Source organism: Perognathus longimembris, chromosome 16, assembly GCF_023159225.1.
Source record: "Perognathus longimembris pacificus isolate PPM17 chromosome 16, ASM2315922v1, whole genome shotgun sequence".
NCBI lineage: Eukaryota > Metazoa > Chordata > Mammalia > Rodentia > Heteromyidae > Perognathus > Perognathus longimembris.
The window spans coordinates 38,798,408-38,920,303 of NC_063176.1; the positions used below are offsets into that span (position 1 = coordinate 38,798,408).

Below are 121,896 nucleotides of genomic sequence, written 5' to 3' on the forward strand. Positions count from 1 at the left end.
GAGGCTGTAGGTTCCTAGAGCTGCCAGATATGGGGCTCCTTTGTTTCCTTGGGGTAGGGAAGGGGAGTGAGGGAGCTCTAGCTTCTTTGTAGGGTTTGGGTCTCTGCTAGAGTTTGTCTCCTGTTGCAGGGAGTGGTCAAGGGGGAACTTACTGGTCCTGGATTGTGTGTGTGTCCTGCATTGCTGTGGGCTTTTCAGGGCTGGGATGCGTGGCGATTGGTAGTTTGGTGGTGGCGGTCCCAGCTCTCCCTGTCTGGGTCTCCCCATCTGCGCTGCCCGGTTCCTCTGTTGTTGTCTGTTCCCAGCCATTCTGTCCCATGCCTCCTGTCCTGCACCACCATCTGTCTCGGTCTGTTCTCCGTGTGGGGCCCTTGGAGCTCCTGCTGTCTGGACTCTGTACTCCTGGCGTGACTTTTCGGCTGTTGCTTCTCTGGTTGGTGATGGTCTGTGGTCCCGTTTACCAGCACCGGGTCCCCTTTCCCAGCCTAGCCCTGCTCGGGCCGGGGTTGGTGGGGGAATGGGGGGGTGGGGGAAGGGGGGGGCGATACCCCTGAGATTTTCCAGCTCCGTGCAGGTTATAGACTCTTTTTTTGTTGTTCTTTTACATTTCCTGTGCTTCTCTGTTGCTTCTGGTTGTTGGGTTTGCTGGACTCTTGATGGGGTGTTCGGTGTTGGAGTTTCCAGCTCACTATTCGGTTGGAGTGAGTTGGGGTGCCTCCCTATTGTGACAGCGCCATCTTCCTTTATTCACCTTCTTGAAAACAGCAATAAATAAAATTGTCATGTGCCATTTACTTTTTTTGTAGATATGGGTCATGTATGTTTCTTATAGAATTGCAATTACACATGAAACATATCGAAAGCATCCACTCTGCTTCTCTCCATCAAATCATTAAGACTTCTTGCTGTTTGCTCCTGGGTTTGGCTATTTTGCTGTTGAAACTATCAGGTCAAGCACACTAGTTCATAAGTACAATTTTCTAGTGTCTTTGCCTTTACTATTCATTATTGCTTCCCAGCATTTTTCAACTTTTCTAGATATTTAATATTTAGTCTCTGTACATATTCACATTTACTTTGTGATTTTCAGCATGTGTCCAAGATCCAAGTGTTGGAATTCTAGGAGTTTTTTTTCCCCCCTACCAGGGTCTTCACCTTCTGGTGTAGCCCAAGATACTAACCCTCTAATATAGCCCTGGATCTTAGCTATATCCTATTTCCACTTAGTCTCATTATTAATTTGGCTCAGAGAAGACAACAAACTTTGTTTTAGGAGACTACCAGAGAAACCCAAATCATGGTCATGGGACTAACTTCTTAGAGTTCTCTTCTTCAGGAAACTTATGATTTCAAGTGTTATCAAAGCCTTATATATACACTTAAACTAGTACATATTTGATTGTGTGCTAACTACATGGCACTCACTCATCTGTTTGTTTTGTCCTATTTAAATTTCACAAAAGTAGGTACATATTTTCTTTTAAAATGTAAGGAAAATGAAGTTTTGCCAGTCTATGTATTTGTTTTCAATTTTGAATACAGTAGAATTTGTCAGCAATGAAATTCCAATCATTATGGTTTAATTATAATTGTCACTATGTATCCCCTTGGACAACTATGTTTTCCCATTTAGGAAATAAATGAAATAGAAAGAATAACTGAACAAATGAATAAGAATATGAAATGTGATTTTCATAAGCCATTACCTTCTTATCATAAGCTCAAATGGCTGCCTTTGATTACTATCCTCTAAATCTCTCTACATAGTTGACAGTCACTTTTTGCTCCTCCCCCTCCCTCACTTTTCCCATTTCATTACCAAATCTGTTTGGCTTCACTATTTCCTGTATTTACCTACCTATATATGTTGTCTAATGGATTATGACTGTGGTTGTAACTCCTTTGTAAACTTGTATGGTTGAACTATTGTCTCTGAAGCAACCAAACTGTCTTACACAAAGCTGACAAATAAGAATTCCACTTCTTGACTAGCTGTGCTGATATAGTTTTTATGATAAAAAAATTATCATCAACTTTTCATTATCTGTGGGAAAGTCCACACTTCTTCCCTGGTGTGTTAGATTCCTTGTGATGAGATTGTGCACTATGATCCAGCCTCTCTGCTCATTTCTCAGAAAGGATCTGATCTGACAAAACTTCACACAACTGTGCAGAAAAATCTCTGGTTTCCTGTATCTCTGCCTAAGAGACAATTACTCATCCATATGTTTCCTTTAAGTCTCAGCACTCAACTACGAAATTATCCAGGAAGGAAGCTCTGTCTCCAATCTCTCAACCCTGGCCAACACTGTCTTTGCCCATCCGTTTGAACATATCTACTTATTGCTCTAGTAAAAATCATATGGCCAGTTTTCTTGGTGGTTGATTAGCACTTTATTACTTTCATTCACCAAAGGTGATACAAAGCTCAATACTGGCAGCTCCTCACCTGTAGTCTTAGTTACTCAGAGGTTGAGATCAGAGAATCATATTTATTGTTCAGAAAACCCAAAGCATATTATTAAAATATAATAAATAATTTACAGAAAGTAGAATTTCAAGAAGCCAAGAAAAAATAAATTTGATATGAAGGCTGTGGAGGTATCTGAAACTGCGCATGATGAAATCCTACAATATGTTAAAAATCTACATGCTGGTTTATATTCCAATTTATATATATATATGAATGTTAGCACTAAAATGTTTGATCTGGGTTTATATTCTCAGGCCCACTGTAAGATTCATCTTTGCTTAAGTTATTATGCAATACAGTGGCCTGTGATGAGAAGCTACGCAGAAGACACAGATTTTGATATGTTTGCTCTATTCTGTAAGTTCCAGTCAGAACTGAAAACAACAGCAAAGGAAGCCTTGTTGTCATAGACAAAGCTAAGATTCAGAAGCTTGATTCCCAAAGCTGACTCTGCATTTGAAAGCAATATGAAGAGTAATCTAACTTGCAATATTACTTTAAATAAGTATTTTTAAACATTCAGAATAGCAACTTGCACATAAGAAGCAATGAGGGAGAAAGAATACTTAGGGTCACTGGAAAGGAAAGTCATTTTCCTGAGAGAAAATACAGATAGACTAGGAAGCAGAGCAATGGTTTGTCGCAGGAAGAAGGACAAAGTCAGAGGAGGCAGATGGGAAGTTTGGCAAGAGTGCATAAAACAATGAGACAGAAATTGAAGGACCAGTTTGAGACTCATTCAAATATTTTAATTTTATAACCTGATGGCATAACAATAATCTAAATAATAAAATGTACTTCCGTTATCCTGAAAATTATATTAAAAGCAAAGCACCTCTTTTTTTTCTTCTTCATTATTCTATCACGTCTTTTATCTAATTCATGCACTGTTAATTTAAAAGTTGAAGAGAGACAATACATTTTTCTGTTAAAATGTTTCAACTGGAGCTTTTGATACTTTTATTATAAAACGGAATGGCAGAAACCTTGTAGGTGGAGATCAGAAGTTAAATTTTAAAACCAATATACTTAAGATGAAATGGTGAAATAAGTACTAGTATATGTGGACTCAAAACTAACCTGAGTTGTTTCCATATTTTGGCTATTGTGAATTGTGCAGCGATAAACATGGAAGTGCAGATGTCTTTTTGATATCCTGAGACCTGTTGTTCAGGATAGATGCCTAGGAGTGGTATGGCTGGGACATGGGTTAGATCTATGTTGAGCTTTTTGAGGAACTTCACAATAGCCAAAATATGGAAACAACCCAGATGCCCCTCTACAGATGAATGGATCCAAAAAATGTGGTACCTATACACAATGGAATACTACAGAGCAATTAGAAATGGTGAAATATGGGTATTCACAGGGAAATGGTCAGAACTTGAACAAATAATTTTGAGCGAGACAAGCCTAGAACACAGAAAACAATGGGGCATGATCTCCTTGATATATGACTGTTAAGGTGGGGGGAGGGGGAGACAGCAGAGACCAGGTCTGCGAAACAAAAACCTTCTTGTCAAAGGGTATTTCCCACAGGTTTGGGTCAGTGACCCTACATTATGTAACTAAAACCAAACAACTACTCAACATATAAAGGTCAAATATAGAACTCTCAGTGGATCACAATAGCTCAACAGCTATGTATATGTGATCATATAAGACAAGGATAAGCAAACTCTATTGTTGATGTTATATTTAAAGTTCTAGGTGAATTTCCTTTGGCATATGCCACGTGGCTACTGTATATGTTTTTGGTACACTGTGTATTGTATGTATGTCTACCTGATCTAGGAATGGAAAGAAAAACAAGGGTGTAAGATATCACAAGAAATGTAGACACTGCCCTATTATGTAACTGTAAACTAATCTGAAAATTGAAAGGGCTACAAATTCTATGGCATTTTAAGCATGCACACAGCTCCATGAGCAGAAAATTCCATACCTGACCTTGCAGTTAAATATTGCAGTGAAAATGGAGGTACATTACAAATGTGAATCAAACCATGTTTACACTGTATTATATAACAAAGGAGTTTGGGTTTAGACTTGTCTCATGTCCAATATATTCTGTTATGTATATGCAATGTTTCAAAACCTATAAAAACTGTCAAAGACAAAACAATTTTAGTCATAAGCATTTGGATAGGTATATATATATGTATATATATATATATCCCTATATTATATATACACACATATATGTACACATATGTACATTTGAGGGTATATTCCTGGGAAAAGTCTATTCTCTTCAACAAGTTTAATAAAATGAGAACATGCAACTTACTCATGAAATTAAACCTAATATACAAACGTAAGTGACAATGGCACCCATAGGGTACAGCTTGAGATGGTAAGATGTAGACTCAAGATGTCCAACAGTGTACTGCCAGTGAAAATCACAAGGTCTGAAATTTAAGAGAAGGGATTGTACGGCTCCTGTCTGGAAGTCAACAGCTTTGACACTCAGGAGGAGCTGATTTTCAGGTAATTTCCTGGTTAGAAGGTAATCACACAGACTGTAGGCAGGGTCAGCCTTTTCATTCTATTCAGGCCTCAGTTGATTTGATGGGGCCCACCCACAGTAGGGAAGGCAATCTGCTTTACCAAGCCTACCAATATGAATGTCAATCTCATCAAAAAACAAAATCCTCACAGGAGTGTCTAGGACAAAATTTAACTATATATTGGGAAAATCTAAGACCCAGTCAAAATGATACATGAAGTAACCATCACATTTGTAAATTTTACATATACAGGTGATACGTATAAAATTACACATACATGTATAAGATATATACGTATACACATACATATATGGATAGATTTCCAACATTTTCTTTTATCATCCAATTCTCTTTTAATCAAAATACCTTCTAATGTCCTATTGCTATTTCTGGTTATGAGACATTAGGAGATATTCTGGCCATATTAATGGTAATGATCCAATTTTTCTGTGTCTCTTTCTACTCTGAACACCTTGAAATCAGCCCCTCCATGTACTCATGTCAGTAAGTTTTATGCTATGGCTTCATAGTACAAAACTTAGAGTTGACACTCAAGTGTGTGTAAAATGAATTTAATCACAAAACTGTGAACTTTAAAAATCATCAGTTTTGAATATATAGAATGAATTTTCAGGATGCAAAAGGCAGTAGTTGGTAAGGCCTTAAAGACGAAATAAGCACACCCTTGACTATATGGAAGAGAGCAGAAGATATGGTTTATAACAGATTATTTATAATTACTTTGTTTTGAGTTTTACACTAACATGATATCCCTGCCTTTTTTTCTTCTGTATAGAATTCTTCAACTCTTTATTGTAAACTACATTCCAAATAAATGTAATGTTTAAGAGCATGGCTTTGTGTTATGAATAACACAAACATCACTGGATGACATAAACTAAGTTAGTTTTTATAATTTCTTTCTAAAGATACAAAGTAGTTTCTCAATAAATCCTTGTAAACTGTGTTTTTCTATCATTGTATCCAGTGCCACAGCTGGATAAGTAGCCTGCTAACAAAGTAGGTAGATCTAGCATGGCAAATGTCATCATATGACATTAGCATTTGGGCCAGCTCTGTTTTGTATACTGCAGAAAAGTCAATAGATCATCTAAAGGCAAAAATATGCCCAGAACCAGCCTTCTAAAGAGCATGGCAGCTAGTTTGCTACCAGCTGCTAAGCTTGTATTTGTTCAATGAAAAGAAAAGGTTATTCCTCAATTGTGGCGAATGTCATGTTCTGTGTCACAACGAGTGTAGGCTGCCGGGCATTGTTCTTTCCAAATAAATGCATTCTCTCTTTAAATAGAAAGATTCCAGCTGGGGTTCAAGAACAGCATTTCCTTGCCCTACCTATCATCCCTCTGCATCTAGACACACTGTTCTCAATCATTGAGTTATAAGTATTGAAGTTTCCTGAGCAAATTCTTAGCTGAGCTGAGTAACAAAAGTCAATGGATGGAAACATATATGTCTATTGAAACATACACTAAAAACCATTGCAAAATAACTGTTGCCCACTTTCCGACTCTACTCATGTTAGTTAGTCATATAAGAAGAGAGACCAGACAGACAGACAGAGATTTTTTAAGGCTGGTCCTGAGCTTGACCTCTGGACCTGGGCTATGTCCCTGAGATTCTTTTCCTCAAGGCTACCATCATTCTACCACTTTGGCTACAGCTCCATTTTCAACTTTTTGGTAGTTAATTGGAGATAAGACTCATGGACTTTCTTGCCCAGGCTGCCTTTGAATCATGATCCTCAGATTTCCACCTCCTTAGTAACTACGATTACTAGTATGAGCCACCAGCACCTGGCTAATCATACATTCTTATCTATTTCTTATTAATAATACTACTTTGGAAGTTAGCAAAAGAAAACACTTTGAAATAAGAAAGATTAAAATTTATTATATACTTCTCTCCAGATATGCCCTCATTCTTTCTGTAAGTGTCTGAACACAGCTGTTCTACTTTCACACACTTGCTCCATGAGGTATTCTCTACCTTTGGTTCTTCTTTAGTTTTCTGACCTATTCCCCCTACCAGCTTGTTACTTTTCTTTTTCTTTGTCTTGCTAAGAAAACTCCCTTTTCTCTGGAATAGCTATCTATCCTACAACCTTAGAACCAGTGAGCTAGGTATATCTGTAATAAGTGCTTTTGAAGTATTCAGTTGTTAAATCTATTCAGTTACACATAAGACTGGGTTAAAGAATTTAAAGTAGGCCAGCCAATTATAATTTTGCCAATTGAAGCCAAGTTCCAAATATTTCTGAAGATTTAAAAAAAATTAAACAATAAAATTCCTGCCTACTGCTACTAGTATAGGCATGCTAAGTGGGGTCATGAGAAATACTTTCTCAAAACTTTCTAAGTAACAGTTGCCAGTGTGCTGGATGAACTCTCGAGTTACATTTTTCTAGATATTTTCCCTACCAATGGAGGCAGAATCTTTGTAAATCATAAAATTAATTACAAAATAATAAGTTTTATGAGAGAACAGCTATATTAATTCTATCATCATGACAACATGGGAAAGGATGTTTCTAAATGCCTGGTCACAATGAATTCACTCTGAGGCAATAAACAATTAGTGAATGCCTGATTAGTCTGCCCAGTTTGAAAAGCATACATGCTATCACAGAGAAAAGAAACCACAACATGGGCTATTTTATATAAATAGTAGTATATATTTCCCCAGTTGAGGCTTGGTATAGCCATTCCTGAAGTTTTTCCCTGACAGGATGCCAAGCCGTTAAATAAATGCTTTTAGAAATATCATGGATGTGTGTGTGTGTGTGTGTGTGTGTGTGTGTGTGTGTGTGTGTATACAATGATGGTGTTTTTAAGAAAAAATTAGGCCACGTGATCTCTGCCCGCATAAATGAATTAATACTGTCATTTCAAGAGTGGGTTAATTATTGGGGAGATGGGTTCCTAATTAAAAAAAAAGATGCATTTGGCCAAATTCCTCTTTGCCTCACTTGTGTTCTGTTTTCCTTCCGCCATCTTGTGATGCATCATGATGCCCTTGAAAGATGCTGGTGCTGTGCTTTAGTTCTTCTCAGTCTCTAGAATGTGAGCCAATGGACTTCTATTATCTCTAAGTTATCCAATTTGTAGTATTTCTTATAGCAGCTGAGAATAAAAAACAAACTAAAATAATAGGCTAGCCCTTGGATGCTTAGAGGATGAATTTTGAAGTAGAGATAAATGTTTGTACAGCCAAGTCTATTCCATAGCCATCCCAACCCTGGCAGGATGAGCTGACAATCTCTCAACTGATCTACTTATTCAAGAAAATATATGCTTCTTGATTTAAACCACTAAACTTGCAAGTCATTTCTATGAAATTCTGTTGGTATTAATATTAGTTTCCACATTTAAAAGACCAAAGTTATAACTAGACATAACATTCACTAGCATTGTGAAGATTCATGGGCTGATTTGTATAAAAGCTGAGAGGAATGCCTGGCATCCTGAACATTCCATTTACATGTGTTAATAGTTTTTAAATGAAAGATAATATATACCATTTTTAATAATGTGTTCAACAATTTGCCATCGCTAAAATATGGAACCAACCCAGATGCCCCTCATTAGATGAATGGATCAAGAAAATGCTGTACATATACACAATGGAATTCTATGCTTCTATCAGAAAAAAATGGCATTGCTCCATTTGTTAGGAAATGGAAGGACTCTGAAAAAATCATACCAAATGAAATGAGCCAGACCCAAAGAAACATGGACTCCAATTAGTACATATCTAGAATAGTCTTAGAAGGTCACAATAGCTCAATAGCTATGTACATATGAACACACGAGATGATGCTAAATGAAATGATCTCCAAGTTATAGAAATAAGTGGTTTATCATTGTTGTTGGTATTTTCAATGTACCATGTGAAATTATGTCATTTTCTTTTGTCTTTCTTTCCCAGACTTTTACCCCAGTGTCATTGTTACTGATTTGGGTACCTTGGGTATTGTGTATATGACTATCAGAACTAAGGAAGGGAACGGGAACATCAAAATGGAGAGACAAAGGGAAAAAGGTAAACCAATGAAACAGAAATACTTACAGAATTATATGCTGTACTCCAACTGTACAACTCATGGTGGGGAGGGAAATGGGAAGGGAGGAAAATGGGGAGAAAAATGCAGGAGGAGATAACAAGTTTGATAAGAAATGTACTCACTGCCTTATGTATGAAACTGTAACCCCTCTGTATATCACTATGAGAATAAATTAATAAAAATAATAATAATGTGCTCAAGGTCAGCTGATATTAAATGACCATGAAAGTTTGAAATCTAGTTCAGATTTTATTAGACCACTTCAAATATCTAAGATGCTGATGATTCAGTTATGTAAATTGTAAACTATCACAAGTGCAAATTGTTCTTGGGAAATAGAACAGGTCAAAGTATACACAGTATGACTCTCAGCCAGGAACTTAAATTCATTCATCAAATAAACACCTTACTGTTCTCAGGTGGCCAGTGACTGACTGCTAGGTACAAAGAACTTCAACATGAATTAAAGACTTCTGTTTTAAAACAGCAGAGAAATAATCAATCCCTTCTGCCATTACTCTGAATGGGACCCTGGGTTTCTAAACCTCAATTTCCTTTTCTGAAAAACTGGAACACTAATACATCCTGAAAATATTTTTAAATGAAATATCTTACACAACGAAGTTAACATAGGTTTCACAATTAGAAAATATTGGGTTTTCTTTCATCTTCTTGTTTTTTATTTTGTTTGTCTTATTTTTTGCTCATCAGAATATTCTCAGAGCTCTTCATGTATCTCCTGCAAACTAAGAAAATTGAATTTCCTTACAACACCTCACAAGAGAAGAGCCTTAATTAAAATGATGCTTTGGGAGAATTACTTAAGTATTCTCAATTATAATTATGCAGTTCAAATCTCATGCAAATAAAAGCAGGAGATCAGTCAAAAGCGGTACCAGTAAACTGCCTGGATAGTTAGTGCATTAAACCTCACATTTTGATTGCCAATTATGTCCACTCTTATTTGCATTCTCTTCTAATCCTAAGAACTTGAGATGGAACAGAAATTTTTACTACTCAACAATACATTTGAGTATTTTCACATGCTTTTCTCTATCACAAGGTCCATGCTCAACTCCCTTTTTCTCCCTTTATTACTCAGTAGTAGAGAAGCTGCAGATAAATTTCCTAGATGTTTTTGCAGTTAGGAATTTGGTCTGTGGGGTACAGTCCTGTCCACTGAGATGTACAGAGAAGTATGCCGAGGAGTATCTTGGGGAGAATTTTGTTTGTTCTGTTGCAAACGGGCTGTGCTTTCCTTATTACTTAATTTGGATCTGATTTTGATGTCTGGGATGTCTTTAAGTATCTTAAGCCAATGAAATTAGTAGTAGAAGTTATAACTGATAATAAAGGAGATTCAAGTCCTTGGTGATATTAAAGAGTAATTAATATTCAAAATGTTCACTTACGATGACTTGGCCATTAACCAATCAGAGAAGAAATCACATCAACAAAAAGAAGATAGGCAATTTACATAGCTTGAAAACCATTAATGTTGCCCCAAAGTCATTGATTTGTTGTAACAGATTTGAAGTAAATTTCCAGTGTTCTTAAACAACTCTTAGGAATGGTATTATAGCAGGTAAGCACATTATTAGTAGAAACATAACTCACTGTAGTGATACAGCTAGATAGAAAGGATATAACAGTTCCAGGGTAGAAAATACTTTTAAATAAGGCATAACAAAATTTGAAATGCCTCATAGAAACACATCACATAAAAAAGATTGCAAAATAGTTTGTACACTCTACAATACTATGCTTATTGTTAACAATTCCATACTATGTACTTAAATTTTATTTACAAGATATGTCTCATTTGTTTTTCAAAAGAATAAACAAAAGTTCTTAATTCAAAGAATCACTTATTAGAGAATGGCTGAATTTAGCTTAATATCTAGATAAGAATTAAAATCCAAATTTTTCAATTTGCCATGAATTTCTCCTGGTTTGTATGTCAGCTGCCTTCATCATGAATATTTGGTTTTACCCAACATTCAGCGTCCACCCCATGGTATACAGATCACATTCATTTTAATTGCTCTCTCCAGCTCTGTCTTTACCTTCAGGAACAGAGACGGTGGTTTCCAAAGAACAAGGCTTTAGAGAAAACACAGACCTGGCTTTGATGCACATCTTTCATCCTTTCCTTAACTATTTATGTGTGAACCCTATTCATTACCTTTTCTGACTCTCAATTTCCCCACTTACACATTAGAGATAGTGACTACATCCTGGATTTAGGTAAAATTCTTTCTTTTAAGAGCAAAGAATGGTGCCTGCCATGTAAAAAGAATTTATCAGTCTTAGTTGGGTTTTAGTTCCAGCTTCAATTGCCAATATCTCTCCATAAATGTCTGCAGAGTGGAATTGATACTGATGCTTTGAAATCCCGATGAGTATAATCCTGTTGTGGTCTCTTCCATAAGCAAGTAATTTACATTCCCCTTATACAGCATCATAAATAGGCTAGTAGGCTATGTTACGTTTGTGTTGCTAGTAGAATATCCTTTCTGAGAGTGTTGTACAAGTATCTTACCATCTTGCTGATATCCATGTTTCACACTGTACTTTCCACAGAAATTGTAAATATTTTTGGCCAAACCTGTTTGATAGACTTGAGTTCTAAATACATCAAAGCCAACTCTCTGTGTGCTTCAACTAGGGAAGATTTTTCCAACTGAAACTACGTGTTAAAGGTCAGGTGAAACCCTAGACCTCAGAAGAAAAATCACACTTTGAAAACTGGGTAACCTATTTTCCACTTGTAGTAATAAATCTGTGTCTCTACCACGGTTTCTGTAATAAGATTCCAACATGAGCTTCTTGTGGAAGAGTCCTTGTCACCTAGGAAACACATTTTAACTTATTTGCAACTGGAAAATCACTCCCACAGGAATTTCAGTTGTTAACATTACAGACATCTTCAAAAATACAATCTCAAAAGATTATTCTTCCACAGATCTGGAGAAAATTGATCAGGTGGAATGATACTTAAATTCTTCATTTTTCTAAAAATGTGTTTATGATAAAAATTGAATTGAGGTTTTTTTTTTAATTAACTTAGGAAATAGTTTCTGTATTTATGTGATTTCTGGTGTCATGTGAAGATGAAATTTCTATAGCCCATTGTAAAAGTTAACCACATTTTAAACATGTGGCTAGATTTCTGTGTAACTCAATAAATGATGATTACTATTATTTAGGGGAAAAAAGGTAGTGAAGGAGAAATAAGTAATAACATAGTTCGCTCAAAAATCCAGTGCCTTAATTCTAGCAGGAAATGAGTGGAAACTGATTTTCTTTGAAGTATCTGGGTTGAGTAGGGCACTGATGGCTCTCACCTGCAATCCTACTCAGCCAGTGGAAAGCCAAGGATCACAGTTTGAAGCCAGCTGTGGCAGAAAAGACCATGAGACTCTTATCTCCAAGAAACTACTTAGAAAAAGCCACAGTTGTAACTACTTTCAACGTGCCATATGTAACTGTAGCCTCTATTATTGATGATCTTCTTGTATCACTTTCCTGTGGTTGTACCTACACTTTCTCTGTATCTTATCTGAGTATATTGGAAACCGGGTATACTGGTATTAGAACTAGGAAATTGGAAGTGAATACCAAAATTGAGAGACACAGGGTAAAAAAAAGACAAACAACTACAAAAGCAATACTTGCAAAACTGTTTAGTGTAAATGAACTGAACAACTCATGGGGGGGGGGAGGGAAACAGGGAGGGGGAGGGGGAATGAGGGACGAGGTAACAAACAGTACAAGAAATGTATCCAATGCCTAATGTATGAAACTGTAACCTCTCTGTAATTCAGTTTGATTATATATATACAATATATATAGTATATATATATATATAGTTGATATATATATATATATATATATATATATCAACAACAAAAAAAGCCAGAAGTGGTGCTGTCGCTCAAGTGGTAGAGTGCTAGCCTTGAGCACAAAGGGGCTCAAGAACAGTGCCCAGGCCCTGAGTTAAAGCCCCAGGACTGGGGGGGAAAAAGAAAAGATCTGGATTGTCTACAATTTAGAAAATGTATAAACAAGTAACTACTGTATCCATTATTATTAACTCATTAGCCGTGAACTAATGCACACTGCTGCATATGTCTGCAGTGAATCACTGTCATGCATGCATAGAATCCCTTAGGTCCCACTGTTGCTGTTCAGGCCAATGCTAACAAGTTTCCTGGCGATTTTGAAAGCCAGCATTTTCCTTCCCACTCTGCTAGATCTCTTAAGTTTTTCACTGTGTAGAATTTTTAAAACAATTAATAGCAGCGATATAAGGCTTAGTACCATTTAATGATGTTACCACTATCCTTTTCCTTCTTAAGACCATACTGGTCAGCCATATTCAATCAATTCATTTGGGAACTAGTTCCAGGTGCTGTCCTGCCATATCTAAATACAAGTAATTGACTGCTTAATGTAGACACACAATCATAAGTGGTAAAACTAACTAGACAAAGATCATAGAGATCACTGTGGAAAATTACTCGCAATCAATTTGTGAAAACATTATCATAACTACAAAGATATATATATATATATATATAATTACAAACTAATCTTTTTTTGCTGCGGATGAAATCACAGCTATGATTGTATTTTAAAAATGTGTCTGTTCTAAGTCCAGGCTTCTAGGTTCTGTTTTGTTTTTCAATACTGGGGTTTCAACTCAGAGACTTGCACTAACTAGACCAGCTCTCTGCCACGTGAGCTATGCTCTTCACTGTTTTGGCTTCAGTTTATTTTTCAAATGGAGTCTTAGTTTTGCTCAGTCTCCTATCCCTTTAGCTCTGCCTCTTGCATAGCTAGGATTAAAGATATGAACCACTATTCAGGCTTGTGACAGAGGTAATGCTTGATAATGTTTTTCTTATGTTGGCCCATATGATGATCTTCTCAGTCACCTTTCCCACTATAGCTGGATTTAGAGATGTGTCCCATACCTGGCCTCTATGCTCTTACTTTTTCTGCTTTTACTCATATGCTTATTCTTCATTCTTCTTTAGTTTTTCTGTTGGTCTCTCTGTCAAGCAAACACAGGTTTCTTGTTAGCTCCTGTTGGTAAAGTTCTGACATTAAAGTGCATATTGTTTATGATGCACTTTATAAAATTATCTTCGGCTATTTCTGGTCCTATTTGCTATTTTCACAGTCAAGGTGCAGGCTGGAATGAGGAACTCTCCTCTAATTCATTAAAAAAAAAATCCTTGGAACTCGGCTCTGAGAGGTCTCTCGACATGAAGATGGATGTTTTGTGTGTTGTTGAAATGAGAGGAGCACACACATGGAAAATGCATGTCTAGTGTGTCTCAATGGATTTCCAAAAGTACAAAAGCCATCATTCATTCATCAAGTAGTAAACAGATGTGCAACTGTACCGGATACTGAAAATATTGCATTAAATCAAACAGAAATCCAAGTTTTCATATAGCTGAGCATCTGGTGATGAACATAGACACTAATAACCATGTAAACATGACAAGATTGTATAGAAGAATTTGGTGAGTGTATTAGGGAGCCTAGGTGAGGCCTTGGTGGGCAGGAAGCATGTTGCTAGGGAAGTAGCTCAACCTGGCTGAAGCAGACAAAGCTTCTATGTTTCTAATTGTGGCACTGCAAGTTCGGTGTTAAGGAATAAGTGGTATTTTCTTCTTGTTAAGAAAGAAAATCAAGGCAAAAATATTAAGAAACAAAAAACCCTGAGCTCCTTTTATAATCTAGTAGCTTTAGAATTTGGAAATATTTGGTTTAGAATGTGTTTAGTGAGAAGTCATTGGAGTTGAGTCTTATAAGCACCTGCACTAAATCACCTGGTACATTTATTCAAAATTTAGCTCTCTCAGCTGTATCCAAATTTGTATTATCAGCATCTCTGGAAGGTGAACTCCTGCTCCCCCCATAATTAAGCACCTCATCAGTGATTTTCCCACATGGAAATGTGTAAATGACTTAAACAGGCTGAAGCCACAGGGCCTTATTCCAGGCCCTATACTTTTGGAAGTCTTACACTGCTGGATAAGGCAGTGGGCTACCTGGGAATTATTGAGACAGAATTTAGAGCCATGGGCTCCACAGCTGAGGAAGAGGAGGACGAAGGAAAGCTCGAGGGACACAGAGGAATCGGGCTCCTGGTCAGCCTTGACTAACCACAAAAAGAGATCTGGAGCTTAACCAGTGAAATCCCTTACAGAAACAAAATGGCCAGTGCTTCCTACAACTATGTCAGGCAGTCACTGGATAGGTGCTGTCCAATGAAGGATAGCACCTCAGCCTAGCAGCTTTCTGGAGCCAAGGTAAAGGCTAGAAAGGTCTTCAGCACCCTTGCAGCAGGGCTTGCAAGTCTTTCCTAAGTGGAATCACTAGGTGGTACATCCTGAGCTGCACCACGTCCTATCCCTCAGTCCTCTTGAGCTGTTCTGTGGAGTGCAAATTGATAAGGTCAGTGGAAGATGGCCACTTGTGGTCCATGGTCTGGATTCCCAGGGCTATAGAATTCCCTACTCAGACCATCTACCCACAGGTACTGAACTGGCCTTTTCCCCAGAGAAGACCACACACTCACACGGTGAGAGCTACAGGGGTAGCCCAACTTTGTCATGAAGCCTGTGCTCAAGGCCACTCAGAGACCTGAACTGGAAAGAGAACTACCAGGTAGCCTGCCAGACAAGGAGTCTAGAACTTTTTGCTTCAGACTGGACTTATAACTTAATATTTAGACAAATAGCATATGGTTCTCCTTTTGTACTTTCGCCCCAAGTTCTACAAATACCTGCAGAGCTGCACAAATGAGTTTCCTGTGATAAAAGGAAAAGGACAGGTTTGAAATTCTTTCTGTCATTGGCACCTTTTAAGTTGTCCTTAGGAAGAAAAAAAAATTACTCTCATAGGGACGGCTTGCTTGGAAGGAGTCATCTATTAAGTGAATTGGTGCAGGCTTGCTGGTCTTGCTTACCAACTTAAAACAAAGGTATTTGCCTTCTGAATTTAATTATGCTGCTTTTATTGACATGATGAGCTTTTGTGTCTGTCAGGATGGAGGACAAGATCTCCATCAGTGCCTATTTAAATATCCTTATTATACAGCAAAAACTACGCCCACGTTTAGGGAGAGTTTCAGGTTATAACATCACCTGCATAAAGAAATAAGAAAAGTAAGAACCCCTAAAGAGTATTTCCTCTTCAGAGTCCAAGGTGTTGCATTGAGAAACCAGTGGTGATTCAGAGGAAAGAAACATTTCAGAAGGGAAATGACCTCTTTTCATTTTTTTTGGCCAGTCCTGGGCCTTGGACTCAGAGCCTGAGCACTGTCCCTGGCTTCTTCCCGCTCAAGGCTAGCACTCTGCCACTTGAGCCACAGCGCCGCTTCTGGCCGTTTTCTGTATATGTGGTGCTGGGGAATCGAACCTAGGGCTTCGTGTATCCGAGGCAGGCACTCTTGCCACTAGGCTATATCCCCAGCCCTCTTTTCATTTTTTAATGGTGGTAATTTACAGTTTGTTTACTTAGATCTTAATTTATTATTAGGATAAATCTGCTGTTAGTACATTTTAAAAGCAAAACATAAACTAAATACAGAGAAGCATAAAAAATTTAAGTTCTCTAAAATCCTACCACCAAGCCATCTGCAATTAATATTTTAGTGGCTTGGCTGCACTTGAAAATATGCATATATAGAAATATGTGCAATGTTTTGTAAAACAGTATCATCTCTTTTTATTCAAAAAGGTTACAGGCATCTTTTCATATAAACACATTATACTTTAATTGGCATAGTTTTCCAATTTAAGCTGCAATGTAGTTTTTCTTAATTATTGTCTTGTCTAAGAGCTTCAGAAAAAAAAAAAATTCTGTACCCTAATAGAATTTGTGTAAGTTCCAGTTAACAAGCATCAAGGAAAATAAAACTGTTAGAAAATTTGGTTTCCTAAGTATCTTAATTTATAAAGACATTGGATATTTATTGAAATTTAATTATCATCTAATTTTATTACTTATTATTTATTACTATTTTATTTTATTATGTGCAATATATAGTATGAGAACTCAGGCAAATTCAGTTTTTTCTGTTGTTTTTTTTTTTTAAATTTACCTTTATGCTTATTTTACTGGCTCGAAAATATTAGTAATACTTCTTTTTGAAGTGAAAAAAACTTATTTGGGTGCAAGGAAATCTTGCTGACTCATCATATTGAATTTGTCAGTGAAGAAACCACTTAAGACCTGAAACAATTTAAGTAATGTGCTCATCCACAGATGGTAGTACTTGATCTTCATAATGAAGAAAGTAAAACATGTTCTATCCTCAAAGCTTTCACAAGCCATTGCTCTGTCATTATCTTAGAACCAGGAAAGTATCTCTTAAAATCATTTCATGGAGTAAACGAATCCGTAGATTACAACAACTTTGTACAGCTTAAAGTTACTTGTGATCTTGTTTGTGAAACACATTATTTCCTCATTACAGGATAATAACTTCAGTGGAAAAAGTTAAATTCTTAGTATAAGGTAACATTTATTATTAGTTTTGTCGCAGTTCTGTCTATCTTTGCAGACACAAGTGTGGATAGAACAGTCATGCTTACTTATCTCTGAATCATGTGATCTTCTCTCCTTTACATTTTTTTGTTGTAAACATTAATTAGCATGCTGAATTTCTCTATAATAAAAAATGTTCATTCTAATCCAGTAAATACTGTGCTGGGCTTATACTCAGCACTTTAAAGACAGTCTCGCTCAATTCTCACAGTAATTTAATAAATTATTCAACAACTAGGCAGTAATAAGTGACAGAGTTGGGTTTCAACCCAGCCAGTCTGGTCCCAAGCCTCATTCATTATGCCAACATTCCACAAATAAATTTAGAGTTTAGTTTTGAAACACAGAGTTTGAAATGACAGAGTTTCTAAGACCCATAGATGATTCTTTCCCTTAATTTTCACCATTTATCCTAATGAATTAGAATGAAATCTGAGACACCTGGTGTTGAGTAATCGACTTCCCTAGATTACAAATATGGGTAGTTCCATGGGTGCTAGTAATGTGGTACATGTGGTATGAAATGTGGAGGAACTTTTGATAGAGCTTGACAAGTTCAGCTAAAGACATAAATTTCCAAAGGAAATTCTAAGTGGTTCTAACTTCCTCTACACCTTACTCATTATATAAATATATGTGTGTATGTGTGGGTGGGGCATGTGCACATATATATGCATATGTGTCTGTTATACAATAAAACACTAAAGTCCCATTAAGCACCAAGTAATTCTTCAAATTATTACAAGATTCTTATAAAAATGTTATTAGACAGACAGGAAAAGTTTTGCTATGTCAGATAAGAACAAAAAAGAGAAAAGGCAACTAGAAGGGAGAAGTAACATACTAACCTGGGAGAAGAAAATGCAAATTAAAAATGGAAAAAGAGCTGGGTTCTGGTGGCTTACATATGTAATTCTAGCTACTCAGGAGGCTGAGATCTGAGGAACATGGTTCAAAGTCAGCCCAAGCAGGAATCTCCATGAGACTCTTCTCTCAAATAAACTACACACACACAAAAAAGCCAGAAGTGGCACTGTGGCTCAAATGGTAGATAGCTCGTCTTGAGCAAAAGAAGGTCAGGAACAGTGCCCAGGCCCAGAATTCAAGCTCTAGGACTAGCAATAAAGAAAAAGAAAAAAGAAAAGAAAGAAAACACCACCATTATTCTTGGAGATATAAAAGCATTATGACTATTTTAAGAAATAGAATAAAATAGAAGGGACAGAGAATAGGCATGGCTTTCATACTGACATATTTTGAAAGAAAGGATAAACATAATTGGGTAGCCAAAAAGGAAGGTTAAGGAAACAGTCAAAAAGTAAAAGCAAAGAATAAAACATATGAAAGTAATTGATTAAGAAAAGAATCCAGAAATGCTTCACCAGGATGCCAGAAATACTTCACCAGGATATCAGAAATAAAGGACACAATAAAACAAAGAGCACAAAAGTTATCAAAAGAGTTTCATGGTTATTTCCAAGAGCTGAAGAACATTAATTTTCAATTTGGAAGAGCCCATAAAATGTCTATAAAATGGAAGAAAAAAAAAAACCTAGCCCCAAACACTTATAAAATGGAATATAAAAAAGGATGTCAAGAGATTTTGTAAATGGAGAGTGGGTCACAAAGAGAGGAAGACAGAAAGAGAAAAAAAGATTAAAAGAGAGGGAAAGGAAGGAAGAAATATAAAGGAAAGAGGGAGAGGAGGAAGAAAGAAAGGAAGGAGGAAGGAAGGAAGGAAGGAAGGAAGGAAGGAAGGAAGGAAGGAAGGAAGGAAAGAAGGAAGGAAATTAACCTCCACAGGAATCATAAACGCCTTAATTATTGAATGAGTCCATTTTTCTGATATGCAATTCTCACAAAGTTTACCCCCCCCCCCACCAATGCCCTTACAAAGTTCTCTAAAGAATCTCTCCTCTAATACATGAGGAAGGCAGGAACCTGGAAGAGGCATTTTCAAGAAAGAGAATACATTAGACAGGAAAAGGACATTTTGAGCCTGACAGAAAGTGGGAATTTTCATGTTGATGACTATACTCTATGCTACTACTGCAGATTAAGGACCAATAGAATGTACATAAAAATAAAATCAAAGTGTATTTGATGCATCTGAATATATTTAGAAGTCCTTGATAATCTTAAGGGAATATTTATTGGTTCTTGACTTCATCAGCATCTAGAAGTATAAAGTTCCATTAAAATTTTAAATGACTTCAATGCATAGCTTCATATAAAGCACAGCAAGAGATATAACAGATGATAAAATTAAAAAATAGCATGACAATAGGACCAGAATGTGTTCCAGATGGAAAACTCCGTAAATCTTATTTGTCACGTTTGACTCTGAAAGGTTAGGATGACTTTCAAAAATCAAATTCATTTTCAGCATCATCTCTGCCAAAAATTCCAAAACAATGCGCTCTAGCTCTGAATGAATTCCAACAGAGTGCCAAGCATGCTTTGGGCAGTGTTAGCATTGTTAGAATAAATTTACATGAGAGTTGGAGAATGATGAAAAAGCATGTGAGTAGGTTAGGATATCTCTGCTTGTTTAAGATATTGCCTTACAAATTTGTAACAGATTACATAGAAATAATGGAATGCATTATACATTGCATTGTACAATGCATTAATACATTAATTTCTGTTAGTTGAAGGCTAACATGATTAAAAATAAAGTTCCCTACACTTTTCTAATTCACACAACACACTAAAGAAGTTACATGTAAGAGCTTCAGTTCATATGACCATCATTTCATTTCTTCAGTTTTTTAAGTAGAAAGAAAAAGGAGACCTGATTGAAACTAAATCTAAGAAAGAAAATCAAAGAGACATTTTTATATTAAGACACTAGATATGCCAGAACAGTTGTTAAGTTGTACAAGTCATAATTATTTCTTCAATTATCTAACACCAATTATCTAACTAAGAAGAAATTGATAGCACTGATACTCATCACATCAGAGGTATTAGAAAATAATTAAAACACTGTGTTTTCTTAAAACTGAGGAGATCATGGTAGCTTCTTTGAATCATTAAGAAAGTGGGTTATTTATTTATATTTGCTCTTGTAAGGGCTAACCTGAGAACCTGAGTAACTAAATATAAGTTTTAGTGTTAAAATTATAAGAGCTTCTAAACTCTGGTGATGACTCCATGCTAGAAGGCTGCACCCCTACCCATGAGACTAGTTTCCTGCAGTTTGACATTTAAAAATATAGGGAGCCTCTGTTCCCTTCTGTATCTAGGTAGCAACCATGGCAATGGACAGTAAAAAATGATCATAGTCACAGACTATAGAAATAACCATAATAGTAGTAGAAATGCCATGGTAACTGTTGGGTTGGTTTACTTATGATTGAGTACTAGATTGATTTAGCCTGCTTAGTGGTAATGGGAAAACATGGTGGCAATTGTTAAAGTTGGTACTAGATCAGCCTGACCACAGAATTCTGCTTCTGTTAACGGCTTGCTTAATCCATTTGTGACTTGCTCTTCCCCCTGCATTAACCCCCTGCATCAGTGCTACATGGCCACCTGTTGTCAGTTCCTGATACTAAGGCCAGTTCCCGTTATCAAAGCCAAAATAGGTTAACTGATAGGGTAGATAGCAAGTAGAAATAGGACAAGACTTGCTTGATAAATGCCATCCACTCAAGTATCCGCCAAGTTGGAAATACCCTGCCCCTGTTGTAATCACAATAAAAACCCTGCCTATCTGAGGGTTGGGGCTCTCAATCCAGATCCACTGTGTCCGTGAAGGTTGAGAGTTCAGTCTTGAGCTTGCAATAAAAGACTCTTGTGCTTTTGCCCCAGAATCGGCTCCTTGGTGGTCTTTGGGGACCCGAAATCTTGGCATAACACTCTACATTATAGTTGTGAGTTTAGTACCTAAACACATTTCATTAAGGCAAGTATTTAATGACATATTACATAATCAACACAGATCTTTGCCAGTCTAAGGCAGTTCGAATTCAGGGATACAGAGTGTTTTAGATTCACTAACAAAGCACTGAAACATCACACATTGTCCTAAAGGTACCTATTAACCAAACTGCTTCATATGTTACAGAAATATCACACCTTTGTTGTCCTTATAGAATTTCTAAATAAAGCAAAAATGAAAAAGGAGAAACAGTTATGCGTGCCCATACTTGTAATCCCAGCTACTCAGGAAGTAGAGGCAAGAGAATCATGACTTTAAGCCCAGCCTGGAAGAAGTTAGTTGGGCCCTATGTCATGAGCAAAAGAAAAGCGAAGGACTGCGTATTCACCAAGTGGTAGAATCCTTGTCTAGCAAGTGCCATGAAAGAAAAGGACAAAGGGAAGGGGGAGGAGGGGTGGTGGAGGAGGAGAAGGAGGAGAAGAAGGAGAAGGAAGAAAAAGAAGAAGAGGAGGAGGAAAGACAGGAGGAGGAGGGAGAACTGCTATATACAAGCAGCAAATTGCTTCTCTGCACAGTACTTCTAAGATAAATCTAGAGAAAGACTATATATAAGTCTTCTTTTCATTGTTTTTTAAAATTTTTTATTATCAAACTGAATTACAGAGAGGCTACAGCTTCATACATTAGGGATTGGATACATTTCTTGTATATATAAGTCTTTAAAAAGTAATATTTCTGCATAAAAATTTTGAGGAAGAAGTGCTCATTATTTGGCTTTCTCTAAAATAAAACATTTCAAAAATGCAGGGAGTCAATGCAGACATCCACAATTTTTGTTCCCAGGTAACAATATTGGGGTTTGGGCAATTGCAGGGAACTGTTTCTGAGTTTAAAAGCGCCCCCATGTGGAAATAAACACATAATATTATCCCATTTGTTTAGTATGAACCTCCAGTACCCTGACATTTATGAAGATATCTCATGAAAGCTGTCCAATTAATCACAGCAATAAAATTGTAATATGTTAACCACTCTTCTTCATTTTATGGCACTGTAATAGATACAAGCCTAATGTATAAACAAACATCATTTTTTGGTATCACCGTATCCTAAAGCTTAGTATAGTTTTCTGTTACAGCAGAGATAAATATGTTTCAAACAAAACTTACAATAAAGTAGTCATACAAGACAAATTCAGAAGTAACATTAATTCCTCCTCTTCCTCCACCCCCTGTCCTCTTTCTCCTTTTCCTTCACATTCAGTAATCAGTAGTCCAATTCCATTGATTGCTTTTCTGAAATTTTACTCTACTCCAGGTCTACTCCATTTTGCTTCCTTTGTACAGACTGAGTCTTCTCTGGCTGTTTGCAAATACCCCCAGGTTGGTCTAGTCTGACCTAGTGTTCTCTGCTTGCATAGATATCCTAAGGATGGAAATCTGTTAACATTATTGCAGGTCTTTACGAAATAGAGAAAGTAGCATTTCTAATTTGGTGGATTGATAAATGTGATGCACCTTTTTACCAGAACATAGATGTGAACAACACACAATATTGCAAAGCAAACATTTGAGGACTCTGAATAACAGTGAAAGGCATTTTTCTCAGCACTAATTAAAGTTGTTCATATTTTATTTGGAAAGAAGCTTAGGTATCTCTTGCTGACAATTCAGAGTGCATATTCTGTGAGACATTCAGTTTTAAACTTGTTTTTGTAATCAAAGCTAGCAATAATTAGTTTTAAATGTGTTGTGAAGATCGAAATGAGTAATGAAGAAATAGAAATTTGGCTCCATGGCAAGAATATAAAATTTTTTTCTTATTGTACTTACTTTTTTTCTGCCCTCTGTTTCTCAGTTAATTTATCATTATTATATAATTATGGAAATAAAATAACTTCCAGCAAATTGGATCCATAATATAAACTGTTATTAATGTGAGACATTTCATAAGAATGAGTCTGAAGAGCTCTCATGTTAATATTCCATTACTGCATAGCTGGTGTGATTATTCCACAGCTTAACTAGTGGTGCTCTTCTTATGATTTCAATGGAAAAAAATAGGCTGAATTTAAGTGGGATTTTTTGACCTTTCATATATAGGAAAAGTTTCACCTAACAAATTTAGTTGCTTCCTGTTTTATGAGATAAATGTTGGGAATTAAGAACTTTTTACTGTATAGAAAACGAATAGTTTGTATTTAAAATGCAGATCCTAAAACACGAATTGTATCAATCTATAGAGAAATCTAGTTCATTTGTCCATCATGTAGATTTGAAAATATTGACATAAAAAAGAAACCGTTCACGTCTTAAAATTATTGGTTGTTGCAACTCCAACTAAGGATGTGACATTGGTAGAATTAAGTCTTGGACATCTAAGCACACACCGTTGTTTACCCACTGTGTGGCCTCAACGCAACAAGGTATTTTTTAAAGATTAGTTACAATGCATTAAGGATCTCCCAAGGAAGGGAAGAATTTAAAAGGCAGGATCCAAGGAAGTGGAGGTGTGGCTCAAATGACAAAGCCATTAGGCAGAAAAGCTGAAGGCTTTGGGCCCTGAGTTCAATCCTAGTGCTAGCGTGTGCATACACATGCATGTGCACACACAGACACACCTACACACACGCGCACACACACACACACACACACACTCACAGAGTATAAGGCATGATCCAGGAGAATAATAGGAAAAGTAAGGCTTACCTCTAGAGCAACTTTCTTTCATGTGCAACTATTAGCTTTGAGAGCCACAGTAACTATGCAACCTTTGTTTCCTGAAGTTTGTCTAAAGAGGAAAAGAAATTAATTCCAGGACTTGACAAAGAGGAAAGCCAGTAGAACTTCAGGCTTTATGGTCTAGAAGCTCAGTCCCCAGGAAAATGAATTAGCTCTGCTCCTTTTAAAGTACAAACCTCATCTGTTGACGGCATTTCTTCTCTGGTATTTATTCCTTCTTCCACTGCTAATCCCCCCATCACCTCTAAGAAGATTGCTACTTTCTACTTTTCTCCTATTATATCCCAGTTGCTGGTCTAAATGGCGTTGTGATCATATTTCCCTAAAGACAAGTTAGAATTTCAGGGGTTAGAGACAATTTTAATTTGCTCCAATAGAATGAATTTTGATGATTCTAACAGATTTACATCTATAAAATTCTAGAATAGAAAGTGAAATTAGTGCCATACAGTGCAGCCTTTCCCAATGGTTCTTGTGTATATAAGCATATATTTATGCGTTACAAAAGCTAAATCAAAATACTAAGTTCAGTTTTGTGTTTACAAATTTCTTTTTTTCTAGTTGCCAACTTTTTATTTTATTAGTTAAGATGCGCAAACTACAATTTACTATTATCATTTCACAAACATAATATAATCCAGTTTTACAATAAAACCCTATTTTTAAAAATTCAATAGATTTAGTATTGTAAACAACTCATTCTATTGTAGTTATTTAATTTACTTTTTGCTACTTTGACACTGATCAAATGCTAAACTGCTATTTGGAAACAACCATGTAATTTTCTTAAATAGATGTATGTTCAATTATTCGTAAGGTTGAAAGGCATCAGAAAGAAGACACTGCCCCATTCATAAGGAAATGGAAGGACTTGGAAAAAATCATACTAAGTGAAGTGAGCCAGACCCAAAGAAACATAGACGCAATTGTTTCCCTCATGGGAAACAATTAGTTTATGATTAGGTTAGTCATAGCAGAAGATCACAATAGCCCAATAGCTATGTCCTTATGAACATGTAAGATGATGCTAAATGAAATGAACTCCACGTTATGGAAATAAGTGGTATATCATTGTTGTAATTATTTTCAACATGCCACCCATGTGAAACAGTACCCTTTTTGTTTTCTGTTTTTTGGGTTGTTGTTTTTTGTTGTTGTTGTTGTTTTGCCAGTCCTGGGCCTTGGACTCAGGGCCTGAGTACAGAACATGGCTTCTTTTTGCTCAAGGCTAGCACTCTGCCACTTGAGCCACAGCGCTACTTCTGGGCATTTTCTATATATGTGGTGCTAGGGAATCAAACCCAGGGTTTCATGTATACCAGGCAAGCAGTCTTGCCACTAGGCCATATTCCCAGGCCCTTGTTTTCTTTTTTTTTTTGTCTTATATTTCCTTCCCGTGATTTTACCCCTGCTATCACTATATCTGATCTTAGTACCCTGAATACTGTATATATGTGTATTAGAACTAGGGAGGGGAAAAGGAATACCAAAATTGAGAGACAAAGGATAAAAAGACAAACCATTCCTAAAGCAACACTTACCAAGCCATTTGGTTTAAACAACTGTACAACTCAGGGGAGGGAGAGGGAGAGGCGGAGAGGGGAGGTAGGGGAAAATGAAGGAGGAGGTAACAAGTTGGATAAGAAATGTACTCATTGCCTTACATATGAAACTGTAACCCCTCTGTACTTCACTTTGACAATAAAGAAAAAAACCTTCATATTGTCACCAAACATTATATGATACTTTATGTACATGCTAAGCTATCAAAAAGGGTAGGTTTAGCCACTTGAGTTTATGCTGATGTTACTCTCTGCAGGTGGGATTATGTATTTAAATAAATAAACAAGCACATAACACTTTTAGAAGATTTAAGTGGACCTGCTTTGTTATTTAGACTAATCTTTCTTATGTAAAATCACCCAGAAATGGCTGCAATTACATCTGCAAAATGACTTCAGAGCAACATTGACATTCATGTTAGATGAATATAATTGGGTTTGTAGACCAGCAAATTTTATGTATCATAACACTAATGTGTATGACTGGAGGTATGGATCAATTGGAAGAACACTTGTCATGCAATGCTGAGCCATGAGATCAAACTCCAGTACTACCAAAGCAAAGTTCTCTTTTAAGATTGAGTGTACAAACAAGAAATGTATGCAATGCCTAACGTATGAAACTGTAACCTCTCTGTACATCAGTTTGACAATAATATATATAGAGAGAGACAGATAGATAGATAGATAGATAGATAGATAGATAGATAGATAGATAGATAGATAGATAGATTGAGTGTGATGGCTCATGCCTGTAAGCCCAGCTTCTCAGGAGGTGGAGATCTGGAGGACTGAGTTTTTAAGGCAGCCCATACAAAAAGTTAACAAGAGGTCATCTCATCATGAGGTGAGGAGATGATGTACCATTACAACAGTAGTGGTACATGCCTGCTATCCCAAATATGCAGAAAGTTTTGTATAGAAGGATTGTGTGCCTGAAAAATAATGAAATCATCAAAAAGCTGGGGGCATAGGTAAGTGATGAAGTTCCTTGCCTAGCAAGTACACGGTTGGTATTTAGATTCTAGTACTTCTTCTCAAAAGATGCTTACATACATCTTTTTGTAAAGTGTAGAGCATATAATAGTTTTGTAATAAAGGAAACAGTACATATACGACTGAAGACTTTTCCACAAAGCTTGAAGTGGATATGTCTGAAAATATTATAGAAGATCTATTTTCCTTTCTTTGACCTTCATTCATATTTGGTCTATTCTCCTTGGGTTTGGCCTATGAAAGACCTGAGGTATAGGATGCATGTGGTCTTTGCATGGTAGGTGGGAATTGGCATTGTTTCCAACAATAATTTTCATTTCCATGAATAATATGTCCCATCCCGAGGACATGAAGCCCAAGAGTCCCATCCTCATCTAATATAGTGAAGTAACTGCTCTGAATTCTGAAATTTAGATAAATAAAAAGACGTTCTGATGATTGATGATGCACACGTTACTTTTTAGGCACTGTGTCTTAGTGTTTATAGTAACATAGGGATAACATAGTTCCTCACAGTTTGAAGTTCTTTGCCTTTGTTGATATAAGCTATTTTCATGGCAGAGTACATTGCATTAATGTCAATGTGTTTGTAATCTTGGTATGCTCTGTAATCTTGTGTTGTTTCTGTCATGTTCTAAAGAGTTCAGTAGGAAGATTTTATACTACTCTGCCTATCTACAGTGATTCATGTCAGAAAAGTCTATCTTCTGTCTCTTTTCATAAGAAAAAAAGAAATTAGCTAGTCAACCAGTAATTTTCTGTGACTTCTTTTCAATAAAGAACCTAGGAAAACACATCAGTGTTCTGAAAACATATTTACTTCAGTTAATTTTTTAAGTAGAAAAAATGCCAGACTCCTTATTGAATCACTCTGTAAAAGAAACCTGTCAAAATATAATGAAAAGCTAAATCACATTTAAAAGAATGAGCTTCTTGAATGCAGAAGGAAGATGCTCAATAGAAAGTAATACTGCATGCTCACTTATTTTTCATTCAGTAATTCTTAGAAAGGAACCATTTTTCTCCTTACATCAACATTTTAGGCTATTCTTCTACTTCCTCCTTTATAAATTTTAACAAAACTAAATAGATTTTTTGTCTTGTATTCAATTACTTCCTTAAAATTATTACTTTTTAAGGAAAGACTTTCACACACTTGACCTCAAAGCAATTGTGGAAGGAAATTATTTATATTCAATTGGAATATTGGTCCTTTCAATCTGAAAGACTTGAGTGGAGCTTCCTGCCTATGAAAGACAGAATGAGATGTGAGAAATATGAGATTTGACTCTATCTCACATATATAATGAATATATATTTAGCTTATGCTTTTAAAAGAATTTTAACCTTTTAAAATCAAGTTCGCTAAGCAAAATGAACTCCAAGATAAGAAAACAAGTGGTTTTTCATTGTTGTTGCTATTTCTAATGTATTTTAATGCATAATAAACTATTGGCATACACATTTTTTAAAGGCTTTTAAAGGCTTTAATGAGAAATTATTTCTTTTTATTGTGTTTTCTGTCCTTATGTTTCATCCCCTGTTGTCACTGTTTTTGATTTTGCTACCCTGGGTATTTATCTGAATTAGGGAAGGGAAGAGGAACATCAAAATGGTGAGACAAAGGATAAAAGGCGAACCAATGCAACAGTGATACTCACAAAACAATATGTTGGCAATTAACTGTACAACTCGGGGTGGGGGTGGAGATTGGGGAGGAGGGAGAAAAATGAAGGAGGTAAACAAGTTTCACAAGAAATGTACTCACTACCAGACATATGTAACTGTAAGCCCTCTGTACATCACCTTGACACAAAAATTAAATTTTAAAAAATTCAGTTCAATTTTCCAAAATATTTAGATTATTTCTTTCTTTTTACACTTTTGCATTAGCATAATGTGAAGAAGGTACTCTATGGTAATTCCAAAAATGCATAGAGTGTTCTTTGAACAAGTTTATCCTTCTATTATATTCCTACAATATCCTCCCTTTCCAACAATGTTGTGTTATGCTGTACTGATTTCCCATATGTTTGTATATGTATGTCAATGCTTCCTACCATTAGTATTCTTTCCTTTTTCACCCTCTCCCTTGATTCCCTATGTATTTATATTCATATTTCATCATCATCATCATCTTCCCTGACTCTATAAATTGTATAACTCTTCATTCTAGGACAAACTTACATATCAGAAGATGTCTATTTTGGAATGCTTTCTTGCAGAGGTAAGAATCTCTGTCTTTCATATACAGTTAACATTTTTTATCCAGGTATCGGTAGGTCACATTGATAACCCTGGCAATTCAGGAGACTGAGATTTGGAATACCTGCAAAACAAAAATACCAAGCAAAAAGCAGAGCTATAAGATATGTCTCAAGTGGTGGTGAGCAAACCAAACAAGCTCAAGGTCTTGATTTCAAATTCCACTAACAGCAAATAAAGAGATAATTAAATTATTTTAAGTCATGGGAATTTACTTAATAAAAAGTAAAGATGGGCTCATATTAATATAAATGACCAATAATGGTAGAATTTGGAATAAAACTCTCTCTTCTCACTTTCACTAGTGGTCTTACCACGAAGCAATGATTTCATCTGTTATAGAATTCACTGAGGTTTACACAAGTCAAATGGTGAGCCTGCAATCCTCAATTTGGCTTCTTACCCTAAGGATAGTCTGGTTTGATGAGGGCAAGAAATAGAAGAAGAAGAGAAATACAGCATGATAAGTTTATCATCAAGAGTATAGTCTAGGTGAAAGGAGAGCCTGATATAGAAACAAAGAAGACAGCTATAATAGCATGACTGCTATTATTGTTGTCTATTTCTTCTCACTGTTTTCTCTGATAATCAAAATTCTATTTTGGGGATAGATTTTTCCAGGAGGCCATGAGATTACTCCTGTGTCTCAAGAAAAGCCAAACAAGGCAAAGAACAAAACAATAGGTTCCATAATGACCCTATGAGCCAGAGCAGACACATCTGTCATTGTGTGGAATTGACATTGATGGTTGTTCCTACAGGCTACCCTTCCACTTAGATTTCTAAATTTGAAGGACATGAATATGGGATTTCTGAAAATCATTTGAGAAGCTAAGATGGGAGAGAGGCAAAATGGATGCCTTAAGATCTAGTTTTGCCTGAAATCTGCTGTACCTAATTTGCAAGTGAAAACAATCCTGATTTATTTAGACAATAACATGGCCTTATAATAAACTATTGGTATACACATTTTTAAAGGCTTTAATTAAAAAAAAGATTTTTACTAAATAGTCAAGTTTCAATTTTGTGTTCATAAGTTAATACATTCTGGAGTCTTTCATTGCATTGCTGATTACATAAAAACATTTTTAAAAAGGAAGTTTCTGAAATAGACTATTAGGCTTCAGGGATAGTTTAAATAACAGAATGGTTTATGGTAAATTCTGAGGCCATCAGTCTGGTATTCTCTAAAATACATGAAGGAAATGAGGTAGATTAGCAGCCAGTAAAGAGGGAGTGGAGTCTCATTTAAAACTCATTATAAAACTTACCTATTAACAATTTAGGACACCAGCAAATTCTAAGAGTGTCTTAACAGACTATGAAATGAAAGAGAATTTCTGAAGTGTTCCGCTCCCAGCATAAAGCTGCCTGAGCTAGACAAGTTCACTTTTTAGTATTTGATTTAAAAATCCTGAGCAGAGCAGTCAAACCTTAAGATGCAAATTAATTTTTAAAGAAACGGGAGAGATGCACGTTTTCATTGAATTTCCTGTGCATAAAGAGCTTGTTGTTTCATAGCATCAATTTCATTTTCAGTGGCTTGGGTATTAGTTTTTGCCTTCTTTTCCTTCTTCTGATTTTTCCCCCTATTTTCTGCAGTTTGTTTAAAGAATCACCTCTGCTGTGTTCAGATATTATCTGAAGGACTAGCAGGATCCGAGCTTCCATTTAAAAGAAATCAGATAGTCACAAATAAGACCAAATGAAATAGTGTACAGGGACAGGCGTTGACCAGAGAACAGAAGTGAACGCCTTAATGAAGGCATTGTCCTCAAAAACAACCTGTCTATGTAATCGCGTGAGTTTGCACTTCAACTCACAATTCCAGATTTCTTACTTTAAGAATCCTCAGTGAATCTAAGTTGAAAATTAAACCTCTTATCCCTTGACCAACCAAAGCATGTTCTGATGTTCCTGCAGCTCTTACCAGCTTTATGTTTTAACTTCTAAGTCAACTCTTACTGTATGAATATTTGGGTCACCCAATCAGTATTCAGATGGTTGAATTCTGACCCTCCAAAAAGTGGTTTTAGGATACAGTTCTTTGGGGGAAGTAGCTAAATCATGAGAGCGTGCTCAAGAATGGGAATGTTTCTAATTTTTTTTAAGTAGCTGAAGAGCAGTCATTCACCTTTTCTATGCGGTTACAGAGAGAAGACAGCCACCTATGACCCAGGAGCAGGTGGTGAAGGTGAGTCTCTCACCTCAGGATGGTCAGGAAGCAATAAAGACAGAAATCGTCTAGGAATGCCCTTGAGAGACACAACCCCAAAGGCCCATTCTCTCCAACTAGGCCTTCCCTTCTTTTATTGTCCTTGAAATGATGATCACTGACCTGAGTAGAATCCTCATGGTCCAGTCACCTGTCACTGGCCAACCTTGGAAAACTGCTGCCTGGCAACCAAGCATTCAACACATGAGCCTCTGAGGAACATTCCAGATTTAAGCCCTCACATGTCTCCAGGTATCTTGGTATAAACTTGGATTAACTTAAGAAAAATTAATTTTTGTTATTTATAAGGTATGTAAACTTTTTAAGACATGATTTTAAAAAAGACTATAAAATATTACTAACTTTGCTAATGCTGTAATGAATTCCCATTTTTATTTCCCTGAGAGATCCAGCAGCTCACTCATGGTAGACAGCTGTTGGATAGCCAATGCTTTTTCTGTTAATAACACAAAGATGCATAAAGGATGTGCAAAGGGAAGGACAGTAGAAGGGAAACTGGCATTCGAAATTGATTTCAACTAATTTTGAAAGGGAAAGTATAACCAATGACGATGAGATTATCAAATACGGGACCCAATGTAACATTGTCAACAAAGGAGTTAGAAGATGAGAGTTTACAGCAGGTGAAGGGAGCTCAGGACTCAGGGCTGTTCTTCTGGGCTTGGGTAAAATCAGACCGAGCCCATGCTCAGTAACCACCACTATGGCTACTGGGATCTAGACAATGAGTCTGAGAAGCTCCAAAGTGTTAAGATTACAGCAAGTGATGGAAATCTGGCCAAAAAGTGCGGAATAACTGGTGCAGAGAATTTGCATTACGCATTTTTAGAGTCAATTCCACTTGTTTTCACTCTTTTTTTTTTTTTTTGGCCAGTCCTGAGCCTTGAACACAGAGCACTGTCCCTGAGTCCTTTTGCTCAAGGCTAGACATCTACCACTTGAGCCACAGCACCACTTTCAGCCTTTTCTGTTTATGTGGTACTGAGGAATCGAACCCACTGATTCATGCATGGTAGGCTGCACTTTACTACCAAGTACATTCCCAGCCCCTATTCTATTTTTTTGAACCTTCTCCAGAACTTACTTAATTTTATTCTTGGTCTTGAATATATGGGACTGTGAGACTTTTATCCAAATTTATAACTGGGACAAAAAGAAAGTCAAGAAAATGAAAAATGTTACTGACAATACTAAACTATACACACCATGTAACAGTAACACAAAACTCAATGTCATATGTATTAAGGAGAAATGTCATATGCTCCTATGCTTTAGATAGTTAGAATCCTATCATTTCAATCCTTCTGGCCTCAGGAAATATCTTCCTCTTTCATGATCAAACACAGTCAATATATGAGAGGAATCATTCTACTTTTATAAATCTTAAAATTGTATAATGATAGACAATCTTACCAATGATTTCATTATTTCTGAAATATCTATAATAATGTTTTATTATATCTGTCTAAGGATACATAGGGGATATATATACATATATGTGTGTACATATATGTACATGTATGTGTGTATATATGTGCATATATCCACATATAAGTATATAAATGCACACAGAAAGATTACATAAGCTTCATAAAATTTGCTGCTGTGATGAAAACATGAAATTCATGTTTGTTTCGTTTATTTTAATTGTTCTAGTATACACATTAAAAATTGCATTAGAAATTCCTGTCACTTGAGGCACTTTCTTAATTAACAAATGAAACTGAAAAGAAATGCTGTTTCATCAATCCAATCTCCAGTTATTTCTAAGAATAAAAATGCAAGCCCTTACTCTGTTGGATTTGTCCATATTTAAACATTTATATTTGGTGTGTGAAGATTCATACTTTCATAATGTTGTAAATTAAAAGGAAATAAGAACTTATACAAATGCATACTGGATTTAGACAATTAACTATAGGAATGATAGGTAGTGGTTTCTTACTGTTGTAGTGGGGAAGCAAGGGGAAAAGGCAGTATTGAGCCACATGGTGATACATTACGGTTGTTGTCATTAAGTGTGCAACATATGTTAGCCAACTATAGATTCAGTGGTTACATAGGAGAATATATGCAACTTTGTGGATATATACACAGGGAAGTACACACACATATGTATTTATGTACTTTCTCAACTGGGAGTGCCTAAAGCAGCAATAATTCAGAGGCACTGAACATACCTATTGCCCATATCTTTGTTGCTAATATCACTCTGAGATAAAAATAAAAATCCTTGATCCTTGGAGAAATATTTGGTTCTAATACTGGGACAGGAAATCCATAGGATGAGTTAAGAGCATCTTAGTATCAGATAGGCAGAAGGTGCTTGACAAAGACTCACAATTATGTTGATAGGACTTTGTAGAGGGTTGCAGGAAGCAACTGAAAGGACTGGAAACAGGCAAACATGAACAAATTAGCACTTGATTATAACTCAATATATAAACCTACATACCAATGAATCCATTGTGATGTATAATAAAAACGAGTGACTAATAAATGATCCCAGTACCTGAGAGGGTCACTTGGGTCATTGAGCATGTCTTAAGTTAACATAAGGTCGTATTGGAGTAGGGGGGACCACTCATCCATATGACTGAAGCATTCCTAAAAACAGGGAGAAATGCAAGAAAAAATAAATAAAAGCAGAAATGTCATATAATTATGAAGGCAAAAATACAAATAGTACATCTACAAACAGAAGAATTCTTAAGATTTACACACACACATACTTTCTAGAAGAAGGTTCTAGAACTGATTCGCTATGACCATCCTCAACCAAAGTCAACACCAATCATACTCATATTAGGTATCAAGTCTCCAGGCTATCATTTGGACCTGGAATGCCTCTCAAGGGATAACACACTAACAGATTGGTTGTCCATGTAGTGTTACTGGGAGAAAGTAGAAATTTCAAGACTTGAGGTCCTACGGAAGGAGGCCAGGTCCTAAGGCAATCACTGCCTTGAGAAGGATACTGGGCCTCAAACTTCCTCTTCGATTTGTTTACTTCCCAGTTATCATGGGAAAGGCAGTTTTGCTCCAGGTGATTTCTACCATGATGCTTTGCCTCCTCACAGGCTCAAAAGCAATGTACCAGTTCACCATGGATTAAAACCTCTGCAGTTCTGAGCAAAAGGAACATTTTTTTCCTAAATTCAGAGTCTCAGCTTTTTTGTCACAGTGATGGGAAGTTGACTAAGACTCTAGAACAGAGGCAATACATTTCTATTCTGTAAGTCATCTGGGTGCAGTTACTTATGACATCTGCCCTAACAAATTAATATTACGGCTGGCTTCCAAAACCTACTGAATAGAAAAATAGTCAGAATAGTAGGTGCAGCGTGGAAAATCTGAGCAAGGTTTCACTCTCTGTCAGGTTATCAAGGAATAATCCATGTCGATTCTCTCAAAATATCATAATCTCATTTAGTTAGAAGAAAACTAGCAAACAAATCCCTGTTGAGGGTTATTATACAAAATTCCTGAGTGTTATTTCTCAGAGTATCAAGGTCATAAAACACAACAAAATCTGGGAGACATGTGTTTCTTGGATGAGATCCAGGGACAGAATCAGTATATTACGTTAAAAAAACAAAAAGTAAGGAAAGCTGAGTGGATAATGGACTTCTAATAAAAATAACAATAATTTTGTGTTGGTTACCTAATTATAGAATGTACCATATTAATATTAGATGTTAATAGTGGAAAAACTTGGGCTGGGAATATGGCCTAGTGTCAAGAGTACTTGCCTTGTATACATGAAGCCCTGGGTTCAATTCCCCAGCACCACATATATAGAAAACGGCCAGAAGTAGCGCTGTGGCTCAAGTGGCAGAGTGCTACTAGCCTTGAGCAAAAAGAAGCCAAGGACAGTGCTCAGGCCCTGAGTCCAAAGCCCAGGACTGGCAAAAAAAAAAAAAAAAAAAGTGGAAAAACTTAGTGTGAAATATACAAGATTTCTCTGTATCATCTTCTTGACTTTTAGGTAAATCTAAAATGGTTTTAGAAGAATAAATTTAGTTTCAAAAACAAATATAAGAAAATGTATCCGATAAACAGCGAGTAATGCATGAGGCAAAGTACTTAAAATGCAGGCATATTTTCTATGGAATGTAGCTTGTGTGAGTATTCGCACGTACTCATGAAAGTTAACGTGTACATTAAATAAATAATAGGGTCATAAATTACTTATACAAATCATGCCCTTCTTTGAGGCAGTACTTATTTTTTAAGTGTGATTTCTAACACTTTTAAAATCTATTTGTGAGTATAATTAATAAATTATCTAGGATCATAATTTTTGACATATTACCCTTAGACAGCTACATAAACAAGTCCTGACTCATGAATTTCATTTAAACATTTTTTATGTTCTTTGATAATGACCAGCCATTAAAGCATCAAGTATTTATCAGTACAAAATCAAACCTATCTGAGCTCTGACAGAGCTCTGTCATTCCTCACCTTGACAATTTCAAGTGATTAGCTTCTCCACATCAGCAAGAGAGAAGGTGGGCCATTTACAACACACGAAATGCCAAGTCATGTGTAGCAAATGGCCTTTCTCAATAGGAAAGATCGTCTCCAGAGATGATCAGAAGGATCATGGTTCAAGGCCTGCATGGAGGGTGGGACCATTTCTGAGATCTCTACTTCAACCAATGAAAAAAAGTGAGTGAAACAGCTCACACTTGCCATCCCAACTATGTGGTAGCATGAAAAGAAAGCTTGAGTCCCTGTGCTATCACTGTATCTCATCTGAGTACCCTGATATTGTATATACTGGTATGAGAACTAGGGAAGGGAAAGAGAATATCAAAATCAAGAGATAAAGGATAAAAAGACAAATGACTACAACAGCAATACTTACAAAACTATTTGGTGTAAACCAACTGAACAACTCATGGGGAGAGAGGATAAGGGGAGGGGGGAGGGGAAATGAGGGAGGAGGTGACAAATTGTACAAGAAATGTACCCACAGCCTTACATATGAAACTAACCCCTCTGTACATCACTTTGACAATAAATAAGTCATTGTTTTGGTTTTTTTAAAGAAAACTCGAGGTCCAGGCCAGCTCCAACATAAATATGAGACTCTATTTGAAAAATGATGAAAGTAAGAGGGTTAGATAGCATGGCTCAAGTAATAAAAGAGTATCAGTCTCAGAGGTTTGTAATAGGGATTTATTAAGGGAAGTATAAGCACAAGCATAGCAAATATAAGAATGGAGATTGAATCAGACATTCAGTCATCAGGAAGTCAAACAAAAAAAGAGTGATTCCAGTTTTAGAAAAAGCAACGCTGTGGAGAAGCTGAGAAGGAGCAAGTCCCTTCATATAGCCATGGTTAACAGATCCAAGGGAGAGGAATAAATGAACATAGCAATCCTCTTGAGTTCAACATGTTGGGAAAAGAATTTCAGAGAATACCCTCCAACTTCACACAATGTAAGCCCTCTGAGTGTCAGTGTGCACCTTGACCTTATACAAATGACAAAAGCTAAAGAATGCTGTTTGTGTTGGAACCTTACTCTATGTGTATTCAGGATTTTGTCAGAACATTGGCTTAGCCATGTAAATTCCAAGGGTACACTGAATATTTATTAGATTACCAAATAGTCAGCTGTGCCTAGATGAGCTTTTTGGTGAATTGATTAATTATGACAGCTACATGTATTGAATTCTTGTATGTATTAGTGTAAAGTGACAACATGTACAGTATTTATAAAGGCTATCCTGATGTTGAGTTTGTTGGTTTTTATTTCCAATCACCCAGATATACATGCCCTCAAAATGTTTAACCAAGGTAGACTAGCTGTTGATTTCCCCAAATACTTAGGGCCTCAACATTCTGAGTTCAGCTATTAAGAATCAGACTTTTCCAAGACACTCTTTTCCCAAGAGCACTTTTCCCACTAAACTCTCCACATGAATGCCTTCTTAAAGGCTTGTAGTGATCATTTTTGATATTTTATGCCTGGCCTCGGGCACTGTAGCATATCTTTGCTGAACAAAATTCTGTTATTTTTCACAAAACTACATTATAACACATGAAGTCATATGTCATGCTGTCTTTTTGCTTCTTTTCTTCTTTTTAGCCCAGAAAAGTCGCAAATGCCACTGTTGTTTCACGTAACCTTTTCAGTGTCTTGCATATAAAGTGGGGACCAAAGTCCATAATTCAAAAGGCTACAACCATTTTTAAGTCCTCAGGTGAATGTCAGCACCCCCTTTTATACAGAGGCTTCTTTGTGACCCTATTTAGCTATGCAGATATAGGCACTAGAGAAAGGAGAATGTAAAGGATTTAGACTACACAGTAGTAATTCCACTTTATCATTTAGTCATAGAAAAGTGTCTGTGGACTTTGAATTGAGTTTGTCTTGCAGCAATTATGTTGTTAGAATATATTGGTTTCCATCCAGGCACTAGAGAATCATGAGTGTAATCCTAACTATTCAAGAGGCTGAGATCTGAAGAGCAAAGTTGAAAGCCAGCCCAGGCAGACAAAACTGAGAGAGTCTTTCTTCTTTTTGTTTTTTTAAATAATATTTTATCTTATTGTAGGAGTGATTTACAGAGAGGTTACAGTTACATAAGTAAGGTAATGGGTACATTTGTTGAACAGTGTAATCCTCCCTCATTTTCTCCCACTTTCCCTTCTCCCCTACTCCTCTGCCCCAGGTTGTAAAGTTTATTTCCAACATAGTATCATGTGAGTGTTGCTGTTAGATTGGTATACCTTTTGTCCTTTGTCTACCATTTTGTTATTCCCCTTCTCATCCCCAAATGAGATGAATATATTTCTATCACCAATTCACCAGCCAATGCCAGAAGTAGAGGTATGGATGAGTGGCAGAACAACCACCTTGAGAAAAAGCTAGCAAGAGTACAAGGCCCTGAGTTCAAGTTCCAGTACTGCAACAAAATTCAACTCTGTGTGTGTGTGTGTGTGTGTGTGTGTTTGTGTGTCTGTGTGCAAACATGCGTGTGTTCCTGGCCAGGGGCAAGCATAAAGACTGACAAAAAAATGTTAAGAAAGGATGAATTATCATCAAAAAAAGGAATTCAAGCCTCGAAATAAGGACATAAACCAGATTTTTTTTTAAATGCATCCAAGCCAAGCACCAGTAGCTCCTGTCTATAATCCTAGCACTCAGGAAGCTGAAATCTGAGGATCTTGGTTGGAAGCCAGCCCAGGCAGAAAAGGCCCATGAGACTATTATCTCCAATTAACCACTCAGAAACCACTAGTGGGCCTGTGGTTCAAGTGGTAGAGCACCAGCCTTGAGCACAAGAGGCTCAGGGTCAGTACCCAGGCACTGAGTTCAAGCCCCACACTGACAAAAGAAAGACAAATCCAATATCTACAGGACTTTAAACATAACATATTAGTGAATGTTATCAGCTAGTCCATTCTAATTTTCCCTTTTCTGCATTATAATTCATTTTCCTGTTATACATCCTTTTAAATGCCAAGTCTTATTCTATAAAAGGGAGGAGACATACCTATATGATAACATTGGTTTTTAAGACATAGAAGAGTACTCAGATTTCCTTGGGAAGAGACTTGACTCCCTGCAGTTATCAAATATGGAAGCTCAGATTACGGCTGCAGGCAAATCAGAAAAGCAATAGAGGTCTAGGGAACCTGAGATATTGAGGTTCTTATTTTATTTTCATTAAAAAATCTTTATGATATATTTACCAAATGTAGAAATACAGCTAAAACTTCCCAGTGAGGAAGAAAGATAATGAACAAATAAACATTTATATACAAGATAATTATAAATTGTAACTAGTACTATTAAACACAACATATAATAGAATAACTTCTAAGTATATATTTTGTACAAAGACATCAGAAAAGAGCCAGGAACAATGGCACATACCTGTATTTGCTGTATTCAGGAAGCTGAGGCAGAAAAATTGTAAGTTCAAGACCAATCTAGGCTACCTAGTGAGCTAGATGCCAACCTGGACTATATAGAAAGACTCTGTCTCAAAAATACATAGACACACAAGGGGCTGGGGATATAGCCTAGTGGCAAGAGTGCCTGCCTCGGTATACCCGAGGCCCTAGGTTCGATTCCCCAGCACCACATATACAGAAAACGGCCAGAAGCGGCGCTGTGGCTCAAGTGGCAGAGTGCTAGCCTTGAGCGGGAAGAAGCCAGGGACAGTGCTTAGGCCCTGAGTCCAAGGCCCAGGACTGTCCAAAAAAAAATAAAAAAAAAATACATAGACACACAAACACAGGTGTGTGTTCAAAGATCAAAGACTTTGAAACCAAAGAAGAAAAGGAAAAGCTCTCTGTGGTCAAGGTGCAAATAGAGAACAGAAGTGTTCAGAATTCAATGTGCCAGGAAAAGTAGTAAAAGATGATGTAGATATGAAAAGCAAACAATTCACTTGTGCTCAATAGTAAAGACAGAGAAGTTTGGTACAGTCTGTGGCATTTTTTTCCAAAGCAGTGAGGATACAACTTTTAAGTGAGCAAAGTATAAATTTGTTCTCAAAACACTATCACTGGAGACATATGTTCCAAGATTCTAAAGCCAACCTCTCTTGGTCTCCTCTAAATTCCTCCCTTGCCTGCCTGCCCCAGACTTTACTCCAGCCACTTTACTTGTTTCCTGAATCATCAAATTTTTCTCTTTTACCAGTTGTTCCTAAGAACTCACAAGTATGCTGCCTTTTCCACTATATTTTTATTTAAAGTTCTTCAGCCCCTTTTCACATTTTCCTATTTTAATTACTACTCATTTGTCTCCTGCCATGTTCATGAAAGAAAGAAAAGGAAAGAAAATGCTCTTTTAAGCTGCCCATACTCTGGCTGCAATTTATCTACTTCCATTCCCTTCAAATCCCACTTTAAAAAGACTCTAAATAGCACTTGCTATTAATGAAGGGCTGAAATTACCTTTGAGTTGCTAAAGCTACTTTTGTTCGCAGTTGACCTATCAGCAGTCTTTATCCCTATTTATCACTGTCTCCTGTGGAAACTCTTTCACTACTGGCCTTCAGGCCTTATGCTATCATCCTCCTATTTTCCAGATGCCCTTTCTAGGTTTTCTCTTCATTTCAATATCTACAAAGTGATGTCGAATGGACCACACTTTAACCAATTGTAATTGCTATACTTCCAGAGTTCCATAGCTTTGGATACTATCTTGATTTTGATGTCTCCCAAACATTACCACCTGAGTCATGAACTCCAGAGCCACAATACAACTCTTTAGTACCCCACTGGGTTTCTAACAGATACTCAAAAGTTAACATGCTACAAACATAGCTTCCGTTATCCGGCTCCCACCCTAACAAATAGAAACAGCTCTGCTTCTGGTAATGGCAGCATCAATATTCCAATAAAAAACATCACAATCTTGAAGACATTGTGATTCTCTTCTTTCATCTTATATCCACTTGTGGATGCCATGAAGACACATTCATAACTGTTTAACTAGCATCATCACTGGCTTGGATGAACACAACTGGCTCACAATCGGTACCTGTCTTTTTTGTTGTTGTTGTTTTGCTTTGCTTTGCTGAGGAAAAAGGGTTTGCTTCTGTGTTTGGTAGCATTTGGGCTTGAATTTGAAGTCTCATGCCCTACCCCTATCCCTTTTTGATTTATTTTTGAAATAGGGTACAGTGTTTTTATCCAGGCCAATTTAGATTGCTATCATCCCAATTTCTGCTTTCCAAGCGGCTGGTATACAGGCTGGAGCTGCTATGCCTAGCTTCTGTTTTTTTTCTTTTATCCTTCCTCCTATATTTACATATAGCAGTCACCATGATTTTAAAAGCATACAAACAATGAGAAGTCATACTTCTTATTTCTATTATTTCACTTTGCAGTTGATATAAATTTAAATTCTTTTTCTCCTCTGCAATTTTGACATCACCTCCATATGCTTACTTCAGTCAACCACAGCATCTCTGCTGTTGAACACATTCTGTGCTCTCGTTACCTGGACAGTTCTTCACCGAGAACTACAAGGTAGTTCACAAATTATCTACTGATTGTGATCAGTCAGGCCATAAGAATTGTGTTTGTGTTTCAAGGAAGAGATTGGATGGGGAATTATTTAAGCAAAACTACCTACAGACAATATAAAAGTTAGCACAAAATAGTAAATACAAGGAGCAGGGCAAATTCTATTGGTAGAATTTAATAAGAAACCAACCAACAATAGTAAAACAAAGTTTTCAGAACCCCAGCCATCTTAAGCAGAGCTTATCACAAAAAACAACAAAATAATGACTAGAGATCTAGAAAGAAAATGTGATAGCTGACAAAAATATATGGATGATGCAAGATCATGAATGGTACTGCTGATGGCAAAAAGCAAAGACTGAGCAGATAGAGCTAAGGGATTTTTTTATTTATATAAAATATATAATGCAGAATTCAATACCAAAAATTTACATGTCAACATAGCACGAAGTTAACAAATTACGCCCATAAAACATGAACAGCGCAAAACTAGGCTCTGGATGTCCTCTCCTGTGTGAATGTGGAACCAAATCCTTGTGTTTAATAAGCAGGCTTACTGAGGAATAATAGCATTTCTTTAGTCTAGTGCATGGAATAATAAATCTTTATGGTATCTTTTTTAAAAATACCCTACTCCATTTATCAAAGAAAAAAATCATTGTCAGTGAAAGGAGCTCTAAATTTACCCTACTCTCATACATTCTGAAATAGAGCACTTATTAAACAAAGCAATGCTAGAACTCAATGGGGAAAAATTACAGGGTTTAATATTTAAGATTAAGACACAAGCCTGACAATGTCTAATTAATTGGCTTCTTTTCCTGCAGAATATGTTAAAATATAAGCCATTTTTTTGTAAAATTTGCAATTCATTCTTGAATACAAAAGAGTGAAAATAGATCCCGGTATTGGAATGCTGCTAGAATTTTCACCTTAATTTCATGCACTGTTCTCATGGCAAACAGCAGAAAAGAAATGCATACATAAGACTTTGAGTGACATCTGCTGGTTAAACATGTAAATGATATAAGGCTCCTTTATTTTTTCTTCAAGTACATCAGAGGATAACTTCCCCCAATGTTATATACATATGAGGACAATGTCCACAACGGCTTCCTTTGCCAAAGTCTTGCATGGGTTCATTTTTTACCACTTCAGATTTTATCTATTTTACACAGATAAACACTCATTAATTAGAGCATTACAAATAATCTAACTGGGACATTTGAGCCTTCTCCTCTCCTGTATCTGATTACTTCTTTGGGCTCTAGAATTTTCCTATGAAACATATTAATTAGGCAATGGGAAAGAGGAAGTGACTTGGAAGAGCATAAATGAATTGGGAAGCACAAATGTGTGTGGTAAGCTTAGCAGCTTTGTAACAGTCTCTGTAGTGGTCTGAGAGTCACGAGGTCTCTTTCATTGGCAATTATACCACTTAAAATTACCTCAAAGTTTGGCTGGGAATGTGGTTTAACAATAATGTGCTTGCAAAGCATGCATGAAGCCCTAGGTTTAAAGTCATTCTTTCTTTTTTTTTTTTTTTTTTTTTTTTTTTTTGGCCAGTCCTGGAGCTTGGACTCAGGACCTGAGCACTGCCCCTGGCTTCTTTTTGCGCAAGGCTAGCACTCTGCCACTTGAGCCACAGTGCCACTTATGGCCGTTTTCTATATATGTGGTACTGGGGAATTGAACCCCTGGCTTCATGTATACGAGGCAAGTACTCTTACCACTAGGCCATATTCCCAGCCCAAGCCCTAGGTTTGATTCCTCAGCACCACATACGTAGAAAAAGCCAGGAGTGGTGCTGTGGCTCAAGTGGCAGCGTGCTAGCCTTGAGCAAGAAGAAGCCAGGGACAGTGCTCAGGCCTTGAGTTCAAGTCCCAGGACTGGAAAATAATTACCTCAAAGTTGATACTGCTTTGGCTTATTTTTTCTATTGACAGCCAAATATACAGAATTGAGAATGAGATCATTCTTTAACGTGTATTTGTTAAATTGAAGACTTACTAGACAATTTGAGTGCAGATATGAGTGGATGGATGGATGTGTGCATGCATGGAGGCATGGATGCACGATGCATGGATGGATGGTCCATTATTAAGTGGTTTACTATTCTCCTTAAATAATCTACATATACTTAGATACTATTCTATATTTCAGCCAGATAATGACATATATTAACTAAAGCAAACTCAGAACAGGAGACCTTGAGAGATGTACATAATGAAGAACTTCATGAATTTAAGGGTTCTACTTAAATTATTTAAAAAGTCCTATGTCAAAGATGAAAAATATTTTATATGTTAATTACCACAAACATTGTTATAAAGACAACAGAATTTCTCTTAGGTTACCTGTTATCTTATGATTTAAAGTAGGCTTATGCATAATACAACTGTTAAGATGCATGATGACCTCCTGTAGGTTTACCAACAGTCTCTCCAGGAAAAAAAAGTTTCTCAGCTTTCTATTAGAACTGGAACCATAACCACACCCCTTTCCTTCTACATTTCCTTCCCTGTTCTGTTTCACATCACCTTTTCTGGATATGGTTGGGGAAGATTGTTCGGTGCTATGGAATCACAAGATCAGATGAATCCCTGTGGACTGTCCCCACTTCAGTGTCCTTCCCCTTAATCATGTCACCTTAGCTATGGCTACAGAGTACTTTCCCCAGGTAGAATAACTTGTTCAGAAGTTCTTGATACTTAAACACTGAAAAAAAAGTCTCTCTGGACCATTTTTCTGGATACCATCCCTATTATGATATCAGCTGCCTCACAAAGTTCCTAAGATGTTAATTAGTTCTCCTGAGCCAGAAGGAACAAGACTTTACTACCAAAAGTCTGAGAAAGGGGCCAAGAGTATGAGTTCTACAGCCAAAATATCTGCATTTGATGCTCCCTTTCCAATATATTCTCTCACCTTATTTAACTTCCTATTCTTCTACATAGTCTTTGCAACAGTGACAAAATACCATGTTATCATGGGGGTTTTATGAGAAATGACAACACATAAGATTATGAAATGGAAGTAGTCAATATTTGTTAACTACTAGTATTGTGTTTATATAATCATTTTAAGCAATTTTATGTTTGATGTTAGGAGAACAAATGTTCCTTATACCAATAAGCTAAGTACCAAATCCTCATACAAACAGTGATCAGATAATTAGCTCAAAGCACTTATTTTTTTCCCAAGGCACATGTAATTTATTCTCATAATGATTACTTTAAAATGTGTGAACAGGCTTACAGGCGTTTTGAAACTTTAAAGAAGACACAATCAATTTGGCTGTGTTGGTATTACTTCTACTTTGCACGAACCAAATTCTTAGATGTTGTTATTAGAATGCTCTGTAACTAAAACATCAGGCTTTAGAAGGAACAAGCACTCTAAAATGGACACAAAACTGGTATTATAGCATATCTTAGAGCCAAGAAAAAATAATGATTTGTTGGGAATACATTATAAAGACATGGGTGAGGTGAAAGAGCTACAGAAGTGAGAGGACAATATTATTCTCTGTTGACAGACCTCTACCGAGACATTATCACAAATAAAATGTAAACTATGACACCTTATATCTTTGAGAGATAAGTGAGAACAGTTACTATGAATCCCTCTAAAGTCTTCTACATAAAAATTCCCAAACAATTTTCTCTCCCTACATATCCAAAATGCTCCAGATCTTTGGGACCCAAGAGACTATCAATGAGATAGAATGGACTTGTTCATTTATTTAATTATCCAATGGATATCTCTTATGTAGATCTAGAAACTACTCATAAAAGGAAGCAAAATTGGGTGAAAGATATACGAGGCCCACAGGGGATCTAGAAGCCTCCTTACTTTTCTAGAAGGCTTGAAAAGCACTTGCTGCATATGTGAAGTGTAGTTCCCGAGCTACCTGTGGCCAGGAAGTGCTTCCAGTTGAATCTTGGGCAAGTCATTACAAAGGATATAGAAATGTGTGGAAGAGGTACCCATAACCCTGAGGAGTGTATGAGTGGTGATGGTGGTCTTTATATACTTAGAGATACTGAGTGAAAAATGGATAAACTATATTGGCCGGCAATGTGGCTTAGTGGTAGAGTGCTTGCCTAGCATGCATGAAGCCCAGGGTTTGATTCGTCAGTACTTCATAAACAGAAAAAGCCAGAACTGTTCCTGTGGCTCAAGTGGGTAGAGTGCTAACCTTAAGCAAAAGAAGTCCAGGAACAGTGCTCAGGTCCTGAGTTCAAGCCCCAGAACTAGCAGAAAAAAAAAAGAGATAAATTATAGAAAACACACAAAAAATCAAATGGTTAAACACACACAAAAAATGTCAAGAAGTGCAATGAATTCAGATGTGGTCACTGTGAGTTGGAAAAGCCATAAGAGAGGATTTGAAAAATGGGTCAATTATAAGGGCTCTTTAAGGAAGCTAGGATTCCAGTAGAGGTAGGTAGCACTCACCACAGGCCAGTACTATCTCTGATATAATTCAGAACAGCAACTGTACTGACTTCTCCTGGAACTTTCTCCTTTCAATCTCAAATACTAGATTTTTCATTTCAGCCATCACACACCAAACTTTGCAGCTTTTCTTCTGAAATGCAGAGAAGTCAGACAAATCCAGCAAAATCATCGCAGCCTTGTGCAATTCGCTTTTGCCATTCTCTCAGTGCCACTTTCTTAGTGTGGCAGCTATTTACAGCTTTTAAAATTTGCTTATTACTTCAAAAACTCTCTAGCCTCTTCTAGAAGGTATAACGCAACTTCCTGTTCAGATATCTATGGCAGCCAAATATTAAGAGACCAAAGAGTCTGGTGAGGGAGGGTTGGGCTACATCCTGTCTTTAAAGGCTTTTGTGAAGTGATATGTGATGTACGAAACAAGGAACCTTGAAAGCAATGTACTGATAAACCTGATAGGGAATAAAATCGAGGAGACATATTTATTACTTCTTCTCTCCATTATACATCAGTTTTATATCTATAATTATGCCTTAAATTTTTTATTTTGCATTGGCCTTACTACCTATTTTGGCATATGAGAGTAATACTATAAATATGTATCTGATTGGTCATCATATTTAATCCTCAATTCCAAGACAAAGGCTGACAGTCTCCACCTAGGAAGGGAAGATTCCTTCCCTCTCTTTCTGTAGTTAGGAAAGATCAGAGTGCAGGCCTGCTAACATGGATCTTGCTCCCCAAAGAAATCAACCAGTGAAATGAACACAACACCAGAATAAGGGCGGAGACATGCTTTTCTCCAGTTTGATTTATTACTATGTCCTCAAAACCCTGTGGTGTAGATATTACTGTGTATGATAGTATAGGGCATGAGCCCTACATAATGAAGTAACACACTGGCGGACTGGGTGAAGAGGCTTCTTAAGGGAAGGATTATTTTAGGTCACTGTATCAGAATTCAGCATAATACCTAACCTTCAGCTGATGGTAGTCAATAACTATCTCAATGAAAAACAATTACTGAATGAAATAATACTAACTGAAGAAACTACATAGTTTCCAAAAGCAATAGATACAATATTCTCTCCTTACCCATGGTTTTACTTTTCATAGTTTCATTTTCCCAAGGACAATTGCAATCTGAAAATAATTTTTAAAAGAATAGGGCCATATTTTATTTATCTATTATTTTTTTCATTATTGTCAAAGTATAGTACAGAGGGCTTACAGTTTATATGTAAGGCAGTGAGTACATTTCTTTTTTTTTTTTTTTTTGGCCATAAAAGCCCTTTTTATTTCTGATTAAGCAACAAGGAGACCAATGGTAGAGCTTACCTGTAACTTGTTGAGGATTGACTAACAAATAGTTGTCAGAGTTCTACAATGAATGATAAAACTCAGTAGATGTGATACCAGTTTTCAAACACCAACTGATTAGCACTTTAGAGTTCCTTGGGCTATTTTCTGTGATTTGAGTTAACTCTCAAAAAACCTTTGAACTCGAAAATTTTCTTAATTCAAGAATTATAACCACTAGCACTGTGCCAATAATCCAAACTTGGCACCTTTTTGCTATTTGCCAAAATGCATCTAACTGCAAAATAGTATAAAAATCAAATCATACCATTTCTTTGCCTATATATCCCCTTGTAGTCTAACTTGTGAGGATTAACATTACCAGCAGGAGGAAGAGGACAAGAATAATAATCAAGAAAACAAAGGGTCAAGACTGTAAAAGTCTCAGCTTCAGTGGATCTGATGTGGCTTGTGTCTTCCATCCCAAATCAGCAGACTTAGTCAGTCATGTGTGATGGAAGCAGGCAGAAGAGATGGGTTGGATCTGGGTGAGGCTGTAGTGGCATCTCTCAGCATCTCTTGGATGGATTGTCACACCTCCTGCTGGGCTGCCTGCAAATTTCTACACAGACTGGTTACAGACTTTGAAATACCCCAGTATTTCCTGGTTGCTTATTCTGAGTACACTGGCTTTTGCACGTTGGTGCCCTATTGCTTCAAGCAGGGTGACAACTTTTTTTAAAAATAAAGATTTTAGAAGGCTTGGGCCTATAATCATCTCTTGCAAGTGCAGCCTAAAATTCACAGTTGGTTCTCATGTTCAAACCTTTTCCCAGTCACAAAATCTACACAGACCACAAGCCAACAACCACGTCTGCTCTCTGCAGTGGCCACGACAGTTACCTGAGACATGGAGGGGGAAGACACCAATGCTACCCCAATGCAAACCTGTGGCCACAGAATACAACTCTGATGCTTTTAATCTTGGAGTAAGAATCACAGACATGTGTCTTAACTTACTGCACACTTGAAGTCTCAGCTGCAACTCTGCCATGACAGGCCTACTATAAACCCAACTCTAATCTTGGAAGTATACACAGTCCTGAGTCTTCAAGAACTGAGAGACTTGAGGCAGGCAGAACCAGGGCAGGAGCCCTCTAGGCCTGTCAAAATCTCCACAGGAATACCACTAGTTATTCCTAGATAGGCTGGACAGGCATGGGGAGACACCTATGCTGAAGAGGGTGAGAAATGCACTTCATTTGTTGCCCTCAAGCTATAATAGGCCACTCCCACTCATATATATGTATGCATATGTATATATATGTATATATATATGTGTTGTATATTAGCCTCTGACTGGTTACTCCCAAGCAGTCCACTACCCAGTTGCCCCCCCCCAAAAAAATACCCCTAAACACTCCCTTCCTGCCCCCAGTCCAGTTATTCCTCCTTCCTTGTAATGGACCACAATTGGTTTTATGCTCCAAATGGAACGTTTCTGGCTTGTGGCCAGGGTGTGTTCTCCCATGTCATTCATATTAACTGGTCCTGTGAACTTGTCAGCCTTTTGCCTAACCTTTTCAAAAGTCTTTTTTAACAGGAAAACAGCACTCACCCAGGATGCCACTTGGGAACTTGCGGTTCAAGGCCATCCTGTTATACAGGCAGCTGGAGGATTCACTTAGACTGCTCTGCCCAGCGCAGAATTGGATCCTGAAGACCCCAGCCCCAGTGACTCCTTGATGTGCCCAAGCAAGTAAAGCTTCCCTTGGGCAGGACTGATCCAGAGGAATACCCTCTAGCTGCTATCACCATCACTTAGAAATTCTTGCTGAGTAAGATACTGTTAGTGAAAGTGGACAGGTTTGGATAGCCTGAGGCCTGAAGTCATGACACCACAAGTGGACTGTTGGTGGAGGTACGGATTTGGTCAGGCGCAGGATGCTCTGGGAGTTGTAGTTCACAGGGTGGCTTGAAAGGGACATCCAGTGAGTAAATTTCTTATCCAACTTGTTACCTCCTCCCTCTCCCCCTCCCTCTTTCCCTCTCCCCCCCCCCCCCCCGAGTTGTACACCAAATGGTTGTTTACACCAAATGGTTTTGTAAGCATTGCTTTTGGAGTGGTTTGTCTCTCCATTTGGGTATTCCTTTTCCGTTCCCTGGTTCTAATACATGTATATACAATATCCAGGGTACTAAGATCAGATACCGTGATATCAGGGATAAAACCATAGGAAGGGACTATGAGAGAAAGGAAAAAAAAGGGTACTGTTTCCACATGGCATGTTGAAAATAATTACAACAATGTTATACCACTTGTTTCAATAATGTGGGGTTCATTTCACTTAGCATCATCTTATATTTTCATACGAGTATAGCTATTGGGCTATTGTGATCTTCTGCTATAACTAACCTAAACATGTGCTAATTATTCCTTATGAGGGGAACCATAGAGTTCATGTTTCTTTGGGTCTGGCTTACTTCACTTAATATGATTTTTTCCAAGTCCTTTCATTTCCTTACAAATGGGGCAGTGTCTTTCTTTCTGATAGAGGCATAGAATTCCATGGTGTATATGTACCACATTTTCCTGATCCACTCATCTACTGAGGAACATCTGGATTGGTTCCATATTTTAGCAATGACAAGTTGTGCTGGGATGAAATAGTTATGCTGGTGGCTTTAGTGTGGTCTTGCTTGTAATCTTTTGGGTAGACGCTCAAAAGTGGGGCTGTTGGGTGGTAGGGGAGCTCTATGTTTAGCCTTCTGAGTAACCTCCATACTGCTTTCCAGAATGGTTGAACAAGTTTACATTCTCACCAACAATGAAGTAGGGTTCCCTTTTGGCCATATCCCCTCCAGCATTTGTTATTATTGGTTGTCCTGAAAATGGACATTCTTACTGGGGTTAGAGTTAAAAAAAAAAAAAACCTATACAAAGAATCAACAAAACAAAGAATTGGTTCTTTGAAAAAATTAAGAAGATAGACCCCTAGCAAATCTGAGGAACAAATGAAGACAGAACACCCAAATAAACAAGATCAGAGACAAAACTAGAAACATCACCATAGAAACAACCAAGATTCAGAATATAATAAGGGAATATTTTGCAAACCTATATGCCACTAAATTTGAGAACCTGGAAGAAATGGACAAGTTCCTAGAAAAATTTGATATGCCCAAACTTAACCATGAAGATTTAAACCTGCTAAACAGACCATATCAGCAATGAATTAGAAACTGCAATAAGAGATCTCCCATCCAAGGAAATCCCAGGTCCAGACGGATTCACAGCGGAATAAGGCCTTCAAAACAGAACTCACATCAATATTTCTCAAACTCTTCAATGAAATTGAAAGTGGAAATTCACTACCAAACACATTTTATGATGCCAGTATAACCCCTATCTCAAAACCAGACAAGGACTCAACAAGAAAGAGAACTATAGGCCTATTTCCTTGATGAACATCACTGCAAAAATTCTCAACAAAATTTTGGCCCATTGACTTCAATAAGTCGTTTAAAAAAATATACACTATGATCAAACTGGATTCATTCCAGGGATGCAAAGCTGGTTCAATATACACTAATCAATCAACATAATCCACATCAACTGGAGCAAGGTCAAGAATCACATGATTCCGCTCTGTACATCAGTTTGATAATAAAAATTTGAAGAAAAAAAAAGAATCACATGATTATTTCACTAGATGCAGAGAAAGTGTTTGATAAAGTCCAGCACCATTTTGATGAAAAGCTTTGGAGAAACTAGGATTCCAGGGAATATTCCTGAATATAATTAAGGCTGTGACAAACCCACAGTGAGTGTTGTACTTAGTTGTGAAAAGTTAAAGCCATTTCCTTTAAAATCAGGAACAAGACAAGGTTGTCCGCTCTCTCTTCTCCTTTTAAACATAATACTAGAATTCCTAGCCAGAGCAATAAGGCAAAAAGTAGCCATAAAGGAGATCCAAATAAGAAAAGATGAAGTTAAACTCTTTGCAGATGACATGATCCTGTAACTAAAGAACCCCATAGACGCTACTCCCAAGTTACTTGAGCTAATCCAAAACTTTGGCAAATTAACAGGATGTAAAATAAATCCTCAAAAATCAATGGCTTTTATATGTGGCAACAACCCGAAGAGCGAGGCTGAAATCAGGAAAGCAATTCGTTTTCCAATAGCCTCAAAAAGCATAAAATACTTAGGAATAACCTTAACCAAGGAAGTGAAAGATCTCTATGATGAGAAGTTTAAAAACCTGAAAAAGAAAATTTAGGAAATGGAAAAACCTTTCATTTTCCTGGATTGGGAGGATTAACATTGAGAAAATAGGGCCTATATTTTAAATAATTGTTTCATTACTATTTGTTAATCTCTTACTTGCAAATCCTAAATTCCTCAGAGTTAGAGAGATGCTGACTGGCCAAGATGAGTCTATTCCTAGCTACTCTGAAGACACAGATCAGGAAAAGAAAACAAGTTTGGGTTTATAGTAACTGGTAACTGTCTTCTTTGTCAAGAATCCTGGGAAACAGTAAGTATAGATAAAGGGGGACTATTATCCTTATATTTTCTCAAATGCTTCTTTGAATTAGACATATATTAAAAATTGCAATCTCTCTGTGGACTCCATTTTCCCAGTCTGCCCAGTTAACAGTTTTCCCTTCTTGTGGATGAGCAGAGTCCTGAGGAAGACCCATGCTCCCACCTAATGAAGGGAGCTGCTGTCCTTTTTCATTCTGCTCACAGCGGGTCTGGGTAGGTTCATGCATCTGTCACTGTTATGCATGATGCAGATGCTACCACAGGTGGCTCTTGACTTGCCAGCAGCCAAAGAAACAGCTTTTCAAATATATTTTCAGGTGTGTCTGGCATGCAAATTGTCAGATTCATGAACAAGCCAGAAATTTCAACTAAGACAAAAAATGAAGATGGAATGAGAATCCTTCAGAGCGAGGACCACAGTCTGTCTCTTGCTTCTGCCAGAGTTCAGGTAGAGTGGTAGAGGGCACTCCTCTCCTTCCTTCCTTGGCTTTAGCTGGAAGGATGCTTCCCTTCCTATAGAAGTCATTATTCAATTCTAGTGCCCTACCTACAGCTGCTAAGTTTCTTGTACTTTAACAGTTTGTATGTAAGTATTGACATTTAGTAGTTTATTTTTAATATATTCTTTTCTGTCTGTCTGTCTGTCTCTCTCTCTCTCTCTCTCTCTCTTTCTCTTTCTGTGTGTGTGTGTGTTGTTTGCTATGAGGGATTGAGCCCAAGATGTTGTATATACCTCTGAGGACAGACTGAGTGGGCAAAGTCCATTATACTACTAACTAACTAACTTGTAAATTCCTAAGAATTAGGGAGATTTTGACTGGGTGTGGCTCCAGTCTTAGATACTCAGAAGGCACAGATCAGAAGGATTACAATTTGAAGCCATCTTGGGCAAAAACTGTGAGATTCCATCTCAACTGCTGAAAAGCTATTGCTCCAACACATATCTGTCATATCAATAGAAAGCATAAATAGGAAGAATCACAGAATCCAGGTCAGCCTGAGCATAGAGGTATGACCATCTCAAAAATAGCCAAAGCCAAAAAAATAGTCACCTGAGTGGTGCAGGTGATAGAGTACTTCCCTAGTCCCCAATTCCTGATAATTGCACTTCTGAAGCATCTGCAGTTACCTAAGTAGAAAGCTAAGTTCTTCTTAGATATTGTTAGGAAACCCAAGTTGCTGTAATGACATCATATAATGCATGCTGCCCTTTCTCCCCATACCTTTGCAAAGAACAATCAATCAGGTGGGGAAGTTTTCCCTACCTTGTCTGCCTAGAAGATTCTCATGCTTGCTTGAGTCATGCTTGCTCCACATGCACAGACTTGATATGGAAAAGATTGCAGACACATTGAAACCTGCAGTAAGTCCTGCTGCTCTCTATCCTGGTACTCAAGTGCAGTTGAATAATGAAGTAGGTGGATGGAGAGAGATGGACAGATGGAAGAGAACTTTTATATATCGGAGCTATGTTGTCCTCAACCCTGAACATACAGTGAGAGGAAATGCAGTTTCCTGAACTTTTCCCAGGATCCAAAGATAAAGAGATAAACAACTTTGGGTTAATTCTTAGAAGCCTACAATCTAGCTAGTAAGGGAACACAATGAAGAATCTGCCAGTCTCTTCTCCAGCAACACGTCCTATAAGTAAAAATGCTGAAAACCTGAGCACTTCTCTAGAGCTGCCAATCAGCCAGCAATAATAACAGGTGAGGTGATAGAAAGAATGGATGGCCTTTTTTTCCCTATGCCATGGACTAGGATCAACTCAGATGAAATCACTTACATGGACATAAGTTTAAAGTGATAAAGAACCTTCCCTGAAATCAGGCCTGGAATTACTGTAAGGAGAGCTGCAAAGTATTGTATAAATGTAGGGGATGGATAGTCACTGGCCTCTTTTCACACACACCTCTCCTCCACCCCAAAATCCTAAGCTGCATAATGAAACTTTTAGTGACTATTGGTAATGTTAATATACTGTATAATTCAAAAGGCTAGGAGAAAGGATTTTTTTTTTTTTTGGACAGTCCTAGGCCGTGAACTCAGGGCCTGAGCACTGTCCCTGGCTTCATTTTTGCTCAAGGCTAGCACTCTGCCACCTGAGCCACAGCGCCCCTTCTGGCCATTTTCTGTATATGTGGTGCTGAGGAATCGAACCCAGGGCCTCATGTATACGAGGCAAGCACTCTTGCCACTAGCCCATATTCCCAGCCCAGGAGAAAGGATTTTTATTACTTCACCATAAACAAATTATAAATAGTTGAGGAGATACATCCATGTAGCCTGATTTAAATGTATGCAATGCGCAGAGATATCAAAATATCTCACAGCCCCCCCCCCCCCATCAATTGGTAACTGTTGTCAATGTGCTTGTGTGTTAATGGACAAAAAATTTAAATATAAAATAAAGAAAAAGTGAAACTATTTTATTTGTTTTTTTTTTCCATCAGTAATAATGATAGCAATGCCTGTTAGTCACAATTTGATGTTAAAGTTTCACAGTTTCATATAAAGGCTTTTGGTGAAAGGATAGGAAAAACTGCTTCCAAGTAGCGTATTCTTGAACAGGCGAATAAAATAATATTTGTAGCTAAAATTGAGAGAGCCCAGGAAAGTCTCTCCCTCATCTTACTACCTAAAACATGTCAACAAGTCTGGATTTGCACACATTACTCATATACATTAATATTTAAATGTTCAAAAGGCCCCATATGAAAGTGATAACACATCATGGTATCAAATCGACTTCAAATTGAGGTGGCCAGGTAAATGGCACAGGGGCTATCATGACATAATCTCTCTTGCATTTTCACACGTTAATTTACAGCACTCATGGGTCTCCAAAGCCTTAGGAAAGATTTAAGAAGGGCCATCACCGAGTGATTCAAACCATCCTTCAATGTAATACCATTTATTTTCCCAGCTTTGGGTGAATTTATCAAGAGTGGTAGAAATCAAGATAGTCACCAATCTTTATCTCAATATTATAATGTAATGTCTGCAACCACAGGAGGAAATCTCACTGACAGCTTGGTTATGATCAATAATCAAGCATTAAAGTGGCTCTAAATGTGGTAAACTTTCAAGCCCAGGTTGTGGGAATCTTTTTACAACATGCTTTCCAAGCTATTCCAAAAGACCAAGTAACTTCAGTATAAATCAAATGAAAACTGAATCACCTTAAAGAAAGTGTCGTTTATTTTTCCATGTATTTTAGCAAAGAAACCTTTTGCTACAGATACATTTAGGCACAGAAAAATTCTTTTAATTATGCATGAAAATTTTTCTACAGAATATTAAAGTCAAAATTTTTAATGAAAAGAATTTTTCACAAAAGTTATGAGACCAGACCACAAAAGATTCCTCATATGTCCAAAAATACGTAGCTAAATACTATAAATGTAAACAGAATACTCTGAGAGGAGTGGGAAGGTTATTTTGTAAAAATACAGGCGTGGAAATAAAGACTATAATATTGAGATAGCTTGTTTGTTCCTACTAGTCTATTCATGGGAAATGCTTTTGAATAGACTTCTAAATTTCATATCAAAGAGAGAATGGAGAAGTCTAGTCTAACTGCCCCCAGAAAATGGGAAGTCACTGCAAATTTTCAAAAATAGAAACGTCTAAATTAAGTGACTCATGGCTCTGGGGAAATAGCTCATGCCCAAAGTCATCTATTATGGGTGGATTAAAACTGTTACAAATCCTCATTCAGAATCAGAATAACACTATTAGTGTGTATGGCCAAATTAGTACAATTCATAGAGAACTATCTTGCAGCAAGAGGGATTAAAATTGAGACCATGAACTCTGGGATTCAGAAGGTATAATCATTTCTCACTCTTGCTTACCTTGCTCTGTATTGACTTAACATTATTTCTTCTTCTGTTATATTTTACTATCTTTCACCATATTTCTCTCCCTCTCAGGAAAATACGGAGAGGACTGACCTGATGTATCTCCAATATATCAAGTCTGACAGTTTAACTAGTCCTTTGCTCAAGGTCAGTCTCAGAAGGCTGAAGTGATGGCATCAGATGATTGAGTCCTTATCTGAAGCTGTGGATATGAAAAGACACATGTTCAAGTTCTACCAGACTATTCCCAAAATCTACTTCCTCATGGTTATAGGAATGATACCTTGATTGTTTTTTTTTAAATCTTTTAGTTCCTGGACACTACACTCAGATCATTGCCAAATGGCCTCTTCATACCTCCACTAGATTCCCATCCAAATCTCTCTGATTACCCCTGATGAAAACAACCAAAGACAGGGACCAAGTGATCAAGTCAGGTCAACTACAGTGATCTACTTCCCTTAGAATCATCTCTACAGCATAGCCAATTTTATTCATCTTGTGGGAACTGTGCAGTATTTATCACTGGAGGGTGTAGAATTCTGGTGGTAATACTAAACATTCTGTCTGTCTGCTACAGGTTCTATGGAATGAATTGAAAATAAGTCTGAAATCAGAATGAGGAAGGTTTAGAAACATAAATTTAGGACTTCGAAGTACTGCTTGTATGATAGAGAAAGAGCAGAAAGAGCCAAATGAATATGAGGGGACTTGAGTTCAGGCCCCAGTATTGATACCAAAAAACAATTAAATGAAAGCATGAATTTACTTTTGCATTTAAATTGAATACTTAAATATTGGTTGACTTAATTAAGAGTGAATTTATAAAGGAATGAATAAGGGAATGCACAAATGAATGGTTATAGCATTTCAAAATCTATTTTTATCATGATAAAAATATTAACATTGAACTGAAGGATACTTATGAGAATGGAATTAGATTACATATAAAAATGCCTGTGGCTTGTCACTTACACTCAATAAGTTCCTATTTGTCTTTTATAATGAGATAACACCTGAGTGTAACACTCCAATAACAACTTTGAATCCTCCTCATCCCATTCGCTGTAATCCCAGTCCAATCCCAGCAGCTATGATTCTAATTGTTGTTGTTGATTTTGCCTTATCTACAGAGAACGTGGCTGTACTTCGTTCACAATTTTTGAAGCTCAATGGTTTGCAGCCAATATAGTGGGTTTTTTTTTTATTACATCAAATGACTTAATTGCACCAATAAGAACAATGGCTAGATCATGTATTTTCTCGCTATGTGCTCCTGTAGGCTCTGGCTTTGTTCTAGGCATCAAGGCTTAGGCTGAAGACACATTGCTGGCTGATACATTGCTGTTAGGCACTAAGAGAGAAAAGAAACACAATGGAGCCGCAATATAGTCCTTCAAGCTTCTATGTGAAAATACCTCTCATATTTCATAGGGTACTTTAGATCATATGACCAAAGCATACATCAATGGAGTAGGACTATAAAGTCCTCCCACAACAAGGAGCAATACATATTTTTGTATATTCAATTGCATTTTATTTTTTAAATTTAATTTCATTGTCAAGGTAATGTACAGAGGGGTTCCAATTATATACATAAGGTAGTGAATACATGTCTTGTCAAACTTGTTACCCCCTCCCTTCAAATGCATTTTAGAAATCATCCTTGACCATCAACTGTTTTTACTTTAGTTGCTTTACATTTGGGGGCTATTTTGTCACTATGACTGTAATGTTGTTGTATGTGCTTTAAGATGGGCTATGGAGTGATACTAATTGACTTGCTTTATCATTTATCTCAGGAAATAGATGGTTATAAAATCACAACTAACAATGATATTCTGAAAAATATCACCTGATTGTTGGTAAGCAATAATCCAATTTATAAATCCAGTTTATAGATGTTAGCCACTTTTATTTATTGAAAAACCATACCAACACTGCTGTTTAGAATGCCTCAAAATTTAGAATATAATTCCTTAGAAGGTAGGTCAGTTAATAGCACTCATTAGAAAGTGAAGCAAGTTAACTGTATATTTACTTTGTAGTACTATGAATAGTTTATACTTTCAATTGGTATTTACTGCCAACTGAAAGAAATTACACACAATTCCAACAATAAGTATTATACTGTGTTTTTTAAACTGACTTAAGAAAGCAGAAAAATACAATCTAACATGGAAACTTCTATAAAAGCAGAAATTTCTGTGTATTTTATTTCTTGCTTTGGGAATTTCAGAATTTTAGTGCAGGATTTAGAAAAGAATTAACAATTCTTTTGAATTAAGTATATTGATCATAGATCAAACTATTCCTTTTACTCCAGAATAGATGAATTTTTTTAAGTGTCCTACAAACAAATTTTTCACTATGTAGAGATTTTAAGGTCCTAAGTGTATTCTTAATTTTTTGTGAGGCAGAAGTGCCCCCTTGTGGTCATATGTATGTAAGCATTTACAGTGCCTTTAAACTTTCCAGGTTGTGTGGCAGGGAAAGGGTCTTTCAGGTAAAGAAGGCCTCCCTCCAATGTTTGAAGCAATCCATTTATGTAGAAATGACCCAGATAAACTTGAGAAAGAACATGTTGGGGCACATTTCAAAGGTTTCAGCATGCAAATACAATGAAATTTTTTTAATGAAACAAAAGTATTCATAAGATGTAGGTGATATGTTATGTGATGAGAAAACAGGGAAGCCACATTTTGAGAGGTTGGATTGGAAGTCTTTATTGGAAGGCCAGCGTCTGCAGGTGGACTGCTGTCACAAAGGCCTGCAGCCCCTGGAATGCATGCAATACTGCCAGACAATTCAGCCATTAGAATAAAGAGGGCAGAAAGAGGAGAAAAACATTTCCAGCAAACCAGATCAGCTCTAATGGACAGCTGATGCGGGTCACCAAGTTGACAGAGGAGAGCCAAGAGACACAGAGAAATGATACCAAGACAGGAAGCATGGTGTGCCCATGGCTTAACTTGTCTTAGCCTATATAGAGTCAGGATTGCGGGGGAAGGGGGTGGGGGGGAGGGGACAAGGTCACAGGAAACTCCAGTGTTTTTTGAGTTCAAAACATAGGACTGACAGGCCTAATAACCTATTGTTCAAGTCACCTCCCCGGCTGCTAGGAATTCAGGCATGCCCATCACCTGGGAGGTGGGGCTTCTCCTTCGTCTACCATGAAGACAAGATGGATCCAGTTAGACCAGCTCCCTACTGTCCACCATGTGGCTAAGATGGTGCTGGGCAGATCCAGCATCCCTACTTCAAGTACAACAATCAACTTCTGGTGAAGTCAGCTCATGTGTGCAATTATAGTAAGTTCTTCTCATTTCATAAGTGGCCCGGAAGAAGATTTTCTCCTTCCTGATTGCTCCAGTTCCCTGCCTCAGCTCACACCCTTTTTAGTCAACGGAACAGATAAACTTTCTCTAGTGAACTCTATTAAGAGAAAAAATCTTCATATTCAGTCCAGGATAGAGCTTGCTCTGTCTCAAGTTCCTCTCTTCTTGTCCACAAAAATTAAAAAAAAAATGGTGACAGGACTGTAGTTAAGAAGACAAACATGGGGGCTGGGGATATAGCCTAGTGGCAAGAGTGCCTGCCTCGGATACACGAGGCCCTAGGTTCGATTCCCCAGCACCACATATACAGAAAACGGCCAGAAGCGGCGCTGTGGCTCAAGTGGCAGAGTGCTAGCCTTGAGCGGGAAGAAGCCAGGGACAGTGCTCAGGCCCTGAGTCCAAGGCCCAGGACTGGCCAAAAAAAAAAGAAGACAAACATGGAGTACATGATGTATTTTAAATTCCATAGCCATAAATATGACTGAAGGCCATGATGAAGTAAGGAGCTCAGATCTGGCCAGTGCTACCTTGGCCATACGAATTGTAGGATCCGGCATCTCGTCTTGATGGGTGTGCCTGAATTCCTAGAGGAAGGGAAGTTCTACACCCAAGGGATGGGTATTCCTGAATCTCTGGAGACAGGGCTGGGCACTTGGCCTATAGCTTAGTGAACCTGTCAATCCAGTTCCTGGGACTGAGAGCTTCCTCTGTCCCTGCTCCCAGACCTGACCCTATTTAGGGTCAGACCAGCTGAGGAGCCATTACGCCATGTCATATGTCTCCATGTTCACATCCTGTGTCCTTTCTTCTGGCTTGTCTCTGGTCACCATGGCTTCCCACTTCAACTCTCCATTGGAGCTGAATTGGTTGTTGATATTGTTTTTGTTCTATTTTCCTCTCTGGCCTGTTTCCTGACAGTGTTAAGTATATTAACGGGTTGCAGGCCTTTGTAACAACTGGCTGCCTGCAGACTGCTAATGTTCAAATAAAACTGCAAGATTCGATCCTTCAAAATGTGGCTTCTTTGATAATTTACCTTATAACAATGAGTAACCATACAAGACTCTTAGATCCCAACTTAAAGGCCAGAGCTTTGGTCCTGTGAAAATGAATGGAAATGCACATTCTCTACTTCTCCAGACCCTTTTGATTAGAAAAATTTCTTCTTAATGCTAGCTGAATTTGAGGAGCATTGGGGTCCTGATTCCCAGGACTCAGCCCAGGCTAAATCAATCACAGTTTCTCAGAACCAGTGCAGTCATCTCCTTCTGAGTCTAATAGACCAGTATGTGATCCACTGAGGGAAACTCAAGGGGACCACATAGCTGACCAGCATGAGAGAGCTGCCCAGGACACACCAGAAACAGAACCCATAGAGGCTTCCTGAGTCATTTTACTGAATGAGACTATCGTCCAAAATCCAGAAGAATAGCAGGTGTCCAGTTAAACAAATGCAAACAGAGAGTCATGTCGATACATGGGAGTTGGGGGAGCTTATCTTTTTAACAGGCTCAAAGCAGAGCTGTGTATACGGGGGTCAACTTCAGGCCTGCCCTGCAAAGTGCATCCAGAGTCCTCTTTCCCATGAGGCATTAAAGTGCAGATAGAAGAGCAATGTTGTATCCAGAAACTCTTTATCTAAGGCTCTGAACCTCTGTTGTAAGTTGAGAATGCTCTTCCAAGAGACTTCAATCCTCCAGACAAGAAAGGAACATTTCTTTCTTACTGATATGATTTCCAATAGCACAGTGTCAGCTATCGTGTGACTTGGGAGAACAAAGTTTGGCAGTGTGTAAGAAAGCATTAGTCACTCAGCGAAGGGGACACTTTGTGGTTTCTGAGTGTGGGGTGTTTTTTTTGGGGGGGAAGGGATATTGATTCTTGTTAACTGTGCAGCTGGCTTTATCTGTGATTATTTTGCAGCTTGATGAATGGGGGAGGTTATGATATTTTCAAACATGGTACCATACCACATTTTTCTCTTTAAAAAGAGGAAGTTCATAACATGCTTTTGCCTAAATATAACATTAATATTAATTCAAAAAAGAATTCTGTGTCCAGAGCCATACCGGATTCTCTGGGAATTTGCTGATGGGTAAAACTCAAGCCTTGTTTTCATGGTGATTGACCATAACACTGGTAAATAGGCAATTGCAACAGAGTTCCAATGTGTAGCAACTGGATTTAGGAACAGGGTAATAAATCCAGTCCTGGGAATTCAGGAACCTAAAAACCAAGCATTCCCAAGGGTATGGGAAACAGAAGACTGGTTAAGAGATAGAATTAAAAGAGAGTCATCTGTGGCCATCTTCCTTCCTTCCTTCCTTCCTTCCTTCCTTCCTTCCTTCCTTCCTTCCTTCCTTCCTTCTTTCCTCTCTTAGTGTGGCTCTGACTTTAATTTTCCAGACAGGATCTTACTATGTAAACCTATGCTGGACCAGTTAGAAATAGAGTCATCTTGGTTATAACACAAGTTATAACTCTGTCTGATATCAAACAAGTTGGAGTTTACCCATTTGTAACACAAAAATAAAAGAAGTCTGAAACTTTTATTGAGTGTCAGAGTTCTAAGTAATAGAAATCCACCAATAAACAAAAGAGACCAGTAGCCTAGCCCTTGTGTGCTGCACAGATGTAAATATTGCTTTGTAAAAATCTAAGTAATAACCATAATAAAGAATTAAGTTATTTTATGTGTTAGGTAATATATAGGGGCAGAGCTTTCCAGTGGAGGAGACTGGGAGACTAAATGTGACAGTTGTACCAATGCGCACACTATACTGGGACATTCTGATGAGATCACAGCAAAGAAGCAACCCTTGGCTTCATCAGCCTTATTTCATCCCATCTACACAACAGCCCTTCTAACTTCAAGGAGCCTGAATCTGGACAGCAGAGAAACTTCTCATTCCAAGGCACAGCTCAGAGCTCCTGACTATTCTCAGAGCTCCTGACTGAGAACATTTCAGAGCAAGCCATCAGACTGAAACAGTAAACATTTCTTGCAAATATTAGTAGCAGTTGAAACATTTAACCCAGAGCTTTCCTGGACTTCCAGCTTCCTAAATTTTCCTTAGCTTATTTTACTTTCTTTTTTCCATATCTTATTTCAGTTCAAAAGTTGAATAAAATAATTGTTTTCACCATCCTCACTTTTCCCCTAACCTCCTATGCAGACCTGTATGGAAAGAATTTTGCTTGCCAGCACTGTAAGGGCTGCCTTGGTGTGCAAACATTAGGAATGGCCCACAGTTTTTGAGCCACTTTAAGTTAATAAGTTCTTTTTAAAAATCCATTTAAAATGTCAATAGCATCCTTCTGAAAAATCATGGGTGAGATAAGCAGAGTTTGACCGATAAAATTTTGCCATTTGGAATACCAGATTGTGATGCTCTCAAAGCTTAACTTCCTTTCTTAAGACATATCTACTTTCTAAAATACGTCAGAAGATGTGCTGTGATTTTATTTGGGTGTTCTTATGCTACATTACAAGCAGTTACTCACTCAAATCAGATATTTATACTCTAAGTAGTTAAGTAGTTATTTACGATGACTACAGGACCACAGGTTTTGTTAATGTCAACTATACATATTTGAAGTATTCCACCTATAACACAAAGTGCTTAATGATTAACAAAATAATGACAGTAATGGGTGTTCATTACTGTGACACTATACATAGATTAGCTCTAAAATAGTAAAGCATTCCTACCCCCTCTTGAGTAAAGCTAGCACCTCAGTAATGATTTTCAAGACTTAATTGCTAAGTTGTCCTAAATATTCAAGGTTAAACTAATTATGATGAACTATCATTGTTACATATGCACCTGAAAATAATGAATGTTTGTTTGCTAAAATATATGTAAAGAGTGTTCATTCAGGGCCAACAGGCCAGGCCCCCAGTTCAAGCCCCACAACCAAAAAAAAAAAAAATGTTCACAACACACCTGTTTATGGTATCTCTGAGATGAAATCTATTCAAATACCACAGTATAATATATATGTGATTTTTATTATATGCAGGTAATGTATTATTTACTATACAGTTATCAGTAGGAACAAATGATGATTACAAGGGATAATGTGAGTAGTTTTAACATAATAAAGAGGAATTCAAAAGATAAACATAAAAGAATATCGCCTTCATCATTCTACTTTGAACATTTTCAAAAACGAGTAATGTTGAAATTAATTATGATATGTCTATTTAATGGGCTCCTCCACACATAGGAAACATCCTTGGCTATTAAGATGTAAATGAGGCCATGTGCTTGTTGGTTTGGGCCTGTAACCCTACTTACTCTGGAAGCTGAGATCTGAGGATCAGATCAAAGCTAGCCTTGGCAGGAAAGTCCGAGTCTGTTATCACCCATTAATCATTAAAAACGCCTAAAGTGGAGCTGTTGCTCAAGTGGTAGAGCACTAGACTTAAGCCAAAAGAAACTCATGGACAAGACCCAGGACATAGGTTCAATCCTCAGAACAGATACCAAAAACAAACAAAAGATGATGCCAGGAGGCAAATGCTCACGTGAAAGCTATCAAGTTTGGCTGAACTCAAAGCTAGGCACTATGAGAGTGAGAAAACTTGTTTGTTACTCAACCAGGAAGTAGCACTCATGCTCAAGAATGTCTTTAGTTGGTTGATGCTTTCCCATAGTCTGTGTAACAAATAGACTCATGTCAAACAATTTTACTTGGAAATTGCTTAAGAAAAACTGACAGAATCCTTAAAATTCACAGGAGCAATGTCTTGCCCTCTACTCAAGTCACCAAATCAAACCAGGGCTGGAGCTCAGTGAACACCTTATTTTCCCACTTGAATTTGAGCTCCTCAGCGAGATCACTCCTGCCCATCTTGCGGAGATGACGCGCCAGAAGGCGGAGTTTGTCAGTGGCTGTTGGGAGTGATCTTTTCCAGAAGCAAAGAAGTTCATGGATCTGTTCTGTGAGATCATCGGGGTGCTTGAGTTTGATGAGTTGCACGGTGCTGCGGCGCACAGGGAGAGACGCCGTGAGGGCCTCGGGGCCTTCTTCAGAGAGCTCCTCTGCCAGCCAGTGCAGCAAGTTATTCCAAAGGGCCTCTGTAGCGCACAAGCAATAGTGTTAGGAGAAATACAGGGGTATTCTGATAGAAATACTTGGGAGAAATTCAGGATGACCTCTGGGTCATCTTCTGAGGGTGCCAGCCACTGCAGAAGGTAGAGATGCTCCTCAAATGAGAACTAAGTGGGCTCTATCAAAGGGTTTCTAGGTCATGTTTATATAGTCTAAATTGAGGAGGGCTGAGGAAGGAGCAACACTTGACAATTTTTACACAGTATCCCAGATGATACTGTCATCCTCTGAGGAGCTCTGTGTCAAAGGATACAAGTGCAGAAAGATATTTCTTTTTATTAAAGCTAGTGTAGTGTATATATTATACACAATCTAGCTAATTATCTCTCTCAAACACAAGCTTACACACACACACAGAGAGAGAGAGAGAGAGAGAGAGAGAGAGAGAGAGAGAGAGACCAACATCATTACCCAAAGCCCTTTCTATGGGAAGGCTTTCATAACAGTATGTCTACCACACACGTGCCTTGTTTACACCCGCAATCATGTCATCTGAGTATGAACTTTATGCTAAGCACAATCCTCTATGAGACTGGACCTTGAATGTCACACTATTTGCAGGTAGTAGACTGCTTAGGAGATGAAGCCTAAAGGGAGGATAGGTCATTGATTTGTCCTTTAGTGAGATATTGGGACCCTGGTCATTTCTTATTTCTCTCTTTGCTTCCTAGCACCCATGAGATAAATAAACTTCTTTTGCTTGAACCAACCTTTGAACAATCCTCAAAGCAAATGGCCAAGTCACCATGAACAAAAACCTCAGACACTGTGAGCCAAAATATACCTTTTCTCTCTTTAAGTTGATTATCTCAGATATTTTGTCACAATGATAGAAAGTTAACTATCCCAGGCCCTACTGTCCATTCCTTGCTAGAACACAGCAGGAATTAGGATTCTATCATGCTCTAGCTCTCACTTGACTTGTTTTGGTCATCTGTACAATAAACTGAAGATTTGAGACTTATTTAATCTTCTCAGTATTCTATTAATAAAACTCTTCCTATTGTCTAAATTTCTTATTACTTCAGGGTTGTAATAATTTTACCTTATTCAAAATATCTAACTTTTTTTTAAAACAATTTTGCATTTGAGCCAGGGCCTGGGCACTGTCCTTGAGCTTTTTCACCTCAAGGCTAGTGCTCCACCACTTGAACGACAGCTCTACTTCTGGCTTTTTCTTTGGAGGATTAGTTGGAGATAAGAATCTTCTGGACTTCCCTGCATGGGCTGGCTGTGAATCGTGATCCTCAGATCTCAGACTCTTGAGTAACTAGGATTATATACATGAGCCACCAGCACTTGGATCCATCATCCTTCTTATAGCAGCTTAGATGACACTGGTTATCCACTTGCGACTTCCCAGTATAGGTAAGAAGACCATTATATTTGTGCCATCTCTGCTAATTGTTGAAAATTGTTGAAAAATTGTTGTCATTGTCCTTTTCTTTGTGCATTGAGTTAACATTGTTAAACCTGCTGGCGTTTTTTTTATTCTGCATCATATGCTCTCTCCTTTAAATAAAACAATTGTTCTGTCTCTGAGAGGATGCATATTACTAAACTTTATTCCTGTCTTATTCCTAATGTATCTCAGTAAAGGCTGAGCATATTCAGCACAAATTCAAAAGGAAAATCTGATTATCATCCCTGGTCCTGAGTCTCTGCCATGTATGGTAGACAAAGTAGTCTAAACACACATTCATGATGCCTTCCAAGAGCAATAAAATACTCTGTTCATAGCTGTTAACAGCATCAAATAAATTACTTTAAGGGCTAAGTTGGAAAAAAACCTATCAAATCCTACCCTGACATATGCTTCATTGTTATGCACTCATAAATTTACTTATGTATAATGACAACCAAATTGTAAATGTTTACTTTGTGGTTTCCTGTCAATATATGGTCAAATCTATTGACCTAAAAATGTTGATTTGAGCTAATCACACCTCAATATTTATAACTTAAAGTGAAAATTTCTTAAAAACAATGTACATCTCCTTACTAAACTAAGAAATTACCTATAGTGTGAGCAAAATATTACTTACTGAGGTTTATATTTTTTGTGGAGTTCAAAACCTGAAAATGATTATTTGCTCCTATTTTCATGATTTCCTAAATAAAATTATTTTATTAGTCTGAAAAGCTTAAAACTAGTTGAAAAGTCATTTTATTCTTATTATAAAAGGATTTAAACATACAAATAGTGTAAGAGTCTGGGCACCACTGGCTCACACCTATAATCCTAGACATTCAGGAAGCTGAGTGAGATGTGAGGATCTCATGTTACTTAGATTCTTAATTCCAACTAATCAACACAAAAAAGCCAGGAGTGGAGCTATGGCTTGAGAGGTAGATTACTAGCCTTGAGCAGAAAAAAATCTCATGGACAGCACCTAGACCTGAGCTCAAGTCCCACAATCAGCACACACACACACACACACACACACACACGCACGCGCACACACGCACACACACACTAAGAGATAAAAAAGTACTTAAGAAGATCAGAGCAAAACTTCCTTACCAATAGGATCTGTTGAAATTCTTTTAGTACTCTGTGGACGATGGGTAAGTTTTTCATGCTGTTGGAGAAAAGGAACAAAGATTAAGTAAAGGAAATTATTCAGGCTACACAGGAATTGTGCACTGGTCCTCACCCCTTTGGAAGAATTACTGAATTTTATATGTGCAGAATAACAGCTATATTTGTGCATGCCCAGCAATTATTTCCCTAAAACATAACAATTATACCAACTCAATCTTCTAGCTAATTTAAATCCAAGAATATATATGTAGGAGTTATTATTGCACTCTCAAGAACTCTAAGCAATCCTTTTCCAATAAAAATTTAAAACTGTTAATATCAGCTAACACACAACAAGCTACTTCCAGGCCAAAAACAAGAAGCTTTATCACTAATCAGGCAATAAAAGTAAAAAAAGTATCTTATAATATAGTAGCTTTATTGCAGCCTGTAGGTATGCCCTGTGTCTTAGAGACACAAAAACTAATTGCTCCTATGTAACTGTACTTTAGTACCTATTTTAGTGGGGAAGAACTCAGAAAGAGGAGTTGTAGCATACCCTGGAGTAAAACGAAATACTCTAGGTCAGATTTTAGCACTTAATGATTATACCATAGAAGTCACCGAATTGCTCTTACTTAAATACAAGTTTTGGAAAAACTAGTCCTCCTTGTTTGTGTCATAGAGACTTTCTAATTTCAGAAAATTCTATGTGGTCTCTCAGTAGCCAGGCCTGGACTCAGTTTCTACTAAACATATAGTCTCTGAGAGATCTGCAAAATTCTCAGCATTATAGTGTTGGCCAGGACTCAACCTGTATGTTATGTGCTTCCAGGAAGCTTAGGATGGTGCTGGCCGTAACCAAACTATCATCACTGTAGAACACATGACTGACAGCAAGAAGGTAAAAGCATTAAAGTGGACACAAGTGCTATCGGTTGGCCTTAGGGATTATTTGCTTGATTTGTAAGTGGAAATAATTAAATAGGATGTTATGTCTGAATCCTAAAGTAATATCCTATTTTAAAAGGGTGGTCACTGATATGAGAAAAGTGTCTTTTCTTTCCATGGAGTTTGCTTCCTTTCTGATAATCCTGAAAGAATTTTCAGAAGGGTTCCTGTTTTGCCCAAGTGGCATGGCTCTTGTTAATTACATTTTAGCTACATGCAGCCTTTTCCTATTGAACTTTGTTTGTTTTTTTCCAAATTTTTATTATCAAACTGATGTACAGAGAGGTTACAGTTTCATACGTTAGGCATTGGATACATTTCTTGTACTGTTTGTTACCTCGTCCCTCATACCCCCCTCACTCCTCCCCCTTTCCCTTTCCTCCTCTGAGGTGTTCAGTTCACTTACACCAAACAGTTTTGCAAGTATTGCTTTTGTAGTTGTTTGTCTTTTTTTACCCTGTGTCTCTCAATTTTGGTATTCCCTTTCAATTTCCTACTTCTAATACCAGTATACAGGGTTTCCAATATACTCAGATAAGATTACAGAGATAGTGTAGGTACAACCACAGGAAGGTGATACAAGAACATCATCAATAATAGAAGCTACAGATACATATGGGACGTGCAAGTAGTTACAACTGTGATATAACAATCATTTCCATAACATGGAGTTCATTTCACTTAGCATCATCATATGTGATCATAAGGGTATAGCTATTGGGCTCTTGTGATGCTCTGCTATGACTTGCCTAAAACTGTACTAATTATTCCCAATAAGGGAGACCATAGAGTCCATGTTTCTTTGGGTCTGGCTTACTTCACTTAGTATAATTTTTTCCAAGTCCTTCCATTTCCTTACAAATGGGACAATGTCATTCTTTCTGATAGAGGCATAAAATTCCATTGTTTATATGTACCACATATTCCTGATCCATTCGTCTACTGAGGGGCATATGGGTTGCTTCCAGATTCTAGCTATGACAAATTGTGCTGCGATGAACATTGTTGTGCTGGTGGCATTACTGTGATTTTGCTTGTGGTCTTTTGGATAGATACCCAAAAGTGGGGCTGCTGGGTCATAGGGGATCTCTATGTTAAGCCTTCTGAGGAATCTCCATACCGCTTACCAGAGTGGCTGAACCAGTTTATATTCCCACCAACAATGAAGTAGGGTTCCCTTTTGGCCACATCCCCTCCAACAGTTGTTATTGTTAGTTTTCTTGATATATGACATTCTTACTGGGGTGAGATGGAATCTCAATGTTGTTTTGATTTGCATTTCTTTTATGGCCAGTGATGTAGAGCACTTTTTCATATGTCTCTTGGCCATTCTCATTAAGTGATCCTGTTACAAGTTCCCTGCAGGATCTGCAGGGTTAAGGATGACAAGGGAGCAGCCAGCCTTGCTTGACAGATTTTTGGCGAATGGTACACCATTCTGCAGAATAAATTTTTCTTTGCCCAGTTCCTTTCCAGTTGATGTCCTTAATCCTATGCCACACCCTAACATCCACAGCTATTTCTAACACTACTTTCAAAAGCAACCACAGCAACACTATTATCATTTAGCAGATAAAGATGTCATAAATGGTCATTTGTCTTCTCATTTTTATTATTTTCTAGTCCTGAATCTGCAAATGCAGAACCCATTTTTGTTGTTGAATAATATATTCTAATACTATATACTATAATAATACTTTGTACTATAATAATAGCACCATTTAATATGCCAGGGCTGCCTCATAAACAACAGTTTTATACAACTAGCAATAACAAAAAAATGCCATGCCTTTTGGTCATCTACCTCAGGGCATTTAAGCATTGTCACAGGTAATTATTACAATATCTTAGAGCAATAACTCCTTCATCCAGTCCTACACTTCTCCCACCTCCACACACATACCACAGATTTTTCCTTGTGAGTAAGTAATTTATTTGTAATTAGAAGACATAACAGTGAACATGGCATGATTAGCATTCAACTGAGAAAGCCCATATGATTAGTTGTTTTCTTGGTATTTTTAGCATGGACATTTTTCCCTCGGAAATAATAAAGAAACTATATATAAGTCCTGAGTTTCCCTGCTCACTTTTTTTTCATTTTGCATAGTGGCCTCTATAATATTTGACATTGGCTCAATTTGAGTATATCATAACTTTAAATTGTATTCTCAGTTTTATAATGCCTGGCTTCTGGCTTGCATAGAATTTTTATTTTTGATAGAGCTGAATCTCAATTTAAAATAGATAGAAACAAAGGGCTAATCTGGTACAAAAACCAAGACTAGCACAAGTTGTGCTGTGATTATGGGTGTAACATAACTGCCAAGGAAATAAGAGCTCTTCTCCTTTCTGAGTGAGGATGTGTTTGATGACATTCCTAACAATGTTTTGATATATCAAGATTTTCATTTCACAGTTGTAACTTCTTCAAGGTAACCATAGTTAGGACTGGGGGAAACTTGTCTTGAAGTAACTCATCTATTTAAAGTCCTAACTTAATGATACTGACTTAAAATAGCAATATCAGCTAATATATTTTTATTAATTAACATGTATTAGAAATTGTCCTGAAAGAGTAGAGAATTTAACTTTGGTCTTATAATTATGCATGTGTTCAGTGATCATTTTCCCTGATAGAGTTACTTTTGTGCCTATTTTACAAATGAAAGAAAAACTTTAGAGAGACAACATAATTTGGCCAGAAACATACCCTCTAAATGACAGATATAACATTTTAACTACTATGTGTAGCAGTTCAAATACCTCATTTCTAAATATCAGTGAAAACTTGTATGAGAAATGACTATAATATGCAACAGTCTGTTTGGTTACTCCACTAAATTCCTCACTACACTCACCATTTATGTATCTGAATTCTCTTCTCTAGACTTGGAGACAATATTAGATTGAGGGAAAGAAGTTACTGGCTGATCACAACACTCATTCAACTATGACATTAAGCTAAATATTCCCTGTTTGTCAGTTCTTTCACTTAACATACAAACATAAACTAGTAGGGTGAATCACAGCTATAATCTTAGCTACTCAGAAGCTGGGTACAATGGCACATGCTGTCATCCCATCTATGCAGGAAACAAATATGAACATCTGAGTCTTAGTTAATCTGTGTAGAAAGCAAGACCTTATTTGAAGAGTAACTAAGGCAACAGAGAAGATGAAAATGGTTGAAGCACCTTACATGCATAACAATGAAAACTGTTTTAGAAGGGATAGGGAGTAAAGGAGAGTGACAGGGGATGAATTTGATTGAGATACATTAAATGTATGGAAATGTCACAACAATGCTCTGTACAACTAATGTACAGCACTATTTTTTTTCTTTTTTTTAGGGGGTCTTATGTGGTAGAATCTCTGTTGGTCAAACCTGAAGCCATGAACTCACACCACAGTATACTACCACAAAGAAAAGATGAATAACAGTATTTGTTTCCCAATTCCATAAAAAAAAAGAGGCATTGAATTATGTAATACGATTTAGAAAAGGTAATAGTTTAAATATTCAATGTATTCAAAATATTATTTAATAGTTTTTCCTTAGAATTCCCATTTGTTGCCTATAAAATACAGTTTCAAAAGAAACTTCATTTGTATAAACCTAAAGAAACACTAATAACAAATCAATTAAAACAAAACAGTGCTATTAAATTCTGTTTCCAGCCAAGATTCTAAACCAGGTATCAATGGTCATTTAAAAGTGAGTTTTGTAAGTATTAGGAAGATGCTAACACCAACCTGAGTTTTACTCACAAGATTAGAGAAAGAATTAAAAAAGAGAAGAACTGTCTTACCATGTGAATCTATTTTTATTTTAAGCTAATATATGTACTGTCCTAACAAGTAAATTAGGCACCTGAAATTCCAAAATTATGAAAAAAGGGCTAAAATTGAGCAACATCTTTTATTGATAGCCTTCAATACACACATATATAAAAAGTAATTTTTTCTTCCAATTCTTCACAAAATCTGATTGCTACAGGCCCCCGTGGGTAATCTAAGTACTCAGGGAGGATCATAATTCAAAGCAAGCCTAGACAGAATAATCTCTAGGACTCTAGGATCTTGGTGTGTATGGAGAATAGAAGGAAATGGAAACAATAAAACATGAATGATTCTGTAGCATATGCCATTCCTGAGACACTTTTCAAGCTGAGGCAAGCTATCTAAACTCTTCCTGAACACTCTTACTAGGACACAGAAGTGATAGGCCTACCTCTGAATTGTGCATAGGGGTATATTGAAATAATGCCTGTAAAGTATGTGCATATGATCATATAAAGCGATGTTTATTGAAATGAACTCCAAGAAATGGAAACAAGAGGTCTTCTTTGTTATTTTGCTTTGGGTTTTTGTCTGTTTGCTTTTTTTCTCCTTTTTCATTTTTTATTTCTGTAACTTTTATTTGTAAGTATATCTCTTTGGGGGAGAGTAAGCGGGAGCTAGAAATGTTGGGACAAAGGGTGAACAAATGCAGCAATGAGACTCACAAGATGTTGAAAGTGAACTATACAATTTGTTGGGGATAAGGGTCAGGAGAGAAAACATGGGAAAGAATGATAGAAGATTAACACGTCAAAAAATGTACTCATTACCAGACTAATGTAATTGTATCCCCTGTGTGCATCATGTCTACAATAACAATTGTAGGAAGTGGCACTGTGGCTCAAAATGGTAGAGCACTAGCCTTGAGCAAAAAAATCACAGAGTCAGTGTCCAGGCCCTGAGTTCAAGCCCCACAGCTGATAAAAAAAAGGAAAAAAAAAAAACATAGTCTATATTGAGAATTCAAGAGAGGTTTACACACAGGCAAACCTAAACCCTATGCAATGAGTGGGTCTTCTTAGATCACTTTAAAAAATAAATCACCGGGGTAAAAAAAGACAAACAACTACAAAAGCAATACTTGCAAAACTGTTTGGTGAAAGTGAACTGAACACCTGGGGGGGGGGAAGGGAAAGGGGGAGGAGGGAGGGAGTTTGAGGGACAAGGTAACAAACAGTACAAGAAATGTATCCAAAGCCTCACGTATGAAACTGTAACCTCTCTGTACATCAGTTTGATAATAAAAATTTGAAAAAAAACAAAAAGTTTGCTAGGCACCAGTGGCTCATGCCTGTAATCCTAGCTTCTCAGGAAGCTAAGAAGCCAGCCCAGATAGGAAAGTTTGTGACAGTCTTTTCTCCGATTAGCCAGAAAAGGCAAAAGTAGAGCTGTGGCTCAATTAGTAGAATACTAAAAACCAAGTTAGCTTAGCTTCTTCAAATTCAAGGATCAATGGTGTTGAAAGTGAATTGCTATTGGAATTTCTAGACATGATTTGATATTGTAAGAAAATAGCATAAAGAAGTCAGTTCAAATCAGATTTTTTTGTCCTTTGTATCACAATAAAAAGTATTTTCCAAAAAAAAATAAATCACCTGAAGTAGTTGGTTACAGAAAATCATAGACTGGGTAGTAGATTAGGTAGTCATTGCTCATGAGAAAAACAATGATATTGGGCCCATCCTTTGTCTTTCACATTTAGAAATGAGCTCAGTAGTATTTATTTATAGTTAACAGGTTTTCTGTGATTTCCTAAAAAATAAAATCCCTTCAAAAAGAAACATGGCTGTCAGATAAAACAGTGGTGGCAGAAATTGATGGGAGATGAGTCTATGTTGGCTCATTGCATAGCCTCTTTTTGTGTGCATTCAAAAACTTACAGCCACATATACACAGATGCAAAACTATGTTTAAATAAAGAACACCACAATCATCCACTATCCAGTTGTTGTTCTTATGGGCATCATAATAATCACAGTCAGCATAGAACTTCCTGAACCCTGGAGCAGAGATGTCTGACCCTCACAATGACAGGAAATGCCTCCTCATGGAAAGTCTGCAAGCCCGCATGAACATATACAGAAGTAAGTGTAATGTGGAATAAAGTAAGAACCAAGTTCAGAGTAAGAACTGCTGACAGGGAATGGTCTACAGAAAAAATCTAGCAATCAGGTCTCACACTGAAAGCAGGATCCTTCCAGAAATGGAACCCATGTCTATGTTTTTGTGTAGTTCAAATAATTCTTTGTTTAAAGCCAATCTACTTTCATGCAGCCTGCTTTATCACTGCTTCTTCATTATTTTTCTAAATGCTTGCCCCATAGAGAATCATTCATTCTGTAAGGCTTCTATCTGATCATGACAGAAGGAAGAAGCCTTTATCAGGCCTTGATAAACTCATCCATGAAATGAAAGAGTGTTAGGATCCTGGTGACTCTATGAATGAGTTCAGAGAAGCCACCCCTACCCACCCCCCTGCCAAAATCAAAGATTCTGGAATAGATGGAAGGAAGGTTCATCCAATGATGGCTGCACAAATAAACCAAGCGAGAATTGAAAGGATTCAGAAAACACGTGGAATGAAATAAAGAGTGAAGGAAAGTTATCAGAATCAGTCTGGAATAGAGAAACTTTGAGTCACTGTCTTCATTTATTATCAAACAAGTGGGCAAAGCATCACATGTGCTGCAAAACACTAAATACACCAAATGAGAATAAAGTAGTAATATTTAAACACTTCAAATATCCCAGCACTTCATAAATGTTTACTAAGTTTAATTTATTTATAAAATACATACATACTTCTCTATCCTTAATTATGGCTATGCTCATTCCTCCCACAAAAAAAAAAACCTCTAGTAAATGAGTAATTTATGTACTCTGGTAAAGTAAGTGTATCTGGCTTGAACCTCTGACTCTTATGGGCATCATAATAATCACAGTGAGCATAGAACTTCCTCAAGTCTGGAACAGACTCTCCATGTCTTAAAAATCAGTCACATCCTTTTGGATGAGTTTTGACCAACATTTTGTTGACCTAAACTAAGTATTCAGAACCCCTCCAGAATTTTTTATGAAATCATTTTCAATATGACTTATCCAAATCTTACACAAAATAGATCTTATGCTCTTCCAGGTCAAGTTTCTGCTTTGGCCATCCTTCTTGAGTGGAATTCACTGCCTCTTTCGTTCTTCTTCTTTCAATGTTAACACTGGCTTGCTCTGTTAGGCACCTTCGAGTCACCGTAGCCCACAGGCAATACATCTTTATTCAAAAGTCACTAGCACTTCACATCTCAGGATTTCACTGGCAATGATCAATTCCTGTCTTCAGATACTGCCATACTGGGCTACTTCATTATTTATCTCAAACTGTTCTATGTATTTAAAAGTTTAATTTCCTTAACTGGATTTAGTTTGCTTAAGAGGCTGTCACTCTAACATTTATTACTATTACATTTTTAATCCTTCAAAATATTTCATATTTATTAGGTACTTAATGTTTATTATTTATTAGGTACTTAATGTTTATTAATTGACATGTGGACTGATCTCCTTTAAAAAGGAAAATCAAAGATATTTGAAATATATAAACAAGAAAATTGAATCAATAAACAATATTTTCCTCATTTACAACATTAAGGGCTATAACATATGATAAACATAAAAATATCAATTCCTTTTTAAATTATCAAATGTTTCCAAACAGGGAAGAATATACATTCTTCCATTTCCGAAGAATTATAGAAGCCACATGAACACGTAGTTCTTAATTTCTTGGTTAGTTTTTCTGACTTCTGAGCAGACAAAACCTTCTTTTTCATGGACAAAAGTTAAAGGAAGAAGAAGGAAGAGTAGGGTGAGAGGGAATGGAGAAGGAAGAAGGCAGGGAAAGAGGAACAGGAAATGAGTGACAAAAGGGAGGGGAAATGAAGAGGAAGTGGATAGGGTATGAAAAGGAAAAATGTAACTTCTGATCAAATTTGTGGGAAAAGCATTTTCTAGGAAAAGATTGCAGAATCCTATTTCTGCCTAAACAAGCTTTCTTCCTGTTTTCCTCATTCTTATATAGGGAGATGGCCACAACTATCTTTCCCTGGCGTCACTCTGATGAATTAATAACCAGTGCTACTGTAGAGATGATTATGTGAAATGAGAGACAAAGACACTCAAAACAAGTGAGAATATTTAGAAAAAAATGTTTTCAGATTGAAAAAGACTGGGAGGTGTAGCCTAAAAGCTTTCCTTGCTATGATTCCAATCATTTTCTTCTGTAATCGATAGAGTGCAATACATAAAGCAATGGTCATATTGCTAAAATTAACACTAGTGTCCAAAGTATGATTTTGAGTTTAAACAATTATGTGGCCAGAAGATCACAGAAACAGTAAAACACAAAGACAAACACCCTTGATTTTTTAAATAGGGATTTAAAAATCCATATATCTTTTCTAATCTGTTTCTCTAATAGTTAGCCATAGGCTAATAAATTCCATTTTACTTTTGAACTCTAATAAAATTTTATTACAGTTGTAAAAATCTAAGCATGGCAGAAGGACCTGAGGTTGCAAATGCTTTTTATTCCTCAGATTTCTTTTAATTGTTCAAGAGTACTCTAATAGTTCATTTTTCTAGGAAAACATATCACTCCTAGCAAGGCAGGAAGATGGAAATGAAAGCATAGAATTGTGAGAAAATAGTGAATGTGACATGGTGACAAATGGACTTCTACCCTGGTGTGGACATGCTCTCTGATTCACACAGGATATCAGTCCATGTGGTGAAGAATTAAGTGTTGAAACAGTACCATACTTACTAGAAATGGATGTCATGTGTTCAGTTTTTTTTTTAAAGGAAGTTTAGGCTAACAAAACTTGGGTCAACAGAGGGCTTACATAAATCTGTACTTTAGGTTTTGCCAGGAAATTCCAACCTCAAATCAATTCCAATCATTAGACCTAGAGCCTTCCTTTGCTCAGAGCAAACTGAGTGGATGGGAAGAATAACAGTTTCTCACAACCCAAGCAGATACCAATCACTAAAAGTGAGACAGGCACCTATATAGATTGATTTCAAAAGTCCACACACATAAAACATTCATCTACTGTCTTCCCCCTAAATTTTTTTGGCAGTCTAATTATTTAAAACTTGCTTTCTTTCTTCCAAATGTACAACTGTACACAATATGAACAGAATTTCTTTTCTCTCCTCCCATTCCCTACCCTCAAGTTACACCATTCATTTTTATTCATTGTGCACATTAAATACAATTACTCCATTTGCTCAATCTGAATTTCTTGAGCATTTTCAATATCATTATATTATATGTCAGAAAATGGGGATAAGAGTATTGAATGAATTAAAATGATTTAGAGCCAACAGGTTCTAGGAAGCCATTTATTTTCACAGATATCATTGATTTGACCAATTTGTGAACAGTATTTCGGCTATAAATATTACCAGGAACTTCTCTATCGCTTAAGCCACATTATCATTCCACAGTCCTCATTGTATCCTAGCTATGGTTCTTCAAGGCCTTGACCTGAAGCTCCTGCCCTTCACAGAGTACTTTCTGCCTTCCTCCTGATGATGATGTTTTCTTGATCGTAACAGTATATAAGTTCCTAGTTTCTTCTAATTGCAGAAGTTACCTCCCCTGTTTGGTTTTCCTGGGCCATTCCATCTCAAAAACATGCCTCCATACCTGGGCACTGGTGGCTCACTCCTATAATCCTAGCTATTTAAGAGGCTTGGATCTGAGGATCATTGTTCAAAGCCAGCCCAGGCAAAAAGCCATTGAGAGTCTTATCTTCAATTAAACAGCAAAAAGCTGAAAGTGGAGATGTGGCCCAAATGTTAGTGTCATCCTTGAGTACAAAAGCCAAGCAAGTACACAAGTGTTTGAGTTCAAGCCCCAATACTGACACACTCGCTTGCATGCGCACATACACACACAAACACCCACACATAGAGGCACACACACATACACACCTCAAGCTTTTTCCATCCTCTGAAAATAATTTATTTCCTTGTCACTTCTCATTTTACTCTTTTTCTTTATTTGTCATTTAAAAAGCTAAGTCTATTTATGAACTCATTCATTCATCAAATAATTACTAAGAATTTAATGATCTGATGATCTAATGATCTGATTGGTCATGAAAACAAAGCTCCCTATCTTCATTGAGCATCCATTCTAGTTGTGGGGTAGAAGCCACTTCTGTGTTAAATATAATTCATGAGGAAATACATGTTGGAAAATATCAATGCCTTGGAGGAAAAGTAATACAGGTCAAGATGAATAGAATCTTGAGTAGCAGATTAAGAGAACAGTAGCATACTATATACTAAACAGATACAAAGTAGGCACTGCAGAGAAAGTAAAAGCTGAGAAAAGGATTGAAGGAAGTGACAGTGTCAAGTGGCCTGATAAAGAGACATTGTAGGCCGAGGGATTCACACAAAAGAATGAAAACAGAAGTGTGGGGGGGACATTTGAGAGATAGAAAGAAAGTCACTGTGGTTAGAGCTGGATAAGAAAGGGAGAAGAGAAGAAGAGAGGAAGCTGAGTCAATGATGATCACCTTCATGCTTCACATAGAACCTAGTGCAGTAGTTCCCCCTTTTCTGTGGAATTGTGGTATTTTCTGTGTGTTCAGTTATGCATGGTCAACTGTGGTTCAAAAATATTCAATGAGAATTTCCAGAAATAAATGACTCATACATTTTATGTGACAGCATGTTTGATGATAGTATATGATCATTGTCTTATTTCATTGTTGGTTATAGTTGTTAATATCTTACCAAACCTAATTTATAAATTGACTTTAATGACATGTTATGTTTAAGAAAAAATAGCGCACATAAAATTCAATATCATGGACAGTATGAAGCCTTTATTGTCGTTCTTGGATCAAAGCATCCGTATACATGTGAGGACGAAACTCTGAGTGTCATTGAGTTATTTTAGGGGCAGCCGTGATTTTACTGATGGCTTTACGTATAATTCTGCCAATTGATTGAGAGACAGACTTCAAAAACATAATGGAACTGTACAATACAGGAGCACCATTATATGTTGGGAAATAGGAACAAGTATGTGTTTGTTGAATCACTAAATATATTAGTGAATGAAAAATGGAGAATAGGGTACTAAAAATACTAAGATCCTCAAGCATGAAGTAGAAGTATTTTCATATCTGTTGGGAATTAGATGTAGTAACTTAACGTTACAACCTGTAATTATTTGTATGTGAATGTGTATTGTTCTATATGTATATATAACATGTATTTATTTCTGAATATCTACAGGCCTATCTTTCACAAGTTTCTTCAGTTTTGAACAAAAGATATAAGATAAATTCAGCCCCTGTGTACCCTTTAAACACATTAGCCCTCTCCCAATATAGAGATTGCTCTGCTGTGTGTGTGTGTATGTGTGTGTGTGTGTGTGTGTGTGTGTGTGTGTGTGTGTGTGTGTGTGGAGGCTGGCGAGGGGGAGTTAAGCCCAAGTATTATTTAAAGTGATACTATTTTAAAATGTTTCTGAATTGAGTTCACTTTATGTAATGTTTAACACTTTATTATTTGTTCTATTTCTGGAAAAAAATAAACAATACCATTTATACTTCAAATACTATTTTCTGTTTGTCTTGTATATGTAGAGCACTTAAATTTTGACAAATAACCTCACATAAATTATGCTACGTGTATACCTTTGTGAATAATGCCATGTTCATTAACAGAAAATGATTCTAATAAAGCTACTTTTGTTTCCTAAAAAATAACACATTTTATTACTGCTTAAATAGAATTTTGTAGTTCTGCACTTTATGGACAAAGTCTGTTTTCACAGTCCGACAAAAAGAAAGGTTGTAGTTTCAATTCCCATTTAAGTGTACTACTTAGAAAAGAGGAAAAGAGTGTCCTCCACCACAGAGTCTTTCTCAATTCTGAGGAACTTATTTGTGAAGGCATTAAGCATGAGACGGCTTGAGATTGAGTCCGGAAAGCCCTGGACAAACCCCATCTGGAGGAAAAAGTGAAGTACACATGACACATTGCAAGAAGCAGGGGGTTAAAACGTCCCATCTTTAAACAAACCAGTCTCCTTCCAAGATTGGACATTATTAAGGCTTGCTGAAATTTCCTCACTCACATGGTCACAAATATCCAGAAGCATCTACCAGCCACCTAGCACTGCAATAGAAATTTGAGCAGGACAATGTGAGCACCAGCATGGCCCTCCTCAGATGTAGTTCTCATATCCCTGAGAGAGCTCCAGGTGAGACCAAATATACTTAGCATGCTTACAGCATGCCAGAAACTGTTCTATATTTGTTTCAACTGAGGATGTTTGGACAGAAGTAAATCTAAAGAGAGTAACAGGTTAAAAGGTGACTTTTAGCTAAGTATTGGTGGTTCATACCCAGAATCCTAGCTACTCAAGATAACTGAAGATAATGGTTCAAAGCCAGCCTGTCCAAGAAAGTCCATGAGACTCTTATCTCTAATTAAGCACCAAAAAAAGTAGAGTTGTGGTTCAAGTGGTAGAGCACTAACCTTGAGCAAAATGGCTCAGAGACAGTGCCCAGGCCCAACTTAAACGCCATGGAATGGCAGAAAAAAAAAATCAAACAAGCAAAACAAAAAATGACTTTCAAAGAAATAGGGGATAATGAAAACAAGTAATATGAGCAAAACCTGAATGATAAAGAACTAGCTTGGAAGAACATTCAAAATCTTCACTTCTACCTATTTTGAAATAAATTCTTCAAGTGGTAGACATGATAATTAACTAATCTGTTGGTTGTATATGTGCATAGGAACACTGGACTGCACCCATAGATACAAAGAATTATATTATCAATGCTGATTATTATATTCAGGGCCTTTACCATGCTAAGCATGTATTCTACTACTGAACACATTAGAACAGAATAGAATAGAATAAATACATCAACTATCAAAACTCTAGGAGAAGAGAAGAAAATGAGAAGATAGAAGAAAACTAGTTATGGACAGGAAACAAGATGAAAATTAAGAGCAGAAAAACACAACTGATAGTTGTTGTACACTTTTGGCCATACACATATTTTAAAATATCATGATTTTCAGTATGCTACCTATGCATGCTTTGCAGGAAGTCCTGGTTCTCCTCAAGCTAGCAAGTACAGAACTTCTCTATAAGTCTGCTCTAATTCAGAAAAGCCACTCTAATTGGTCAGTGTCCATAGAATATTATTTGCTGCATATTTCTAATAGTACATCTATAGTAACGCACCATATATGTATGGATTTGCCATACAATTTGCAAGGAACAAAGAATACCTCAGCCCCATCTTATTTCCTCCAGTAGCAGAGCTTTTATCAGCTAAGGAGATGGCAGAAGTGCTACAGTTAAACACATGGGAAGAATATTTCCTTAGTTTGATCCCCAGCATTGCCATTTAGGTACAGGACTTTGTCTCAGTTTCTTATGAAATGAGAAAAATGATAATGCCTCATACAATTGTTGGTTAATATTTGAGGTCGCAATGCATGTAAAGTATTAACAACTTTAGCATATTCATACTTACTATAAGGGCTTTTATATGAAGTATGATTTTCTGGAAAATTATGCCTGTCATTGCAATCAAGCACATTCCATTTCTTCTAACTTGCTAACCCTAACTTGCTTTTTATTCCCTTCATTTTTAATGGCCAAATTCCTACCAACTTACAAAGCTCAGATAAAAATGCTGTACTCACCACAATCCTTGTATTGTTTTCAGCTTCCAGAATAGCCATTTCCTTCCTCTGACCACTGTTACTATATTTCTTATACCATTGGTCTAATCAGCTATTACCTTTAACTATAATGTTGTGTACATGTTTTGAATGGGTTACAAACTCATTTAGAAGAGAACTACTCCACAGAAACATACTTAGAGTCATATAATATTCTACTATCACATAAATTTAAACAACAAGCAAATTAATTTAATAATATTTCATTTGACTTAATATAATGAAGATATTATACAGTTACTATACAATTAGTATAAACAAATATATCTGTAGGTATATAAATGTGTATGTGTGCATATATCTGTTTGTATATATTTGTATCATTTTAATCTATGTATATCTGATACTACACAGTATATTTCATTTCAGTCCAACATGTTGTTAATATTTGATGATAGTCCTATGTGGACAGTAGGTACCATTCCTAAAAATGCAGACTTTAGCTATAAAATATTCCCTATAAATCTTTATTTATCATAATGCCTAGTATACACATTTTCTATTTCAGAAGCTAAGGATATTTTATTAATCACTTGTATTACTGATGTACTTAAAGTCAGCATAAACTCTCTGCATTAAAAACATGTTTCTTCCACTTGCAGCACAAAAAGTAAAAGCTTGCAAAATAATTTTGTATTTCTTTAAAAAATAAGAAGTTTGTCCAAGATAAAAGGATTTTTGTTACATTTCTAATTAACAATATATTTGAGATAAATTGTGGACAGAACTTGTATATGTAGCTATAGGATGTGTCAATTTTTCTAATTGTTTTGGACAAATAACTTAATTCTACTCTCTGACAATAGTAAGGCTATTACATGGGAACATTAACTCATAAGACAATCCCACAGGATTTATCAAGGATCAGTGAAAACAGTTGATGTTCAATATGATTCTTTTCCTATATTCTAAAAAGCATTCAATAAGCATTCCCATCAATGACTTCTTACTGATTCAGATGTAGTTACGGAAAATGAATGACACTATTTCTACAGTTATTAACAGTATACTGTGAGCAATAGATCAATTGAAATTGTTCTCATTATAAAAACTACTATGAAGTATGTAGCCAAATATTTATTCTGCCATTCTAAAATTGGTTCAAATGACTCCTTCTTATAAATTTATTATTATCTTGTTAACAAGGACAACTGACTATTGTGGTGAAAGAAAACAACAAAATAAGGTAATCTGGAAAGTACAATTCCTCACCTTTGGCAATCTCAGTGGTAATTTGCAAATTGGCAAATGACAATGGCTTTCATGAAGTATAAGAGATTGGTCCAAGTTGGGGACTTTCTTTTCTGTAGGTACTTTGTAAATTACAATAGTGCCCTTGTAATGAGGACAGCTGTAGTTCCCAAATTCATCCACCTCTTTGATTTGGAGTTCCAGCCTGGGTCTTCTTTGTAAGTGAAAAATAAGTTTGAATTCTTTTCCATAATCCCTCCCATTACCTAAGTAGAGGCAAAAACACGTTTGTTACTATTGGAGCATACCATGTTGCCTTCATTCTATTTAAATCTGAAAATAATCATTTCACATTAAAAGCAGGATTACTTAAGTTTTGTGAGTGAATATCGGATATCAATCATCACCTAACTTGACAAAGCAGCAGTGAGCTAAGACAGCAAAGGACTAGGAAGATTTCACCTCAACCTTAACTGAGCCCATGTGCTCTCATTCCCAGGTTTGGTTTTCTTCTTTCTCTGTTTTGCTACCAAAAGAAACCACTGAAAACATTCACCTTTTTCAGCACTTAGGAAACTATCTTCACCCTTTGGTAATGATGTCTTCTCATTCTCCTAATTGCTAGTATCATGTTGTACATTATCAGGATTTCACAGAGTACATTGAACTACCAAACTTTCCTGTAACACATGGTTATTAAAGGTTCAATGAAAACTAATTATTGAATTATAACATCGAAAGTTCAACTCCTCAGGCACTCTAACCACAGTTGACAATGCCAGTACCCGTGCATGTCTAGTGGCCACCTTTTTGAATAGCCCAGAAATAAAAGTTTTCCACTGCAGCAGAAATAGATGGAGCTGCCCTCAAACTGCCATATCAAATAACTACAGGGCTTAGTTACTAAAGTTCCTAAGAAAATGTGGTGAATAGCTCCTTAAACATCTTTTCAATCCCTTACTGAAAATACTGAAGCCTTTGTAAAAATAACCTTTCACCTCTGCTGTTGTTCCTGTAACAGGATCTTTTGACTTGGTATTCTAAACAGCAGAAAAAGCATCACTGTTTCCTAAGACAGATATATCTATATTATTCATTAAAATGTTTTGTAAGGAGCCAGGAGCTGTTGGCTCGCACGTGTAATCCTAGCTATTCAGGATGCTGAGATCTGAGGATTGCAGTTTGAAGCCATCCCAGGTAAGAAAGTCTGTGAGACACTTATCTCTAAGTAATCACAGAAAAAGCCTGAAGTGGCACTGTGGCTCAAGTGATAGAGTGCTAATCTTTTTTTTTTTTTTTTTTTTTGGCCAGTCCTGGGCCTTGGACTCAGGGCCTGAGCACTGTCCCTGGCTTCTTCCCGCTCAAGGCTAGCACTCTGCCACTTGAGCCACAGCGCCGCTTCTGGCCGTTTTCTGTATATGTGGTGCTGGGGAATCGAACCTAGGGCCTCGTGTATCCGAGGCAGGCACTCTTGCCACTAGGCTATATCCCCAGCCCCTAGAGTGCTAATCTTGAACAACAGAAGGCAGTCCCCAGAGTTCAAGCCCCAGAACCAGAAAAAAAAAAAATTTTAAGGAAGCAATAATGGAGAATACAGTAATATATGCTCCACGAAGATGTAACTAATATCTAGCCTCTATCATTTGTTTATACCGTAATATTTATCTAGTAATTTCAAACTTAATAGCTTTTAAAGTCTTAACTTATTTATCCTAAATCAAGTGAATTAACTTTTACCTCATAGGAATTTCCCCTTCCCAACTAAATGAAATGATAATCATGGCACCTGAAACATGTTAAATGCTTCAAAAATGATAGATATGATAGAAAATTATATGAAAGCTAAATTTTTAAGGAATATAATGATGAGTATTTATTCTTTGATTAAATTTATTTTTGCTTCACTAGGACATTGTAAAATTGATTACATCCTTCTTTCATTAAAATTTTTTGCTGTGCCCAGTGAGAGGATAGGGCAGTGTGTGTATGTGTGTGTGTGTGTGCGTGTGTGTATGTGTGTCTGTGTGACAGAGAGCTAGAAATACTTTTATCTCAACAAATTGTATTTAGTAGTAAATTTCTCCTCTCTTTCTTTGAAAAGAAATTACATTCCATGCCTGATACACAGCTTTTTGTAAGGAATAGCCTATAGATGTGTACAAAGATTCAAACGTTGACATATTTACATAAATTCAAATCCATACTGTATAAACCTCATATTGCCAATTTTAAAAATATGAGATCTAAAATGTGGATCTAAACGCCACTTTATATATAAAATAAGAATGAATCATTGATGACTTACAAGTAATAAATAACATGATCTCACTGTTATGAACAGAAAAGAGTTCACAAGACTGTAGGCAGAAACACTGACAGTGAACCAACAATTCAATGAATAAGTAGAAAATTGCATCTGTGACAAGGGGAAAAAAAGAAAAATGACAGTTTGCAAGAGAATAAGATTTGATGTAAGGAGAAGCACAAGGAAAATTTTCAACGTGATCACTAGGGAATCTGAAGATAAAAAGTACAAGAGAACTGGAACCAGAGGGAAGGAAGCAGGGCGGAAGGAATGGAAAGAGGCCCTTGTATAGAAATCCTGGCTTCCTCTCCTTGATTCATAGAGACTCGCCCAGGCTTTGATGGAAGAACAGGTATCTTTTTTTTAAGGCTTCTTAAGAAGAGAGGATTCTAATATGATCATTGATCTCTAGAAAAAGCAAAGTAGAAAGAATCTGGGTATCCTGCCTGACTTAGTTTCTTTAAGTGAAAATGATGTCTTCTCCATACCTTACATGGGAATTGAACACACAGGCCATCTGTCGTCAGGCAGTCTTAATTTAGCCTGGGCTCCTCATCTCCATGAGGGACAATGGGACATGCAGTTCTACTGTCTATTAGAAGAACAGTAACTGACTCTTGTTTAGGGCAGTAGGTAAACACAGCTGCTGTTCTAAGTATTACAGGAAAATCATTTGCATCATTTGTTTGGGTAGCGCACTTCTGGTGTTTGATTCTATCATCAGAGAGATTTCCCCAGGATAGACACTGTGGTTTCTGCTCCCAAAGCCATGTAGGAAGGGAATCTCTTCCACCCTTCCTTCCTTGCTTTCCTTTCTCTTTCCTCTTCCTTCTCTGACATCCTCATAACTCACTAAATCCTATCAGGGCCTTAGATGACTGAGACTCTGCATTTAATAGTGGAAAAGATGCTTCTTATTGAGATACTATGGGTTTCACTTATTCCTGTGATAATATAAAAAATGAAAAATTTTGTTTTCAAGCCTCCTTGTCTTGTTTAAGCAACATTGAGCACTGATTTTGAGTTATTTCCTAAATCAGAGAGAAAGTATCTGTTAAAATTAATATGCATATTAATGTATACATATATATTAAATACACACACGTGACGCGCACACACACACACACACACACACACACACACACACACACAAAGTTCAATTTTGCAGCAGGTTCCTTGGCCAGAAATCCCCATAAAACCAATTCATTAATTTTTCTTCCTAAGCCACCCAGGAAAAGGAATTTAGAGAGAGCAAAAAACTCAAATTAATGACAGAGAAATGCTGTAATAGCAACTTCTGTGTTCTCCCTCCTACCATTTCCCCCTTGTTTTTTTTACCTTCCTTTCCTTTGTCTTTGGCTCTCTCCTGTATCTCCTGCACCTCACCTATGCTCTGTCTTCTCCCATTTCCTCCTATTATGTGTCATAGCCATCATCCTGTTTGCATCCCTGAGTGTTGTCATATAATCTCGGCCACACTGGAGGCAGAAGTAGAAGGATTATGATCTGAAGCTGAGCCCCAGAAGTGGCAGGGAGGTTAAATACGATTCTATTAAAAAATAGAAATACGGCCAAAAAAAAATTAAAAGAATGAGAGTGAGTTTCAAGCTGTAGAGAACTTGCCTAGCAGGTGAGAATTCTCAAGTTCAAACCCTAGCACAGAAGAGAGAGAGGGAGAGAGAGAGAGAGCAGAGAGAGAGACAGAGAGGGAGACAGAGAAAAAGGAAGGAAGGAAGGAAAGAAGGAAGGAGGGAGGGAGGGAGGGAGGGAGGGGAAGGAAGGAAGGAAGGAAGGAAGGAAGGAAGGAAGGAAGGAAGGAAGGAAGGAAGGAAGGAAAGGAAAGGAAAGGAAGAAAGGAAAGAACAGAAAAGTCATTTTTTATGCCAAACTGTTGCAAGCCAGGAATTATCTGATATATCCATATATTATATGTTTAGAACAGATCTTTGTGATAATACATACTTGTGGCTAAGCATGGAATCAGGCTTAGATGGCTTACGCATTAAATGGGAAAGAGATTACCTTAGCTTCAACTTACAGTGTGATCATGGAGACCATTCTAAAAGAATGCCACTCACTGCCTTTCCCTACAGTAAGTATATATCCACACAATACAGAAAAAAAGAGACTGGAGGGAATGAAGTACATATAACTTTTTCACTTCCTTTTTTGCCCCCCTTCATTCTCTAGGCCAAATATTCCTTTAATGATAGAAGTTTCAGGAACTCCTTCTGAAGTTGGTGGCTTCTAGCCCACCGGATATAGGAAACAAAAGAGATGTCTTCACACTTACTTGAACCAAATATGTTTCCAGTAAACTTTAGTAATAGTTGTTCTCCTTCTCTTACTTGGAAATGGCGAGATGACTCTGCAAGTCCTCCAAACCCTTCTAGGCGCAAGTTCTTAAGGGTGCAGTTTAAATCTTTAACAGGCACCACCAAAATGACTATTCTATGTGGTCTATCCTTCTGGTGAGACAGTACTACACAGGCTGTAGTGCTGAGAGAGGCTTCCTCTAAAGACTTCACAAAAGAAACCAAGTAGCTACTGTCCACAATAGAAGAGAGGTGAAGCACAATAAACCTGTATGGAAGGAAAGAAGCAATATCTGAGGGGAATGACAGCCTCGAAAATAGTGCTGATTGCTAGTCGTGCCCAAAGTAAGAGCTGTTATCCTCCAAGCTTGCCTGCCTGCTTGCCTCCCTCTCCTTCCTTCCTTCCTTCCTTCCTTCCTTCCTTCCTTCCTTCCTTCCTTCCTTCCTCCCTCCCTCCCTCCCTCTCTCTCTTTCTTTCTTTATTTCCTTCCTTCCTTCCTTCCTTTCTTCCTTTCTTTCTTCTTCTTCCTTCCTTCCTTCCTTCCTTCCTTCCTTTCTTCTTTCTTTCTTTCTTTTCTTTCTTTCTTCTTCTTTCTTCTCTTTCTTTCTTTCTTTCTTTCTTTCTCTCTCTCTCTCTCTCTCTCTCTCTCTCTCTCTCTCTCTCTCTCTCTCTTTCTTCTCTTTCTTTCTTTCTTTCTTTCTTTCTTTCTTTCTTTCTTTCTTTCTTTCTTTCTTTCTTTCTTTCTTCTTTCTTTCTTTCTTTCTTTCTTTCTCTCGTCTTTGTCCTGGGACTTGAATTCAAGGAATGGGTGCTGCCCCTGAGCTTCATTTTACTCAAAGTTAGTACTCTACCACCTGAGCCACAGTACCACTTCCAGCTTTTTCCGAGTAGCTTATTGGAGATAAGATTCTCAAGGACTTTCATTGTTCGGGCTGGCTTCCAGCCACAATCCTCAGATCTCAGCCTCCTGAGTAGCTGGGGTTATAGGTATGAGCCACCTGTACCTAGCCTCAAGCTTTTTTTAAATCCAGTATTCTAATGACCAACTTGGATTCAGATTCATGAAAGGCCTTGGCCATTATAAAACCAGCTCAGATCAAACTAAATTCTAAAACCCATCCTTAAAGTAATCACACAGTCTGAGTTCAGCTGTAGAAATATAACAGCCCACTTTTTGCTGCTGCTGTTGTTGTTAATTTCACATCCAATCCTAAAGCACCATGTATGGAAAATACTCTCTTTGGGGTACATTTTTTTAGTTGTTGCGGTATCTTTTCTGTGATTGGATAGGCTTAGACACAAAAGGACTCTTGGCTTACAATTGTAATTCATTTGTAATTCACTTGTAATTCATTTGCAACATTTTAATTAAAATTTTATTGTAAAGATGATGTACAGAGGGATTAAGTTACATAAGTCAAGTAATGAGTACATTTCCTTTTGAACAGTGTCACCCATTCCCTCGTTCTCTCCCAATTTGTCCCCTCCCAGCCCCCCCCACCCCCTCCTGCAAGTTGAATAGTTCATTACCAACATAGTGCCTAGTGAATATCACTGCTGAATTGGCTTGCAATTGTAATTGCAATTACAATTACTCAGTACCATAGCATTTTGTATATAGGTCTTATGATGGGAATTCACTATGATGACCACATAGTTATGTGGTTTCTATTATCCAGTCATTAAGCAGAGCTTGGTTCTGCTTATTTTAACTAGCATCACTAATGTACTACTTAAAAAAAGACAGAAGAGAAAGAGGTTCTGGAGAATCCATTTATTTCTAATGGTATTCAGAATATATACATACCATAATTAAGTGGGGAAGGAAATATTCATCTGTAACTCTGTCAGGTAAGGATTTTTGTGATGGCTCTTTCTATGGGCTGAATGGTATCCCATCACCAAATTCATATCCCTAAATACTAACTCCCTGCACCTTAGAATGTAACCTTGTATGGAGATACAGTGTTACCAAGGCAATGACACTGAGCCAAGGTCATTAGAGTAGGCCCTAATCCAATAAGTCTAGTGTCAAATAATGGGTGATTGTTGACCTGAAGGAACCCATATGGTGAGAACATCATCTGAATATAGTCACCATGCTGTATATATGCTGAATATAGACACCGATGCTGTCACATGTTCTTCCTTCCCAGTCTCTAGGAGGAGTATAGTCTATTCACACCCTGCTTTGAGGCTTATAGTGTGAAGAATTGTAAAAGAATACATTTCTGTTGCCCAATTCCAGTTTGTGATATAGCTCTAGCAAACAAATAGATTTGTACCCTACAGGGAGACCAGGGTCTCCAAGAGGTTGTTTTTATACATAGCAACTCAGCTCCCTCACCAAGGACCGACTGATTGGGAAGGTGTCAAGCCAAAGTTCCTGGTACTTCAGAGATCCCTTGAGGTACCAGGATGAGGAAAGACTTCATCTAAAATCAGGACTTTCCTATCTTCTTCCCTGACTTTTTCTGTTTCTTTTGTTGCCTTCAGCATCCACCTGAATAGCTACCCTTAGTAATTCATGTGCAGTCTCATCACAGACTTAAGTTTCTGCAGAACTTGATCAAAATACTAATAGAGGCAAGGTTTTCATTTCAAGATGAAGGCTATCTTTAAACATGTGATTGCCTGTCTTCTTGTGTGTCTACTCCTCACAAACCTGACAACTCTCTTCATAATGGCCTGTCTAGAAAACATGGAAATGAGAAAGCAAACTGAGGCTGCTGAAGTAACAAATTCATTTTCTATATATGTAATTAGGAGATGAACGTAATATAAACAGCTAATTACTATCCTCATAGAATTTCAAAAATGAAGGTGCTCTTTTAAAACTATTTTTGGAGTTAGAAAATAGTGTGTAAAAATAAGTCTATATTATGAGTAGTTTCCAGAAATACTTGTTAAATTCTCCAAGGCAAATCAACTGTTGTCCTCATTTTTAGGCATATCCTAAGAGTCAGTAGGTATACATATTCTTAGTTGACGAATAAAAATGAAATCCTCTGATTTCAGGTCTTGGGTGTGCACTGTTGTTTTACCTCTCTAAGTGTTCACAGAGTTCAAATGATACCAAGCCATTCTGGGTGGTTCTCACCACAACATCATCAAGCCCGAACCAGCAACTGTCCCGGCTTCTGAATCCCAGTAATCTCAAGGTCTCACATGCATTGTTCCCAGGTTTTCTTACAGAAGCACTTTGGGCCCTACAAAGGGGTAAGGAAAAAGAAACAGATAAAAATGTATGTGGAATAAGCCATGCATGCTGCACCCATTTTTTCAATTAAGTACTTACCCAGTAACCAATTCCTTAAGTATCTACTACATGGTAGTAATTATTTCAGCTAAGGAATATAGGCTTCTTTTGCCTATGGAAGCACAAGCTGGATCAGAGCATTGCCATGTGACAGTACAAGAGATGGTACCTGAAGGAAGGTATACAGTATTTTAGGAAAAGATGCTATGTGTTCAGGAAGCAAAGCAAAAATACTAGCATGAAGGATAGGCTTTGGAGAATGATACATACTCTACAGCTGGTAGAAAAAGAAGTTTAAAGTAACACTTAAAAGCAAAAGTATCCTGGGTGCTGGTGGTTTACCTTTATAGTCTCAGCTGTTCAGAAATCTGAGATCTGAGGATCTAGGTTGAAGCATAGACCAAACAGAAAAATCCCATAAGACTCTTATCTCCAGCTAACCAACAAAAAGCCAGAAGTGAGAGTATGGCCCAAGTGATAAAGCAAAAGCTACGAGCAAAAGAGGCAAGAGTGAGGCGTTGAGTTTAAGCCCCATTACCAGTATAAGGAAAAGAAAACAAAACACAACGAACTGATGTAAATCTGAATGCTTTAGGGGGTCTGAGTGGCACACTAGGGGAGATCACAACCAGATAGAAATGTATCAGTTTCACCTTCTATCACCAAAAACATATGACCATAGGCAAGTTACTTGAATTTTCTGGACTTCAATTTTCTTGAATATAATATGACAATAATCATATTTGTACCATAGGATTAAGTGAATTAATGCTCACAAAGTTCTTACAGTTGCAGTGAATATAAATTGTATTAACATTCTTATGTTAAATCCTACAGCAACCATAGCAAATAGTTTTCATATATATAACTTTCCGTCTTATATAACCTGCTCAGCCAAGACTATCTGATACTTTTTATCAACTAGAGATTATTTAACTCACAATAGATGAATTTCTAACAGCAGATTTTGTTCTTTTTCTTTGAAATTACTTGGTAAAAGACACAGAGACAATAACTTGCCATTTTCCTTTAGCTAAATCGCTGCTCTAGACTATGGAATTTTTTTATTATTAATTATTGAGACAAAAACAGATGTTAAGAAAAAAAGGAGAAAAATCCAGATGAAAGAATCTCATGGAGTCTTCAAGATGGAAGTAATAGACCAATAAGTGCGGTCATATAAGAAACGTTTTTTCTTGAATTCATTTGAAGTGAGCAACCTACACTTCACAACTAAAAAAGGGGGGGAAAAAAGACCCTTGATACTGAACTTCTCAGGAGAAGAACATGCTCCAAGTCACAAGGAAACAGAAGCACCCTCACTAAGAACTAAAAATAAAGGCATAAGTGTGAGTCTCGTAGTTTCTGTGAAGATAACTAGAGTCATAAGGTTGAAAAATCACCTCACTTTCAATGACTAACTTGTCCTATGACCCAGAGGTGGGAAGATTCAAACTATAGTACACATTACAAGATTCAAAATATATTACACTGAGAGAAATATTCATTGGTTATTTCAGGGGATCAGTTAGATTAAAATCAAAAGTAGGAGAAAAATTCTCAGCACAGGCTGTTGGGTTATTACTACTGACAGTAAAACTAACTCCTGATAGTTATCACACAGGAAGATATACTCATGCTGAATCAGAATCTTAATCATTTACTAGAAACTGACTCAGTCATTTGTAATGTTTTGTTTTCTAACAGTTAACTTTTCTTTTTTTTTTCTGTCAATAGCCAATTGGTCTTTTTGTTGTTGTTGTTTTAGTAGCAACTTATAGTCCTCCAAATGTGATGTGGTTGTTACACCCAGACCATGGGAGAATAAAACTGAAGTTGAATAGTGACTCCAGTCATCTGGTATTCATTAGTGCGTTTCACCAAAATATCCAATATCCTCTTGCTCTGAGTACATGGTAGGGATGGATGGCTTGACACTTATGTCTGAGTAGGACCACGTGACTAGTTCTGATTGATGAATTGGTAATTAAGGAAAGATGCGTGGCTCTGAGGCTACACATTCAATTCCCAATGGATCCATCTAAAGTTCTTTCCTCTGCTACAATGACAGCAACCAGGTCAAGGTTATTCTACCTTCCTTAGTGCTGGAGGGAAAACACATATGAAGCACCCTACTTTGATGTCACGAGACACTGTGAGGTCTAAAGGCTGTTGTTAGATGCTCGTGTGTGTATGTGTGTGTGTGTGTGTGTGTGTGTGTGTGTGTGTGTGTGTGTTTGTGTGTGTGTGTTAGATGCTCTTGAAATTTGGAAGACTGGTTATCTTCCCACAGCCTGATCTACATTGTATCTTTTTGGGGGCCCATGAAATATTGCCTTGTGGATTTGTGATAGATTCAGACTACAATTCAAGCCCTAGGTATTTATGCATATGGATGGGACAGAGAGTTCCCATACAACATGGAGCTGTGAAGATATAGTATAACCATGTTACCCACACAAGGGTAAACAAGTTAGAGAAATCAGATAAAGAATAAAAGGTAGATATTTTTCTAACTTAAAGATATTTCAATAAAAATAGATCCTGGAGCAAAGAATCCAATTTTTGCTTAATTTTTTTTTTGTTGCTTCTCTGTCACTTTTAGAGTTTTTAATGATATAAAAACTAAATTTAGAGTTTAATATCAAACTTTGAACTAGTGTTTCAAGAAATGAAATAGTTGGGAAAGGGGACCCGGCGAACAACAAACCGACTGCCGAAAAGTCACGCCAGGAGCGCAGAGTCCAGACAGCAAGACTCCACGGACCCCAGGGGGAGCGCGGACTGATCAAGACAGACGGAGGCGACGGAAGTTTGGGACCACATGGCTGGGAACGAACGTGAGCGGCAGAAGAACCGAGCGGTGCAGAAGGGGAGAGCCAGGGCTGCCACCACCAAATGACTGATTGCCACACCCCAGCACCCCACCCCCGAAGGGCCAACAGCAGCGTGGGACACACACACAATCCAGGACCAGTACATTTCCCATTACCCCCTCCCCCAGCGGGAGACCAGCTGTCAGAGACCCAAAACCGACAAAGAAGCTAGAATTCCCACCCCCCACCCCGAGGGAACAAAGAACCCCCAAATCAGGCCGCAAAAGGTCCCTTCAGAAGACTCTGGGAGGACACAGGAGCTAGCAGGAGAGGGGCAGAGCAGCGCCAAGGAAGCAGAGGAGCCTGAATTGGCCACACCGGCCCAACCCCCTTCCCAACAGGGGCCCAGGGACGGCAGGCAGTGCAAGCCCCACCCGAGGCGCCTGGGCCTTGCGGACTTTTTCAACAAAAGTCACAGGCGCTGGTGGGCAATACCAGCCCAGCAGGGACACCTGGGACCCATCACACGCCCCCCTTGCAGCAGAGGCAGAGACTGTGGGTGCTAACCCGCACCCGGACACTTGATCCCACTGGGGCCCACACAAACCACCCCCCACAGCAAACTCACAGGAGGGCACAAACACAACCCAACAACCCGGGGCTCTTTCTGGTATGCGTACCCCGCACAAAAGGGCAGAGCCCCCCAGCAGCAGCAGTGCCCACTCAGTTTGGCGCATTTCGCACAAGTGGGTGGGCTGCACCTCAACAACACTGGCCCGGGGGGAATCCACACAGGAGGGCGAACCGCCTGAGAGGTGAGCTCCTCTGACCAAGATACAGAGTGGGAAAAAAGAACCAAAGAAGAGAAAAGCCTCCACGCCACGCTGAATCAGCGACCAGCAAACCCCCACCAGGGGCACGCTAGGGTCAGCACAACACAGCAGCAGGACACTATCCCGCAGAGAAAGACACAGAACCTACCGGCCCCCAAGTGCAGGGAGATTGACCACCTCAGCAACAACCGAGAAGGTCAAGCTCACCCATTGGGAAGCAAGGTCCAACAGCCAAACCCAAACCCAGAGCCAGGACACAAGTCTCCCACTGACGGACCAGCAGGAACCAGCACAAAGCCAAACCAGGGAAGCCACCCACAGATCTCCAGATGTGCAAATCACAAAGAAATATAACAAATTACATCAAAGGGCAAGCCAACTCGCCAGCTCCAAAAAGCAACACGACTGAAGAGGAGATGGAGAATAAAAAATCAACTGAGGCTATGTTAGCAGAAATGATGGAAAGCTTCAGAAACAAAATCAAAAAACAATTCCAGGAGTTTAGAGTGGAAGTCTCGAAGGCCATCCAGGAAGCCAAGAAAGAAATGGAGGGGCTGGGGATATAGCCTAGTGGCAAGAGTGCCTGCCTCGGATACACGAGGCCCTAGGTTCGATTCCCCAGCACCACATATACAGAAAACGGCCAGAAGTGGCGCTGTGGCTCAAGTGGCAGAGTGCTAGCCTTGAGCGGGAAGAAGCCAGGGACGGTGCTCGGGCCCTAAGTCCAAGGCCCAGGACTGGCCAAAAAAAAAAAAAAAAAAAAAAAAGAAAGAAATGGAATCAAAAATGGATACACTGCAAACCTCCATCAAAGAAGACCTTAACATGCATGAGAAAGTAGATTTAAAATACAACTCTTTAAAGGAAGAAATTTCCACGATCAGAGCTGATCTGGCAACCATAAATAGCTCTCTGACATCCATAAACTCTGCAATTGAATCCACAGCACAAAGAATTCACCATATTGAATCCAGAATCTCTCTCGGATGATGATGCAGCCAAATAAGATAAGAACCAGATAAGAACCAGAAAATTACCACACTCCAAGAAATGGTAAAGCTCCAGGGCAGACTAATCCAGGAGCTAGTGGACAGACAAGAGATATAATCTGCGCATAATTGAAATAGAAGAAGGAGCTGAATACAAGAGCAGAGGGCTTCAACGTATTTTCAATAAAGTGATTGCAGAAAACTTCCCCAATCTCACAAGGGACCCCATCCAGGTAACCAAAGCCTATAGGACACTTGGCAGACCAGACCCCAGAAAAGCCACACCAAGGCACATAATATTCAAGACTTCAGATCTCAAGAATAAAGAGCAAATTTTGAATGCAGCCAAAGTGAAGAAAGAAATTTATTACAATGAGAACAGGATCCAAATAACAGCAGACCTCTCCACACAAACCTACTACGCACGAAGAGAATGGAAGAACACCATCCAAGTTCCACAGGCCAACAATTTCCAAGCTAGAATAAAATATCCAGTGAAGCTGGAATTCATATTCGAGGGGAAAAACCAGATCTTTCCATAGCAAAGAGGATCTAAAGGAGTATGTGAATAAAAAAACAACCCTACAGCGAATTCTAAGAGGGGAATTCCACCCAGCAGAAATCGTACAGGACACACAGACAGAAACAGAAAGAAACTACAATAGCCAGAGCCCAACAGAAAGAGAAGCTCACTAAAGACAAGAAAAAAAAAGAGGAAAAACAGCCTAACAAGAAAATGGAAGGAGAAAAAACACCCTTATCCTTGATCTCTTTGAATATAAATGGTATAAATTCTTTGATAAAGAGGAGCAGACTGGCACAATGGATCCGCAAACAAAAAGTTGCCATCTATTGTCTACAAGAGACCCACTATACAGCAAGGGATAAAAACAGGCTGTGAATGAAAGGATGGAGCAAGATCTTCCAAGCAAACGCACCTACCAAAATGGCATGAGTAGCCATCCTGATCTCAGACAAGCTGGACTTCTCATTAAAATCAACTCAAAAAGACAAAGAAAGTCACTACATTTTAATACAAGGGAAAATCCAGAATCAAGAATCACGGTGATAAATGTATACTCACCGAACAAAAGAACAGAACTACAGAACAAGATAGACCCAAACACAATCCTAGTGGGGGACTTTAATACTCCACTCTCTCCAAGAGACAAATCCAACACCCAGAGGATTAGCAAGGGAGCTGAGGACTTAAGAAACACCATATCCCAAATGGATCTGACAGATCTATACAGAATCTTCCACCCTACAGAGACCCAATACACTTTCTCAGCAGTCCATGGATCATACTCCAAAATAGACCATGTCATAGCCCACACAAAGAACCTCAGCAAATACAAAAGTATTGACATCATCCCATGTATTATATCTGACCACAGTGGATTAAAGGTAACCCTCAAAAACAACAGTTACCACAGAGGCTATACACATCCTTGGAGATTAAACCCCACACTGTTATCCAACACATAGGCCACAGACCAAATTAAAGATAAAATCAATGAATTCATAAGCCACAATGACAATGAAAATCCATCACAAGGAAACCTATGGGACACAGCTAAGGCAGTACTGAGGGGCAAGATCATTGCCCTCAGCACCCACATTAAAAGAATGGAAGCATAGCAGGTGAATAACCTCACGATGAAACTAAAACAACAGGAGAAACAAGAAATGATCGAACCTAAAATGAGTAGGAGAGAGATCACAAAGATTAAAGAAGAGATAAATGTGATTTAAAATAAAAAGACCATTCAACAAATAAATAAGACTAAAAGCTTGTTCTTTGACAAAATAAATAAAATTGGCAGACCCCTCACAAGACTTACAAGAAAAAGAAGAGAAGAGACTCATATACATAAATTCAGGGACTCCACCGGAAAAATTACAACAAGCCAACATGATATTCAAACAATCATAAGGAACTATTTCCAGAACCTCTACTCACTAAAAAACAATAATTTTACAGAAATGGATCAATTCTTAGAGAAGTATAAACTGCCCAAACTGAACCAAGAAGAAATAAATCAACTAAATAAACCAATAACTTACAGCGAGATACAGGGGGTAATCAAGAACCTTCCAACAAAAAAAGCCCAGGCCAGGATGGATTCACCAACGAATTCTATAAAACCTTTAGTGAGGAACTAATACCAATACTCCTCAAACTCTTCCGCGAAATAGAAACAGAGGGAGAAATACCAAACTCATTCTACGAAGCTAATATCATACTCATTCCCAAACCAGACAAAGACCCAACAAAAAAAGAGAACTACAGACCAATATCACTAATGAACACAGACGCAAAGCTCCTCAATAAAATATTAGCTAACAGGATCCAGAAACTGATCAAGAAAATTATACATCATGACCAAGTAGGCTTCATCCCACAGTCACAAGGATGGTTCAAAATCCATAAAACAATCAATGTAATTCACCACATAAACAGAACTAAAACCAAGAATCACATTGTTATCTCAGTCGATGCCCAAAAAGCCTTTGAGAAAATATAATATCCATACTTATTAAAAGGTCTGGAGAGAAAAGGAATAGATGGAACATTCCTTAAAACAATAAAAGCCATATACAGCTGACCAACTGCTAACATCATATTAAATGGAGAGAAAATTAAATCATTTCCCCTAAACTCAGGAACAAGACAAGGATGCCCACTTTCCCCACTTCTTTTCAACATAGTGCTGGAATCCTTAGCCATAGCAATAAGGCAAGAGGAGGACATCAAAGGGATCCACATCGGCAAGGAAGAAATCAAACTATCCCTATTCGCAGACGACATGATCTTATATCTGAAGGACCCAAAAAACTCAGTCCCCAAACTCCTACACCTAATAAACCATTTTGGCAAAGTAGCAGGATACAAAATCAATCCACAAAAGTCAGCAGCTTTTCTGTACACCAGCAATGTACAAGCAGAAAAGGAAACTATGGAAACAATTCCATTTACAGTAGCCAAAAAAAAGAATAAAGTACCTAGGGATCAACCTAACCAAGGACGTGACGGACCTATTTAATGAGAACAATAAAAATCTAATAAGGGAAATCAAAGAAGACACAAGGAGATGGAAAGACTTCCCATGCTCATGGGTAGGCAGATTCAATGTAGTGAAAATAGCCATATTGCCCAAATTGTTATACAAATTCAATGCAATCCCTATCAAAATCCCAGTTACATTCTTCACTGAAATAGAGAAACCAATCCATAAATTCATATGGAACAGGCAAAAGACCTAGAAGAGCCAAAGAAATTCTAGGCAAAAAAAAAAGCAGTGCAGCAGGTATCACAATACTAGACTTCAAGCTCTACTATAGGGCCATCATAACAAAAACAGCCTGGTATTGGTATAAAAACAGACCGGAAGACCAATGGATCGGAATTGAAGATTCAGAAATAAAACCGCACTCTTACAGCCAGCTGATATTCGACAAAGGAGCTAAAGACATACAATGGAATAAACATAGCCTCTTCAACTACTGGTACTAGGAGAACTGGGCAGCCATATGCAGAAAACTCAAAGTAGACCTAAGCCTATCACCATACACCAAGATCAACTCAAAATGGATCAAGGACCTCAATATCAGACCTGAATCCTTGAAACTATTGAAGGACAGAGTAGGAAAGACGCTAGAACTTATAGGCAAAGGAAGGAACTTCCTGAATAGAGTTCCAGGGGCACAACAAATAGGGGAGAGACTCGACAAATGGGACTACTACAAATTAAAAAGTTTCTGCACAGCTAAGGACATAGCCACCAAACTAGAAAGACAGCCAACCATATGGGAAAGGATATTTACCAGCACAGCAACAGACAAAGGCCTAATATCTGTCATCTACAGAGAACTCAAAAAACTAAGCCCCTCCAAGCCCTGTAAACCAATTAGGAAATGGGCAAAGGAGCTCAAGAGAGACTTCACAAGAGAAGAGATAAAAATGGCAAAGAAACATATGAGGAAATGTTCATCATGCCTGGCAGTAAAGGAAATGCAAATAAAAACAACCCTGAGATACCACCTCACTCCAGTTAGAATGGCCTATACTCTGAACTCAGGCAACAACAAATGCTGGAGAGGGGGTGGGGAAAGAGGAACCCTTCTCCATTGTTGGTGGGAGTGCAAATTAGTACAACCACTTTGGAGAACAGTATGGAGGTTTCTCAAAAAGTTCAATATAGACCTACCCTATGACCCAGCCATACCACTCCTAGGCATCTATCCTAAACAGCAAAACCCAAGATATCAAAAAGACATTTGTCCTTCCATGCTTATCGCGGCACAATTCACAATAGCCAAAATATGGAAGCAACCCAGATGCCCCTCCACAGATGAATGGATCCAAAAAATATGGTACCTATACACAATGGAATACTACATAGCGATTAGGAATGGTGAAATATTGTTATTCGCAGGGAAATGGTCAGAACTTGAACAAGTAATGTTGAGCGAGACAAGCCTAGAACACAGAAAACAAAGGGGCATGATCTCCCTGATATATGACTGTTAACATGGGGTGATGGAGAGACAGTAGAGACCAGGTCTGTGAAACCAAAAACTACTTGTCAAATGGTATTTCCCACAGGTTTGGGTCAGCGACCTAACATTATGTAACTAAAACCAAACAACTACTCAACATATAAAGGTCAAAAAATGACCTCTCATTGGAATACAATAGCTCAAAAGCTATGTATGTACATTCAGGTAAGACTACTGTCGACATATTGTCTAATGTCAACATTACATTTAAAGCCCTAGGCGAATTTTCTTTGGCATAGGCCACGTGGCTACTGTATATGTTCTTGGTACACTGTGTATTGTATAAATGTCTACCTGACCTAGGGAAGGGAAAGAAAAACAGGGTGTAAGATATCACAAGAAATGTACACACTGCCCTACTATGTAACTGTACCCTTTTTGCACAACACCTTGTCAAAAAAATTTGTTTAATTAATAAATAAATTACAAAAAAGAAAAAAATTAAAAAAAAGAAATTGTTAAGAGCTCACAATGACTATATTCTTATGTCATGAAAGTTCTTTAAATTACTATGAACTTTATTTTTTCTAAATGTCTCTTCAAGCCAGGCACCAGTGGCTCATGCCTGTAATTCTAACTAAGTAGAAGACTAAGATCTGAGGATCAAAGTTTGAAGCCAGCCTGGACAGGAAAAGGCCTTGAGACTGTTTTATCTCCAATTAACCACCAAAACGGTGAAGTTGAGCTGGGGCTCAACTTCTAGCCTTTAGAAAATAAAAAAGTTCATAGATACACTCAGGCCCTGAGTTCAAGCCTCAGGACTGGGACCAAGGAAAAAAACTCTTTTAAAGAGTGGTGAAGGGCTGGGGATATGGCCTAGTGGTACAGCAGTGGTAGAGTGCTTGCCTCGCATACATGAAGTCCTGGGTTCAATTCCTAAGCAGCACATATATAGAAAAAAGCCAGAAGTGGCACTGTGGCTCAAGTGGTAGAGTGCTAGCCTTGAGCAAAAGAGGCCAGGGACAGTGCTCAGGCCCTGAGTTCAAGCCCCAGGACTGGCAAAAATATAAAAAAAGCATGATGAAAGTTTGCTTGAACAGTATCATTCTCTGTGCACATACTGATTAAAATATTTCTCTAACTTTCTCTGTATAAAATTAATGTGCTTCATAATTTGGCATGCAATCATATAATCAGAATTCTCATATTTAACTTTGAGAATATTTTCTTTGTGGTATGCATAATGCATAGGCATTTAACTATAAATGTTGTTAGCATTTAGGATTAACTTTTTTTCAGAAAACTATAATTTAGTCATTAAACAACTGATTCTAAATGGCATTGCTGCATTCCAAAAATTAAAAATCATCCCATTCTGCTATTCATGTTGACGATAGTGCTTTTTAAAAATAGAAATGTAGATGGAAAAGAAGCAAAGTACAAGAAATCAAATTGCCTAGAACCAAAGGCTATAACAATCTGATGAATTTTGTTGTCTTTTTTTCCCTGTAGTTTTTAATTTGATTTGTAAAGTGGAGACTGTGTCAAAATATGCACCCTAATTTTAACACTGTTTGCCAATGTAGAGACATTTGAATATCGACCCAAAGGACTTTAGTTCTCATCACACAACTGAGAAAAAACTTCTTTCCTGATTCAGTTTGTGCAGTTATAGGCTTGAGAATTTTAGTACTTTGTAGTTTCTCCTATAAGCTTCCCACACTGCATCATCTAAGAAGTCCCTGTTCTTGTATCCACTGCTGAGGTTTGCCTGCCTAATGTCAAAATCTGAGCAGCCCTCTGGACATGTAATACTTCACTGCTGTTGGTTACCAGCATGTCCCATTGTTTCAACAGTAGGGCTTCCAGGTGTACAGAAGAAATAGAAAACATTCTCTGCACTGTTCTACTTAAATGCCATTCAGTAATTCTATCCCAAATTTCAGCTGCCAATGACATGCACACTCTAACCCTGGACCCCAAATGCACACATAGTCATTTTCCCAGAAGAATACCCACAGTGCTAAAACAGTCCCATATTTTGTCCTTGCTGATGAGCACAGGTATCCATTCAAATTTTCTCTTGCCTATGCTACCACTTTGTCCATGGCTGAAATGGTAGAGCATCTGCCTAGCAAGCACAAGACCCTGAATTGAACCCAAAATACCATCAAGAAGATGAAAGTCATAGTAATAAGAAAGTCAATAATACATACTAAACTCAATGAAATTGAGTTATTCCAATTGTAGCACTTAGAGTACTTAAAAATACAAGTATCAAGGAATTTTAAATCTGAAGATCTCTCTCTATATATTATATGCACATGCATAATGTGTACATACACACATGTGTGTATATACCTATATGATATATATGTCATATACAAATACATACAATATAAACCTATACATTTATATACAAGTTAATTGGCTGTCAGTCAGAATCTGTTTTAGGTCTGTTTTACTACATAAAAAATTATGGTATGGGTACTTGAACGGGTATTTTGGGAGTAAATAAGTTTCAATTTATTAGAATGCTAATTGAGAACTCAAAATATTTTGAAATGAGAATTCCAAAATATTTATTCCACAATGTATGGAGTATGGGTCAATTAAATTGCTGCCTAGAATATGTGCATATATAATGTTTGTAGCAAAAGCATGTGTATATAACTGGATAATACATATATATGTCTAGTTCTCTTTTAGCTATCTCTCCCTAGAGAATGCTTGATTTCCATTTCCAGGAACAACCCAAAATTCTACTGTTGCTCGTTTCTTAAACTGCATATTTCAGGAAAGAAGAAATAATCCACTTATCAATTTCCAGCCTCTGAACTGCAGCCCAAAGAAATGGTGGCTACTTGAAAACAACAATAACAGAGATTTTTTTTTTAATAACAGAGATTTTTTGAGTTTGGGACAAGAATGCAATACTCATTAGGAATAGGCACTTAAACAAGCTTGATTGTCACTAATTTTAAGTCTTCCCTTAACAAGATAAAATCTTGTTCAAATCATATTGCATGTAGTGTTATAAATATGAACTGGATACATAGTAATATATCTTAATAGAAGTCATTCAATTAATTACCTGTGGTTGTTTCTTAATATGGTTATTCAGACAGAAAATATCCCTTCAGAGTTAATGTATAGAAAGGTACTTTTCTGCTTTCAGTATTATAAAATGAAAACAAATCCAAATTAAAGGGTAGTAGTTAAGGTCTTGATTTTAATACTTTATGTATTCTATAAAATCTGTTAGTCCTTGGCATTTTATTTCTAATTTCACTTCTTTCTGAAAAATAAAAAATGTAATTTGATTTGTTGGTGATTTTGTTTAATAATTAAAATTGAAAGAAGCATGGGTCTACAAATAAGGTAAATGTAAATTCAAATTTCAAACTGTTTTAGCTTTCTTACAATAACAGAACCCTCTTAAATATAGAAATTAAATTCTTTTTTGTATAGAAATCAACATTAACTATACAGGAATTCAAATCCTTTTAAGTATAAAAATAACTCACCATATCGTAAGGATTTATTTTTATGTCTTTTATACTCATCATATTGCCAAACATAATTTTTAATCCATTATATTAAAATTATTTCCTTTAGTTGGTCAATAATATTTTTTTTTTTTTTTTTTGCCAGTCCTGGGCTTGGACTCAGGGCCTGAGCACTGTCCCTGGCTTCTTTTTGCTCAAGGCTAGCACTCTGCCACTGAGCCACAGCGCCACTTCTGGCCATTTTCTATATATGTGGTGCTGGGGAATCAAACCCAGGGCTTCATGTATATGAGGCAAGCACTCTTGCCACTAGGCCATATTCCCAGCCCGGTCAATAATATTTTATTACTAAATTAAAGTTGTTTTATACTGTTTCAGTACTAATACTTTGAGGCATATGAATACAAATATGTTTCTTTGGGTACCATTAATCCAGTTAAGAAAAATTCATACCCACCGATGAAAATGTAATGTTGTTGTTGTGAGTTTGTTTGCTGTGGCACTGGCTTTTCTTTTATGATCTTCCTCGAACCCAAAATTCTTTTTCTCAGGATGTGGAGAACAAGGTAGGAATACAGTGACTGGCTTCTGAAAAGGATGATTTGAAGGATGTAGAGTATGAATGAGAGGGCTTGTGGACAATACTGAATAAGAAGAATCTTGCTGTGCTTTTAAATATACCAGCAGAGATGGGTCAACTGGTTGGATCTACACAAAGAAGAAAAAAAATTGTATGTTTAGTAGCAAAATATTTTCATGTCCATAAGTCAATGTTTGAATATTTTATAGAACTTTGCTTATTTATTTCTCTCTACATTGTTAGCTAAAAGTCCCGTTGTTTATCTAAGAGCACAACATTTGGAACCCATCATACAAAGTCATTCTGAAATCTAGTTCTGTCTGATGTTATAAATAACCAAACAATACTGAATGGTAAGCAATGAAATGACCTAGAAAGCACAAGAGGCATTTTATATAACTTGTAATTAGATCTATTGTTAGGTCAAGTATTCTTTAGAAACTAGAAAAATAAGACTGTATTTGCACATTTTCTTTCACATAAGAACACTGATTAATAAAAAGGGACTAGTATTTGCGCATTTTCTTTTTTGTGTGTGTGTTTAAAATTTTTTTTTCAAATTTTTATTATCAAACTGATGTATTTGCACATTTTCTTTCACATAAGAACACTGATTAATAAAAAGGGACTACCATAATTCCCAAATTTTTAAGTTCCTGGAAAATATTTATGAATAAAGCATACTAACTATATTTTCTCCCTATAATTTCCTCTTAACTTGCTATGTATGATAATAATAGCTAGGGAGAATAGCAAGAAAAACACATAGAAATGTTGAGGCATGAAAGACAGGGAACATTATTAGAGGAAATGAATCTTCTGAAATTTACAATGACATACCATTGCACCCTTTGGAAACAATATTTGAACAGGTTAAGTTCTTACTCCAAAAAGATTAATTCTCATAATTAAATGTAACTAATAACTCACAGTAGTAAATATTTTAATTGGCTACTTTCTGTCATTCTCTGGGATTCAAGGTAGATGAATGTTATCATTAGTTGTTTCATAGATTCTCAACATATATTAACACACACCATAAATCAAATGATAAAGAAAAAGATCAACTGGAAACTACTGTTCAAATAAACCAAGGAATTACTTTGTAATGAGATTCAGAATGCTCAAAATCATCACTTCATCTCTGAGCTCACTCTGAGTTAACCCATCACAAATGCAAGAGAAGATTTTATTTACTGTTCTATAAAACAGTACAAGAAATGTACCCAAGGCCTAACATATGAAACTGTAACCTCTCTGTACATCACTTTGACAATAAATAAGAAAAATAAATAAAATAAATAAGACGTGACATCTTTGGCCTTTGGAACCCTACGTTCAGTGACCTGCTGAGTCAAGGAAAGGGAACAAATTGGTTTTCAAAACATTTACCTTTAATTGTACGAGCACTGGTGAGCTGAACACTCCTGCAGGGTAACTTAAGGAGATTCGGGAATCCAAGCTTGACTTCAGAGTGAAGCCTTTCTTTGTCACTGTGAAGGACTCTTTCTTTAAACAAGACATGACAGAAAACATACCCAACTTGTAAGCTTTCACTGCAGCACAGCTTCCCTGTATGTAGAAAAATACATTAAAACAAGCTGTAAATAATATTTTAGGAAAACACATGCTATACATATTACATAAATTGTCCAAAAAATCCATAGGTTATCCATATAATTACCTACAAAATGGAAGGATACCATGTACCCCAAATGAATGGTCATTTTACAAAAAAAAGAAAATAGTGCTAAGAGTTTGTTCTTGGACTTCACAGCAGAATGAAAGAGAAATAAATGTATTTCAATTCTCTATTTAGTGTCTACAAGTACGTAAGTATAATGGGAAACATATATGTTCTTTGCATGAATATTAATTGCTTCTAGAATCCTAGACTCCTTTTGCTAGCATGAAATTGAAATGTAGAGATTTATGGAGAACATTTAAGTCTAGGGTAGTCTAAGAAACTGAATGTCATGATGTAGGTAATTTATTCAAACATTCTATCACCAGATCACTGAAAAAAAAATTCCTGTCACAGCTTTTTCAGGATGCTAAAATAAATTCATCTTGGGGCAGAAGGAGCAGATGCTTCCACAGATACATTTGTGTTTCTTTTCTATATAGTGACATTCATATATATAATCATACATTCAGGCACATACTCAAGTCTTTTTTTTAATCACACAAAAGTGAACTGTGCACATAAATGATTTACTTGTATAATCACCAAAGCTTAATTACAGTTAGGAGACAGGCTTAGAAGTAATTTGGTCTATTCATGCTTCCCCAGACACAAGCAGACTCTGCCCTAGCATAGGTGGAAATTCACATATGCACAAACACAGACATTTCAGGCTCAATCACAATGGAAAACAATCTGTTGTTTGGGAGCTGACTAAGGAGGAGATTTCACAATCTCATCACATAGATCTGTGGCTGGGAAAATTCAGAGAATGATGTATGTTCTTCATTGGCCAGAGGGAAGGGAGTGAGAAGTAAGAAAGGTCTCCTGGGAACCACAAGAGCTTGCCATGCATTGAGACCACGCTTGGCAGATACTGGGAAACCAAATGGGCTTTTAAAATTAGAATTTCAAATGTCATAAGATCTACATAAAAATCTGGAAGGAATCCAGATTCAAATTTTTCTTAGGTTAAAAATAGAGAAAACTACCCTGAGACTACTATAAAAGGAAACATTCATACTTTTTTACAGCAGACAATTCTCTTAATTTTCCTTTTGCTTTGATTATCCACTTAGAAACATCTTACAAAATTATTTTGTGCAAAGCATATATACTATGAAAATTCTTACTTTTATTGTGGCAATCACACAAATAAGCCAAAATGAAAAAGCTAAATAAAAGGCCATGTTGACCAGACTTCTATACTTGCAAGCTTGCTAGATAAAGCTAGCTTATTAGCTGTACGGACTGGAATATGTAATTAGAACAGTTTTATCTCTTTTATTCAACTATATAATCTTGTTTGTAACATGCAAAGGCCAAAAGCAGAAAAAAAAGAGATGCAGTATGAAGAATATTTTCATTCATTTTCCACCATCCTCATCCAAGAAGGAAAACTTACATATGCTGAGTCATATTTTAATTGGTTGAAAATAAGTTCAGTAGCCCAAAAAAGAATAACAAATGTTAGCCCCCCCATTCAACTTTATAGCACTTAATTTAATAATAGCACAGACTGTCTTACTAAAGCATGACTTTGTGACCACACATAGCCTCAGAGTTATTCTAGTAGTCTATCACAAATATAACAATTTCTTGACAAGTGGCAAAATAGGCTTCTATTTGTCTTAAGTTTTCGTTAATTTGATCCTTAAAACCCTATCATTTAAAAATTATTATTGTATTTATTTTACAGAGGAAAAAAGAATGAGAATTTGGGATAGTTGTCATTCACACTTGTAATTTGGGAGGCAGAAATCAGGATTGTGGTTTTGAGATCAACTGAGGCAAAAAAAAAAATTGAGATCTCAGTTAATAAGCTGGTTAAATATGGGGTGGTGCATGCCTCTTATCCTAGCTCCTTAGGAAGCTCAGGAAGATCATGATCTAAGGCTAACCCAGACAGAAAGAAACCCTAACCCCAAAATAACTAAAGGAAAGAGGAATAAAGGTGAGGCTCAAGTGGTAAAGTTTCTTAATCAGGTTAACATAGCAAGAAAATATAGGAACCAGATATCAGAACCTACAGTCATTCTCCATTGCCCTAATTACACTAGTTACCATAAATAATATCTTCCCTATTGTGGGGGATGGCTATTCCTTTAAGACCTGGGGTGGCTCTAGCCACCCCACCCCCTTCCGTTTTCTAAACTGGAAGAGAAGCCATGGTGAGCACATGTGTCAGGAATGGCTGCTGGCTGGCTCAGGAGGCAGAGCCAAGAGGTCTCCGCCTCTGCGGGGGCGGGAAGTTCTGTGACATCACCATGATGGACATGCTGGTAGCCTATCATTGGCTCCTGGCAAATCCCTCTCCTTCGGGTGTCTCTGCTGGTATAAGACTGTTAGCCCCTCCCTTATTAAGCTCAGAATACCCCTTGAGGGTTCTCCAAGAAGTCCACTGCCCAGTCTCTTCCTTGGGAAATAGGGGTAGGGGGCAGGACATTCTCGAGACCACACACTGACTGAGGCTGCACATGGCCTTCGCTCCTGCAGTCAATCCCTACTGGCCAGGGGATGTGTGAGAGCGAGAGAGGCCCACAAAGGAAGAGGCAGAGAGGCCCAGGACCTCCACACGGAGGGGAGGTAGAGCGAAGCCCGGCACCCTATAGAGACAAAACTCATTTTATTTATTTATTTTTGTCAGTCATGGGGCTTGAACTCAGAGCGTGGGCACTGCTCCTGAGCTCTTTTGCTCAAGGCTGGAGGTCTACCATTTTGAGCCATAGCACCACTTCCATTTTTTTCCAGTGGTTAAATGGGGAGAAGATTTTCACAGGGACTTTCCTGTCTGAGCTGGTTTTGAATCAGAATCCTCAGATCTCAGCCTCCTGAGTAGCTAGGATTACACGGATGAGCCACTGGTGCCTGGCTCTAAATTCCATTTATGGAATTCAAACACAGCATTTTTAATTTTTCACAGAACTTTCCAATCCTTGAATGATAAAAAACAATCTGCTATTATCTGGAGATTCTAACATTCTTAAATTCCAACACATTAGATATATTACTGTAGAGCTAGTCAAATCATGAAGCTGATGAACCCATGAAGTTGATTATAGTTTTAGGGTGTACTGTAACATTTTCTGGATCTAGACTCAAATTTTCAATGTTTCTCTTTATCAAATAATTTATGCCCTTGAACTTTTTTTTTTTTTTTTTTTTTTTTTGCCAATCCTGGGGCTTGGGCTCAGGGCCTGAGCACTGTCCCTGGCTTCTTTTTGCTCAAGGCTAACACTTGACCACTTGAGCCACAGCGCCACTTCTGGCCGTTTTCTATATATGTGGTACTAAGGAATCAAACCTAGGGCTTCATGTATAACAGGCAAGCACTCTTGCCACAAGGCCATATTCTCAGCCCCCATGCTCCTTGATCTTTACAGGTGTTAAAAAGCATGAGTGTACTGGCACAGATCAACCGGTTAATTTTTTAAGTCCATGAAGCAATTACATCTTTCCTACAATCTCCCAGTCTGAGTACTATGGAGGAGCCAAACAACAATTTGCAGATGTAGCCAAGGATTCTCTCACCTTATAACTTCCTCCCCTTCCTTCCAGTGAATTTGGGGTTAGGTAACTTGATTGGAAATTTTTGTCAGACACTTTCACCATGATGTCTCTGTAATTTCCTCTGTAGCGTGCAGTGAAGGGGATGGAAATGCATATTGGGAATGGAATTCTTGTTTCCTTGTCTAAGCATTCAACAGTGATGACATTGCTGACCAACTCTTCATTATCACTCACTACTAAAGAACTCATGTTGTTAGCCATCCGGCATTCTAGTTGTTGGAGGATGTATGAAGGTGCTGTAATGTAACAAGACACTTGTGGGTCAGTCCCTTCACCCAGCACATCAAAATACCTGTAAGGCCAAAATAGAGAATTACTTATCCAATTATTTTATTCATATACTTCATAGCTAAATGCAGAAAAGAATGGGCTTGTTAACACTCTGGCTTGGTATGAACCTTTGTTTTCCTACTAATCAATCCTATATACTTTGGGAAAGATACTTAACCTCTCCAGGACTCTGTTCCAGGCCTCTGGAAAGTTGTCTTACAAAAAAAAAAAAAAAATGCTGTAATTGCAGCTACTCAGGAGGCTGAGATTTGCAGATAGGGGTCTGAAGCCATCCAGGGCAGAAAATCCCCAAATGACCAGCAAGAAGTCAAAAGTGAAGCTGTGCCTCAAGTGGTGGCATCATCGAAAAAGATAAAGGGTCCATGAAGTCCTGAGTTCAAGCCCCAGCACTGGCGCGTGCACACACGCGCACACACACACACACACAGAGTCTATTAACTGTAATATATTAATTAGTGACCAAAAAATCTATGCCTAGGACATAATAGGCATTCCCAATATTAATTGCATGAGCTATAATTATTTCTGGTGTTACTATTACTGCTTATATTACTTGTTTATTATTCACTCTACAATTAAGAATTTGAAATATACCCACTGCCTTATGTATGAAACTGTAACTCCTCTGAACATCACCTTGACAATAAATAAGTAATTATTCAAAAAAAAAAGAATTTAAGGATTTTTCATGCTCATTGGTAAATGAAATAATAAATAAAACTTAAGAAGTGTGCTAAATTGTGAAGAGAGGACATAACCAAATATGACATATTGGAACTTTAAACACAATAACAAATGAAATATTTTGGGGAGCTTTTTTGTTTTAAAAAATTGAGAGAAGTGCAAAAATATTGAGCATTTACAATTAATCATAAGCTTAGTTTTGTATTTATCCTTTGCCCTCATTGGAGATCAGTCATTTCCTCTTTGTTTAACTAAAGACACTAAGAATTAGTTTTGGAACAGCTGATGTTTTAATGCTTTCTATAGGCTGGGTTTTAGTAAAAAAAAAAAAATTGCCAGTCCTGGGCTTGAACTCAGGGCCTGAGCACTGTCCCTGGATTCTTTTTGCTCAAGGCTAGCACTCTGCCACTTGAGCCACAGCGCCACTTCTGCGCCATTTTCTATATATGTGGTTCTGAGGAATCAAACCCCCCATTTCCTGTATAGGAGGCAAGCACTCTTGCCACTAGGCCATATTCCCAGCCCATAGGCTGGGTTTTAAAAACCACATAATTTTAATTATCTTCATGACTATCGTATCAAGTAGGCATCATTTTTAACACCATTTTATAGAAAGGAAACTGAACCTTAGAAAATTTAACTTGTTAAATTTTTGAACTGATAACAGGTTCCATCTGTCATTAATGTGAAAACTCACACTCTCAAGCATTGTATCTCCTCAAGTGCTAGATCCTAAGTACCTGTTAGTTGTTCCAGGACAAATTGAAACAAATAGCTAATGTGTAATTTGTGAGGATTGATGGGATAAAATACTTAAACAGCTAGTACTAATAGATCAGCAAAAGATGACTGCTTATTTAGGTTTCTCCATTAAAATTACCAACTTGAGTTTCTTCTCATCTTGCCACTTATCATTTCACACCAGGGAAATGACTGAAATATAGGTAATGTTAAAGAGAAACAAATGTATATGATACACAGTGTTTTCTTCTCTTAATGAATGGGTTTTAGCTTTTTTCAACCGTTTGTAAATAAAATTTCAAAGTGCCATTTTAGCATAGGAATCTTTAAACATACTGAAACTATAAAGAGTGCTGTTCATTTATACTAATAACACTGAACTCATAAAGTTGTTACTAATAGAAAATGAGCTGGCACATTGGTCTCTTTGAGTGTTCTCTAGTAATAATAGTAGAAATTCAAAATACGAGAAATATTGTTCAGGAGAGGATAGTATGAGCCAGAAATACATTATTTAATCAAGAATGTCTCTCTTGTGTCCTGGTAACCATATTAAAACATCCTTCTTTACAAGGTGTGTTTCCCAAATGACAGACAAAAGAGTTCTAGGAGACTCACGAATGGGTCCATTCTTCCTAGTCCTCACTAAATGTATCTAGCTATAAAATAATCATGTTGATTTCTTCTAGTCTTTTCCCCCTTTATGTGTATGTTTGCATGAGGATAACCATGCTAAAGAACACAAGGCTCTTTTGGAAAGTTACCCATCAGAGAACCACAACAGATTTTGAGAAAAGTTTTGTTTACGACATATACATTTCATGTGGCATAATGGCTTCCTAGCCTAGGGTATTGCAGTGAACAATCACCCTAAAATATGCAAGCCAGCACATTCTGGTTTGGGTGCCACAAAAAGAGGAAATTGTTAACCAGGGAACACCTAAAAGAGGTGTTAGCGGGAGTGGTTTATACAATGACTCACAAGCTGATGTTTTGAGTCATTTCTGAATGTGAGGCTGCAATGTTTCAATGGGGAACTACAGATTGACTACATTAGCAGTTGTTTTGCAGGAACAGTAAATGATACTAGTTATGCAGGTCTTTCAGGCGTTGAACAAGTCATCCATAGCATGCATTAGATTCTCTGCTCTCAAGACATCACAGCTAAACTAGCCCAATCTCTCTATGTAGTACAAATAACAAAAGCCAGTGGGAGCAAAATGAAATGCTAAGATCATACTAAGCGATGTCCTAGAAATGGAATGGTGTTCAGATCTTCCTGAGAGACCTTCCTCATATCATGACAAAAAAAAAATGGGGTAAGTGAAGAAAAGCAGTTAGTGGGAGACACAGAAAGTGGGGATTGTTTAGGGTGAAATAAACTATGACACCAACACGTAGGTGAATATAAACATCTGCACAGTATTCAGGCCTTCTGTGATGTTCTCATTGGACCTTAACAAATACTGCCAGAAAGCATATGTTATTTTTACAAACAAGAAAATGAGGCTAAAAATGAAAATTATCTGACATCCCAAACAAGTTTTTCCTGACTCTTGCACATTGCCTTCCAAGGATGTTACATCACTCTAGGAAAACATTTGGAAATGTGTAATTTTATCAAGGTAGAAAATTAATGCCTCCTATACAGAAAGATAATTCAGGAAATATTCCCTTCTTTTCAACTTTTGTTCTTTGAAGACTCTCTGCTCTGTAGGGACATTACTGCTAATCTAATCCAATGTATGGACATTTTTCAAGAACTCTGGATAATTTAAAAAATAGTACTTAAACAGTTATACTTCAAGAACTTTCCAAAGCTTATTAATAAACCCAGTAGTGTCCTAAAGGCACAGATTAAAAATGAGTAGTGGTTTTCTTCAGAAAATAAACAGGCTGCAAGACATTCATTTTTATCATTGCAATTTGAACAATAATAATTTAGAAAAGAATACATGTTCTGAACAATTGCTTTTTTGTCTCATCTGGAAAATAGTTTTCTAGTATGTCTTTTTTTTGCTTTACTACTTTCTCATCTGGAAAATAATTAAATATACTGGTTTTCTAAAACTAGGAGAAATAAAATATTTTAGTAATAACAGTCACATAAATGACTGATTTCAAAATCTTTTACAGATATGACATGGAAATCCAATTTTTTTCAGGTACAAATGCTATGTACACTGCTTTAGTATGATGTTTGTTTTCTACCAAAATTCGGGTTAAGATTCTACTGGTAGTAGGGAATATTAGGAGGTGAGGCAATTTCAGGAGCTGATTAGGTCGTAAGGGTGGAATTCTCCTGAATGAGATTAGTGCCATTTATATAATATTATGAAGGGAGTTTTTTTCATGTCTTCCCCTATGTAGAGACACTAGAAAGACACACCAGACATCTGTCATTGCCTTGATGTTAAGCTTCTCAACTTTTAGGACTGTGAGAAATAAGTTTCCATTGCTTACAAACTACCCCCCCCAAGTTTATGGTATTTTGTTATAGCAGCCTGAACTGAGCTAAAACATTTTTAATTACAGAAACACACTTGTAAGGAAGCATAAATAAGCTCATTTCACATAGTATTAACTTACTCCTTTTCCATCATGTTATTTTTTTGCTTTAGAATTTCTAAGTCATTAGGAAGATGATTCACATAATCATTGGAGATATCGCATGTTGTTGAGTATGTGGTCATCTCTTCTCTTTGGCTTTCTGAAGTCTTTTGAATTTCTCTTTCTGTTGTCTGGATTATGTCATGAATCTCTTCCTTGTTGCCATTTGTGTTCTCAGAAGCCACGTGTTCCATTTGTTTATCGTCTTTGCTTTCTGCATTATCTGGGAACATTGGGTTCTGTGACTCCCCTTGACCTATTACATTTCCACTCAAAGATGCATTGTATTCTTCTCCCACTAATTCAGAATTTATATGTGTTTTATTTTCTTTTAACTGGACCTGGTTTATGTCATAGCTTTCCTCTTCATTTGCAGGAGAAACAGTAGCTGTTTCTATGACATTTTGTTCCCCTCTTGCAGTAATGTCTGTTGCTGTGGTGTCTTGAATGGCCGATATTGTCTGCTGTGGAGTATGTTCATCATGCATGCTGCATAAATTACACATCTCTTTTTCTTCTTTCTTTAGAAGCATTGCAGTATTCTCCAAATATTCATTCATTTTCATGAGACAATCCATGAAGGCAATAATTTCTAGACACACAAATAAATAAATATAAACCAAGTTATGTTTCTATACTGACAGGGAAGAGCATGCTAGAGGTAGAGCTTCACTACACATTTAGGTCAACTTCCTGAAGAAAAAAAAATCATTTCATACTTTACACAGTTAACGTTTTATGCATTCTAATACTTTGAGTTGGAAAGAAACTTTTAGTGTAGCCTCAAAAGAGCAAATTGAATTCCTCTTGCTTGTACAAAGGCTTTGAATTTTGAAACCAAACATCAAGGCACCCTTCTCAATAAAACAGAAGCAAACATTTCCATTCAGTCCTCCTTTGTATGATTTTTGAGTTATTCCTTGGCCTTTATAGGTACCATGTAGTATCCATTTAGAATGCTGGGCCTAAAATAAACTGAAGACTCCAGAAAAGGCTTGGTTAGCAGAAAAGCTGCAGCTACCTTATTTCTATGGGGATGTTCCTGCTGTATTTGGGGAAGGAAGTAGTTTATTGCTGTAAGAATTAGATTAGGTTTATGTGATGACTCCTACAGAGCTTGTGATCGTAAAATAATTTTAAGTTAGTATCTCTTACCATGCCATTCTCTAGTTGTATCCTGTAACAGCTACTCAAAGACACCTAGGTCAAGCCTCTTCACTGCAATATAAACTCACATCAGGATCTGATAATGTCTCACATCCTCGTTTCATATCAGACACCTATTGGTACACCGCTCTTCTCACAAGTAGGAACACTGGATGAAATCCTGTGGGCTTAACTACTCCCTAACCTTTAGGTTAGTCTGAACTAAGGAATCTGTGATTTAAGGTTCCATACAAAAACGCTTTTTAGAAGTATCTCCAATCTCTCCTTTTTCTAGTCTGTTCTTTCCTTTGGGTTTCAGTTCAGGCAACTTACCCTTTGTCTTTTACCTGAGACCCTGACTTTGTTTTGAATTCTTTTTTTTTTTTCCTGAAAGCCGAGTTCTCCTCTTGACATGTTACCTCGCTCCATCTTCAGTTCTCCCCAGACACTGGAGTCCCAGTTGTAAGCTCTAGCTGATGACATATTTCTCTGTTTGTCTTCTACTTCCAATTCCTTCATATTATCTACCCTGAATTCCTGATTAAGAAGGCCTTCCCACTTACTCTGGCAGAGTTTTACTTCAGCTAGATTTCAAAGGGCTGGATCATATTCATCAGATACCATGATCTGCCTAACTTCCTGCCCTTTCCAGCATCTATAACTGGACCTACTCCCAAGAATTTGCTCTCCCTCCCTTCATTGTGGAAGGGATCCAATTTTCTATTCCAGCCTATCCAGTCTTCCCAGTGCATTTGTAATTAATAGGTCTAGGCTCAAATGACACTAGAGACAGAATATACTACCCCAAAATAGAGAAACTGTGTGCTCTCCCCAAACCTGGCCTGTATTTGCCTACGTTAGGCCTAATAGTACCTGCAGACTCATAAATTCCATGCATAATCCAATTCATTCTATCTGCTTTACTTTAAGTACTGTGTTTTGTTCTAGAAGAATTATAAATGTCTCACATTAAAAATAGGATCCCCCAAAGTCCAAAAGCATTTCATGTGTATATCTGATGGGACTAACTTCCAAGTCCCTTTTATTGGTATTATCTTATTTCCTCTGCCATACAGTTTGCCTCTTGTAAACAGAGACTTGATTCTAGCCACTCTTGCATGCTCATTATCCTCCGTAGATACTGCTCCAATTAATATTTCTCAGAAAAAAAGAATAAGTCAAATAAATAAGCAAATACTTGCCTTGTCTCCAGATACATTGATTTTCTTTGTCAAGCAGAGTATGCAGCTGTTGGCAGGTAGAACGCAGGGTCCTTGCAGTGTGTTCCAACAGTTGGCAAAGGGCCTCATTGAGCTCTTGACCCAAAAAGAACACCGTGGTTACACAAGGGACCCCACCAGCCTTCTCCTGAAGATCACCACCCAGGATATGCTTGAGCATATGGTTTTGTCTCCAAATCTGCTTCAAGATGTGGCTTAGTTTATCTGAACCTATATCTTCTGTCTCCATTGTATGCCCCCCAAATTATATGCTTCTTTCCTGCCAGCAGAGCCTTAAAGGTTCAGCAAATTCCAACTTAGCGATGGTTATTTCTCCTGAAATCTAGGAGATAACCCAAGTCAGCTAGCCAAGCACTTTCAGGCAACATAATAGTTTATTCAGCTTGTTGTTGACAAGTGAAAAGTTACTAGGTGACCAAAGGAGGGGCATTTCTGAACCCTGAGTGCTATTGTGTACAGAATAGATTAATCTCAGGGATAGAACTAGTGAACACAAGCCAATGCTTCATGTATGTTTTTGCCTTTTTTTTTTTACATGTTCAATGTACTATTGAAGACCAAGTGCTTTTTAAGTTTTGAACCATCAAAATATGGATTTTAAGTAGGTTGACTAATAATATATTAGGCAGATATGAATTGTGATGATAATATTGCTAAGAAAATTTTTATATGCATACTTCATCATACAAGAAAAAATACGGTATCTGGTTTGCTTCAAAATCATCTGAGCATATTGGAAGGGGATGTACATAAACAAAACAGGCTATACAATTCATAATTATTAAATATGGATATGGTTACATATGGAGGCTTTACAGTTCACTCTGATCAGTATATACATCCACAATGTTTTTATAATAAAGAGTTAAAAGAGAAAAGAATCCTCCACAGGGGCAGAGCCCATTCTTATTGTTTAGTGAATATAATTAGTACTTTCTTCTGCATTAAATCTGTAGTGAGACAAAGATAGGAACTTGGCCTCCCTATGCTTTGATAATTTCCCACTAATTGGGTAAAATGCCCTTCACTGGAAGAAAGCAAACCTGAAGAGTGGCTTTCTCTGAACTGGCAAGGAGTCTTTACCACGTATAATTAAAATTCAGATAGAGCAAGCTCTCACCACTGCCTCCTGCTCTGTGAGCACATTGAGTATACAGCCATTGCAATACAGGACTTGAGACACAGAAGGCAAGTTGAGGAGTATAGTAGAGTGTCTGCTCTCTTCTCTCCAAGTTCCTCTTCCAAAATGGGGGAAACACACACACACACACACACACACACACACACACACACACACACACACACACGGCTGTACATTCCACAGAAACTTATGTTCCCACCAAGGTACTAGAACAATATAAGAGCTTACCAAAGGCGAGCTGCAATGCCTCCCTTCTGTGGGCACTGGGGTTGTTAGGACTACACATGGAAAACAGTGGGAAAATCAGGCCTAGTGAATGGAGAAGAGAGAATGAATGTTACAGGCCTACCAACTTCCCATGCTGCTTCTGGTACAGAGACTCTGAAAGGCAAGAAAAAGAGCAGGGCTAAGCACTGGTGGCTGCAGAATGTTGTAACAACTCCCCTACCATAGACCTTGTTCCTGAAAATGGCATTTCTTTTGAAATATGAATCATTATCACATGAAGGAACACATTTTTTTCAGTGTTTAAAGTCTTACTCCATTTAAAAACTTCTGATCTCATTTTATTCTGTTACATTCTCTGACTCTTGAAACATATGTGTAATTTTCAAAAATAATCTGCATATGGCTCTAATTCAATGCCAATCCTAAAAAATGTGTATAGCTTTCACTGTGGGACTGACACTATTTAAGGGCTAGGGTGGAGTGTTTTAAGGCTTCCAAAAACACAGATGAACGAGCAGACTATTAACATACAGCTTCAACTACTGAGAAATAGAGAAGTCTGAAAAGAGAACTAGGAAAGCCATAGGAAGTAAATAAAATTAATTAATTAATGGCTTAGGATATATTTAGGTTTGAAGCCATGAGATGAGCAGGATTTGAGCAGGAGAATACAAAGGTGAGCCATTCCAGCCTTGGTAATGATATGACCATAGGAATGGATGTCTGAAATTGCACAGTGTGATTCAGAAAGGAAAAGTTTGGCTTTAGGTGAAGATTCAGTTTGTGAGTCAGAAGTAGCCAGAGAAGAAACTCTCATTGTAGAGTCTGGACAAATAGCAATGTTGTTTTTCCATGGCAGGGGGTGGGGGAAGTAAATATTTTTCAAACAAATTATAAAATGACAGAATCTGTGCAAAGGATACAGATTGCATACTTTTCAGAGATACAAAGCGTGAGGGCTTGTATTAATGCAGCAACAGTGCAGGTAGAAGAAAAGGACATCTTGGAAAGGCATTTGGAGTAGACAGAAATAACCACCACAAGGAGGGAAGAGAGCAGAACGCACTGAAAATACACCCATCCATTCACTTCAGAAATACCCTTTGGCCACTGGAAAAAGAACTCTAACCAAATAAAATTTTTAGAGTAGATGATTGCATAAAGATAAACCTAATAAGAAATGTAGGAGAAGTTGGACATCAGTGGCCACTGCAGTTCTAACTAACTGAGAGGCTGAAAGTGGAAGGATCACAGTTTAAGACTATCCTAGGCAGAAAACATGAAACACCTTCTTGGTCCATAGCTGACACAGTGATCTAGGCCTGTCATCCTAAACTATGTAGGAGGCTATACAGGAAAGAAAATTCTACAAGTCTACAACTCAACAGAGGGAAACTAAGGTGTAGTGATATTTATCTCTAATTCCAGAAACTATGGGAAGCTTAAAAATGTGGATTTCTATCTAGGTGCATGTTTGGTCAAGGAGACTCTCCCTTAAATACGATGGGGGGGGGGCGGTAGAAAGACAAACAAACCAACTGAAAACATGTCTCTGGGAGTCTGATGTAAAAATGCATGAATACCTAAGTTTAAATCCTAAAAATATCAAAGAAATCAAAGTTTTAAAAAGAGAGTTATAGAGAGAGGAGGGAAGATTAGAGAGGAGGAAGGGTGGGACAAGAAAGAAAGTACAAGGAATATTAGGTTTGATTGGTAGGTAATTTAATTAACTTTTAGTTTGTAGAGTTCAAAGTAGCTCAGAATTTTTTTTTTTTTTCCAATTGATGATCATGGGTATTGAGCTCTGGGACTCAATGCTGTCCCTGAGCTCTTCAGCTCCAGGCTAGTGCTCTATCACTTTGAGCCACAGCACCAGTTTTCTGGTGATTATTTGGAGATAAGAGTCCCACCTACTTTCTTGTCCAGGCTGGCTTTGAACCGCTATCCTCAGATCTCAGCCTCCTCAGTACTTAGGATTACAGGCATGAGCCAAGGGCACCTAGCTAGAATTTTATTTAAAAGAATATATTGAAAATTTAGAAAACAATTCAGAAAAATATTAGAATTTTTGAGAAAAATTATAAACAAGTGGAGAACAAACCACTGGAAGCAGAAAGGATCAGTGAAGTATGTATGCACTGCGTATTTTTTAAGTGTAGAGTGAAACTGAAAATAAATTCAGGATCAATGAGTCTACCTTCACTTTCTTGTAGATACATGGGAAAATCCCTTCTCTGCAAGAAAAAAAAGAAAAGAAAATCCCCCAAACTTTCTCCTTAGCTTCAATAACATTTGCTAGTCTCAAGTCTAAACTTGTTCTCTGTTTAGCTTCTGAAGTATGTGTAATATTTGGAGAATAAGACCTACCACAGGCCACGCTGCACCTACTTGTTAAAACAGGCATCTGCATGTTTCTGCATCTTCCTTTCCATTAATTCATGTCACTAACCACAAGAAGAACTGGCATTAGCAGTCAAGGCTTCCAGAGAAGTTAAGTGCAAAATTTCACCTCTTTGATTTTTTTTCACATATGATTACCATTCTCACAGCTGCTATAAGTTAAGATTCTTTTTTCTTTCTTATTAAAAAGTCTGTATACCCTGATAAACCTTAAAGTAATTAGCAACTTAGTCTTAAATTCAAACAGCATGTCAGGTGGCTAAAAATACACCATTCTTAAGGTGAAAAGTATGAGAGTAGCTTAAAGATAAAACTCTGGCCAGTAGCACAGTAACTACATTTGAGGGCTGAGTCACTGATACAAAACAGAAGGTTAAGATCGTAAACTTTTGGAGTCTAATAAATAATGCTATGTTCCCTGGACTTTCTGGTGGGTAGTAGTACATAGGACAGATGCAAGCAAGACATGTACGCCTGAAGTACTATGGCTAGGAGTCAATGTTCTTAGTTTTATTAGCTGATTTTATTATTTTCTGCATGGTGCGATGCATCAAAGATTTGTGTGTGGGCACTCCGGAATAGTTATGTCTCATTTGAAGACTTTTCCTGAATGTCTGCTTATCTTGCATGCAACCAGTTGATGGGAGGGAAGACTAGAAAAAGCGAAATGGTAATATTTGTTTGCTTTTGTTTTTCTTGAAACAGAATGTTACCCTTAGAAGGGGTAAGTTAAATGTAAGAATCATTATGTACTTATCAACATTAAAGTGTTTTCAAAAACAAGTTGCAAGAAAACCAACACTAATGCTTCTGGTTAAAAATTACATACAAATACACACACACACACACACACACACACACACAAACATTTTTTTTGGCCAGGCCTGGGGCTTGAATTCAGGGCCTGAGCACTGTCCCTGGCTTCTTTTTGCTCAAGGCTAGCACTCTGCCACTTGAGCCACAGCGCCACTTCTGGCCATTTTCTATATATGTGCTACTGAGGAATCGAACCCAGGACTTCATGTATACAAGGCTAGCACTTTACCACTAGGACAGATTCCCAGCTATATATATATATATGGATATATATCCATATATATATCCATATATATATATATATATATATATATATATATATATATCCCTCCAAAGGACGGAGAGAGAACGAGTAACAGACAGAAGATGTCAACTAATTCCTGGGAGATTGAAAGCAGATTGACAAGCAATAAATTATTTGACAGGCAGGAAGAATTAAATCTAAATACATAAACATTGAAAAATAGGTCAGTTTTGTCACAAAAATCTCAGGAAATCCCATTACCTAGAATACTTGAGTACCTCTGGAAATGAGGACTTAAGAGGGTAAATGTTAAGGTTTTGCCAACCGGTTAATATCTATCTATCTCTCTTCTGACTGGAGATTTTCTTTTTCTGGAGAAACTGCCACAGAGAGGCTGGTGGCTAAGACCACAGCGTGAGGAAGCAGCCATGCTGACAAGGGTTAAATAAAACATACACCTTCTTCCCTGAAGTAGCTAAACTCTCTAAGAGGAAAACCAACTGGCAATCAATCATCTAATAGCCCTCCTCACTCTTAGCTCCTCAGAGTTTGCTCTGTACCCGCCTGATACCTCCTTCAGTTTCCAACAATGAAGTTCCAGTCATAAACCTAATCTATACAAATGGAGCACCCAAACAGTATGCCTGATGCTTCATTCTGAGTAACAGCCAGTGAGATTAGGCATTGGAAAAAGCCTCTAATACAAAGCTGGAAACAAAAGCAAACAAACCTGAATAAAGGATTTGAAAGAACTAGAGCCAACATAGGGAAGAAAAGAAAATGCCAAACACATGTATAATTAACATTCTCAAGAAATCTAGGATAAGACAAGAAAATACACCCTTCAAAATAAAAGATTTTCTTAGCTAAGTGCCAGTGGCTTCTGCCTGTAATATTTAGCTACTCAGGATGCTGAGACTTAGAGGATCACAATTTGGAACAGGCTTGGGTAAATAAGGTCAGAGATTCTATCACCAATTTACCAGCAAAAACTGCCAAACTGGAGAAGTGGCTCCTGTGGTACAGTGCCAAGCTAGTATAAAGGCTAGAAAAGAAGATAATCTACCAAGACAATACTCACACCCAGAAAGAGGTTGGTGTAAGGTAATGGAAAATCAGCAAGGGAAAAAGCTGAAACACATAGCTAAAAGTCCTAGGGAGACTGCAATAGCATAGTCTAAAGATCTCCCTGCCCAAACTAGAATGTCATCCCAAATGTTTGGAATGCTGACTGCAAATAGAAAACAAAAAGCTGAAGAATAGTTGGATTTTAAAGCATTGGAAGAGAAATTTGACTATTTTACTAGAGAATTTTGGAGGAAGACTTTCTGATAACTAAACAAGTGAATGAAACTAAGATAAAATTAAATAGTGAGGGAAATGACACACATTTAGAGAATATTATGTAGATCTTCTATGAATAATATTTGCATAGCCCAATTTATTAAAAAAAACTATAATTCCCTTAAAACAAAATTATTAGTCCATTGTTAAGATGGGTCCAGATGTGTAGATGTGATCAGTGTATATAGTAATGTGACTATAAGAAAGGAAAAGTATTTAATTCTACTAGGAAGTTAATTATTTTAAAAATAAATAAAGAGGAAGTGAAACTAATATTCACGGATCTAGAGTTAGGTACCCAAAGGAAGTGCTAAAAATAAATTGGCTGAGATCACTTCAGATAGGAGGCAGGAAACAGAAAAACAACTTCTGGCTTCAAGCAGCTGATCTAGC

General features: G+C 37.3%; 1 protein-coding gene across 1 annotated transcript; it reads right to left on the reverse strand.

The window, feature by feature from the left end:
• Nucleotides 1-63,594: 63,594 nt before the first annotated feature.
• Dthd1 (death domain containing 1) lies at nucleotides 63,595-115,559 on the reverse strand. The gene is made up of 10 exons (XM_048364469.1): nucleotides 115,292-115,559; nucleotides 112,923-113,535; nucleotides 108,579-108,909; nucleotides 104,756-104,935; nucleotides 103,241-103,491; nucleotides 89,919-90,083; nucleotides 86,852-87,141; nucleotides 82,275-82,519; nucleotides 66,480-66,537; nucleotides 63,595-63,921 (listed from the first exon to the last, which is right to left on the reverse strand). Exons 1-10 carry the CDS (start codon nucleotides 115,557-115,559, stop codon nucleotides 63,602-63,604), a joined length of 2,721 nt encoding a protein of 906 aa, XP_048220426.1. The 3' UTR covers nucleotides 63,595-63,601.
• Between the last annotated feature and the right edge of the window lie 6,337 nt (nucleotides 115,560-121,896).

What these genes read in the sequence shown, in the direction of transcription:
- Dthd1 (XM_048364469.1), bottom strand. Translation starts at nt 115,559, where the DNA reads ATGGAGACAGAAGATATAGGTTCAGATAAACTAAGCCACATCTTGAAG. An exon ending in TGGAAACATATTTGGTTCAA is followed by an intron (nt 82,520 to 86,851) that starts GTAAGTGTGAAG and finishes GCCTCTACTTAG; the next exon opens with GTAATGGGAGGGATTATGGA. An exon ending in TACCACTGAGATTGCCAAAG is followed by an intron (nt 66,538 to 82,274) that starts GTGAGGAATTGT and finishes TTTCTCCAACAG; the next exon opens with CATGAAAAACTTACCCATCG.